General features: G+C 47.4%; 1 protein-coding gene across 1 annotated transcript; it reads left to right on the plus strand.

Annotated features, from left to right (window-relative positions):
* Positions 1–10,687: 10,687 nt before the first annotated feature.
* Positions 10,688–93,488, plus strand: PLEKHN1 (pleckstrin homology domain containing N1). Its single transcript, XM_060259409.1, has 16 exons — positions 10,688–10,847; positions 23,558–23,657; positions 45,856–46,002; positions 46,934–47,014; positions 49,115–49,202; positions 59,295–59,419; positions 66,074–66,223; positions 67,505–67,585; positions 80,864–80,933; positions 81,994–82,148; positions 82,580–82,762; positions 84,696–84,962; positions 86,255–86,407; positions 87,864–88,085; positions 89,053–89,101; positions 90,620–93,488. The coding sequence occupies exons 1-16, from the start codon at positions 10,768–10,770 to the stop codon at positions 90,802–90,804; spliced, it is 2,136 nt and encodes a 711-aa protein (XP_060115392.1). The 5' UTR covers positions 10,688–10,767; the 3' UTR covers positions 90,805–93,488.
* The last annotated feature ends 50,244 nt before the right edge of the window (positions 93,489–143,732 follow it).

Raw genomic sequence — 143,732 nt, forward strand, 5'->3', positions numbered from 1 at the left:
TTTGCTCACAAGACTCCACAGCTTAGAAGGAGTATTGCCTGTGGCTAATAGCCACTGATGGACTTCTGCTCCATATGTTTCTCCGATCCCCTCTTGAAGGCATTCTCTTAATGCCAGCTGTATTTTTGCTTTCAGCGGGAATCAAAATGCACTGGAGAGATTTCCTCTTTTTCCACTGTGGAGTCTGCAATCCAGCCCCCTGGTCCTCGGGCAGGGTCTGTCCTGTTGGCTCTGTTGGACAGCGGAGAAAGCCTGCAAGGGATCAGCAGCTGCCATCAATCAGAGCAGCCTGGAACTCATTCATTCCACAAGGAGAGGGGGGAACAGTTAGCTGACACAGTGGGGCTCGCTTAGCACTATCAGTTTGCAGAGGGGAATCTTTCCACCCTGGGCTGGCTGTGAACTTCCTTGACTTGTTTTGTTTTGTTTGGAGGATCTATGGCTTTTCTAGGAAATTCAGAACAGGTGGGACAATGGTGTTATTTTGACGAAATGGCATGCAAAAAAAAAAATACAATGTGTCATTTTCCATATCATAGAACTTTTTCTGGTCACATCACAAGATGGAGGAAGGAAAAATGGGGAAGAGGGCCAGTTTGGTGGAGTGGCTAAGTGTGCAGTCTGCAGACTCTTCCGAAGAACCAGGTTGGATTCCCCACTCCTCCACTTGCAGCTGCTGATGTGACCTTGGGTCAGCCACAAGTTCTCTCAAGGCTGTCCTGCTCAAGAGCAGTTTCTATCAGAGCTCTCTCAACTCCACCTACCTGTACCTCACAGGGTGTCCGTCGTGGGGAGGAGAAGGGAACTGAGATTGTAAGCCACTCTGAGGCTCCTTTGGCTAGTGAAGGGCAGGATATAAATCCAACCTCCTCCTCCCTCTTCTTCCTCTTTTTCTCCTTCCTCCTCTTCTTCAAATCAGGATGGAAAGTTTTTGGATGATAGGCTAGCCTGGTGTTTCCCACACCTCTGCGTGCAACAAAGGTTTGCATCTTTGCACCCCAGCTCTTCGTTGAAGAAGTGTCATGCAAACAAGAATGACATTTGTGTAAGCAATGCTGCTGGAGTATGTATGTGGGATCGGCCGGTGGAGTATTCTTTTTCCACATAGCCTCCCACCTGCTCTGCATTTCTGTCTATCCCCTCACTCCAGTCTCGCATTTCTATAAATAGCCTCCAGTTGCATAAAGTTTTCCCAAGCATGGAGCCAGTCTGCTAGCCACCCTTCTTTTAAAAAAAAGTGTTACCAGGACCGGGATTTGTGTGCTGCAGAGCATTATGAAGTGTGTTTTGTAGCCCTGTGTAGTTTGCATCTAGATTTCCAATGAATCGGTTTGGAACGGCATGTTCAACAGCAGACACAAAATTACTAGCTTCATTTTTGATGCCAAGGAGCAAAGCACAGAGAGTGGGTGGGAGGCAGAGGAGTAGGGATCAGTGCTCGCTCTAAGCCAGGGGTGTCGAACTCATTTGTTATGAGGGCTGGATGTGACCTAAATGAGACCTTGTCGGGCCGGGCCATGTGTGTACCTATTTAAGATTAGGTAGCAGAGATATAAACATTTTAAAGAACACAGACAAACACGACTAAAGATTAAAAAAAAAAAAACTTATAACATGCTTAAAACATTAGCACTTGTTGGTCTTAAAGGTACTTTCTTTGTACTTCTCCCATGGGATCCAGGGAACTGGGCAAAGGAAGCTCTGGCTCTTTCCCTCCTCCCAGGAGACCAGGAAGGGAAGGAGCCTCAACCAATGGAGAAAATCAAGGTTTTGCTCTGTAGCTCCTGTGCGACTGAGCAAGCCTTGCAAAGCAAGCTGAGATGCAGAAGGAAGCAAGAGAGGGAGAAGGAAGCGGACAAGAGCCAGTTGCTCTGGAGCTTGATAGGAGCCCTCCGGGGGCCTGATTCGGCTCCCAGGCCGCCTGTTTGACACCCCTGCTCTAAGCTGTGGAGTCTTGTGAGCAAAAATTCTACTTTGTGAGCTACGGGCATTAAAGCTGTGAGCAAGTGATTGTGCGACTTGGGGCCATCCTTCCTGAGCTAAGACAAAAGTGCGTGAGCCAGAGGCTAAAAAAGCCCCCAGTGAGCTAGCTCACACTAACTCAGCTTAGCGGGAATATTGGTAGGGATACTTCACTGTGGAAGGCAACAGGAAAAGAGGAAGACCCGAAATGAGTGGGATTGGCTGCATAAGGGAAGCCCTGGCCCTCAGTTTGCAAGACCCAAGCAAGGCTGTTAAAGGATAAGATGTTTTGGAGATCATTAATTCATAGGGCCACCATAAATTGGAAGAAATTTGACAGCACTTCACACACACACACACATTAGTCCCTTCCCACTTAGAGATATTCTCCCTACACTTTGGCTTAGGGCATGGACAATGATTCTGAAGCTAGAAATCTTGCATCTACCGCACAACATAGTTCTGCCCTTCTTTGCAAAACTGTGAGCCCTTTTGAAGAAGAAGAAGAACATGATGATATTGGATTTATAGCCCGCCCTCCACTCCGAAGAGTCTCAGATTCTTTTGTAGCCCTGTGGCTCACAATCTCCTTTACCTTCCTCCCCCACAACAGACACCCTGCGAGGTAGATGAAGATATTGGATTTATATCCTGCCCTCCACTCAAGAGTCTCAGAGCGGCTCACAGTCTCCTTTATCTTCCTCCCCCACACCAGACACCCTGTGAGGTGGGTGGGGCTGGAGAGGGCTCTCACAGCAGCTGCCCTTTCAAGGACAACCTCTGCCAGAGCTATGGCTGACTCAAGGCAATTTCAGAAGGTGCAAGTGAAGGAGTGGGGAATCAAACCCGGTTCTTCCAGATAAGAGTCCACGCACTTAACTACTACACCAAATGGGCTTTGCACAATTTATACTTTGTTTCTCCACCCATTTATATTTCTTTCATGCTATCATCCTTGAATATGACACACATCACTCAACTGTTACTGACAACAACAAAAAAACTGCTCAGGTTTCTAGACTACCTCCTTCGAACCTGAAGTTCATTACAGACTATATACGTTTTCCCACCGAGCTTACCTCGGAGCGACGTCCCTCTTCAACGCGCAGTGTCTGCGCGGATTTCCCACCAACTGCTCCGCATAACCAGGAAGTGCCGGACCTTTTGCGTCGCAGATGTAAACCGCTAAAAACCAGTTTACGTTAGCGACGCAAAAGCCGCGGCTCTTCCTGGTTATGCGGACCAGTTGGTGGGAGATCCGCGCAGACACTGCGCGGTGAAGAGGGACGTCGCTCCGAGGTAAGCTCTGTGAGAAAACACCCATCACACAACTCTGTGGCAATGGGTTCCACTGACTAATTCACATTTTTTTCAGTTGGAGCTGCCCTTTTGTTTCTCCACCCACTCCTTCATTAGGAAGCAGCTGCGACTTCTTCATGCACTGGTGCTTTTGTAGATATAATGGATTTTGCAAAGCAAGACACACCGGATGAGAAATAAAAAATGAGTCATCAAGAGGGATCCGCTGCCTACACTTTGATTCTCTACTCTGTCTTTGGGGACTTTCATAGCACAGAGGCTCTTATTTGATGGGAAACAGATGAAAACAGGATCTCAGGATCTTATTCCAACCCGGCATCAAAGGGGGGGAAACAATGAACAGTGGAAGTGATGCCAGTTTGTTTGAGGCAGGGGAATATAGTCCAAAAGGTTCTAAGACCCTTAAGTTTGGAATGCAAACTGAATCGTTATCGTCGTGTATGCGGACTCAAGTGAGGACTGAAATGGGTGTTCCTGCCAGGCTCTTTAGAGCCATACGAACAGAGCTTGGGGACTTGGGAACAATGGGCAGCAGGATCCAAATCCCTGCTGCCCTGCACCAATCACAGGCCCCCTGCTAGTTTGAATGACCCAATAGCGTGCTTGTGCGAGAACCTGAGTTGTATATAGTTGGCCCCATTGGCCCAGTTCCACAGTCTTTAAGTGCAGAGCTGATGTTCACTACCACCTCACCTCTTCCATGCATTGAACCCACTATGTTATAGTTATCAATTGGTACAACCCATCTTTTTTAGGTCCCTCCCTCTTGCCATTCATAAAACACTAGCTGCCAAGTCTTGGCCTATAATCTGCTGCCCCCCTGGAGTTGAAAACCAAAGTTCTCCCTGTGATTACGATTAAGCACCAGAATTCTATAGCACTGCTTGGACCAGTGTATCACTTCATCCTAATGGTGATGAGAAAGGACACAGAGCCCTACGCTGTGACACATTCAGGCAGTGATTTAAGTACCAAAAAAAACTTCCTGTGTTTTCAGCAAGTGTTGGGGGTTGAACATGTATGAACATACGAAGCTGCCTTCTACTGAATCAAACCCACGGTCCATCGAAGTCAGTGTTGTCTACTCAGACTGGCAGCGGCTCTCCACAGTCTCAAGCTGAGGTTTCTCACGCCTACTTGCCTGGACCCTTTTCAGTTGGAGATGCCGGGGATTGAACCTGGGACCTTCTGCTTACCAAGCAGATGCTCTACCACTGAGCCACCGTCCCTCCCCTGCTCTCCAGGGTCTCAAGCTGAGGTTTTTCATGCCTACTTGCCTGGACCCTTTTTAGTTGGAGATGCTAGGGATTGAACCTGGGACCTTCTGCTTACCAAGCTGATGCTCCACCCCTGAGCTGCCCCACCTCCTCTTTTGTGATCCTTTCGAGTCTGGTGGGCAGCTGTGTTGGTCTGAAGCAGCAGGATAAAATCTGACTCCAGGAGCACCTTTAAGACCAACAGAGTTTAATTCAAAGTATAAGATATATTTGAGGAAGTGTGCATGCGCACGAAAGCTTATACCCAGAATTAAACTTTGTTGGTGTTAAAGGTGCCACTGGACTCAGACTTTATCCTAGAAGAAACTTGCACTCGAGTCTTTGAAATCCGTTGAAGTAAATGGATTCAGAAGGGGGGAACTCTGCTTAAGATGGTGCTGCTAGCATCTCTCCTCCTTTACATTTTTACAAATTATGTCCTGCCCTTACCTCTCTTGATAGCATTCTGGCAACGATCTGAACGCAGGGCTTTTTTTAAAAGAAAAAGCCCAACAGGAACTCATTTGCATATTAGACCACACACACCCTGATGCCACGCCAGCTGGAACTGCTAAAAAAAAGCCCTGTGTGTATGTCTTTCAATGATTATGGCAATATTTCCAATAAACTTTTTACTGTTACTCTGTACTTGCCCGCGTTTACTCGTGCCTCTGACAAACGGAGCTTTGACTCTCAGAAGCTTATACCCCCAAAATCTTGTTGGTCTTTAAGGGGCTACTGAACTTGAATGTAGCTATCATACTCAGCCTGCTCCAGGAACACCTGCCCCCCCAATAGATTCAGATATAGCTTTTTGTGTAGCAGGAACTCCTTGGCATATTAGGCCACAAACCCATTTTGCAGCCAATCCTTCAAGAGCTTACAGGGCTTTTAGTACAGGGCCAACTGTAAGTTCTTGGAGGATTGGCTACATTAGGGAGGAGTGGCCTAATATGCAAAGGAGTTCCTGCTACAAAAAAACCCTAGATTCAGATATAGAGCTACGAATACATAAAAGCACAGACAAGGCATCGTCACACAAAGGCTAGTTCTCAGGTGGCAAAAATATGTGTGGGGTGCACCACTGCTGACTGCAGGTTGAGGTTTACCTGACAGAATCTTCCACTGTACAAGTAATCCCTGTTTACAGAAAACTAGTGCATCAAGTTGCCAAGTAGGCTAGAACCCCTTTCCCTGATTTGCCAGTTTTCTGCAAACAGGGATTTTAAAAGAAGTGTTAAATCAAGTGAATACTTAATTTAATTTAATTTTGGGGTGGTTTGCCATTGCCTTCCCCAGTCATGTACAGTTTCCCCCCAGCAAGCTGGGTACTCATTTTACCGACCTCAGAAGGATGGAAGGCTGACTGAGTCAACCTCGAGCCGGCTACCTGAACCAGCTTGCGCTGGGATCGAACTAAAGTCGTGAGCAGAGCTTAGGACTTCAGTACTGCAGCTTTAACACTGCGCCATGGGACTCTTACCTTGGTAAAAACAAGGCCTAAATTAGCACACATGCTCTCTACTCTTCCAGGTTTAGGGGACACAGGCTTTAAGGGCAGAAGACTGAAGACACTCCTATATGGCCCTTTTTGTAAATTAAAATCTGCCCCACTGATTGGTCAGATGACAACATCTGTAAATTGTCTTCGAGCCGGGAAGTGGGCAGTATGCTCTGAGCTGGGGACAGTTTAAAGGAAAACAGGTTGCAAGAAGTGAGAGAGGAATATACCTTGTTCATGGTGAAAAGCCAGATGATTAGGCAACTGGGGGTGGGGGGAGAGCACGGCACTGTGGGCGACACTGTGACAAAGATCCCCATAAAACCCTGCAGCTGGCCTTGGTCTGTTCCATGCATTTTCCATTTACAAGGCCAGAGTGCCTACTCCAGATCTCTTAACAGGTCAGGCATAACTAATCTGTGCTAGAGTTGCCAGCTCTGGGTTGGGAAATGCCTCGAGATGTTGGGGGTGGAGCTTGGGGAGGGTGCAGTTTGGGGAGGGGAGGGACCTCAGTAGGGTATAATGCAATACAGTCCACCTTCCAAGGTAGCCGTTTTCTCCAGGAGAACAGAGCTTGGTCATCTGGAGATTAATTATAACAGCAGGAGATCTCCAGGTCCCACCTGGAGGTTGGCAGCCCAAATCTATACTGTGTGCTCTTGCCCAAGAATATTCAAAGTGGTTTGCTGGGTCAGACAAAAATCTAGATTATCCAGTCTTCTTTGCCAGAACTCACTTTAAAAAAATGGCCTACTCGAGGGTCATTTTGTAGAAAAAGAGGTGCTGGAGCTCATTAGCATAACTCATTTGCATGTGCCACACACACCCTGACATCACTGGAAGGTGAACTAAATTAAATCAGCTCAGCATCTGCCTTAAAATGCTTCTTGAATTAGAATTGTCATCATAAAACCTTACTCCCATCATACTTTTAAAATTACTTCCTCCTATGGGGCCACAGTGGCACGAGGAAGATTTCCATTTGTCTGTTTTGGTTATTTTCCCATTTTTTTGTGGAGAACAATATTAGAAAGTTTGTCAAATCTTAAGAGTTCAGCAAAATTCTCCCAGTTGGTTGAAAAATGAAGCCCAGGAGCAAGTATTTTGGGGGGAGATAAGAAAGAGCACAATAAAATAGAGGTTCTGGCCCTGTGGGGCAGAGTGGTAAAGCAGCAGTACTGCAGTACTGTGGTCTGAACTCTCTGCTCATGACCTGAGTTCGATTCCGGCAGAAGCTGGATTCAGGTAGCCGGCCCAAGATTGACTCAGCCTTCCATCCATCCTTCTGAGGTCAGTAAAATGAGTACCTAGCTTGCTGGGGGGAAAGTGTAAAAGACTGGGGAAGGCAATGGCAAACCACCCCGTAAAAAGTCTCCTGTGAAAATGTTGTGAAAGCAACGTGACCCCAGAGTTGGAAACGACTGGTGCTTGCACAGGGGACCTTTCCTTTCCTTTCCTTTCCTCTGGAGCTCTGCTCCTGTGAGCTCCTGCCAAAATGAGGCCTGGGCCTACTGTTCCACCAGTAGACCACGCTTTCCCTTCAACCCATCCTTGCTTCTCAAGCTTGCCTTTACTTTAGATACGTGCTTGGAATTGATACAGCTATAAATATTTTGATGAAGCTTTTACAGTTATGGACAGATGTTAGGTACAGTAGCTAGGCGGTTAGTTACCTTTCTACAGATTCTTCGGGATCCCGCTGGGGCCGTTCTGCGGCTAGAAGACTTTGCCGAAATCTATTTCCTCCAACATAAAGCTCAGTTTGGTCAATGGGGATTCAATGTTCTCTTAAAAAAGCAAATTCCAGGCAAGTTGTTGTGTGGATCTACAGCTACAAGGAGATTAGAAGGAAAGGCTAAGGGAATCTCAGAAACTCAACAAGGTATTGTGGCATGGGCTGTTTTGTAGGCAAGTAGGCACTGAGAAAGATGTAGGTGCATATATCCCGTGTGATTGGAGGCAGGGCTTTTTTAGTAGAAAAAGCCCAGGAGGAACTTATTTGCATATTAGGTCACACCCCCTGACACCAAGTCAGCTGGAGCTGCGTTCTGGTGCGTTCCTGTTTTTAAAAAAGCGCCCTGTTCTGAGGGATGCTGGAGGGAAAGCCAAGTTCTACAAACTGGTTTCAAACAATCCCCCTAGGAGGATATGGACCCAACTGCTGGGCAGCTGACCCTTCCAAATGCAGAGTGTTCTCATGAAGGAGTTTGCTTCACCCGCAGCCTTGCAGCTTTTGTGGCGATGGTTTTTGCAGGATGTGTTTGTCACTTCCCTCCAACCCCCCATGGTGAAACCCGCTCCTTGCCTCAATTGGAGGTCCCTTATGGCTACATCTCATACACTTGTCCCCGGGGGGCATCTTCTGGCCGCTTCTGGGCTCACTTCCCTTTGAAGCCGTCTGGAACAATTGCCAATTCTCTGTTTTCCACACAAAGCGGGGATTCTGGTGTGGAGCATCTTACCAGTTTATTACATTTTTATGCCACCCTTTTTTTTCAGCCTTCACCTGGATAGCCCAGGCAAGCCCAGTCTCATCAGATCTCAAAAACTGAACAGGGTCAACTCTGGTTTAGTACTTGGATGGGAGTCCTCCTTGAAATTCCCGGTTGGGAGGCAAGAGATAGAATCTGTTCAACCACCTCTCTGAATATCCTCCAGGCCCCCAGTAGGGGTCAGTCACCAGAGGTCAGCGTGGCTTCCAGGCAGGGCCAGCCCTAGACTCTCTGGCACCCTTGGCAAAGCTAACCCTTGGCAAAGCTTTCCCCATACGAGCCCCAGAGAGCACTGCACTGAGGTCAGCAGGGAAGAACCAGCTGACTATCCCTGGGCCAAAGGAGGCGAAATTGCAGAACACCCGCGCACGGGCCTTCTCCGTTGCAGCTCCATGCCTGTGGAACCAGCTCCCGGAAGACGTGCGGGCCCTGCGGAGTCTTGACCAATTCCGCAGGGCCTGCAAGACCATCCTTTTTAGGTTGGCCTTTGCAGGCTGCTGATTAAGGATCGCCGCACTGATGGATCCGCCAAAGTGACTTTTGTCTCAGTGATCTTCGCCATCATGCAAACAGATAGAATAGTGCCAGGAACACCACAGTTACTGTTAAATTATGTCGAATGTAATCTAGAATGGTTTTTAAGATAATGCTGATTTTAAAATTATTGTATAACTTTTGTATGAATATGTTGTTAGCCGCCCTGAGCCTGCCTAGGCGGGGAGGGCGGGATATAAATAAAATTTATTATTATTATTAACCTCTCCGCCCCACCCCCGCACTGATTACATCACAGTGTCACATTGGGGCACCCAATTTGGCAGCCCCAGAATGCCAGCGCTCTAGGCAATTGCCTAGTGGCAGAGCTGGCCGCGCTCCCAGGCGTGTACCTACACACATTTTTTTAAAAAATCTCTATTTCCATCTGGGAAATGTTGGAGGGAACTCTAAGAACATAAGAGAAGCCATGTTAGATCAGGCCAATGGCCCATCCAGTCCAACATTCTGTGTCACACAGCGGCTATATATATATATATATATATATATATATATATATATATATATACACACACACACACACACACATATATATATACATATACACACACACACGCTGTGGCTAATAGCCACTGATGGACCTCTGCTCCATATTTTTATCTAACCCCCTCTTGAAGGTGGCCATGCTTGTGGCCGCCGCCACCTCCTGTGGCAGTGAATTCCACATGTTAATCACCCTTTGGGTGAAGAAGTACTTCCTTTTATCCGTTTTAACCTGTCTGCTCAGCAATTTCATCGAATGCCCACGAGTTCTTGTATTGTGAGAAAGGGAGAAAAGTACTTCTTTCTCTACTTTCTCCATCCCATGCATTACCTTGTAAACCTCTATCATGTCACCCCTCAGTCGACGTTTCTCCAAGCTCTCTCCACCTCAGTCGACGTTTCTCCACCTCTCTAGAGGTGAAATTGCCAGTGTCGGGGTGTGTACGTGTGTGTGTTAATATCTCACTTTGGTAGCTCTGTTAGCCTATTGCAGAGAAAATAAGAAGTCTCGGGAAAATAAGAAGTCTCGGGACATGCATGAACAATGCAAACCTATGTAGTCTATTGGTTTCAGGGCTTTTTTTTGTTGGTAGCAGGAACTCCTTTGCATATTAGGCTACAACCCCCTGAAGTAGGCCCTGTTCCTGCTACAAAAAAAAAAGCTGATTGGTCTAAATAGGTTTTGTTATGGAGTAACTGTAAAACAGTTGTTAACATACAGCAGCAGACTAGATGAAGTGGCCTCTAGTCCACGAGAGCTTATGTCTTAATAAAAACACATTAATCTTTTAAGAAGCCAAAAGATTCAGCTGTCCTTGTGCCTCACTTGTAAAGTGCCTGCGACTGAGTGGCAGAGATAGATCTGAAGTGGTCTCTCCAGTCCACCTGGGGAGAAACCGAAACAAACTTCTTTACTAGTTTTCCCTGTGTGTGAGAGAGTGACTTCACTATCAGATCAGAGGAGCGGGGAAGTGAGAATTCAGCCTGAAAACAGCCCCTGGCGAAAAAGAGCTGTTTGCTCCCAAGCTCACACCCATAAGAGTCACCCTGCAGACGGAAGTGGGGAATGTATGCATGACACACTCAAAAGCTACACACACACACCTCCCTGGCTTTGCAGGCGCCCCGTCTGCTCTGCCTGCCCGCCTGCCTTCTGTTTTCTCCCAGCTGTTCCTGGATTGAAGCAGTCGCTCGCAACATGGGGAATATGGCTTGTATTCCCCAGACACCTGGGAGGTTCAGATACTCTTTCTCCAGAAAGCCTTCGCTCAGGAAAGAGTGAGTATGCCGGAATCTTTGTTTTAAGCCTAACATGAAGGTATTCTCTCTCCCCCCCCTTCTTTTCTTAAGGATTCACTTTGTCTTTGTGTTACCTTCCCAAAGGAACTGCTTTTACTCTCTGGGTTTCCCTAGGAGAAGTCAGTCACTTGAAGGTCTGCAATTTTCTTGGGCTTTGGAAACTTTACAATTTCTAGAGTACAGGATTTTGTGAAGTTCTGGGTTTTGTTTTTTTTTTTAAAGGAGGCAGCTTTTTCCATTTTAAACTACATTTGGTTTTATTCTCTGGAGGCTGGCTAGTGGCGCTGCTTGAATTTTATTTCAGTGTTTCGTGGACTCTTTCCCTTCCCTATAGGCAAAAGTTCCCAGTCTCAGAACTTTTGTGGGGGAATTCATTGCTCCCCCCGCCCAATGTTTACTGCTGTTGTTAACTATGGCATGTTCGTAACAAAATAGTTTGCATACAGCAGAGCCCCACAGGGGTTAATTTAAAAGGAACAGAAACAAGAGATGTTAGCTATATGAGGAACTGTGTTCTTTTAACTAGGGGTACCAGATAATCTCTTTTGAGAGAATGCGCGTTGGTCCTCTTTTGGGCTTTTTTTTTTTTTTTTAAGTGATGAAATTGTCCTCTTCTGGGGTTGGAAAGTTAGGAATATTCCTAGTTAGGAACAATTATCACAGCTTAAAGAGCAGGGGTATTTAAAATGAGATTTGTCATAGTTGTTTGAAGTAGTCAGTTGGGAAATTTTGCTTTTCAAAAGATGGTAATCCTATTTTAACCATACCTTCCTACAGAACTGTGATCTAGTTGGCCATTTTCAAACTTCCACTGGTACAGTCATGCTTTCCTGCACTTTTCCTAAAGCAACAGAATCTCATAAAGGAAAAAGCATGCATAGTGCATGGATATTGTTGCACATACCTGTTTTGCTACAAGTACGTACCATTTAATTACACGTGACTGTCGCATGTAATCCCTATTGAAGCATGCTATTTCTTATACGGAAACACTATCCGTGTAGGAACTCTGTCATGTTTAAACTGTGATCTTGACACAAAGGAATATTTGGATGTCAGAACCCTGCATTTTAGGCCTATGCTATGAACTTCATGCTACTGTTGAACTGTTTTTTTAAAAAAAATTCAAAATAAATGCAGGTCTTCACAACAGTACTCCTGCTTAGATTTTGCTCTTTGTAATTGTTGTTTGCTTTTACAAAAGTTGACAATTGAATGGCAGCCCCCCACCCCCTGGGAATTCCCCCCTTCCATTCCAGGTTTCCCTTCCCCCACCTAAACTCGCACCATGCTTAATCTGACTCTAGATAGATTCTGCCCACACCCCTCCCATCTGCTTAAATGACTGTGTAAATGGGAGATGGGGACAAATAGCTCACATTCCTAGGTGACAATAAAGCTCAATAAAATCAGGCATCTAAGTGCCCGCTCTAAATTTCAGTGTTCCCAGGTGAGGCACAGACCTGGGGAATCTTCCTGTGTGTTTCTAAGCCTGAAACTGAGGACATGTATGCAGAATTGCTTTAGGATGAGCTGACCAATACTTTCAACACAAGGACTGGTAGTTACGCAATTCCACTGACATATGCATACAATCCAGTTTTGCATTCATTAGTGACTGGACAAAAAAAAAAGAGGACAATTCAGAGGTGTGAAATCAACTAAAATGAGCATGTGGTGCTTGGAAAATGCAAACTATTCAGGGGCCGCCGCCACCTCGTACCCATGTGCAGGTACTTTTACTGATTCTATTTCACATATAAGAAGCCTCATGGTGCAGAGCGGTAAAGCTGCAGTACTGCAGTCCAAGCTCTGCTCACGACCTGAGTTCGATCCCAGCGGAAGCTGGTTCAGGTAGCTGGCTCCAGGTTGACTCAGCCTCCCATCCTTAAAAGGTCAGTAAAATTAGGACCCTGCTTGCTGGAGGGAAAGTGTAGATGACTGGGGAAGGCGATGGCAAACCACCCTGTAAAAAGTCTGCCATGAAAACGTCATGATGCGACACCACCCCAGAGTCGGAAATGTCTGGTGCTTGCACAGTGGACTACCTTTACCTTTTTATTTCACATATGGCTCCCAGTTTGAGAGGCATTAAGTTGCAAAATGGAGGATTCTGATCATGGTTCATGCACTTCCCTCCTCCTTTCCTAATCTTGGGATTAACCACCCCAAGACATGAATGCTGTTGTATGAAAAACTGCATGATGGGATACCATGGGAAGTGAGAACGTGCCCCTCCTCCCATGCCATCATCACTTCCTGTACCACACTGATGAGGAGTCTGGCAGATTGCAAAACCAAACAATAAAAGCAATGGCATGTTTAAGACATTATACAAACTTTTCAACAAATGCAACGTCCTATTGTGTAAATTGTGCACCTTGACTTTTCTGAGCCAGTGCTGTCAACTTTCTCGGTTGTTAAAAGCAACAATTTCCCCCCAGATAATTTCACTGTGCATTTCCCTTTGCTTGATCAAGAAGCTATATCCAGTAAGCTTGCCAGTTATCAATTCCTCTGGGGAAAATGGCAACTTTGGAGAACAGACTCTATGGCAGGGGAGGGCAAACTCCAGCTCGGGAGCCACATATGGCTCTTTCACACATATTGAGTGGCTCTCAAAACCCCCACTGCCCTGTCCACCAGCTTGGAGAAGGCATTTGTCTCTTAAATCACTTCTCCGAGCCAAGCTAGCCTGCAGCTTGGAAAATGCATTTAAAGTTAAAGTTGCTTTCTTTTCACCCCTCCCTCCCTCCTGTCTTGCAGCTCTCAAACATCTGACATTTATTCTATGTGGCTCTTATGTTAAGCAACTTTGACCACCTCTGCTATATGGTATACCATAGATCAGGGGTGGGGAACCTCCATCCTGAGGGCCATATATGCCCTCAAGGTCACTTGGTGTGGCCTTCGGGGATTGCTGGGCCGAACCGAGCCATGTGGCAGCCTCTCTGGGGCCTGGCTGGCCAGCGAGGATCGTGGGGCCCAGCTGTGCTGTGCAGCAGCCTCCCGAGGGCCAGGCAAGGATCACAGGGCCCAGATGTACTGTGCGGCAGCCTCCCTGGGGCCTGGCTGGCTGGACAGAATTGCTGCAGGGTCTGGAAAGTTACTGTCACAGTTCAGTTTGCACTTGATTATCCCAGATGGTGTGGCCTAATATGCTAATGAGTGTGTGACCTAATATGCTACTATTAGGGGATGTGGTCTAATATGCTACTGAGTTCCTGCTGGGCTTTTTCTACTGAAAAGCCCTGGACCTATGCATTTGCTTAGGGTGGCGGGCCGTGTGTGTGTGTGTGTGTGCGCCAGATTAGGCTCTCCTCACATGACTTCAAATAGAAAAAACAATTATTTGCATTAATTTTGCTGGCCTGAATCATTCTCCCTTGGTGGAGCACTGTTTTTTAAGTTGATGATTTTTTATGGCCCGCGAATGATGTTATAAATATCCATATAGCCCTTGGCAGAAAAAAGGTTCCCCATCCCTGCTGTAGATTGTAGGGGAAATCCTTCCTGAAACTCCAGGAATTTATAAGACCAGTGTAAAAAAAGTATTATTAGGGTTGCCAATTTCCAGGTAGCAACTGGAGATCTCTTGCTGTTATAGATCTCCAGGTGACCAAATCAGCTGTTCTGGAGAAAACGGCTGCTTTGGTGGGTGGGCTTTATGGTTTTATACCCTGCTGAGGTCCCTCCCCTTCCCAAACCCTGCCCTCCCCAGGCTCCACCCCCAAACATCCTGGTCTTTCCCAACCCAGAGCTGCCAACCGTAATCTACAGCTGTGCAAGGCTAGATATAGCCCAAAACTGCAAGACTAGTGACAAATAGTGGGTTTTTGTTTAAGGCTATAATACCTCTAAAGCCACTCAGGTAGAGCTCCAGACAGAAGAAGAAATCTGGGGGTATAAACTGAAGTCTTCAAAATATGTATTCACATGTGGCAAGTTGCAACCTGATGTTTCTTAGCAAAGGTGGTGTACTCAGCAGTTTTGCAGAATAACGTGATCTGGAAACTGTCAAAGCCTTTTCAAAGGGGCACAGAGATCGTAATCTATGCATTTTCCTATACAGGGGTGGCCAACGGTAGCTCTCCAGATGTTTTTTGCCTACAACTCCCATGCTGGCTGGGGCTGATGGGAGTTGTAGTCAAAAACATCTGGAGAGCTACCGTTGGCCACCCCTGCCCTATACATCCATGACACGACAGGGACTAAAGAAATTATGTGTCATTCAGAGGTCTGTGTTTGACTTTTTAGAGTAGTTTGGGACCAAGGAACCTTCTCCAACATGGGCTTAGGCAGGGCTTTTTTGGTAGAAAAAGCCTAGCAGAGGCTTATTAGCATATTAGTTCACACCCCCTGATGCCAAGCCAGCTGGAACTGTGTTCCTGCTCAAGAAAAGCCCTGGGCTTAGGTCATCCGGAAAAGCCCTGTTCCATATTCCACCCCCCACCCGCAGACATTCAGTTGGTGTGAATGCAAATCTCATAGGGATGCCAGCCTCCAGGTGGGACCTGGGGATCTCCTGGAATTACAGCTCATCTCCAGACTACAGAGATCAGTTGCTATGAGTGTAAATTGTATGGCACTCTTCCCCACTGAGATGGCTGTTCTCCCAGAGTCCATTCTCAAATCACCAGGGGTTTTCCAGTCTGGCTCTGGCAACCCTACGAAGGCCATTTCCTGCCAGTCCCTCAACAGGCACTTTTCTCTCCTAATTCTGGTTCCCAGGAAACTGGTTAAAACAACTTTACTTGGGTGGGCCATTGGGCTACGTTAACTGATGTTAAGTTGTTGGTTTGGCTAATTCAGCAAGTATTTCAACTACTACTATTGCAGGTTGCTTTACCCATTCTCCTTGTTTTGACTTTTTGTGTATGTATTGTTGATGTTTTATGGATATTGAAAGCTACTCTGTAGGCTTCAGGACTAAAGAATGAGGCGGAAGTATTATAACTAATAAATTATATAAAATTTAATGAAGTTGTTTTCAAAGAAGCCACCAAGCCACTCGCTTAAATAGCCTTTTAAAAAGAATAGACAAATCCGCAGAGGACTGGGTCTATTAAATGGAACCTCCTCATACAGGGGGAGTCTACCTTTGAATAATTGGGAACAGACTAGTGGCTAAAGGCCATCATTTTCATTGCCTGCTTGCAAGCTTCCTTGAAGCAGCAAGTTTGCCGCTGTTGGAAACAGAATGTTTGACTAGATTCCTTCATAACAGTAATAATGTTTAAGGGAGGGACGGTGGCTCAGTGGCAGAGCATCTGCTTGGTAAGTGGAAGGTCCCAGGTTCAATCCCCGGCATCTCCAACTAAAAAGGGTCCAGGCAAGTAGGCATGAAAAACCTCAGCTTGAGACCCTGGAGAGCCGCTGCCAGTCTGAGTAGACAATGCTGACTTTGATGGACCGAGGGTCTGATTCAGTAGAAGGCAGCTTCATATGTTCATATATATGTTCATATGTTGTGGTGCCATGCACGTAAAAGGAGCATACAGTTAAAATTCTGACAGGACAGAAGAAGAAGATATTAGATTTATATCCCACCCTACACAATGAATCTCAGAGCGGTCACAATCTCCTTTACCTCCCCCCAACACACACACACACGACAGAAACCCTGTGAGGTAGGTGGGGCTGAGAGAGCTCTCCCAGAAGCTGCCGTTTCAAGGACGACTCCTGTGAAAGCTACGGCTGACCCAAGGCCATTCCAGCAGCTGCAAGTGGAGGAGTGGGGAATCAAACCCCGTTCTCCCAGATAAGAGTCCATGCACTTAACCACTACACCAAACTGTCTCCCTGAAGGAGGGAAGTGGCAGTGAAGATAGACAGGGGAAGAATCCGCATGCATTCCAATGGCAAGAATGGAGGCGTATTTTCTTCACAAAAACAAACAGATTCATAGACCTTGCGGCTTTCAACCTTCCCAGAACCCCTTCGGCAGTGATCTGTGTCCCGGAGACCTTTAGCACACTTGTCTCAGAGCCCCTGTGCGCCACAGAGGGTTCTAGGCATGTTTTATGGCTCACTTGTGGAGACTGTCGGGGCGTGTTGAGCCCCGTGTTGAATGCAGAGTATGCCATTGAACCAGCACACTCCAGTATGCAGTCACAGGAGGGGGAGATTTGCAGTGGTAAGCAAACAGTCTTTGGGAGATATTTCTCCACCGTTACAGATTTTATCACTTAGGAACTCCTGAAACGTTTCTTTAAAAAATGTTCCTTGGTCGGATCCAGCAAGACAGTTTTTACTGTTCTCATACCCAGGGTGTCTGCTGCTTCTTATTGTTCCCATGCTGGAATTTGGAAAGAGCTCTGGTTTCGTGCCATCTAGGACAAGTAGTGCGAGAGAATCCTCTCTGTTCCTGAGGGCAAAGACACTCCAGAAATATAGCACAGAGGTGGAGCAATTAGAAATCGTAGTATAGCGAGCATATTGTGACTTTTATGGGTACGTATAGTGTCTTTGCCCCAGATGCACATTTGAAGGAAGTTGCTTCGGGGGCTTGTCAGAAGCAAGTCTTACACACTCAACACTCGTGTCTTCTCGGACTGGGCCCAAAAGAGCTACGTGAGATTCAGTGCTGTGCACTTTTACTCTGAAATAAAATCCCACCATGTTAAATGGGCCTTACTCTTAAGTAAATGTGCATAAAGAGGAACGCAGACATAGCATTGCACAAACAATTGCCAACTGCGAGTTGTGCAGTTAGTCAGTTTCTCCTGTAGGAGAACCCCTATTGCCATTGAGAGAAATTAACTAACTGCATTTGTGTTAACTTTGAGCATTGGTTCCAGATATTATGGAATTATTATGGTCAGATGAAGGTCGCTACCGAAACACGCGGTGATTTACCTAGGAGGCGTGTCACAACATCACAACACTCCACAGAGGAATTCTCCTAGCGCCTTCAGGAGTACTTTACTGTACCAAATATTACATTCCTTCTCATGCGGGCTCTTTGATACATTTTTGAATACTTGCTGAGTCTTTCACTGGCTGCAACGAATTGTTAATGGAAGCTTATGTATGTGCTTGTTATACGTTGCAATGAGTTGTAATTAATTTGTATTGACTAATTCTGATGTATTCATGAATGACTTACGTGTATCATACTTTTCAGTAGAGTTACCAGTGTAGTTCCTTTTCTCCAGGAAGCTGGCAAAACCTGGAAGCTGGCAACCCTAATTTCGGGGTTGGGACATTCCTGGAGACTTGTGGGTGGAGACTCAGAGGAAAAGAGTTCAGGGAGGGGAAGAGAGCTCAGCAGGGTATAATGCCTTAGAATCCACCACTCCAAACAGCCGTTTTCCTGGCTGCCAGCTTGATCTCATCAGATCTCAGAAGCTAAGCAAGGCCAACCCTGGCAAGTACTTGGATGGGAGACCTCCTTGAAATACCAGGGCTGGGAGGCAGAGGCAGGCAATAGAAGCCATCTCTTTGAATGTCCAAGCCCTCAGTAGGGGTTGCCAGAAGTCAACCATGACTTCCAGTCATACAGACACACACACACAATACAAATGAAAAACAGTCATTTTCTCCAAGGGAACTGTCAACTCTGTTGGCTGGAGATAAGTTGTAATTTTGAGATCACCTGGAAATCGGCATCGCTACACATATCCTTGTCCAGTGGAATGGTTTATATTTTGGCTTTTCAATAGCCAACTTTCATGCCACATCGTAATGCTTTTAAATTCAATTTCCAAAAGTTTGTCTGTGCAGATTAGAGCAACGATGCTGAAACAGGGGCAGCCTGGCCACTAGGAAGACCTAGGGCACTGGAGGGCAGGGGAACAAAGATGCCAAATGAAATTTGCCATGAGCAGCAGCACCCCCCACCTCAAAGGAAAGAGGCATGCCCAGGCCAGCATGGCAAGGGTAATTCAGTGGCCCCTAGGGCCAGGTCGTGATGTTTAAACCCACTTTTGGCTTCACAAAATTAATTCTGATGTTCTTTGGGACCTGCTCTGTTTGAAATAATCCAAAATAATTTCCCTCTTCTTATATATTCCACAATTGGTAATGCAGGAATGGAGAAAAATAATAGGTGTTGAAGGTGATTTGGAGACTGACTGCAGCCCATAACTTTGTCCCCATTTGGTAAAATTGTGCAAATTTTTGTACTCTAAACAATTTGGTTGACCAGTCCAGCAGAAGAGATATGTTTGCACGCCATAGGAAAGCAAAATAAATGCTTCTTTTAGCGTTTTACCATCGGAACAAAGTCTCTGTGAAACCACTTCCTCTCTCTCAAAAATAGCTGTTGCTATCCAGACGTAGTGTCTTCAGATCACATATCACCATGTACTGAAGGAGAGGAGAAACCATTTCCCCCATAATCCCCTGGCTGCGAGTGCACCAGGACAATTAAAATGATTATCACGAAGTAGTCCATATTAAGTGATCTTGAATTTGCATACTGAACTTTGCACATCTGACCAGAAGTGTGTTACAAAGATGAAAACAAGAATCCAGCAGCATCTAGGGTTGCCAGCCTCCAGGCGGTGACTGGAGATTTCCTGGGATTGCAGCTAATCTTCAGGCAAGAGATATCAGTTTCCCTGGGGGAAATTGTTTTGGAGCTTGGACTCTATGGCATTATGGCCCACTGAAGTCTCTCGCCTTCTCAAACTCTGCCCTCTCAGACTCCACTCTCCAAATCTCCAGGAATTTCCTAACCAGCAGCTGGCAACCCTGTTCTTTAAGGCAGTGGTCCCCAACCTTTTTGTCACTAGGGACTGGTTTTGTGGAAGACAATTTTTCCAGGGACCGGGGAGGGGGGCAATGGTTTTGGGATGCTACAGTTGTGCACTTTATTAATTTGGTGTGGTGGTTAAGTGTGCAGTTATCTGGGAGAACTGGATTTGATTCTCCACTCCTCCACTTGCAGCTGCTGGAATGGCCTTGAGTCAGCCATAGCTCTCGCAGAGTTGTTCTTGAAACGGCAGCTTCTGGGAAGAGCTCCCTCAGTCCCACCCACCTCACAGGGTGTCTGTTGTGGGAGAGGAAGGGAAAGGAGATTTTGAGCCACTCTGAGACTCTGAAATTTGGAGCGGAGGGCAGGATATAAATCCAATGTTGTTTTCTTATTATTACTACATTGTAATATATAATGAAATAATGATACAACTCATGGCCCAGTTGCTGACAGGCCACCGACTGGTACCGGTCCACGGACCAGGGGTTGGGGACCCCTGCTTTAAGCTGCCACTGAACTCCTGTTTCATTCTGCTACTGCAGAATAACTTTACCATCCAATTAGTATTAGCATTACAAGGTCTTTGGCTATTTTGTGGCCACTTTCTTGAGTAGATTTTATTTTAAAAATGCTTCCCAGCTCATTCGAATGTTGAAAGTGGCAACCCTAAGAGGGCTATTCTAGAATTTATCTCCTCTGTGATACAACCTCATTGCAAAGAGGCATAGGGTTAAAACACACACACCATAATTTCCTCCTGCCGAAGAATGTTGTAATTTACTTCCAAGAGCTGAAACTACTTTTGATGGCGGCGGTTGCATAAAATCTTCAATGACATCAACAGACAGCTGGTTACTAACAGCAGTGTATGTCTGTGACTGACATGATTAGATTGTGGGGGAAGCAGTTAATGTTATTTATTTGTGTAATTAGTTAATAAATAACTGCGCTATCTTTGCCTTCCCATTCATAGAGGAATCTCAGAGCTGATTATCGTGTGAAAAAGAAAGCCAAGAACAGATACGTATAGAGATGGCTCATGTTGAATCAAACCGTCTGAGACGGTGCTATCTGTTCCACTTGGGAGTGGTGGTTTTCCCCGGGTTTCAGACGAAAGTTCCTGCAAGCTCTGTTGCCTAACATCTTTTTAATGAGAGATGCTAAGGATTCAGTCAGGCACTTACAGAAAATAGGTTGTCAAGCTATGATCCCATTACAACACTCAAAAACTATAGAAGACTATAGATTTATACCCTACCCTTTTCTCTGAATCAGAGTCTCAGAGCAGCTTAAAATCTCCTTTATCTTCCTCCCCCACAACAGAAACCCTGTGAGGTAGGTGGGGCTGAGAGAGCTCTCACAGAGGCTGCCCTTTCAAGAACAACTCTGCGAGAGCTATGGCTGACCCACAGCCATTCCAGCAGCTGCGAGTGGAGGAGTGAGGAGTGCGGAATCAAACCCCGTTCTCCCAGATAAGAGTCCGCGCACTTACTACACCAAACAAGTGTCGTTAAATAAGAAGAAATTGCCACCCATGGCTATTGTTGTGGAATTAGGGTTGGATTGAATCTTAAGCCTATGCTATTTCAATTTCTATAGTACTTAGCCTTTATAGTTAAATCTCTGGTTCTGTTTTGTAGAGGTTTTAGGACGATGTGATGTGACCTTCTGGGTATAGATAATGCTCTACATGTCTTTTGCCTTACATGACTTTTGCATTTTGGAATGTCGGTATACTATCAAATCCTAAATAGATAGAGTATCACAGCCTAGCCTTCCTGAGTGTTTTAGCTAACCTTGACTCTCTGAATCAACCTAGCTTAACACAGCTTTCCCAGATTCACGTGATTCCGAAAGATAAAGAGAAAAATTGAGCTCTGGCATGCAATGCTCGCTCTAAGCTGTGGAGTCTTGTGAGCAAAATTTCTACTTCGTGAACTACTGGCATCAGTTAGTCTGCTCTGGGGCTATCCTTCCTGAGCCAAGACAAAAAGGTGTGAGCCGGAGGCTAAAAAACTGTGAGCTAGCTCACACTAACTCAGCTTAGAGGGAACACTGCTGGCGTGTACATCACTCTATGTCAGATACTCATCATAGAGTTGAGCTACATTGGCTCTTATGGATGGGGAAAGGTATTTAAGGTCTGGATTTATTCTGGTTCCTGGTTGTCCTCGCCGACAACTCATTTTCTCTGGGTTTTGACAAGAGCATCCTTGGATATCCTTTATCAAATCACTGTGTATGGTGTTTAAGTATTGAATTTTGATCAGTGATGTATGAGTCTTATATTTTTACATGAATTTACATTTGGGATTGAAGTTAAAGAAATAAGAGGGTTTTTTGGAACAACTGTATCTCTTTTTTTTATGCAGTTGGGAAACCAGCTTCTTTCCCTTCCCAAATGAACATTATTAGGCCACACTCCCATGATGTAGCCAATCCTCCAAGAGCTTACAAAAAAAAAAATCCATGTAAGCTTTTGGAGGATTGGCTACATCAGGGTGTGTGGCCTAATATGCAAAGGAGCTCCTGCAAAAATTCCACCCCTGGGCCTCCGCATGGTACAATGTCGCCCATTTTCTCCAAGGGAGCTGATCTCTGTCAGGTGGAGATCAGTTGTAAAAGTGGGAGATCTCCAGGCCGTACCTGGAGGCTGGCAACCCTACTTTAAGGGTTCCTTGACTGGAATTCGGCTTTTTAATTTTTAAAAAACTATTCTTTAAATAGGAACCCTATTTTTTTGCCCCCAAAGAGCAAACAGCTGCTCTACCAGGAAAAAAACAGCATGGGGTGGGAGACTTAAGAGATCTCAGTTAGGGTTTCCAAACTTCAGGTGGTGGCTGGAGATCTCCCATGATTACAACCAATTTCCAGGTGCTATAGATCAGTTTACCTGGAGAAAATAGCTGATTTGGAAGTTGGACTATATGGCAAGGTGGCCAAACTTGCTTAACATAAGAGCCACAAAAAAAAAAAGAGCCACACAGAATAATGTCAGATCTTTGAGAGCTGCAAGACATGAACGTCAGATGTCTGAGAGCAGGAAGGCAGGCAGGCAAATAGATGGGAGAGGGAGAGGTGGAAAGAAAGCAACTTTGACTTTGCATGCATTCTCCAAGCCTCCAGCTGGCTTGGCTTGGCCCACAATACCTGATCCCCTCGTCTGATGACGTGTGCTTAGAGATCACACGAAAGCTTACGTTCTGAATGAAACTTTGTTGGTCTTAAAGGTGCCACTTGACTCCTGCTTTGTTCAACTGCTTCAGACCAACACGGCTGCCCATTTGGATCTCTTGGAAAAGTGATTTAAAGACACAAATGCCTTCTCTAAGCCATCTGAGGGGGCAGTGGGGGCTTTGAGAACCACACAATACGTATGAAAGAGCCACATATGACTTCTGAGCCACAGTTATGGCGTTGTGTCCCTTAACCCCACCCTCCTCAGGTTCCACCCCCAAAATCTCCAAAGACTTGAACGTTAGAACAGTAATGCAATCATCTCTAGCTAAATGCGCCAAAACTAAACATTGTGGCTTCCTGAAACTCACTTTTGTGTGAAGTTTGTGTTCGGCTTTTCTGAGTGTGTAGGCCTGCTCTTGGCTTCTGTGTCCTGCTGGTGCAGCTGTAAACAGGGGAGGGAAAGGTGTCAGATTAACTCTGCCATTTGGAACACTTTTTTTTTGTCTTTTGTCTTTTCACCTTAACTCTGTGCTTAGAAAGACAGAATCTTCCTAAATTGCCAGCCCATCCACTTGGGGAAGTTACAGCTAAGCCTTGCTTTGTGTTAGAACAAATAAAAAAAAGCAAGAAAACTAACAAGTGGCCTTCTCGCCTGCTTGATTGCCGGAGGTTTATGAGGCTAGGACAATTAGAAGCCTTGGACACCTCAGAGGTTCTTGGCTAAAGCTGCTAATTTGACCCTGTCCCCACTTCCTTTGTTTGCTTGCCTTGATCTTAACACGAATGTCCCTTTTTTATTGCTTTGTAGACAAGAGAGCAAGAAAAAACTGGCCGGCCTCTTTGGTTTAGAACCAGGGCAGGAGAGAGACGTCACCTCGGACAAGATACTCCAGTATATTCCTGGAAAGGCAAGTATTGCTACAAATCCTGAAGGGCAGGGGTGTTAAACTCATTTGTTACGTGGGCTGGATCTGACATAAATGAGACCTTGAGGAGCCGGGCCATTTTTCTCGGCCATGTCGGGTTGGGCCGAGCCATGTTGGGTCAGCCACATGTGTACCTATTTAAGATTAGGTGGCAGAGATAACACAAACACAAATCTTTTTTAAAAACCCATAAAACATGCTTAAAACGTTAGCGCTCATTGGTCTTAAGGATGCTTTTTTTGTATTTCTCCCGTGGGATCCAAGGAACCGGGCAAAGGAAGCTCTGGCTCTTTACTGCCTTCCCCAGGGGACTGGGGAGGAGGAGCCTCAGCCAGTGGAGAAAATAGAGGTTTTGCTCTGTAGCTCCTGAGCAATTGAGCAAGCCTTGCAAAGCAAGCTGTTATGCAGAAAGAAGCTAGAGAGAGGGAGAAGGAAGCAGATCACAGCCATGTGCTCAGGGGCCTGATAGGAGCCCTCCGGGGGCCTGATTCGGCCCCTGAACTGCATGTTTGACACCCTTGCTATAGGGCCATGATGGCGAACCTATGACACGCGTGTCACTGGTGACACGCGAGGCAATTTGGCTGACACACCGGAAACCAAGGAGCGTGGCGAGCCGCGAGTCCTTCGGAGGCTGCTGAGCCCATCTCGGAGGAGCAGCAGCTGCTAAGGTGAAGGCGAGAAGACGCGGCAGCAGCGCAGCGGGCCGCCGCCTCTTTCCCCGGCTCCAGGCCGGGGGTGGGGGTGGGAGGGAAGGTTGGGGGTGGGAGGGAAGGTTGGCTGATGCTGCCAGCGCCTCGCCTTGACCTGGGGGTGGGAGGAGACAGCCTCCTGGCGCAACCCGTCCCCCACCCAAAGCAGAGGCAGCCAAACGCGCCTCCTCCTCCTCGCAACAGGGCCGAGCTTTGCAACCCCCTTTTCCCGCCCTCCCCGGGGCCTGAGGAAATAGGTGGGTACAGCAAGAAAGAAAAAAAAAGAGCATTGCAAAAAAAGAGGCGGGGGGGGGGAAGAAGTGCCCTCCTCGGCGGGTCGCGCCTTTGCAATGCCGGGGCTTTGCAAATGCAGGAGCAAGGCAGGCGTGTTTTTTTCCGTTTGTTTGCACGGAGCGGCTGGGGGGGGGAGGCAGAGATGGCATTGCAGCAGTGTGTGTGGGGTGCAATGCCCGAGGGGGCGTCGCTCTTGGGCCTGTTGTGGGGCTGCCCCCCCTCCTCCTCCACCCGGTCCTGGTTTTTTTTTTTGCAACCAACATGATCTTTCTCACTTTGCTCTCTCGCTCTTTCTCATGGCCGCCTGCTGGAGGCGGGGTTTCAGATTTAAAGGACAAGCTGCCCTTTTCAGCTTGGAAGAGGAGGAAGGGGGTGGGCGATGGGGGCTGTGTGTGGGTTGCAAAAGAGCAAGGGGAGAGGAGCATTGGGTCGCCCCCCTTGGCTTTCCTTGGCAAGCGCTGGAGGAGAAAAGGCGGGAAGAAAAAAAGATACACCCTTTCCGGCAGGGTTACCAATCCCCAGGTGGGGGCAGGGGATCCCCCTCTTCCCAAAATACCCCCCCCCCAAGTTTCAAAACGATTGGACCAGGGGGTCCAATTCTATAAGCCCCAAAAGATGGTGCCCCTATCCTTCATTATTTCCTATGGAAGAAAGGCATTTTAAAAGGTGTGCTGTCCCTTTAAATGTGATGGCCAGAACTCCCTTGGAGTTCAATTATGCTTGTCACACCCTTGTTCCTGGCTCCACCCCAATGTCTCCTGGCTCCACCCCCAAAGTCTCCTGGCTCTGCCCCCAAAGCCCCCAGATATTTCTTGAATTGGACTTGGCAACCCTAGTCTGACCTAGGCTGCAAATATCATCAAATTATTGATATTTCTTGAAGTGACACGGTGAAGTGACACGCGACCCGAGGAAGACTACACTTTTTCCCGATTTTTGACACACCAAGCTGAAAAGGTTAGCCATCACTGCTATAGGGGGTTGTGAGAGGGCTAGCTTCTTAGTATTCTTCTTCCTAGGGTTGCCAATTCCCAGTTGGGACAGGAGACTCCCCAGTTTAGAGGCTTTCCCCTGCTTCAAGATTATCAGAAAGCTGCGGGGGGGGGGGAGGGTTAAGAAATATCTGGGGATTTTGGAGGTGGAGCCAGGAGACATTGGAGGTGAAGCCAGAAGCAAGGTTGTGACAAGTGTGACTGAACTCCAGGAACGGTGCTCCTTTTAAATGCCTTCCGTTCATTGTAAATAATGGAGGATAGGGGCAACTTGTTTTGGGGCTCATAGAACTGGACTCCCTTGTCCACTCTTTTTTAAACTTGGGGCAGGGGGGGTGAGGAGAGGCACCAGATGCTATGCTAAAAATTTGGTGTCTCTACCTTAAAAAACAACCCCCCTAGAGCCTCATATATCCATGGATTGATTCTCCATTATACCCCATGGAGACCAGTCTCTCTAGGGTATAATGGAGTGTCCAGTGGACTTCCCCTGCCCCCACTTTCTGATAACCCTGAAGCAGAGGGAGGACTTCCAAATCAGGGGATCCCCTGCCCCCCAACTAGGAAGCCATTATACTTTTGCCTGTGTGTAATAAAAAGCAGGGCTTTTTTGTAGTTTGAACTCCTTTGCATATCAGGCCACTCCCCTCCCCATGTAGCCAATCCTCCTGGAGCTTACAGAAGGGCCTGTACTAAGAGCCCTGTAAGCTCTTGGAGGATTGGCTACATCAGAGGGGCATGGTTTAATATGCAAAGGAGTTCCTGCTATAAAAAAAACCCTGATAAAAAAGATGCATTAAAATAGTCAGCTCTACTGACTTTGAAACTGTTTAAGTTGCTTTTGAAGCAGGGTTGCCAACTTCCAGGTGGCACCTGCATGGGACAGAGAAGGTAGAGAAAGATGTCCTTTTCTCCCTTTCTCACAATACAAGAACTCGTGGGCACTCGATGAAATTGCTGAGCAGTCAGGTTAGAACGGATCACAGGAAGTACTTTTTCACCCAAAGGGTGATTCACACATGGAATTCACTGCCACAGGAGGTGGTGGCAGCTACAAGCATAGCTTCAAGAGGGGATTGGAGAAACATCTGGAGCAGAGGTCCATCAGTGGCTATTAGCCACAGCATATTGTTAGAACTCTCTGTTTGGGGCAGTGATACTCTGTATTCTTGGTGCTTGGTAAGGGGGGGAACAGTGGGAGGGCTTCTAGTGTCCTGTCCCCACTGATGGACCTCCTGATGAACCTGTCTTTTTTTGTTTTGGCCACTGTGTGATGCAGTGTTGGACTGGATGGGCCACTGGCCTGATCCAACATGACTTCTCTTATGTTCTTATCGTTGCTATTACAATTGACCTTCAGACAACCAAGATTAGTTCCCCTAGAGAAAATGCTTGCTTTGAAGGGTGGGCTGTACAGCATTATACCTTGCTGAGGTTCCTCTTTTCCCCAAATCCTATCCTCCCAAGTTCCACCTTCCGAATTTCCAGGCATTTCCCAAACCCTAAGCTGGCAACCTTATTCAGAAGATGATGATACTGGATTTATTTTTTTCGCCCTATACTTTGAATCTCAGTCTCAGAGCGGCTCACAATCTCCTTTACCTTCCTCCCCCACAACAGACACCCTGTGAGGTAGGTGGGGCTGAGAGAGCTCTCGCAGAAGCTGCCCTTTCAAGGACAGCTCTGCGAGAGCTATGGCTGACCCAAGGCTATTCCAGCAGCTGCAAGTGGAAGAGTGGGGAATCAAATCCGGGTCTCCCGGATAAGAGTCCGCACGCTTAACCACTACCAAACTGGCTCTCCTATAAGAGCTATGGCTGACCCAAGGCCATTCCAGCAGCTGCAAGTGGAGGAGTGGGGAATCAAACCCGGGTCTCCCAGATAAGAGTCCGCACGCTTAACCACTACCAAACTGGCTCTCTCTATATAGGGTATATTCAAGATCTTTCTGTCCTATTTTGGGAGACTTGGAGCGAGGCTTCAGCACGGTTTCACAGTGAAAGTGCAACATGTCTGTCAGTCAGCCAGTGGGCCAGCCACATTAATTGTAAGGACATGCAAATTGCTAACTACCCGTATCTAAACTACATGGATTAGCCAGCACACAGCCCAAATCTCTGCAGCAAGAATTCAGAATGGGGACCAAGTCCTGGTTCTCACGCTGCATTTCTGTGGGTGGAGATGGTGACAGAGCTCCGTCGCCAACCTGTATGTCAGGAATTTTGGGAAAGTAGAGGTGGTGGAGAAGGGTGGTTGGAAAGGGATTGTACTGCTCTCCCTGTTCTTTGCAAAAAGTCAGGAAATTTGTCGGTGGATGAAGCATGGCTGAATCATCGTTCTCGGGGGTGCAAGGAGAGGTTGCACCCAGTCCTTTAGCATAAAGTTAGCACCTGGGAAACCTGCAGCCAAACACAGCCCTACCTGAGAATAATTCCTGGAGAGGCTTGTGTATTCTATACCATGAAAGAGCTGTATTCTTAGGGCTTTTTTTGAGCAGGAATGCACAGGAGCACAGTCCCGGCTGGCTTGGCACCAGGGGGGAGTGGCCTAATATGCAAATGAGCTCCTGCTGGACTTTTTTTTTACAAAAAGCCCTATGCAGAACACTAGTGATGTCAGGGGGTGTGGCTTAATATGAAAATGAGTTCCTGCCGGGCTTTTTCTACAAGAAAAGGCCCTGTGTATTCTTAAGAGTGGGAGAGAAGGGAGAAATCCACAGTTTCCCTGTACGATGCAGGGCCGTCATAACTAGGGTTGTCGGCCACAAAGTGGGCCCGATCTGGAGTTGGCAACCCTACCCCACCTGTCCCCTGGTGACCAGGGAGGACCGTGCAACCCTGTAAAATCACAGCAGTCACTCAAACATTAATAACGTTCCCTTCCTTGGATACATGTCAGCATCCAAGAATCTTCCCCAAAACTTTGTATTTGCCAGAGTTCAAATAACTCACATATCTGGGGATTTAATTCAGTTGGGATCTCTCTGAGGTCTTGACCCCCTTAATTTTTCAATGTTCCTTCCTCAGGGCCACTGTTCCAGAGGGACTGGGGTCAAAACTCACAAGCCCCTCATCTGGGGCTGTTCCCCACTGGTGCAATGACGTAATAGTTAGGTGACCAAGGTCATTTCCCCTGGAGAAAATGGCTGCTTTGGAGGGTGAAGGCCTTCCCCTCCCCAAACCCTGCCCCCCCAGGCTCCTCCCTCCCCCCCAAATCTTTAGGTATTTTGCAACCCAGAGCTGGTAACCTGACCCTCTTCAAGTCCCTGCCTCTCCACTTCAGTCGCCCCTCTGCCATATGAAGACACTGGCCTGCCTCAAAGGGATATTGTGTGAATAGCTGTGATAATACATAAGGAATGGCTGGCTACAAGGCCTATATAATTGCATATTAGGCCACACACCCCTAATGTAGCCAATCTCCCAAGAGTTTACAGGGCTCTTCATAGAGGGCTTACTGTAAGCTCTTGCAGGATTGGCTACATGAGGGGGGTGCAGCCTAATATGCAAAGGAGTTCCTGCTACAAAAAAAGCCCTGCTAAACAGTATGCCTATGTTCAAATTAGGCCAGGGATGCTAGGGTTACTAACCTCCAGGTGGGACCTGCAGTTCTCACAGAATTATAGAATTTAGCTAAAATCCCTCGCCAAATTCCGCTACCCGGTGAACTGCTCCCAAATCTCTAGGAATTCCCCAGGGTGGATTTGGCAAGGGGGTGAAGATTGTCCTCTGCTGTTTTCCTGGTATTAAATGGTCCCCCAGGAATGCTTGGGGTAAACATATAAGTAGTCTATATGCCCCCTCCCTTCAAACAGGAAACAGCCAGTGTTGTGTATGGCTTAAATTATTGGAATAGGACCAGAGAGACCTAGGTTTAGATCTCTGCTGGGGAGATGATAATAATATCTGAAGAGAACATCATGCCTGGTGTTGCCAGTCATTCCCACTCAGCCTAAGCTACCTCACAGGGCTGTTGTGAGAATAAAATGGAAGATGGGAAAACTATGTACATTGCCCTCATTTCCTGGAAGGCAGGATGAAAATGTAATCAGTTTCTGTTACTGCGATGGAAAACAAGCAATATACAAAGGTTGTGTCCATGAAGGTCATATATTATTTTGTCCCCTTATCGCTACTGTACACTAGGGTTAGAGAGCCCCGTGGCGGAGAGTGGTAAAGCTGCATACTGCAGTCAAAATCTCTGCTCATGACCTGAGTTCGATCCTGGTGGAAGCTGGTTCGAGGTTGACTTAGCCTTCCATCCTTCCAAGGTCGGTCAAATGAGTACCCAGCTTGCTGGCGGGAGGGGGAATTGTAGAGGACTGGGGAAGGCAATGGCAAACCACCCCATAAAAAGTCTGCCGTGAAAACATCGTGATGCGACGTCACCACAGAGTCGGAAACAACTGGTGCTTGCACAGGGGATTACCTTACACTAGGTTGCCATCTTTTGAAAAGCAAAAAAAGGGGATATATTTCCCAACTGACTTCAAAAAAATGATCCCTATGACAAATCTCGTTTGACATACTCCCACTCTTTAAAGTGTGATCATTGCTCCTACCTAGGAGTATTTCTAACCTTCCAATCCAAGAAGAGGACATTTTCATCAGCCCCAAAGACGATAGACACACACAAAAAATATAGGTTATCAGACCTCCGCCAGGGGCAGGAAACCCCCACTTTTATGGGGTGCTTCCCTGGCTGGTATGGGAAAATTCCACCCCCAACTGGCCTCAAAGGTGACATGATGACATCACCCAGAACTGATGTCATCATGTTTCCAATGTCACATGGTGACACTCTAGTTTTGGGGCAAAACTCTATGGTAAAATTGGCTACAAACCATAGAGTTTTGCCCAAAAGCTAGAGCATCCCTCCCAACATCAGCAACATGATGTCACATCCGGGTGACATCATCACACCAAGAGAAGATCTTGCCAGCTCCCAGGTAGGATCTGACAACTCTTTTAAAAAGGACATCTGGAAACCCTACTGTACACCAAGAACAATGTCTTAACGTTCTTGGGTGTCCTTGCTGCCTGAGGCAGAGAGAAGTGTCAATAATTTGCCTGAAACAAAGGCAGAAAATTTGAACTCACAGCTTAGACTCTGACTACTGGGCTGGCCCGTACATCCTGTCTTGTAATATTTCCCAAGTCCAGTTGCTCATGTCTGGAAACAAATAATAATAATAAAACAGTTTGTGTATGATGAAGATGCAGGAGGAATCCAGTTTACCTTTTTTTAAAGAAAAGCTTCCTTTATTGTTTATCAGGGAGGAACACTGTTTAGAGACCCTTCCTGACGCAACAGCCTGTCCAAAGTTGACATCCTCCTTGTTCAGCTGCCGTCCTTGGCGATTAAACTCAAGTCACGCCAACTTCTGCTAGCTGGGGTCTAAAGGAGTTTAATTTTTAACTTGTCTTCTCGCTTAGAGGCTAAGACACAGCAAAGCAAGACGTGTTCAGGCTTCGTTCCTGGAGAGGAACCGATTTTCAAAATCCTCTCATGTAAATGTGGAGAGAAACCAGAAAACATCCAAACCTCCACTGAGATCAATTGAAATGTGTGTCTGTGGTGGCAAACTTAAACAGTTCGGGGTGGGGGGGAGAGTACTGAGAATAAAGCACAAAACTGGTTTCTTCTTCCTATCTAAATGCAGTTACCTGAGTGTTTTCTGCCTGGGGGAGTTTGACAGTATTTCATTTTCTTAACTATTACTTTTTGAAACGCAAAGTGTAGGCTGGAGCTTTGTTCATGCGTTTTAGAAACAACCGTGTGGGGATTTGAGCAAATCCTGTGATATCCCTGAAATATTTTAAATAAATTATTGGCTGCGTTTCCCCACAGAGGCAATGCCTGCGGCGTTTCTCAAAACTTCAGGCCAAAGAAGATAACAGGCAAAAGACACACATTCAGCTATGCATGTTTACTCAGACTTAAGTCCCACTTTGATCAATGGGGGTTACTTTTCTCAGATTAGTTTGCATAGGATTGGCTGGGTATAGAAGAAGAAGAAGAAGATGAAGAAGATATTGGATTTATATCCCGCCCTCCACTCTGAAGAGTCTCAGAGCGGCTCACAATCTCCTTTACCTTCCTCCCCCACAACAAACACCCTGTGAGGTGGGTGGGGCTGGAGAGGGCTCTCACAGCAGCTGCCCTTTCAAGGACAACCTCTGCCAGAGCTATGGCTGACCCAAGGCCATGCTAGCAGGTGCAAGTGGAGGAGTGGGGAATCAAACCCGGTTCTCCCAGATAAGAGTCCGCACACTTTAACCACTACACCAAACTGGCTCTCCTACTAGTTTGAGTTTTTGGACTAAGATCTGGAATCCCCACTTTGACACAGAAGTTTGCTGGGAGACATTAGGTCATTCATTCCCTCTCAGCCTAACCTACCTCACAGGGTTGTTGCTTTGGGGTCCCTGTTGGAGAGAAAAACCATGATATAAATAGCTAACTAAACAGGGGGAGGAGGTGAGGGGTGTTTTATTTCCTCAGATCTTTTCATTACCGGGTGTGGTTTAGTTCTGCGGTGAATAGCTGCTTGGTGAGGGACAGAAGTTTAGAAACAGGTTAACCTGACCCCAATGCTACAACATCAAATCAGGCACTCAGCAGCTGCCAGCTTTTAAAGAAAGTTTGGGGCAGTCAGCTGGCATCCAAAGCACACTTCCAAGGGGGCAGTGTTCCCCCTAACCCCTGTGAGTAAATGGCCACTCCTTAACACAGGAAGCCCCACTCAACAGCAATCTGGAGTAGGGTTGCCAGGTCCGACTGAGGAAATGTCTGGGGACTTTGGGGGTGGAGCCAGGAGCAAGGGTGTGACAAGTACAAGAGTTCTGGCCATCACATTTAAAGAGACTGTGCTCCTTTTAAATACTTTCCCTTGATTGGAAATAATGGAGGTTGGGGGCACCTTCTTTTGAGGCTCAAAGAATTGGACCCCCTGGTCCAATCTTTTTGAAACTTGCGGATTTTTTTTTTTTTTAGGAGAGGCACCAGATGCTAAGCTGAAAATCTGGCGCCTCTACCTAAGAAAATGGGGGGCACCCAGAGCCCCAGATACATATTGATTGCCTATTATGCCTATAATGGAGTTCCCAGTGTACATTCAAACACCCCCGCCCTGCTTTCTAATAAACCTGAACCAGGACCCCCTGCCCCCAACTGGGGACTGGCAACCTTTTTTGGGGGGGGGGGGTTGATTTTCCACACACTGTCTCTCCTCATCTCTGCCTTACTGGCACCAGACCCAGTAACACCTTTGATAAGCAATGAGGGGGAAATTATTATTACCTCAGATTTCCTCAGAGGAAGAGAGGCGTGAACTAGGCCTTGGCATCCCCTGTTTGTGATTCGCAATTAGGCACCACTTCTTGGCATCTGTGCATGTAAATTCCAGGACGTGTGATGCAAACACAGATTCATGTTTATGAGGTAAACTGTCAGAGATAATATGTGGTTTGAGTGGCCTAACTAAAACGGAGAACTCCATAACCATCATCTCAGGCATTTAAAGGAAGGACATATAAATTCCCCCTTTCCAGCTTTTGACTGAGTCCTCTGAACTTAGGGTTGTCAATTCCAGGTTGGGAAAGTCCTGGAGATTTGGAGCTGGAGCCTGGGAAAGATGGCGTTTGGGGAGGGGCGGGACCTCAGCAGGGAATAATGCCATGAGGTCCTCCCTCCAAAGCAGCCATTTTCTCCAAGGGAACTGATCCCCGTGGTCTGGGGGTCAGTTGTCATTCTGGGAAACTCTAGATCTCCATACCGAGCAGCTAGTTGTGGGCAAGTTCTGTGCCAAATTGGAGCTTTTTTTCCTTTGTGTGGGGAAGAACATTAGGAACTTTCCTTTGTGTGGGGAAGAACATTAGGAACTGTGTGTCATAGTTGGGGGCAGGGGATCCCCTGATAACCTACCCCTCACTTCAGGGTTAACAGAAAGGAGGGGGGAGTTGTCTGCTGGGCACTCTATTATATCCTATGGAGACCATTTCCCATACCGTATCATGGATAATTGATCTGTGGGTATCTGGGGCTCTGGGGGGGGGGGATTGTTTTTTGAGGCAGAGACACCAAATTTTCAGCACAGCATCTGGTGCGCCTCCTCAAAACATCTCCCAAAAGAAGGTTCCCCTATCTTTATTTCTAATGGAGGGAAGGCATTTAAAAGGTGTGCGCTGTGCGGTCCCTTTAAATGTGATGGCCAGAACTCCCTTTGGAGTTCAGTTGTGCTTGCCACAACTTTGCTCCTGGCTCCACCTCCAAAGTCTCCTGGCTCCATCCCCAAAGTCCCCAGTTGGACCTTGCAAGTCCAGTTGTGTGATATATGCATACTTGTGTTGTGCTTAGCCAGTGCATGTGAAGTCAGTGGTTCATGTGGAACTGTATTTAAAAAAACCCACAAACTTTCAAGTATTTATGCTATGAACATGGCCACAACTGTGAACCAGTGGGTTAACTGCTGTTTTATCTGAAATTAATCACAACGACCTAATTGTTACATGTGTGAATGGGACAGTATGGTATCTTTGAAGTATGCCCAGTGGTTCAGTGTTTATCAGCAAATTCAGAACTCCTTGAACCAGTTTAGAGCAGGGTTGTCCCGTTTGGGGGAACCAAACAGCCCTACCTTTCCAGTCCCATTTTCCCATTTTGCGCCATACCCTTTTATTTGCCCGCTAACATAAATTACTTTTCTAGCATGCGCCTTTATCGCGGCATCTACCAATCTGCAAACGTTGCTTTATAAATCCACACCAGCAATCCTGAATCAGATTTCTGGCATCCCAACCAGAACACTATCTGTAGCTTCCATCTAGCAAAACTGGGTATAACAAGCAAGACGTTGTAACCCACGGTTTATACAAAGGAGGCGGGTGCTGGAGTCCTATTGGCCTGGAAAGCCTGGGAACACTGGGAAGATGAAATCTAGCAGCTACGTAATGGCCCCTAGAGGATGTCTCATTAAATTAGGGTGTGCGGTCGGTCGTGGTAACACCAAATAGGTGGTGTGTTGAGGGGGTGTGAGAGCAGGTGGAAGGAGCCATTTGAAAATTCCCCACATTCTTCCCTTTGGAGGACTCTAGACTTTCCTCCATCACTGCCAACAATTAGGGAACATCAGGTGCATTGTGGGTATTATTAAACATTTGAATAGCATCAGCAGTTTTCACATTTCTTGGGAAGGCTTAGCTGATTACGGATGCCTGCAAGTCACCAGAGCCAGTGACGTTCTAAATTGCAATTTTCTACATATTAATATTTTAATCATATATTTGATTTAGCTACTCCAGAACCCCAGAAATTCCACAGCAAAATGCTAGGGAAGAGCTGCCCTGAGAAATAATGAAAAAAAGCACCTCTGAGTCCAAAACACCCAGCTCACATAGGATGCTACCTGCCATATTTCTGCATGATAATATAGTTGTGAGCGTTCCAAGCTGCTGTCATTGTGATTTCTGCCATGTTGCATCAAGTATGAGTGGATCACTCAGTCACTCCTAACACAGCAGAATTACAGAACAGAAACATATACAGGAGAGGACTCAATAAAGGTAGATAGTTTGTACCTTTATGCTCTCTTTGAGCATCAAAACAACGTGTGCCTCCAAAATTACTTCAGGAAAAAAAAAACGTTTTGGCTATCAGAAGTTTGGGAAATGTGCTGTTTGCTTTCTCAGTGCATCTTATGCTGTGTTAAATTATAATTACTGGGTTCCTCTGCTTTTCGGCAGCTTTATGTTCCTACAATAGAGAAAGCAGGACACAATGACCCGTGACTATCCTAATGAAAGGTTATCCTTAATAATTAAACACTGGGAAACAATCTTTAGGTTAAGTACATTACTCTTGCCTGCAGCTTGTTATGGGGAATGAAACCCATCCCTTGTGAGGTTCTTCCTGATTTCTGGGCCCACTGAGAAATATTATTTTAGGTCATTATTGAACTACCTGGGCTCTCAAATCTGATTTAGCAGAAGGTGGTAATCCTGTTGTTCCAAGTGACTCTTGTCAGGCTGATCAAGAAAAAGGCGTCCCCTTAGCTACAACTGTGATACCATCCCAGCTTCGCTTACACACTTTTCAGCGGCTGTGCTTTCACTTGGGTGTTTCCACAGACCCACACTGAAACCAAAGCAAATGTGATTTGGGAGAATCCCGAAACTCACAGCAGTCGTCCTGTGATTGAGTCTCTTTCCCAAATTACATCTGAGCAGAACTGAACAGGGTGGGGGGAACTGTAGGCACAATTCTAGGGCAGTATGGAAGACTGTAACCAATGCTTAGAGCTTTTTTTGCAGCAGGAACTCCTTTGCATATTAGGCCACACACCCCTGATGTAGCCAAGAGCTTACAGTAGGCCCTGTACTAAGAGCTCTGTAAGCTCCAGGACTGGCTGCATCAGAGGTGTGTGACCTAATATGCAAAGGAGTTCCTGCTACAAAAAAAAGCTTTATGTTACTTAATGTAAATGGTCAAGGTATGAACTGCATCTTTAAAAATAGGGCTGCCAAGCCCCCAATCCGGGTGGGGGTTCTCCCGCCTGGGAGGTTCTCAACCCACTGACCCGGTGGGGGGGAACCTACCCTGATGTTGCCAGCGCAAAGATGTCACCCGCAAGTGACGTCATTGTGCCGGCAACATCGCATGCCAGCTGCTCTAGGTGTTTCCGGGAAAACTCTATGGTTTTCCCGGCCGCTCTATCAATTTGGGAGGGAAAACTCTATGGTATGATAGGTACCATACAGTTTTTCCCTCCCCAAATGCTAGAGCATCTGGGAAAACTATAGAGTTTTCCCGGAAACGCCTAGAGCGGCTGGTATTCGACGTTACCGGCACAATAACGTCACTTGCGGGTGCGTGCGAAACAAGTCCCCCGCCGTAGCCCGTGGAGGACTTGGCAACCCTATTTAAAAATCAGCTTCACTATGATGCATAGGGCTGCCAACCCCCAGGTGATATAAATAACACAGAAGGACCATGGTATAGAATACTGTAACAAATGCTAAGGAAGGAAAGGTCCCCTGTGCAAGCAGCAGTCATTTCCGACTCTGGGGTGATGTTGCTCTCACAACATTTTCACGGCAGACTTTTTACGGGGTGGTTTTCCCTTGCTTCCCCCAGTCATCTACACTTTCCCCCCAGCAAGCTGGGTGCTCATTTTACCGACCTCAGAAGGATGGAAGTCTGAGTCAACCTCGAAAACCTGAAAACCCAGCATCCGCCGGGGATCGAACTCAGGTCGTGAGCAGAGCTTAGTACTGCAGTACCGCAGCTTTAACACTCTGCGCCACGGGGCTGCTTAACAAATGCTAAAGCACCGTGTATAACCAATAATAGACATATACTCCATATAAAGACTATTTAAATTGTCTTAATTGAGGCTTTGGGGGGAGAAAAGGCATGGCAGGAACTCATTTGCATATTAGGCCACACCCCCGACACCAAGCCAGCCAGAACTGCGTTCTTGCTCCAAAAAAAAAGCCCTGGTCTTAATTATTATGCAAAATGCAATGTAATACTACAGTACATATGAACATATATGAACATACAAAGCTGCCTTATACTGAATCAGACCCTCGGTCCATCAAAGTCGGTATTGTCTACTCAGACTGGCAGCAGCTCTCCAGGGTCTCATGCTGAGGTTTTTCACGCCTATTTGCCTGAACCCTTTTTAGTTGGAGATGCCGGGGATTGAACCTGGGACCTTCTGCTTACCAAGCAGATGCTCTACCACTGAGCCACCGTCCCTCCCTACAGACATATAGACCATTTCAAGCAGTTCGCAATGCAACAAGGTGCCTGTATTCTTCAAAATATATTCTTCATATTTCCATCCTGTCCTTCCAGAAATATCTCATTTTATCCTCCAGAACCCTCTGAGGTAGGCTGGAGTGGGGGAAATGGTGACTTCTCTAATATTGCCTAATGAGCACTAATACAGAACAAAGATTTAAACTTCAGTCTCGTACAACCAAATGTCATTCCCAGTATTGCACCAGCTGTATTCTCCCCATTACTTTTATTTTTTTTTAAAAAAGAGAAATCTCCCTTTCAGCTCTGCTGCTTGGAACTACTTTATTGTCAGCAGCTGCATATTTTTATTTTATCTCTTCCAGCGCTGGCAGCTGATCAATAAAGCCAGCAGCAAATATTTAATCTTCTTTTCCTTGTACTTTAATTGCCCCTCTGTGAAATTGTTAACTGCTCTTTAGCAGCTTTCCACCTCCAGATGCTTGCTTTCTGATGCCCTGTAGAGTCTAATTTATCCCTGTGGAATGTTCTTAATAGTGGGGTGGAAAGGTAGCTTATTCTCAGAGAGAGAGAGGGAGAGCCATCACTGTGGTTATAAATGGAGACATTCCCTAAGAACTTGGTGTCATTTGAGCAAAAAGCTTTGAGTGCACTTCAGCAATCGTCTACAAGTGGATTTTGCCGCTTTTACACAGCAAAATCCAGGTACAAAGTGAACGAAAAGCACATTGTTCAGTTCATGTGCAAGCACTGGTAGATATTCTCAAGGAAGAATTCTGTGTAATTCAGAAATGTGCACACTCCTGTGCCATCCAGGTGGATAAAGCAGCCAGAAATAATGAACCAGGTGGGTAGCCCTTTTGGGCTCCAGCAAGTCCCATTTTGTAATGTTTGCAAGTGTTCTGACTTTTAGCAAGTTTCCTGTTCCATGGGATGATGCTAGGGCTGCCAATCCCCAGGTGGAGGCAGGAGACCCCCTCCAGTTTGGAGGCCCTCCCCTCCACCCCGCTTGTGCCTTCAGAAAGTAGGGGAGGGAGATGTCTGCTGGGCACTGTGAGAATTGATCTGCAGGCATCTGGGGCTCTGGGGGCTGTTTTTTGAGCAAGAGGCACCAAATTTGCAGCACAGCATCCAATGCCTCTCCTCAAAAGACCCTCCAAGTTTCAAAAGGATTGGACCAGGGGGTCCAGTTCTATGAGCCCCCAAAGAAGGTGCCCCTGTCCTTCATTATTTCCAATGGAAGGAAGACATTCAAATGGTGTGCGGTCCCTTTAAATGTGATGGCCAGAACTCTCTTTGGAGTTCAGTGATGTTTGTCACAACCTTGCTCCTGGCTCCACCCCCAAAGCCCCCAGATATTTCTTGAATTGAAGACGGCAACCCTAGATGATGCTCAAAAGTCAGAAGTTGCAGCCAATTCATGGCAACCCCGTAATTTTCAGGGCAAAAGACATTCAGAGGTAGTTTGCCAATGCCAGCAAAACAAACCTAGACTTTGGGGGCGGGGGGGGGAGCATCTCTTATTCAAGTACTACTCAAACTTGATCTTGTTTAGTTTATATGATCTGATGAGACAAAGCTAGTTCAGGCCATACTCTTAATATTAACAGAAAACGTTCCAAGAAATTAAAAAGTCGTATGTGTAAAGCTGCACTGTAAACAAACCGGAAGGTGGTCTTTTTCTCCTTTCCAGACTGCTGGAGCCTGTCCCAAATGGTGTTATCTCTCTATAGGTGCTGCTAAGGGTTTTTTTTTTTAACCAAGTAGGCCCAGCAAAGCCAAAGGAACGCAAGATAAAAGGGGTTCACAAACAATTAACACCTTGTCACCAGTTAACCAGTTCCTCTCTTGCTGATGATGGCTGCTAAAGTGGGTGTTGTAGGAGGTGAAGCCCATTCCAGAGAGGTGAGGTAACGAAAGCGCTCAGAGCAGTGTTGGGCTGCCTATCAACTGCTGATCCTTCCATTTATCAAGGGGCTGCCTTTGCAGCTGTCTCCTTGGCACGGCTGCTACAAAGCAGGCCCGTATGGATTAGGCAGAGATAGGACCAGCTAACTTCTGCCCTCCTGGATCATGCTGTGGGCCTGTGATTCGAGCCTAATGTTCGGCTTCAGGGCTATGTGTGAACTTTTCCCTTTTCTGACAGTCGAGTTGCATACATTTAGGGTGCTGTCAATGTTCCCTCTAAGCCAGGGGTGTGAAACATGCAGTTCAGGAGCCAAATGAGGCCCCCAGAGGGCTCCTATCAGGCCCCCAAGCAACTGTCATCTGCTTCCTTCTCCCTCTCTCTCGCTTCCTTCTGCATAACAGCTTGCTTTGCCAGGCTTCCTCAATTGCACAGGAGCTACAGAACGAAGCCTCTAATTTCTCCATTGGCTGTGGCTCCTCCCTTGGGGAGGAAGGGGAGAGGAATTGCTTGCTTTGCCAGGCTCTCTCAATTGCACAGCAGAGCCACTGAGCCAAGCCTCTCTTCCTTCTATTGGATGAGGCTCCTCCCCCCCCCCCAGTGCCCTGGGGAAGGAAGGAAAGAGCCAGAGCTTCCTTTGCCCAGTTCCCTGGATCCCATGGGAGAAATACAAAGAAAGCATATTTAAGACCAATGAGTGCTAACATTTAAGTTTTGTAAAAATATATATTTGTGTGTTTGTGTTCTTTATAAAATTTATATCTCTGCTACCTAATCTTAAATAGGTACACATATCACATACACCCCCCGGACATGGCCCGGCCCTACAAGATCTCATTTATGTCAGATCCGGCCCTCATAACAAATGAGTTTCACACCCCTGCTCTAAGCTGTGGAGTGATGTGAGCAGAAATTCTACTTTGTGTGATACTAGCATTAAAGTTGTGAGCTAGTAGTATTAAAGTTGCGAGCTACTGTATAAATTAGTTTGCTCTGGGGCCATTTTTTGTGAGCTAAGCAAAAATGTGTGAGGCAAGACAGAAATGTGTGAGCCAGAGGCTAAAAACTGTGCTAGCTCACACTAACTCAGCTTAGAGGGAACACTGGTTGCTGTGATTCTTTTCCTTTCTCCTTCAGCACATGCCTTCCAATGTTTTACAGGAGAGAAGACACTCTAGTTGTTCTTTGGTTGAAGGCAGTTGACAGCTAAAGGCAATATTATTGTTTATGTTGTACCTTTTGCTTATGTTGTACCCTTTGCCCCTGTCTCCGGTAAACAGGTCTTGCAGGTTTCTCTTGAGACTTCCACAACCTGTCACACCTGTTTGGCCAAAAATGACAATGGAGCATTAGAAGGAGTGCCTACAGTAGTTCTCATATACAGCTTTCAGCTTGCTTTATTGAAAAGGCAATTGTCTGTTTCCAGTCTCTGCTAACTGACAAATGTTGGCAGACTATGCTAGCCGTTTGTAAAGAGTTAAGGAGTCAGGGGGATGTTTAACTCATAGCCTCATTCCACCACACAGTACAGGCCAGAGGTAGTAACTTGGACTTCGAAAGACATTGCGTCGTGAGAACAGCCCAAATGGCCATGGTTGTCTTTAATTGGGAACAATTTGCAAAGCAAAAAGATTCGGAAGAGACAGGGCAAGACTCATTTGTGCTTACTTATTTGTTGAGGTGAAACAGCAACTGGCTACTGCTGCCTGGAAAGCAGTGTAGTTCTCGCCAAACTGCAAACCTGTTGTAAGCTTTATGATAACCCCACTTTATGATAACCCTGAAATGGGGGATGGCCTCCAAACTAGGGGATCTCCTGCCCCCAGCTGGGGATTGGCAACCCTATGACCGACACTCTGTGTTGTCACCTTGGCTCTTATTTATATTGTAAACTGCCCAAAGTGCAACATTAGAAAAAATATATTGGCATTTTTAAAACGTTTTGCCATGTTTTATTCACATGCAAAACCAAAAACCGTGATATTAACGGAAACAAATAATAATTCGTTCGAAAAAATTCTTTTTTAAAATCAAAACATTCAAATAGTGACTATCACAATCTACCATAGCAATAAGTATAAAGGTAAGTACATAATTATCATTTCACAAAAATGCATCTAAGCAGCAAAGTCCATTCTTGATTTTCTTAAAGTGCTTAGTGCCACAAAGTGCTTGTAGACCAAAGTGCTTGTGCAATATAGCAAGAAATATCTTTAAAGAAGACTCCTCAACGTCCCTCTATGGACACGCTCGACATGCATGGACATGCATTTTTGTGAAATGATAATGATGTACTTACCCTTGTACTTATTGCTACGGTAGATTGTGATAGTCACTATTTGAATGTTTTGATTTTATAAAAGAATTTTTTGAATGAATTATTATTTGTTTTCGTCAATATCATCACGGTTTTTGGTTTTGCATTTCATCTCTCCGTGATTCTCCCTGTTGTATATTCTATCTGTTTTATTCACATGGCATTTGATTACTTCTTTGCCTACAGGCAGTTTTAAATTATAGATTTTAACTTGTGTTTTTTTTAATGCGTTGTGGTTTATTAGTTAATTTTTTTTTGTACCCCACCATTCTCCCCAATGGGGACCCAAAATGGCTTACATCTTCCTCCACATTATCCTCATAACAACTCTTTGAAGTAGATTAGGCTGAGGCATGTGTGTAAATGGTCCAAAGTCATCCACCAAGCTTCCACGGCCCTCATGAGGATTCATTCTTGGGTTTTCCAGATTCTAGTCCAACATTAGGGTTGCCGGGTCTGACTCAAGAAATATCTGGGGACTTAGGGGGTAGGGTCAGGTGACATGGGGGTGGAGCCAGGAGCAAGCTTGGGACAAGCAGGATTGAACTCCCAAGGGAGTGCTGGCCATCACATTTAAAGAGACCGTGCTCCTTTTAAATGCCTTCCCTCCATTGGAAATAATGGAGGATGGAGCACCTTTGGGGGGGGGTTCGTAGAATTGGACCCCCTGGTCCAATCTTTTTGAAACTTGGGGGGATTTTTGAGGAGAGGCACCAGATGCTATGCTGAGAATTTGCTACCTCAAAAAACAGCCCCCTCCCAGAGCTCCAGATACCCATGGATTCATTCTCCATTATACCCTACTGGGTCTGGTCTGCATAAGGTATAATGGAGTGCCCAGTGGGCATTTCCTCCCCCCCCCCCCGCACACACTTTATGATAACCCTGAAATGGAGGATAGCCTCCAAACTAGGGGATCTCCTGCCCCCAGCTGGGGATTGGCAACCCTATGACCGACAGTCTGTGTTGTCACCTTGGCTCTTATTTATATTGTACATATTTTTTATACTGTAAGCGGCTTTGAGTTCTTGTAAGGTAAAAAAGGTAAAGTCCCCTGTGCAACCACCAGTCGTTTCCGACTCTGGGGTGATGTTGCTTTCACAAGACCTTTCTAATGGGGTGGTTTGCCATTGCTTTCCCCAGTCATCTACACTTTCCCCCCAGCAAGCTGGGTACTCATTTTACCAACCTCAGAAGGATGGAAGGCTGAGTCAACCTCAAGCCGGCTACCTGAACCCATTTTCTGCCAGGATTGAGCTCAGGTTGTGAGCAGAGCTTAGAACTGTAGTACCGCAGCTTTACCACTCTGCGCCACGGGGCTCTTCATCTTGTAAGGTAGAGAGATGGCTAATAAATAATGAAATTATTTTTTTAAAAAATCAAAACCTCCATACAAGTAAACAAATATATATACATAGTACAGCGGGGAGAGAGGTTCTAAACCAGCCATCTCCTGCTGTGCTGCTACCTTTCCACTTTTTAAAAATATACAGAAGCAATACAAATGCTCTGATTGTGTCCATTGATTTGGTGAGATGAGAAAGCTTTTGTGTGTGTGAAACTCTATAGAAAAATGTCTCGTCCCTGCTGAGACACCATAGCAAATAGTAAGGCTAAATACGTATAAAGCAGTCTATGGAAAAAGACCTCCTGTGTCCAAGCTATCCAGAGCTCAGCTTTGGAAAGCAGCAGGGAAGCGTGCATGACGCCCATCGACCTAAATTGAGACCTCGCTTTTGCCCAGGTCTGGCAACCTCTAGTTTGGGTCAAACTCAATTAGCGCCTTTTCAGACCACTTAGCTGGGTTAATCATCGTGTTGCTTGCAGAGGAGATTAATTTTAGCTTCTTTTTAAGCCCCCCCACCCGGCTTCTCTCCAGGGCTGTAAGCAAACAGTCCGCATGCCAGTAACACCCCAGGCTGGCATGGAGACCCGGCAACAAACACTCCTCCTCTGACTGCCTAAAGAGCAGGCATCTGGGCTGGTTAGGACGGCCAGCTTTCATTGCAAATATTGCCTCTTCCCCCTCTCTCTTCAGTCCGCTCAGGGAACAGAAGGGGGACAAGCTAATCCAGGCCAGAAATCAGAAGGTTTGGGAAGACAGACAGGTTACAGTCTAGTGGAGTCATGGGTGAAAGTCAGGGCAGAACTTGACTGGCCACATGCAAAGCTGCTTTAGAACATTCCAGATTGTAGTCAGAGTCGAGAAAAGCTGATGGATAATGGTTGGAATTGGAGTAGAATCTGGTTGGAGCTAAGGTGGGTTCTGAGAGATCAGAGGTGGCCAAAGTTGCTTAACATTAAGAGCCACACAGAATAAATGTCACATGTTTCAGAGCCACAATATATGAACATCAGATGTTTGAGAGCCGCAAGACAGGAAGGAAGGAAGGAAGGAAGGAAGGAAGGAAGGAAGGAAGGAAGGAAGGAAGGAAGGAAGGATGGTTGGTTGGTTGGTTGGTTGGTTGGTTGGTTGGTTGGTTGGTTGGTTGAGAGGAGGATGGAGGGAGAGGTGGAAAGAAACCAGCTTTAACTTTAAATGCATTCTCCAAGCTGCTGGCTACCTTGACTTGGAGAAGTGATTTAAAGAGAGAAATGCCTTTTACAAGCTGGCCAATGGGGCGTTGTGGACTTTGAGAGCCACACAATATGTATGAAAGAGCTACATGTGGATCCTGAGTCTCAGTTTGGCCACCCCTGTGGTAGATCATGAGTAAAATCAAGAAGAACAGGATAAGTCATGGTGGAGAAGACCTGGCAAAATCTAATGGCTGAGGACAGAATCTGTCTTTTCACTTCCCAGTGCTAGATATCTTTGAATGATTTCCCTGGCTGGATCCATAAAACATTGTTTGGGTGTGAATCTTCCACTTATATTACCAGATGTGCTTGGGGTGGTTTGTTTTCCATGTAAACTGGACTGTGGCATGGGTTCAAACAGAAGGGAGTGAAATCACGCATGCCCCGAGGTTTGGGACTCTGTCACTTTTAATCCGGCAGAACTCCAAAGCAAGGTTAGAAAGGAAAATGAAGACTGTAATAAACTAGAATAATGAGAGTCAGTTATGGAGGAGAATCAGATGAGTATGAGAGTACTGTTTCAGTACATTTTCCCACAGAAAGAAAAGTCAGCTCACAGCATATTAATAACAGAACCTGATTCTGGCACGCCGTGGCTCAGTGGTAGAGCATCTGCTCGGTAAGCAGAAGGTCCTTGGTTCAAATCCTGAAAGAGGAATCAGAGCTTTTTTTGGTAGAGAAAGCCCAATGAACTCATTTGCACATTAGGCCACACCCCCTGATGCATTCCTGCTTAAAAAAATAATAAAGGCCTGGAACTGGCAGCAGGCGATAGGAAAGGCCTCTTCCAGAGACCCTGGAGGGCCACTGCAAGTCTGAATAATCACTGCTGACCTTAATGGGCCAAGGGTCTGATTCAGAGAGCCAGTTTGGTGTGGTGGTTAAGTGTGCGGACTCTTATCTGGGAGAACCGGGTTTGATTCCCCACTCCTCCACTTGCACCTGCTGGAATGGCCTTGAGTCAGCCATAGCTATCACATCTGGAGAGTCAGTTTGGTGTAGTGGTTAAGTGCGCAGACTCTTCTGGGAGAACCGGGTTTGATTCCCCACTCCTCCGCCTGCAGCTGCTGGAATGGCCTTGGGTCAGCCATGGCTCTCCCAGAGGTTGTCCTTAAAAGGGCAGCTGCTTGTGAGAGCTTTCTCAGCCCCACCCACCTCACAGGATGTGGGTGAGGAAGATAAAGAAGATTGTGAGCCACTCTGAGACCCTGAGTTTCGGAGTGGAGGGAGGGATATAAATCCAATATCTTCTTCTGTATAAGACGGCTTCATGTGTTTTCTCCAGTTGTTACCCTCCACGGCTCAGTGTGTGCCACAGAGAAGTCCTGAAACACCAGCATTGTCTGATATTAACAGTTACCAACAAGATGTATAGTGGGACCCCTCGCCAGCAGCCAGGGGGGGACCAGGTCACCCTACAAATGCAGCAAACTATTCTAGATCTGGCAAAGGCAGTTGGACCAGGTTCTAGCCAAAATTACAGGGAGTGATGCCATTAGAATGGGGGCATATTGTATTGACAACCATCTTTTCAGTTATTTGTGGGTTCATCTTTCAGCTTGCTACAGCAATTTGTTATTTTATATATTTCAATCATCCATATTCCGATCCCCCCCCCCTTCCATCTTTGTTATAGAACCTCACAAGCCAGGAAAACGGGAAAGAAAACTTTGACCAGCGTTTCCCAGCCCTTTTCAAGAAGGGCCGAAGGAAGACCGTGGTGCGGAACCTGGGGAAGATTATCTATTACTCGAAGGTCAAATTTAAGTTTCAACACTGCCAGGTGAGTTCTGTGGAAGGACAGGGAGTGCCAGGTATTCTTTTGGGAGGCAGGGAGGAGAAAACGAAGAGTCAAGACAAACCAAATGCTTGGACCTCGGCAACTAGATCGTCCCAACATTTTGGACGTACAAACAGAAGCCACCCAGAGGTCTGCTGCACTTTGAGGATGTGTAAGGGGAAAATGGAGGATTTAACTCCCCCCCCCCCCAAGGTTTCAGTGGTGCAAAACAGCCCCTCCTTTCCCCAGCACTGTTAAAGGTAAAAAAAAAAAGTAAAGGTAGTCCCCTGTGCAAGCATCAATTGTTTCCGACAATGGGGTGACGTCACATCACGACGTTTTTACAAGGTGGTTTGCCATTGCCTTCCCCAGTCATCTACAGTTTCCCCTCAGCAAGCTGGGTACTCATTTTATTGACCTCAGAAGGACGGAAGGCTGAGTCAACCTTGAGCCTGCTACCTGAACCCAGCTTCTGCTGGGATCGAACTCAGGTCGTGAGCAGAGTTTGGACTGCAGTACTGCAGCTGTACCACTCTGCGCCACGCGGCCCTTCCAGCATTGTTATAAGACATCAGAAGAACAGCTGTCTCTGCAGGGTGATTGATTGATGAAACCACATAGTCATGGAAGGGTTAAATCCATCCTTTTGGGGGGGGGATGGTTTGTATTTTGTTTGTGTGTGTGCATACAACTGGAAGTCATGTTGACCTCTGGTGACTGACCCCTACTGGGGGACCTGGAGGCTATTCAGACAGGTGAGCTGAATAAGCCTGCCCCTGCCTCTTGATTGGGTATTTCAAGGACAGTCTCCCATCCAAGTACTTGCCAGAGTCAACCCTGCTTAGCTTCTGAGATCGGACGAGGTCAGGGTTGCCTGGGCAATCCAGATCAAGACTACAATAATAACTTTTTGTTTGTGTTCTTCCTTTTGCAGGAGGTGAATGACTGCTACTTAGAACTGTTCCAGGCTTACCTCTATTTTCAGTCCCTTGGTCCGAATGGACTCACCTATCAGGTAAAGGAAGTAAAGAATCTCAGAAGCCACATTGGTTGCCTAAATCTAAAAGCAAACCACATGGCAAACAAGCGAAAGATTACTTGCCGGGGGGGGGGGGGGGCAGGCAGACCTGACTTTATGTTGAGGAAATTGCCAATATTTTCCAGGGAATAATAAATTCCATTGAAAGCCAAGGGCGTGACGGAAGCAGATTTTGTCTGGGCAAAGACCAGATAATTAAATCATTTGGCTGGGCTGAGTCTCTTGACTTGTATGAAATGCATGGGATATAGCAGGGGCTGTGATTCAAGCCCTGGTTACCTGTGTGAGATCAATTCCAGTTTTGGATTTACAGAAATGGTAGGGAGTCAGACCTAGTTCAGTATCTGTAGTACCTACATGCATAAATGGCTTCAAGAGGGGATTGGATAAACATCTGGAGCAGAAGTCCATCAGTGGCTATTAGCCACAGCTTATTGTTGGAACTCTCTGTCTGGGGCAGTGGTGCTCTGTATTCTTGGTGCTGGGGGAGGGGCAACAGTGGGAGGACTTCTAGTGTCCTGGCCCCACCGGTGGACCTCCTGATGGCACCTGGCTTTTTTGGCCACTGTGTGACACAGGTGTTGGACTAGATGGGCCATTGGCCTGATCCAACATGCTTCTCTCATGTTCTTACCTGGATTTTAACCACTTCTGATTGTAGCTAGTGGAGAGGCCTGACATGATTGAATTCTCTATAAACAGAATCCCCTGCTTATGGAAACTCAGCAAATCAAGCAAAAGGGTTGTAGGTTATCATACTTCTATCCCACCAAGGAACTGAGGCCTTCCTTCAGTTTTTTATACCTCCATTTTATCCTCACAACAACCTTGTTATGAAGATCAGAATGAGGGTGACAGAGAGGGTGACTAACCTAAGGTTGCTTGGGGATCTGAACTGAAGTCTCCCCAGTTTGGGGAGGGGATGTGGGCTCAGTGGAAGAGCACCTGTTTGGCATGCAGAAGATCCCAGGTTCAATCTCTGCCATCTAGGGCTGCCAAGTCCAATTCAAGAAATATCCGGGGACTTTGGGGGTGGAGCCAAGAGACTTTGGGGGTGAAGCCAGGAGACATTGAGGATGGACCGGAAGCAAGATTGGGACAAGCATAATTAAACTCCAAAGGGAGCACTGGCCATCACGTTTAAAGGGACCACACACCTTTTAAATGCCTTTCCTCCATTGGAAATAATGTAGGATAGGGACACCTTCTCTGGGGGCTCACAGAATTGGACCCCCTGGTCCAATCTTTTTGAAACTTGGAGGGTGTTTTGAGGAGAGGCATCGGATTCTATGCTGCAAATCTGGTACCTCTACCTCAAGAAACAGCTTCCCCAGATACCTGCCGATCAATTTTCCACTTTCATACCCTATGGGAATCGGTTTCCATAGGGAATAGCACAGTGCCCAGCAGACAGTTCCCTTCCTCCCCTTACTTTCTGAAGACCCTGAAGCGGGGGGAGGGCCTCCATACTGGGGGATCCCCTGCCCCCACCTGGGGATTGGCAACCCTACTGCCATCTCCATTTAGCAACCTGGTGATGGGAAGGACCTCTGCCTGAGACCCTGAAGAGCTGCTGCCAGTCTGAGTAGACAATACTGACCTTGATGGACCAAGGGTCTGAGTCAGTATAATGAGACAGCTTCACGTCTGCCCATGAACTGCTGTACCACACTGGTTTTCTAGCCTCGTCCTTCTACTGATGTTCTACGTCAGGGATGGCCAACAGTAGCTCTCCATAGGCCATGCTGGCTGGGGCTGATGGGAGTTGTAGGCAAAAAACATATGGAGAGCTACCGTGGGCCACCCCTGTTCTACGTACTTCCTTAATGGGGGTGGGGAAGGGGGCTCCCTGCTGTGGAAGACTCATGAGAACTCCTGTTTGCGATTTGATATGTAGCATCCAAGAAAAGTCTTTCTCCCTTCCTCTGCAGTTCAAACAAATGAGGCCTTAGACTCATAAGATCTGAAATCTGTTCAGGTACATGCATATGATTTAAATGAGACTGCTCGGCAAAAGAAATTTGGACGGAAGCCCAAACCAAATGAAGTTAAATAAGCTGCGTTCTGTTCCCGCAGGGCCTTCTGCCTTTGAAAGAGCTCCAGCTGAATGAAATTGACAACCTAAAAGGGACCGAGGAGGAGGTTCACGCTTTCAGAATTACAGGTACGGATGCTTTGGTTTTAGGGTTACCAGGTCTGGGTTGGAAAAACTTCCGGATACTTTGGGGATGGAGCTGAGAGAAGGCGGGGTTTGGGGAGGGGAGGGGCCTCAGCATGGGACAATGCCACAGAGTCCACCCTTCCAAGCAGCCCTTTTCTCCAGGGGAGCGGATCTCTGCCAGCTGGAGATCGGTTGCAAAAACGGGAGATCCCCAGGCCTCACCTGGAGGCTAGGAAATAACAAGAACAATACTCTCCATGTACAAAACAATATCAAAATATAATTATAGTGATTCCAATTTTACAATACAATATTATATTACAGTGACAGCAGTATTAAGTTTACAGTGACAAAAATACCGTCCTGAGCACACAACTTTGCTTCTGTCCGTAAGATGATGCAACATTCACTCAATACAGCCCAACGATGATACCAAAACCGGTCCGTTTTTGTTTCGGATCTGAGTGATCCTTCTTCTGGGACCGTCCTTTTTACTTTTAGGTGCAGTAATCTGATGGTGCCTTAATTCATTACAATTCACTGTTTTCCAGGCTTTCTCTAATTAATTTTCCTATTCAGAATGCCGCTGCCATTTTCCATCTGTCAGCATTTCATCACATTCCGAAATGCTGCTCCCCTGGAGCTCCACTGCTGCAGATGGCTAGAGGCAATCACGACTCTTGGACTGAGCAGGGGTCAGGTGACTGAGGATGGACCAATAGAGAAAATCCAAATGGCATCCCCATACTAGAAGTGACAAAATTAAGGCTATCGTACTTTGGTCACATTGTGAGAATAGAAGAGTCACTGGAAGAGACAATAACACTAGGCAGGGCCTTTTTCTGAGCAGGAATGCACTTCTGGCTGGCTTGGCATTAGAGGGTGTGGCCTGATATGCAAATGAATTCCTAATGGGCATTTTCTACAAAAAAAGCCCTGGCACTAGGAAAATTTGAAGGCATCAGGAAAAGAGGAAGACTCTCAACATGAGATGGATTGACTCAATCAAGGAAGTCGTGGCCCTCACATTGCCAGACCTGAGCAAGGCTGTTAATGAAGGGGCATTTGGGAGGTCATTAATTCATAGGGTTCCCATAAGTTGGAAATGACTTGAGGACACTTAATGAATATACACTAGAGAGTTTAAGATGCAGTGCAGTTGCCCTGACTTGGATAGCCCAATCTCATCAGATCTCAGAGGCTAATTATGACCAAACTTGGCAAATGCTTGAATGGCAGACCTCCTTGGAATACCAGGACTGGGAGGCAGAGGCAGGCTATATCAAGCCACTTCTTTGAACATCCTCCATACCCCAGTAGGAGTCACCAGAGGTCGCCTTGACTTCCAGGCATGGGCACACCCACACACATGCGCACACACACACAAATGCAAACCCCCCACCCCGCTCTTGCACCTCCACAGTGGGACTTGTGCATGCGTGTACAGAGCCTCAGAGCACCTAATTTGCAGACAGAATGTCCCAGCTTCTGTCTCCATCTCAGGTAGCTAGAAAGCCATTGACCGATTTCCTACTAGTCTTACGCCGCTCTCACGCTCCTCTTCTCAGCGGGGCTTCCATCTGTCCCGGGGCCGCAACTAACTTCGCCTTTCTTGTGCAGCAAACAGAAACCATTTTTTAGAGGATCTTGTTTGCTGCGCAAAACAGGCAGAGTGAGTTGCAGCCCCGAGACAGAGAGTGTGAAATCCAACAGAAGCCCCACTGAGAAGAGCATGAGAGTGGCGTAAGGCTAGAGGGAAATCGGTCACTGATAGTGAGAGTAGTTAGAAAATACTGAGTATGATAGACCGAAAGTCTGACTTGGTGTATGGCAGCTTGGTGTGTTCCTCTCCGTGGTAGGATCACGTCTGTATCACGACAGCAAGCAATGAGGTCACAACTGTAGGTCAAGCTCCCTTCCACTCCTGCTCTCTTTTAAACTTTGCTCTGAGTCATGTCACTTGACCGAAACCCTTCCCAGGAAAGCAGCCTGTCTGCTCAGTGGCTACAATGCTTAGTCATCTCTGAATTACCGCAACTGTGTCTCGGCCACTGATTGTTTAAATGGCATGAGGTGCCGGGAGAGAGTGAACCAGTAATGATTCTGGATGTGGCCAAACCCCAGTGAGTTGCACAGCTCTGGCAGCCTCCGTGCTTCTGTGCCAGATGTGTCTTAAAATAGCAGCAGATGCTGAGTTGTAATGTGTGTATTACAGAAGGGGGGAAATGCATTCAGGATGAGCACATGGTGAAGAGCTCTTCTGGATTTAGTCCAATGAGCTATGTGGTCCAGCATCCACAGTGGCCAACTTGAAACTCCTCCAAGAGGCCTACAAGGGCATAGATGCCAAAGTCTTCCCCTGTTGTCGACTCCCTAACAACTGTCCTTCAGAGATAATACTGCTTCTGAACACCCAAGTTTCTGTTGAAATGTCATGGCTAACAGCCATTGCTAGACCCAGCCTCCATGAATTTGTCTAATCCCTTTTGGAAGCTCTCTAAACTAATAGCCTGTTGCAGGGAATTCCATAATTATGTATTGAAGGAAACTGGGGTCCAATGGCACCTTTTAAGACCAACGAAGTTTTATTCCAGGTATGAGCTTTCGTGTGCACGCACACTTCTTCAGATTCAGAGAAATGGGAGAAAAACCATTCAAACTTATAAACAGAGGCTAACAGCAAATTAGCACTTAGCATGTTGAAAGACGAGTCTCCACATATCTTAAAATATCGTCGTCATGTTATGTGCTAATTTGCTGTTCAGCCCCTGTCTATAAATTTGAACGGTTTTCTTCTGTTTCATTATATCTGAAGAAAAGCTCATACCTTGAATAAAACTTTGTTGGTCTTAAAGGTGCCACTGGGCTCAAACGTTATTCCGTTGCTTCAGACCAACATGGCGACTCACCTGAATCTATGTACTAAATGAGCAACTATTTCCCTTTGTCTTTCCTAAATCTATCGCCCAGAAACTTCAAGTTCTAGTATTATGGGAAAGGGAGAAAAATGGTATCTTTGTTCCTTTTCCCCATACCATGCATGATTATGAACATTCATTCTGCAGTCCGGGAGATCCCCAGCCTGTTTGAGGCTGTTGGCCATTTGGAATTCTGGCACAACTCGGTGGGCGCAGCAACAGAATGGTCGTTGCAGAAGGTGGAGCCAGCCATAAAATAGCCACGGCAGCTTACCTTCTGTCACACATTGAAGATCCTTGTGTTGTGGTGGCAGCTCTTGCTGAAGCAATGTTTTTAAAAATCTGCACAGCCCATCGAGTCTCCAACAGCCAGTCAAAAGCTTTGCTAGGCAAAAGTTCTAGCCAGCTCTGCCTGCTTTCTCCAAACACTTGGCGGGCCCAGGGTTTTTCTTGTAGGAGGAACTTCTTTGCATATTAGGCCACACACCCCGATGTAGCCAGTCCTCCTGGAGCTTACAGTAAGCCCTGTACTAAGAGCCCTGTAAGCTCTTGGAGGATTGGCTACATCAGGGGGTGTAGCCTAATATGCAAAGGAGCTCCTGCTAGAATTCCACACCTGGGCCACCACCCCTCTGATGTAGCCAATCCTCCAAGAGTTTACAGGGCTCTTTTTACAGGGCCTACTGTAAACTCTTGGAGGATTGGCTACATCAGGGATGTGTGGCCTAATATGCAAAGGAGTTCCTCCTACAAAAAAAGCCCTGAGCAGGCCAAGGAAAGATATTGGCAGACAACATGGTGGGTACCATGTTGTAGACTTCTGCTGCAGTCCCTCAGTACACATGAAATCTGTCAGCACAAGTTAGTTTTGGTGATGGGGCAAAAGTTCATGTATCTGGGGCTATTTCAGCTTGTATCTGGGGTTATTTCAGATGTGTGGCCCTAATCTGAAACAGACGCAGTGTTCCTGAAAATCTAAATTTAATCTGGAAATTCCCAGTGCATGTATGTCTGCTTGACGCAATAATATATCATGGAGACAGCAATCCTAAATATATTTACCGGGAAGTAAGGCCCATTAAACTCAGAGGGAAAATACATTTTGGATTGGGCAATTATAGGAAGTTATTAGCTTGAGAAAGGTTTTATTATGTCAGTAAAAGCTTCTGAGGAGAAAGATATCTGTCCTTAATAATAATAATAATAATAATAATAACTTTTTATTTGTATCCCGCCCTCCCCGCAAGCAGGCTCAGGGCGGCTCACAACATGTAAATACAGTATATAATAAAACCATGTGCAATCAATTATAAATTCATATACAATTTCAATTATAAAATCATCCTTAAAATCATTAAAATTACATTAGACTTAAGATTATGGTGCTATAATTAAGATCTTTCATAAAATCCAGTGATTAAAACATAAAACATAGAACATATCCAACAGGTCTTTCTTGGCTCGGTTTTATGTGAAGGCTGTTTTAAAGTGGTGGGTCTTACAGGCCCTGCGGAATTGATCTAAGCATCGCAGGGCCCGTAACTCCTTCGGGAGTTGGTTCCACAGTAGGGGGGCCACTACAGAAAAGGCCCGATCCCGGGTAGACTTCAATCTGGCCTCCTTTGGCCCAGGGATATTCAGCTGGTTCTTTCCAGCTGACCTCAGCGCTCTCTGGGGTTCATGCAGGGAGAGACGGTCCCTCAAGTAGACAGGTCCTCGGCCATATAGGGCTTTAAAGGTAATAACCAGCACCTTGTAACGAACTCGGTACGCCACCGGCAGCTAGTGCAGTCCGCGCAGCCCCAGCTGTATGTGCTCCCATCTTGGGAGCCCCAACAGCAGCCTAGCCGCTGCGTTCTGCACCAGCTGCAGCCGCCGAGTTCGGCACAGGGGCAGCCCCATGTAGAGGGCGTTACAGTAGTCCAGTCTCGAGGTGACCGTAGCATGGATCACCGTTGCTAGGTCCTGGCGCCCAAGGAAGGGGGCCAGCTGCTTCGCCCGTCGAAGATGAAAAAACGCGGACTTAGCAGTGGCCGCTATCTGTGCCTCCATTGACAATGAAGGCTCCAGAAGAACCCCCAAGCTCCTGACTCTCTGGGCCGCTTTCAGTGGTACACCGTCAAAAGCCGGAAGGGGGATTTCCCCCCCCCCCCGGGCACCATGGCCCAAGCAAAGGACCTCTGTCTTCGTTGGATTCAACTTCAACCCACTCAGCCTGAGCCAACCTGCCACGGCCTGCAATGCTAAGTCCAGGTTCTCTGGGACGTAGCCAGGCCAGCCGTCCATTAGCAGATAGAGCTGGGTGTCATCTGCATATTGGTGACACCCGAGCCCAAACCTCCAGGCAATCTGGGCAAGGGGGCACATGTAGATGTTAAATAACATCGGGGAGAGAACTGCACCCTGTGGCACTCCACACACTAGTGGGTGCCTCTGGGACAGCTCTCCCCCAATTGCCACCCTTTGTCCCCGCCCATCCTTCTTGAACATTTCTGATTATCATAGACACCAAAGTATGCGGAATCTCTAAGGCTTGGCTTATGGAAGTTTCTTTGGAGTTATGATGAGTAAATCACCTTGAACATTTGTGATGGCTCAACAGGAAATGTCTCTGTTACTACTTTTTTATTCCATCCTTTCATTAATGAACAGACGGAAGCCTACACAGTTCTCTCTTCCTCCGTTTTTATGCACACAACCCTGTGAGGTAGGTTAAGCAGACAGAAAGAGAGGGGCTGGCCCCAAATCAGCAGAGGGCTTTAGTGAGTAGTCATTGGCACCAGATTGCCATCTTTCAACCAGGGGTGGAATTCTAGCAGGAGCTCCTTTGCATATTAGGCCACACCTCCTGATGTAGCCAGTCCTCCATGAGCTTATAGGGCTCTTTTTTGTAAGCTCTTGGAGGATTGGCTACATCAGGGGTGTGTGGCCTAATATGCAAAGGAGCTCCTGCTAGAATTCCACCCCTGATTTCAGCTAGGATTACCAAGTTCAGTTTGGGAAATTCCTGGAGATTTGGGGGGCGGAGTCTGGGAAGGGCAGGGTTTAGGGAGAGGCAACTCGTCGGCGGGGCACAATGCCACAGAGTCCGCCCTCCAAAGCAGCCATTTTCTCCAGCCAAACTGATCTCTGTCATTTGGAGATCAGATGTCATTCTGGGGGATCTCCAGGCCCCACCTGGAGGTTGGCAACCTTAAATCCAATACTCCAACCACTACACCACACTGATACAAATCTAGCAGCCCCACCTAGTAAGGAAGGCTGTCTCTGGTCCTGTCCTTTCCCTGGATATGGCACAAGAAATCTAAAACCTCAAACCTTCCGATCGAGCCCTGCAATGCCGGCAGTCACCTTCCAGTCTGCCCTAGAGGCTGATGGAGAGGAAAACATGTCTGTCTTGTCTGGAATTTAATCTGAACATTTTTGCTCCTGAAACCAGTCGCCTCTTCCCCCACCCCCCACCCCAACCCTGCTTTTACTTTTCTTTTGGAATTGCTGGGGAGGGGGGCGAGCAAGAGGCAGCCTGGTGGTGATTTTAGATTGCAGAGGGGAAAAGTTCATGCCCTCCGGTAAGCCCACGAAACAGCTCGTTATATTGGCATCTGCAAAACCTCAACGTTTGTTCAGGCTTCCCAGCCCCAATCACAAAGGAGGGCATTTCAGAAATGCGGAGCGCGGGCTGTGCCACAGCTGCCCTGTGACTCAAAACTTGCCGAGTGCAGCATATTCTCTCAGCCTCAGCCGCTCCCAACGGCCTGATAGGGATTCACCGCTGTGCCGTGACATGTCTGGTGCATCTCCTCTCTCTGGTGTCTTCAGTTTGCACGAAAGTCTCCAGTTGCATCCGTATTCCCTCTAGGACTGCCATTCCGCAGGTGGGGGCAGGAGATCCCCCGGTTGGGAGGCCCTCCCCCCACTTCAGGGTCATCAGACCGCACAGGGCAGGAAGGCACAGCACTCTGACTTGGTCCGACAGCTTCCAATCTGAGTTGCCAATCTCCAGCCTGGGCCTGGAGATCTGGAATTACAAACGATCTCCAGGGGAACTGGGGGAAATGGCTGCTTTGGAGGGTGGATTGCAGGGTTTTGTAGCAGGAACTCCTTTGCATATTAGGCCACACTCCTCTAAGGTAGCCAGTCCTCCTGGAGCTTACAGGAGGCCCTATACCAAAGGTGGCCAAATGTGTGCTGGGCACTTTGTTATTCCTTATGTGTGCTGGGCACCTTTTGGAGTTCAGTTATGCTTGTCACAAACCTTGCTCCTGGCCTCCTTGTTCCAAGGTGTGCGAGGGGAATGAAATATTTACATGCCCTATGAGAACAGTTAAATAGATATGAGAAGGTGTACAGCAGATAAGTGCCAAACTGTCCTGGATAGACTGCGTTTTCTCCCTGGTTCTGCTTTCTAGAGACATCCTCTTCAAAAGCTGTTGGTATGCACTGCTAGAGTTGTCTTTCACTCCTTCTGAGTCTCGGGGTGGGAGTGAGAGGAACAGATGCCTCTTAAGCCCACACTGAAGCCATTGTTTGCGCATGAACGCTAAAGCGCTGCCACTTGCTGTTTCGCCCTCTGCAGCTGCTGAAGTGTATTTCAAACTGATAACCGATCATGGCACAATTACATCTCTCTAGTGTATCTTTAACCCAAAGTGTGTGTGGGGGGGTGGGGGGGAGTTCTTAGGTAGCAGGTGTTAGGAAAGACCTTTGTGCTGCCAAGGCAGACAGCACAGGGCAGGAAGGCACAGCACTCTGACTTGGTCTGACAGCTTCCAATCTGAGTTGCCAATCTCCAGCCTGGGCCTGGAGATCTCCTGGAATTACAAACGATCTCCAGGGGAACTGCTGAAAATGGCTGCTTTGGAGGATGGATTGCAGGGTTTTGTAGCAGGAACTCCTTTGCATATTAGGCCACACTCCTCTAAGGTAGCCAATCCTCCTGGAGCTTACAGTAGGCCCTATAGCAAAGGTGGCCAAATTTGCTTAACATAAGAGCCGCATAGAATAGAAATCAGATTTTTGAGAGAGGAAGGAAGGAAAATAGATGAAAGAGGGAAGGAGAGGTGGAAAGAAAGCAACTTTAACTTTAAATACCTTCTCCGAGCTGGCTAATGGGGTGGTGGGGGCATCGAGAGCCACACAACCTGTGTGAAAGAGCCACACGTTGCTCCTGAGCTGTAGTTTGGCCACCCCTGCCCTATACTAAGAGCCCTGTAAGCTCTTGGAGGATTGGCTACATCAGGGGGTTTGGTTTAATATGCAAAGGCGTTCCTACTACAAAAGAAGCCCTGGTGGATTCTATAGAAGAAGAAGAAAATGATGATGATGATGATGATGATGATGATGATGATGATGATGATGATGATGATGAAGGAGGAGGATATTGGATTTATACCCTGCCCTATACTCTGAATCTCAGAGTCTCAGAGCGGCTCACAATCTCTTTGCCTTCCCCTCCCACAACAGACACCCTGTGAGGTGGGTGGGGCTGAGAGGGCTCTCACAGACGCTGGATAGGTCCCTCTCCTCAACCCACTGTCCCCAAGCTTCACCCTCAACATCTCCAGGGATTTCCTGACACAGAGTTGGCAAGCATGATTCCAATGTTCATGTGGTACAGCAGGCATCATGGTGTGTTTCCTGGCTCACAGAAGCCCCGAGAAGTTCAATTCATCAGTGTTACATTAAACATGAGGCAGCGAAAAAAACCTCCAAAGTTATCGTTTAGCTGGTAATGATTTATTTTGACGGCTTGCAGAGCCGGCTTATCTCAGCTCTCCAAGCGCCTTCATCAAGCTTATTTCATATGGCACCTGGCATTCATTTTAATAAGAGGCAGTTAATCACCGATCGATCGTTCACGTCAGTCATATCCTCCTCCTGGAAGCAGGTGGTTAACTTGGCTGTAGTGCTTAGTGTAATGAGTAGGCAGGGGTGGGAGAGGCAGCTGGCTGGAAATACGGGAACTGGCAGGTGGGTGGAACTCTTTCTCAGGTGTAAGAGCTGGGGGGAGGGTCAGAGGAAGGGCCGCTGTCCTTGCTGAGGGCACTTTCACACATGCTGAATACTGCGCTTTCAATGGACTTTCGGGATCCTTTGCAAATGGATTTTTCCCATTTCACACAGCAAAATCCAGTTGCAAAGTGCACTGAAAGTGTGCTTTCTTGATCCTTTGCAAGTGGATTTTTCCCATTTCACACAGCAAAATCCAGCTGCAAAGTGCACTGAAAGTGGATTGAAAGTGCATTTATTCAGCATCTGTGAAAGTGTCCTTAACTATTCACCCTCCATTGCAATGCCCTGGATCTGGATTAGCAGGCCTGGGGAAAAATTGGCTGGAGACATTTTAATGCTATCCTTCCATGACTCCAAGCCTGCATAGCTGGTTTTCATCTATCTCCGTTTATCCTCACAACATCCCAGGGAGGTGTGTTAAACCAAGAGAGAACAAGTGGACCCTGGTCACCCACTTGGCCGAGCAGAGATTTGAATCCAGGTTTGCCCGGGATTCTTACTACCATGCTATGCTGTTCCAGCACCTCAGTGGTGAAAAGACTTGTAAAGTTGTAGTCGACTTAACAGCGACCCTGAAGGGTTTTCAAGCCAAGAGAGGTTCAGAGGTAGTTAGCCATTGCCTGCCTCTGCACAGCAACCCTGGACTTCCTTGCTGGTCTCCCCTCCAAGTACCAGCTGGGGTCGACCTTGTTTATATTCTGAGATCTGTTGAGCTTGCGCTAGCCTGAGCCATCCAGGGCAGCGTGCCAGCACCTTGCTCTATAGGGGTGGCCAAACTGTGGCTCAGGAGCCACATGTGGCTCTTTCACACATATTGTGTGGCTCTTGAAGCCCCCACCGCTCCATTGGCCAGTTTGGAGAAGGCATTTCTCTCCTTAAATCACTTCCAAGCCAAACCAGCCGGCAGCTCGAAGAAGGCATATAAAGTTAAAGTTGCTTTATTTCCACTTCTCCCTCCCCCCCAATCTATTTGCTTTCTTTTGTTCCTACCTGCTTTCCTTCCTCCCTCCCTTGCTGCATTGCAGCTCTCCAACATCCCATGTTCGTGTCTTGTGGCTCTCAGACATCTAATGTTTATTCTATGTGGCTCTTACATTAAGCAAGTTTGTCCACCCTTGCTCTACAGTTAAAAAGCTTCAGCATTTCCTCTGGTCTCTTGTTACAGGTCCCTTGCTGAACCCGTTGATAGTCTACTGCCCGAACAGGTCAGAGCTGAACTGCTGGCTTTACCACTTAGAGAAGCAGATCCATCTGAATGGAGGGAGCCTCGACTTGCCCTTCCTGGCTCAGGTGAGTGTCTGGTTTTGATACTGACCTGGATTGTCAGCAGACTGAAACAAGTTGCACAACAGGACCTCTGGCTCAAGACTGCTGTTTGTTATAAGTCTGCTCTAACCCTTCCCTTCCTCTGGCATTGACCACACATCCCACGGCTGTTGCAGCAACAGTCCTGAAGCAATCGAAGAAAGTTAGAGTCCAGTGGAGCCTTTAAGGCCAACCGAGTTTTATTCAAAGGGTTGGTCTTCAAGGTGCCACTGGACTCTAACTTTGTAGCTACAGGCCATTTGCAAAGGATCAAGAAAGACCAGGCCTGTAGCTACAGTGGGGCCCAGGGAGGGCCAGGCCCATCCTTTCGATTCCCCCCCCTTCCAACTGGATGGCCTCTCCATTGGAGGACCCCCAATCTGTCCCCTTTGCTCACTGCCCCTCTGAACAAGGAATAGCACTGCTCCTGGTCTTTTTGCTTTTTCCTCTCCCCTTCCCTAACACAGAATGCAGAGCAAAGCAGGGTGGGTGGGTGATTGGCTCGTGGAACTCAAGGGAGCTTACAGGGCCGAGAATGCAGGGCCGCTAAACTGGGGGGCTCCCCTCCCCCCCCCCAAACAACCAATCTGCTGTGGGCTTCACCACACATGAAATTCTGACTACAACTCTGCTTCAGAACATCTGAATCACTCCTAAACACTGGAAGACGAGGGTATTTTTAAAAATGCAAATTTAGATGCTGAGTTCTATGCCCACCAACAAAATCTTACGTGTTGGCCAAATTTAATTTGCTGCAGACTTTTTTTACGCTGTTACCATGTCCAATTTTCCATTATCCTTCTGCTGACATTTTCTGTGTGTAGATATGCTCATAGTATATATTTGGATATGAATTTTATATATTGTAGATACTATGTTGTCCTGACCTGTCTACATAAGAACATAAGAGATGCCATGTTGAATCAGCCAATGGCCTGTCCAGTCCAGCACTCTGTGTCACATAAGAACAGAAGAGAAGCCCTGTTGGATCAGGCCAATGGTCCATCCAGTCCAACTCTCTGTGTCACATAAGAACATAAGTGAAGCCATGTTGGATCAGGCCAATGGCCCATCCAGTCCAACACTCTGTATCACATAAGAACATCAGAGAAGCCATGTTGGATCAGGCCAATGGCCCATCCAGTCCAACACTCTGTGTCACATAAGAACATAAGAGAAACCATGTTGGATCAGGCCAATGGCCCATCCAGTCCAACTCTCTGTGTCACATAAGAGCATAAGAGAAGCCACGTTGGATCAGGCCAGTGGCCCATCCAGTCCAACACTCGGTCTCACATAAGAACAGAAGCCCTGTTGGATCAGGCCAATGGCCCATCCAGTCCAACTCTCTGTGTCACAAAAGAACATAAGAGAAGCCCTGTTGGATCAAGCCAGTGGCCCATCCAGTCCAACACTCTGTGTCACATAAGAACATAAGAGAAGCCATGTTGGATCAGGCCAATGGCCCATCCAGTCCAACACTCTGTGTCACATAAGAACAGTAGAGAAGCCCTGTTGGATCAGGCCAATGGCCCATCCAGTCCAACTCTCTGTGTGACATAAGAACATAAGAGATGCCATGTTGAATCAGCCAATGGCCTGTCCAGTCCAGCATTCTGTGTCACATAAGAACATAAGAGAAGCCATGTTGAATCAGCCAATGGCCCGTCCAGTCCAACACTCTGTCACACAGTGGCCATTGGGAGGTCCACCAGTGGGGCCAGGACACTAAACGCCCTCACGCTGTTGCCCTCCCAAGCACCAAGAATACAGAGCATCACTGCCCCAGACAGAGAATTCTAACAATAAGCTGTGGCTAATAGCCACTGATGGACCTCTGCTCCAGATGTTTATCCAATCCCTTCTTGAAGCCATCTATGCTTGCAACCACCGCCACCTCCTGTGATTGTGAATTCAATGTGTTAATCACTCTTTGGGTGAAGGACTTCCTTTTATCCATTCTAACCCAACTGCTCAGCGATTTCGAGTGCCCACGAGTTCTTGTATTGTGAGAAAGGGAGAAAAGCACTTCTTTCTCTGCCTTCTCTATCCCATGCATAATCTTGTAAACCTCTATCACGTCACCCCTTGGTCAGCGTTTCTCCAAGCTAAAGAGCTCCAAGTGCTTTAACCTTTCTTCACAGGGGAAGTGTTCCAAGCATTCTAATTGCCCTTTTCTGTCTAGCCTGGGCTAGCCCAATTCAATCAGATTTTGGATTTAAGCAGGGTCAGTTCTGGTTAGCGCTTGGGTGGGAGACCACGAAGGGAGCCCTGTGCAGGCTGCTGTGCTGAGGCAGGCAATGGCCAACCACCTCTGAATGTCTGTTACCTTGAAAAACCTAAAAAAGGTAAAGATAGTCCCCTGTGCAAGCACCAGTCGTTTCTGACTCTGGGGTGACGTTGCTTTCACAGTGTTTTCACGGCAGACTTTTTTACGGGGTGGTTTGCCATTGCCTTCCCCAGTCATCTACACTTTCTCCCCAGCAAGCTGAGTCCTCCCTTTACCGACCTCGGGAGGATGGAAGGCTGAGTTGACCTGGAGCTGGCTACCTGAACCCAGCTTCTGCCGGGATCGAACTCAGGTTGTGAGCAGAGAGTTCGGACTGCAGTACTGCAGCTTTACCACTCTACGCCAGGGTTGCTATAAGTTGGCTGTGATGTGATGGCGAAAGAAACAGATACATGTTGCCCTGACTTAAATGGTCCAGGCTAGCCTTATCTAGTCAAACCTTGGAAACGAAGCAGGGTCAGCCCTGGTTAGCATTTGGATGAGAGACTGCCAAGGAAGTCCGGTGTCACTACGCAGAGGCAGGCAATGGCAAGCCATCTCTGAACATCTCTTGCCTTGAATATTCTGTGGGGTCTCCATGAGCCAGCTATGACTTGATGGCTACAAGCATAGACAGCTTCAAGAGGGGACTGGATAAACATCTGGAGCAGAGGTCCATCAGTGGCTATTAGCCACAGCTTATCGTTGGAACTCTCTGTCTGGGGCAGTGATGCTCTGTATTCTTAGTGCTTAGGCAGGGGGGCACAGTGGGAGGGCTTCTAGTGTCCTGGTCCCACTGGTGGACCTCCTGATGGCTTTTGTTGTTTTTTGGCCACTGTGTGACACAGAGTGTTGGACTGGAGGGGCCTTTGGCCTGATCCAACGTGGCTTCTCTTATGTTCTTATGTGACACAGAGTGTTGGACTGGATGGGCCATTGGCCTGATCCAACATGGCTTCTCTTATGTTCTTATGGCTCTTTCCACCACCAGATACACATTGCAATGGATGGAGAGTTCCATCTCACAACATGAACATCTCAAATTGGAATGGTGTATTCTGGAAAGAATTCCTGTTAGGGCAGGGCTGGGAAGCAAGCAACCTTACAAAATCTGCACTTGGCTGGAGTTGTGGTATATGAGCAGCCTTGTTACTCCTAGGGTTACCAGCCTCCAGGTGGGGCCTGGAGAGCTCTCACTTTTACAGCTGATCTCCAGCTGGCAGAGATCAGCTCCTCTGGAGAAGACGGCTGCTTTGAAAGGTGGACTCTAGGAGATTGTACTGTGCTGAGGCTCCTCCCCAAACCCCGCCCTCTCCTGGCTCCACCCCCAAAGTCTCCAGGTATTTTCCAACACACACTTGGCAAGTGGCAACCCTAGTTTGAACCTGTACCACAATCCAGTTCTAGGGTTGCCAGCCTCCAGGTGAGACCTGGAGATCCCCTACGTTTACAACTGATCTCCTGCTGGCAGAAATCAGCTTCCCTGGAGAAAATGGCTGCTTGGGAGGGTGGGCTGTATGGCATTGTACCGTGCAGAGACTCCTCCCTCTCCTGGCTCCACCCCCAAAGTCTCCAGGTATTTTCCCACACAGACCTGGGAAATGAAACTACAGACGTGTCATTTGGCAGGGGAAGGGCAACTGAATTGGAGAAGCGGTGCAGGAAGATCATTTATTTCCCCCCCTTCACTATTTCCACAATGGGAGGGAAAGGCCTCTTTCCCCCCCTGTTGGGACTTCAGGGGCCCATTCTGGTTGTGGGGCCGAGGGGAAGAGTTAACCACGCTCTCTTTGGTGCCAAGGCCTGGAGCGAAATTCCCCCCTCCCTCCCTCCGAGGCTGCCAAATAACACGTCTGGAGTTTGTATCAAAGGATATTATCAACATGTGTGGTCTGGCCCTGAAACAACCTATGGGGTAAAAGGCACCCATTTTCACACACGCGTGTCTTTGGCGCACCCTCCCTTTCATTCTCCCGCCGTGCTCCTGTTCTGGGTGTGAGGGCTTACCTTTTTTCTCTAAAACAAAGGTTTTGCCAGTGTGGGAAGCAATGAGTTAGCAAGGATGCATTGGAAACCGTCCCAGATTGCACACCTGTGAAGGTATTCCTCCCCCCCCTCCCCCTCGAAAGCAGTTGGCGGCAGTGTTTTCCTTTCGGCCCTGTCGTCAGCAGTCCCTAGACACGACACTCCTTAGCTGAAAAGCTCTTCTCCTGAATTATGAAAGGAGACCCTTTTTGCTCAGTTCCCACGCATGGGTAGTTCCGCCTGGGTCAGGAAAGCAGAGGGTGTCTGGGATGAGACAGAGATCGCTAAAGGGAGTTTCTGGCCCACTCACAGTTTCCTGTCTGGCTTCTGCTGGCTTCTGCTGCCATCTAAAGAGAAGGGGGTCCTGGCTGGGTTGACAAAATAGATGCGTTTGTTTACAGTATTTTTATGGGGGGGGCAGTTCTTTTGCCAGAAAAAGGTGTTCAGATGGCTCAGGGTTTAAAATCAGAGACATTAAACGCTCAGACTAATTTTTACAGTACATCATCGTAAAACACCTTGCGAATCAGAGATGAAAGAGAATCTTGTGTGACCGGTTTGCCGGCTGTATCAGGCGGCTTTGAAATTCCGGCAACCAGCAATTCCACTCTGTGGGAACCCCGTCTCTGTTTATAAGAGTGGCAGCCTGTGCTTAATCCAGACGTCTTGCTCCTCCGAAGCTTGACTTTTTTCATTTTAGAGCTGATAACGTAATAGCTTTTCTGTTCTCTCTCTCCCATGCTTCCTCCCAGAAGTTCATAGCTGGTATATATGGCTATCCTTTCTTCTATTTTATCCTCTGTGATGTGGGTTAGGATGAGAGTGACTTGGAAGTGGGGATTTGAAGCTGGATTTGAACTTCTGAAAACAAAAGCAGCCCTGGCTGAACTAGGCCAGTGTTCCATCTGGTCTATTGTCTTTGTTTTGCATAGTGGGCAACTAAATAACCCTAGAAATCTTACAAGCAGGTATAGCGGCCAAGGCTTTCCTCCTTATGCTCCTTGGCAACTGATCTGAATGAGGGGTGACGGGATAGAGAAGGAAGCGAAAGAAGGGTTTTTCTCCCTTTCTCACAATGGACTCTTGGGTACTCAATGAAATATGAGCATGAGGCTTAGAATAGATAAAAGGAAGTAGGGAGGGACGGTGGCTCAGTGGTAGAGCATCTGCTTGGTAAGCAGAAGGTCCCAGGTTCAGTCCCTGGCATCTCCAACTATAAAAAGGGTTCAAGGCAAATAGGCTTGAAAAACCTCAGCTTGAGACCCTGGAGAGCTGCTGCCAGTCTGAGTAGACAATACTGACTTTGATGGACCGAGGGTCTGATTCAGTAGAAGGCAGCTTCATATGTTCATATACTTATTCAGCCACAATGTAATTAACATTTGAAATTCACTGGTGGTGGCTACAAACTTAGACAGCTTCAAGAGGGGATTGGATGAACATCTGGAGCAGAGGTTCATCAGTGGCTACTAGCCACAAAGGACAGATTGAAGGCTCTGTTTGGACAGTCATGCTCCTTGGTGCTTGGGGGGCAACAGTAGGAGGGCTTCTGGAGTTTTTGCTCTGCTGGTGGATCTCCTGATGGCCCCTGGGTTTTGACCACTGTGTGACACAGAGTGTTGGACTAGATGGGCCACTGGTCTACTGCGTCGACTGCGGGATGACATGATAGAGGCTTACAAGACAATGCATGGGATGGAGAAAGTAGAGAGAGAAGTCCTTTTCTCCCTTTCTCACAATACAAGAACTCATGGGCATTCGATGAAATTGCTGAGCAGTCGGGTTAAAACGGATAAAAGGAAGTACTTCTTCACCCAAAGGGTGATTAACATGTGGTATTCATTGCCACAGGAGGTGGTGGCGGCTACAAGCATACACGGCTTCAAGAGGGGCTTAGACAAAAATATGGAGCAGAGGTCCATCATTAGCTATTAGCCACCGTGTGTATATATATGTGTGTGACGCAGAGTGTTGGACTGGATGGGCCATTGGCCTGATCCAACATGGCTTCTCTTATGTTCTTATCCAAGATGGTTTCTCTTATATTCTTATGTCTGGAGCAGTAATGCTGTATAGTCTTGGTACTTGGGGGGCCACTGTGGGTGGGCTGCTGGAATTCTAGCCCCACTAGTGGCCCTCCAGATGGCCCCTGGGTTTTGGCTACTGTGTGACACAAAGTGTTGGACTGTATAGTCTCTGACCTAGCATGGCTTCTCTTATGTTCTTATGATATTTAGAGGTTTGTTGCCTCACAACACGGAGGGTGTGGTGCGCTTGCCCATGGCAAGCAGATGTGCGGGTGCCTATGTCTTGTGCATCATTGTTAATTTGTGTCTTCCTTTTAGAACGACTGGAAGCAAAGCTCTGTTGGGAGGGAGCAGCTGCGGTGGTCTGTGCAGAACGCCCCCGTGAGGGAATGGAGAGGCACCCAGCGAGAGTCTCTGGGTGACATCCTCTGCGTCTCTAAAGTGAAGCTGCAGCATCTGCCCTTCCAGGTGCGACCTTCAGAAAGCAGAACAATATTTGATTTTGGGTGGCCGCTTAACTTTTTCAGAAGACTTGGAGTACTAGCAGGTTTTGCCCTGTATCTAACTGATAGTCTGTGGCTTTGCTCACTTACTCGAGTCATCTGCTTCAAAGATACTTACCATCTCGATGGTGGGGATGGTGCTCTGGGGGACCAGTGACCCAGTCATTTAGACAGAGCTGTGTATAATCTTTTTAAACAGAGAGAAGTAACTTTCAGTGACTTGTATAAATTAAGTGCATGTGCAGTATGTTGCTAGTTGTGACATGACCCAGGAGGGCTGCCATATAGAGGATGGTGCAGAGTTGTTTTCTGTTGCCCCAGAAAGTCAGACCAGAACCAACAGGTTTAAATTAAAACAAATGGCCCCGTTTGCATTGAGGGCTACTCGTGAGGAGCCCTCAGTGCAAACGCCACCCCCGCTGAGTGGCAGCAGTCCTGGAGGCCCAACGGCGGGGGGGCCATATAGAGGGGAGGGGGGTTTTAATGGAGGGGCTGTGCCCCCCCGTGGCTATGGGCCTGTCTTACATGCCCAGGGAAATGCTGATCAATACTTTGGGGTCAGGCAGCCATTTTTCTCCAGGCCAGTTTGGCCAGGGATCCTGGAGGGTTTTTTTGCTGTCTTCTGGGCATGGAGCCTTCAGGGGTCCCTGAGGGTGTGGGAGGGGAAGGTACTTGTGAATTTCCTGCCTTGTTCAGGGGTTGGACTAGATGACCCTGGAGGTCTCTTCCAATTCTGTGAGTCGTATTAAATCATATTTTATCTTCTGAGGCTTAGCATGGCTCATGTACTCATTAAACTATCTGTATAAATATAACCACAATTAGAAGCTAGGGGTGGTGGTTTAATCCTCAAAGATTCACAGTGGAGGGAAGGTGGCATGTATAAACCAATCTTACCAGATCTCAGACACTAATGATATGGGAGACTATGCAGAGGAAGACTATGCAGAGGAAAGCAACGGTGAGCCACCTCTGCATCTCGCTTGTCTTGAAAGCCCTTTGCCGGAGTCACCAAAGTCAGTTGTGACTTGGCAGTATTTAAAAACATGTAAAATTTTCAAAAAGCTTTATTCTGCAAACTGGTACAGATTGCACACAACTCTGGTCTTGGGCGAGGGGTTGAATTGTGTAGCTTTTGGTGCCTTCCACGCTTGTCACTCGCACAAAAATAATGTCAAGAGTTTAGACAAATTGGATCTGCAGTGCTCACCCTGTGTGAATCTCAATCTTTTTTTGTGTCTCTCAGGAACAGCACGACCGCCTGTTGATCCTCTATCCTTCCACCCTAGTCATAGTATCCGAAGAACGCAACGGCCTGTACTTTAAGGTAGGACTTTCCCCAGATTCCTTTAGATTTGTACTACTGTATTTCTCAACATCGGCTCTTTGAAGACCTTTCAGGAATTTGGACTGATCCAAAACTACAGCAAGTGTAAGACAGATGCACCGTAGTGAACTTGTTTTAGTGAAATCTTATTGCAAGATTTTACGATGACTGTATTGTTAAAGCACCGGCATTAACCTTCAAAGCTTTAAGCTGTCTGGGTTACAGATACGAAGGACCACCTGGCCTCTCGTGAAGGTGCCAGCTCAGGTCTTCTCAGGGTAGCTTTTCCTTCTGAAGTGGGCAGCAATCAGGGCCTGGAAATGGGTCCCTCTCTTTGGAATTTAATCAGTGAGAGATCCAACTTGGATTCTCACTGCTGGCTTTCAGCAGTCAGGCAAAAATTTGGTTTATTTTTTTTTCAGGGCTTTTTTTGTAGCAGGAACTCCTTTGCATATTAGGCCACACACCCCTGATGTAGCCAATCCTCCAAGAGCTTACAGGGCTCTTTGTACAGGGCCTACTGTAAGCTCCAGGAAGATTGGCTACATCAGGGGTGCGTGGACTAACGTGCAAAGGAATTCCTGCTACGAAAAAAGCCCTGTTTTGTTTTTCTTGTGAATTCTTTCAGTCCCTGCTCTTATATAAGTATGTCATTCCCTTTTTGGTAAACTGATTTGCTGTTGTTGATTTTGTCTTTTTTATCCAGTAGTTTAAGAAGGATGCTGTTGTTTCATATTGTTATTGCAGCTTATCATGGGTTGTGGCTTAATACGAGTGTTATTGTTGTTGAATTGGGTGGGCCGTTCTGAACAATTCATAGCCCTTTAAAAACAAGCACAATTTTGTTGCAATACTCCCTTCAGCAGTCCCATAAAGTAGGCTAGTATTAATTATGCCCCACATGCAATTGGAGAGTTGAAGAGGAACTCTGAATTAGACTTTACAAAAAACAATGCGTGAATTGCCTAACTATGCTTTTTTGTTGTTTTTTGTTTAGAGGCTGTGGTCAGGAGCAGAAAAGGGGCAGTGGGAGAGGGTCTGCTTAAACTTATCTCCTTCCCCTTCCCCCCCGCTTCTGCTCTTAATTGCAAACTGCTTTTGCACCCATGGGAGTAAAGAAGCTCCCATATATTGGCCATTTTCGCACAGAGCTTACCCCCGGCGCGACGTCCCTCTTCACTGCGCAGCATCTGCGCGGATTTCGCACCAACTGCTCCGCAGAACCAGGAAGACCTGCGAAGTGCCGAGCCTTTTGCGTCGCAAATGTAAACCGCTAAAAACCAGTTTACGTTAGCGACGCAAAAGCCGCGGCTCTTCGCGGTTCTGCGGAGCAGTTGGTGCGAAATCCGCACAGACGCTGCTTGGTGAAGAGGGACGTCGCTCCGGGGTAAGCTCTGTGCGAAAACGCCCATTGTTTCCACCCACCATGGATGGAAAAGCAGTTCAGAGAAGGTGAGTTGTAGCTGAAAAAAGCTGGAGAAGGGATAAGTCAGCTTCTTCCCTTCCTTCATCGTTCTCTTCAGCCTTGGCAAACTCCTGCAGATGCTTTTTAATTAAAAAAAAAAATTAAGAATCCACCCACACATTTCCTGTGTAAACATCAGATTTGGCCTTAAGAGGGAGTGGCTGGGATAGAGCAGATGAGTGAATTCATTATAAAGACAGGATTTGAACTGGGGACTTCCTCAGTCTCAGAGCTGTCTCTTAAGCCCCTGTCCTACGCCTGCCTTGTTAATGATCTTCTCTTCCTGCCCAGTAGCACCTCGAAGATCGAAAAAGATTTCCAAAGTAGAAGCATTTGAGTGTCGCATCTCCCTTTATCGGGTGCCAGATCTCACAAAGGGTAGCCCAAACTCAAGGCCAGCCCTGCCACGATGCAAATTGGTGCTTGCCTAGGGCGCCAGCCTTCTGGGGGTGCCAAATTGGCTGCCCCCATGTGACTTGGTGACATTATCAGTGCAGGGAGGGCACCAGAGGTTAGCTTTGCCTAGGGGGCCAGCAAGGCTTTTTTTTTGTAGCAGGAACTCCTTTGCATATTAGGCCACACACCCCTGATGTAGCCAATCCTCCAAGAGCTTACAAGGCTCTTAGTACAGGGCCTACTGCACACTCCAGGAGGATTGGCTACATCAGGGGTGTGTGGCCTAATATGAGTTTGAGTTTATTAGAGTTATATCCTGGCCTCCCCACCGCATAGGGTTGCCAATCCCCAGGTGGGGGCAGGGGATCCCCCGGTTTAGAGGCCCTCCCCCCGCTTCAGGGTCATCAGAAAGCGGGGGGAGGGGAGGGAAGTGTCTTCTGGGAACTCTTATTATTCCCTATGGAGATTTATTCCCATAGAAAATCATAGAGAATTAATCCATGGGTATCTGGGGCTCTGGGGGGGGGGGGCTGTTTTTTGGGATAGAGGCACCAAATTTTCAGTATAGCATCTAGTGCCTCTCCTCAAAATACCCCCCAAGTTTCAAAACGATTGGACCAAGGGGGTCCAATTCTATGAGCCCCAAAAGAAGGTGGCCCTATCCTTCATTATTTCCTATGGAAGGAAGGCATTGAAAAGGTGTGCCATCCCTTTAAATGTGATGGCCAGAACTCCCTTTGGAGTTCAATGATGCTTGTCACAGCCTTGATCTTGGCTCCACCCTTAATGTCTCCTGGCTCCAGCCCCAAAGTCTCCTGGCTCCACCCCCAAAGTCCCCAGATATTTCTTGAATTGGACTTGGCAACCCTACCGCTGCAGCAGGCTCAGGACAGCTCACAATCAGTAAAATCAGAACAGTTCATATACATTGCTTTATACATTAAAATGGACAGTTAAAACAGGTAAAACAGTCTGTTGCTAATATCAGCTGACAATATTACATTTCAGATGGCGTTCAGTATATAAGATGTCATTCCCTGCTCCTATGCCAGTCATTCCAGACTAAAGGCCTGCCGGAATAGTGTCGTCTTACAGGCCTTGCGGAAATGTGCGAGGTCCCGCAAGGCCCTAACTTCTTCCGGCAGCTGATTCCACCGGTAGGGGGCAGCAATCGAGATATGCAAAGGAGATCCTGCTACAAAAAAAAGCCATGGGGGCCAGACAGTCCAGGGTCAGCCCTGACCAGGCTGGAGTGATCTCGTCAGATCTTGGAAGCTAAGCAGAGTCAACCTTGACTAGTATTTGGAAGGGAGAGGCAGCCAATGGCAGACCTCCTCTGAAATGTTTCCTGCCTTTAAAAAAAAAGTCTGATCAAAGCCACCAAGTAATACACCGTCTTACAGTTTGCAAAAATATATTACAAAGATTGTGCACAACACATAATAAATAATACAATATTGATAGAGGCCAGCGGTGCTGAGGCCTTTTAGATAGCAGAAACCCCAAGGGGGCCAAAAACCCCATCCCCAAATGAATAGATATAAGTCCAAACTTGAAAACAGTCCAACTGAAATCCACAAGGTGGGTGCTCCTAAGGAACGTAGCTTCAACGCAGCCGCTTTCTTAAAAAGATGTCTCTCCGAGATTTTGATGACGTTTCAATTCCTTCTTCAGTCTTAACGGCTCAGTTGTTGAAGAACCCCGTTCTACATTCTCTAATCACAGCATTAAGCTTCTCAATTTCAGTGTGAACATTGGGCTCTTTCGAGTCTAGATCGCCACCTAGTGGTGCATAATGCTAAAAGAGCTAGAACATCTGGACGCCAGACAGTCTTAGGATCTCCTGGCTATTCTACACACAATGCCGTACGATAATTAATTTTCATGAAGGAAACTGAATCTCAAAAGCATATGCCCTGGAAGTCTTATTGGTCTTTCAGGGGTTACCGGAACCAATTCTTGTTCTTTTACTGCAGACCAACATTTAGGGTTGTCAACCTCCAGGTGGGGCCTGGAGATCTCCTGCTATTATAGTTGATTTCCACAGAACAGAGATCGGTTTTCCTGGAGTAAATGGCTGCTTTGAAGGGTATACTCAATGGCATTGTACCCTGCTGAGGTTTCTCCCCTCCCCAAACCCCACCCTTCCCAGGGTACACCCCTAAAATCTCTAGGTATTTCCCCACCCACAGCTGGCAACTCTAAAGGCTACCAACCCCAAACCATCCTCTTCCTGCATGTTAGGCTTGCCCAACAAGTTGCCGGGCATTGTGCCATCAAAATTTCATAAGCACCTTTGACACGGGGGAACACCTTGTCGTTTCTAAAGAAAGAACTGGGTGGGACAGTAGCTGCTAGGGATGGGCACGAACCAGCTGGCAAACTAAAGTTCATCACAATTTTGGCCAGTTTCTGGTTTGCGAAGCAGTGTTCGCAAACTGAAGAGCCACGACGAACGTTCACCAATTCTGATACAATTTGTGGCGGTTATTGAAGGTTCAAGCCCCTGCTTTCTGCTCTCTGTGAAAAGCCATGGGGAGTAGAAAGAAGGGGTTTAAACTTTTTACGGCTCACAAACCAATATGAACCGATTTGATTCATGAACTGGTGCACTGTTTAATGGTTCGGTTCCTTGCTCAGCCCTAAATCAAACTACAAAAATGTGGTTTCCGCCCCTCCCTAAGCGGCTATGCTGGAGATATTTTGGCTCTTTCGTGGTCAGTGGCTTCTCAATATCTGTGGCTAAATTGTTCTGGAGCTCAAAGGATGGCTACATCTGCATTCTTTAGAAACTTGGAGGGATGATCTCTCTTGACATTTGAAGACCAAGCCCAACTGAGGACTAGTTCCCACGCCTGTGTCAGGGCAGTACCCTTTCCGCCTTCAAAGACTGATGCTCTTTCGTGCATAATATAGATGCTTTCTGTATTAAGGATAAAAACAAAAACCTCTAGAACAGGGGTGGCCAAACTTGCTCAGCATAAAAGCCACGTAGAATAAAAAAAATCAGATGTTTGAGATCCGCAAGATATGAACGTCAGCTGTTTGAGAGCCACCAAGACGGAAGGAAGGAAGGTGGAAAACAAGCAAATAGATGGGGGGAAGGAGAGATGGAAAGAAAGCAAGCTTAAATGCACTTCTCCAAGCTGCCAGCCAATGAGGTGATGGAAATTTCGAGAGCCACACAATATATGTGAAAGAGCCACATGTGGCTCCTGAGCCACAGGCTGGCTACCCCTACTGTAGAAAGTCACAAGAAGGGTTAATAGGCTGGATTCCTTATAACGTGGTGTGTATGGGGGGGATTTGTTGCCATTCAGCCAGCTGAACCTCTAGATCCAGCCTGCAGTGGTACAGTCCAGACACAGATTGTGACCACCTCAGAGAGAATTAGCCTCTTGCAAAGTGTGAAGAGTGTCCTGCTTTATGCATTTCCTCTTCCTGTATTGTCCCATCTCATCATCATTATGAGAGCCAGTGTGGCTGAAGCGGTTAAAATGTCAGACTACGATCTGGGAAATCCAGCTTCCAATCCCCACTCTGCCTGCAAAGCTTGTGCCAGTCACACACTCTCAGCCTAACCTACCTCACAGGGTGTTTTGTAAGGATGGAACAGAAGAGGGGATAATGATGTAGGTCGTTTGGGGTCACTTTCGGGGTGAAAGGCAGGATATAAATAAATAGACAAATAAAAAAATTGAGGCCTAGCTCTGTGTTCTTTCTCAGATGCAATATTGCTTAGAACACAAAGTAAGGCCTTTTCTGTGGTGGCCTCCCCCTTTTGTAAATCCCTGCCTAGGAAGACTTGTCAATCTACTGCTAGTGTTAAGCATCTCCAGTAGGGCTAGGAGATCTAGAGCAGGGGTGTCAAACCTGTGCTTCGCAAACCACAGCATGTTTTAAGTTTTTTAAAAAAATCTTTAAATCTGTTTGCGTCCTTTATAAAGTTTATATCTCTGCTACCTGGCATTACATTTTATGACACACATGGCCCAGCCCGACAAAGTCTTATTTATGTCGGATCTGGCCCTCATAACAAATGAGTTTGACACCCCTAATCTAGAGGCTGGATTGCCATCTGACAACAATGCAGATCCTGTGAATTTGGGGGGAGGTATTTGTGAGTTTCCTGTATTGTGCAGGGGGTTGGACTAGATGGCCCTGGAGGACCCTTCCAACTCGATGATTCTGTGATCTCCTAGAATTACAACTGATCTCCAGAAAACAGGGATCAGTTCTCCAGGGGCAGCTTTGGAGGGCAGATTTGGTGGTATCGCATCGTTGCTGAGCTCTTTCTCTTTCTTCAGGCTCTCACTTACAAATCTCCAGGAATTTCCCAACCTGGAGCTGGGAACCCTAAATACTTGCTGGCTTCCATTGTTGCACCAAGGTGCAAAATGAGTGCTTTTTGACTATTAAAGGTAGTCCCCTGTGCAAGCACCAGTCGTTCCCGACTCTGGGGTGATGTTGCTTTCACGTTTTCACAGCAGACTTTTTACAGGGTGGTTTGCCATTGCCTTCCCCAGTCATCTACGTTTGACCCCCAGCAAGCTGGGTACTCATTTGACCGACCTCAGAAGGATGGAAGGCTGAGTCAACCTTGAGGCGGCTACCTGAACCCAGCTTCTGCCAGGATCGAACTCAGGTCATGAGCTGAGAGTTTGGACTGCAGTACTGCAGCTTTACCACTCTGTGCCATGGGGCTCTTATTTTTGGCTGTTAAACTATCCTTATTGCTGTCTTGTCTGTTTTAACTGTGATAGTTTAGTTGTGTTTTTTTATATTCTTAGTTTTCATGAGTCGCTTTGAGGACTTGCATTGAGAGCTCTCAAGTAATCAAACTCAGCACCTGTATCTTTTGAAATTCGTGGAAATGTGGGGGCAGGAAGATAATCCTTTCTCTGTCGCTGCTTCAGAGATTTTTTTTAACAGGGATCTGGGCTGAACTTTACACATGTGTGCCCTCTGCTTTTGCTAAAAGAGTCACACCCTTTACACTTGGATACCCAAAGCCAAGTCAAAAGGCTTCTTGTGGATCAGGTCTCATGGATTAGGCCTCCAAAGATCTTAAATTGATTTGGTCTGTTGTAACCAGAAGTTGTCTTGGGATTCCTTTTCGAAATAGCAAACTCGTGCAGTAACTGGCTTCTTTGTGGATTCTCTGGCCGCATTGTGGGACAGTTGTTACAGAACATGCCTGCGGTTTTATGGGCGAAGCTCTAGGACCCAACTGGCAGTGGCAGCTGCTTGAATTTGGGAAGGTTCCCAGAATTCATGCCCACCTTTGGCCTCTGGTCCGTTCAATGGAGAGCGATAAAGGCAATAGTTTGAAGGCTCTGCCTCTTGTCAGCTACAGTTTTGGGTCTTTGGATATTTTTTCTGTCTCTGCATCTCTACACACCACAAGTCTAGCAGCCAGCACAGGCAACTGGGGTGAGGGATAACTGTTAATTTTATAGAATTAATGACCTCGAAGTGGGGCCTAGAGTTCTCCTGGAATTACAGTGGTTTCCAGAACACAGAGTTCCGTTTCCTAGGAGAAATGGCAGCTTTGGGAGGCAGACTCTATGGTATATCATAGAGTCATGAGGAAATGGAAGTCCTAGAGTGACATCACATCCCCACTGAACTCACTGCCTTCCCCAAGAGCTGCTCCCAAACCTCCAGGATTTTCCAGCGCTGGATTTGGCGAACCTTATGTAGCTTTGAGCAGGGCCCATTTTGTAGCAGGAGCTCCTTTGCATATTAAGCCATAGCCCCAATGTGTAGCCAGTCCTCCTGGAGCTTACAGTAGGCCCTGTAATAAGAGCCCTGTAAACTCTGTGATGATTGGCTATATCAAGGGTGTGTGGCCTAATATGCAAAGGAGTTCCTGCTACAAAATGAGCCCTGGCTTCAAGTATGTAATGTTTAACCCCAAAGCTGAATAAATATCATGGAAACAGGGTTGCCTTGCTATCTTCAAGGCTGGGGCTGGAGTTCTCCTGGAATTACGATACGGCATCACATTTCCTGCTGAGATTCACGCCCCACAAACTCCTCCCTTCCCAGCCAGCATCCCCAAATCTCCAAGGATTTTCCAAGCCGGAATTGGCAACCTTACTTGGAAGGCCCAGCAGTCATCTTTGGTCTTCATATGACGGGAAAGGAATATTTGCTTTCGTGCGGTGCTTTTGGCAGAGATGTGCTCCGCTGATTCATAACCCTGTGACAACACTGTGGGAACCTGACTTTCCAAGGGCATGTCTAGGCACGGAATAATCTACTGCACAGAAAGTTCCCCATTCCAGCCTGATGATGCTCAGATCAAGACCAATTTTTGTGGATTGCAAATTAATGAAAAGAGACAAACAAAATCTTTTGAGCTTGGCGCAATCCTTCGAGAGTGAAACTGCACCTGTCTGGCTTCACTGGGGATCAAATTGTTAACACAACGTGTAATTTAACTTTATAGTAATCATAGTTGTTTGTTTTTGGGCTTTTGCCCAGTACTTCCTCTGAGAAATTAAGAAAAAAATGACTCCCCCATCCCATCTTATCCACACAACAGCTCTGTGAGATAGGTTAAATTGAGATTGAGCGATTGTTCCGGGCAGGGGTGGAATTCTAGCAGGAGCTCCTTTGCATATTAGGCCACACACCCCTGATGTAACCAGTCCTCCAAGAGCTTACAAGGCTCTTTTTTGTAAGCTCTTGGAGGACTGGCTACATCAGGGGTGTGTGACCTAATATGCAAAGGAGCTCCTGCTAGAATTCCACCCCTGGTTCCGGGGTCAGCCAGTAAACTTCACCCCTAAGGAAGGATTTGAATCCAGAGCTCCTCAGCACTCCAAGTCAACCCTCCAGGCACTGTGACCACAGTGGTTCACAATAGTGCTGAATGTGGAGGTCAAGAGTCAAATGCCCACAGCCCTCTCATCTGGATAGATTCAGAGGTAGCTGTGTTGATCTGAAGCAACAGAACAAACTTTGAATCCAAAGGCACCTTGAAGACCAACAAAGTTTAATTCTTGGTATAAACTCGAAGTATAGGAGCCCTGTGGCGCAGAGTGGTAAGCTGTAGTATTGCAGTCCAAGCTCTACTCATGACCTGAGTTTGATCCCGGCGGAAGCTGGGTTCAGGTAGCCAACTCAAGACTGACTCAGCCTTCCATCCTTCCAAGGTTGGTAAAAGGGAGTACCCAGCTTGCTGGGGGTCAAGTGTAGGTGACTGAGGAAGGAAATGACAAACCACCTTATTAAAAAGTCTGCAGTGAAAATGCCACGATGTGACGTCACCCCAGAGTTGGAAACGACTGGTGCTTGCACAGCTATACCTTTACCTTTATAAGAAGAAGAAGACATTAGATTTATATCCCGTCCTCCACTCCGAATCTCAGAGTCTCAGAGCGGCTCACAATCTCCTTTATCTTCCTCCCCCACAACAAACACCTTGTGAGGTAGATGGAGCTGAGAGGGCCCTCCCAGCAGCTGCTCTTTCAAGGACAACCTCTGCCAGAGCTATGGCTGACCCAAGGCCATTTCAGCAGGTGCAAGTGGAGGAGTGGGGAATCAAACCTGGTTCTCCCAGATAAGAGTCCGCACACTTAACCACTATGGCTGCCCCAAGGCCATTTCAGCAGGTGCAAGTGGAGGAGTGGGGAATCAAACCCGGTTCTCCCAGATAAGGGTCCGCACACTTATCCATTACACCAAACTGGCTCTCAAGCTTAAAGGTGCCACTGGACTCAAACTTTGTTCTAATCCTCCCATCTCTCACTCTTATCGGACCAGTGAAAATCAGCCCAACAGCATTTCCTGGTGGCCAGAGCAGGAATTAGACTGAGGTGTGTGATTCCTGGCAAGAAAATAATGGGTGCACTGGTTTCGGACTATGAACTGTAAGGAAATAAAAAATGTGAATAAATGAGGAAGCGTACATCAGTTATATACTATTCTAATAAGCCACAGGTCTCTTGCTTTGGTGAGTCCACATGTTCCTTATGCATATGGAGTTTGCTAAAACGGGATGATAGATTTGCTGGCTCAGGGCTGGAAATTCCTGGAGATCTGGAGGAAAAGCAGGGGTTTGAGAAGTGCAGAATTTCCATTTAATTGATGGGAACCTCCGTTGCCACATCAGCAGTTTACCTGAACCCTCACCGCCAACCCTGAAGGTTGATAACAGGAGGAATTCCAGTAGCCTGCTCCAGCCTGGCCCTTTGCCCTGGGCTGAGCCTTCTCCAGCTGTCATTCCAGGCATCCTCTAAAGCAGGGGTGGCCAACGGTAGCTCTCCAGATGGTTTTTTTTTGCCTACAACTCCCATCAGCCCCAGCCATTGGCCATGCTGGCTGGGGCTGATGGGAGTTGTAGACAAAAAAACAACAACCGGAGAGCCACCGTTGGCCACTCCTGCTCTAAAGCTTACCCATCTTGACTCACGCCTGCCCTGTGGCTCCATCCGCTTGCTGGCCCAGGGATCAGAGGAAACCATTTGCTGCAGCCACGGTTGGAATGCCTCTTTCTCAGCAACTCTGTGGCAACCGCCAGACTTGGACGGGGTGCAATTAGCAACTGCCGTGGGTGTGCGGGTGTTCCTGCCAGAGCAGGCCGTGTGGCAAGAGCCCTCTAAGTGAAGCCTTGGTGCTTCACTGAGAAGCGACACGCCTCTCGGAGGAATGGCTTGTTGTCTCTGGAGGCAAGTCAAATGCCCGGCTGAGCAGACTGAGTCCAATTCCCCAGGGTGCAGGGGGCAACCTGCGAATCTCTCGCTCCCCACAAGACCCCTTTCCCTGTTCTCCTGCATTGGAGACAGCCAGTAGGGCTGTGAACCCCCAAGTGGATCCCGGAGATCTCCCAGATTTACTATGGATCTCCAGGCTTCAGAGATGTGTTCCTCCAGAGAAAATGGACGCTTCGGAGGGTGCATTGTATGCATTATAGCAGGGGTGGCCAAACTGTGGCTCGGGAGCCACATGTGGCTCTATCACACCTATTGTGTGGCTCTCGAAGCCCCCACCACCCTGTCAGTCAGCTCGGAGAAGGCACTTCTCTCTTTAAATCACTTCTCCAAGCCAAGCCAGTCGGCAGTATGGAGAATTTCATTTTAAGTTAAAGTTGCTTTCTTTCCACCTTTCTCTTTCCAGTCTTCCCTCCCTCCCTTCCCTGTCTTGCGGCTCTCAAACATCTAATGTTCACATCTTGCGGCTCTCAAACATCCGGTGTTTATTCTAGATGGCTCTTATGTTACGTTAAGCAAGTTTGGCCACCCCTGCATTATAGCTTTCCTAGATCACCAGCCTTTTTCAGGATATCAGGCTAAATCTGCCGCTTTGTCCTGAGCAAACTGCTTGAGAGAGTAAATAGCATTAGGGATCAGTCAGAGAACAAAATTGCTTTGGGTCACGGAATTGCCTTCCTTTATAGTATCAGCCCTTGTAATCAGCCACAAGAGCCAGGGGTGATCTTTCAGCAAATGCCGTAGATGTGCCGTAGCAGACCCCGGGGTGTGGTCAGACCTTGAAGAGCTTGAATCTCATTGTGCAAAGGGGCGACGATGCAATAGATGGATTAGTCTTTATGGCACCACAGGACTCTTTGATATTTTGCAGGAAGGTCTTCCGTTGCTCATCCTAAAATGTAACATTCCCTAACATTTGTGGCATGTCATAATCTCGTCCTTTTGTTTTGATTCAAGGCTTTTTGGCTTGGTAGTGGGAGACCTCTCCCATCATTCACTGATTATTATCTATTAATGTGTAGGTTTATGGGAACTCATAATCAGGGGTTATTTCATAGAAAAAGAGGTGCTGGAGCTCATTTGCATATGCCACACACCCCTGACATCACCAGGAGATGTAGTAAATTATATCAGCTCAGCATCTATTTACCTTAAAATGCTTCTGGAATTATAATTGTGTCATAATAAAACTTTATTCCCGTCAGTTTGGTGTAGTGGTTAAGTGTGCGGACTCTTATCTGGGAGAACTGGGTTTGATTCCCCACTCCTCCACTTGCACCTGCTAGCATGGCCATAGCTCTGGCAGAGGTTGTCCTTGAAAGGGCAGCTGCTGTGAGAGCCCTCTCCAGCCCCACCCACCTCACAGGGTGTCTGTTGTGGGGGAGGAAGGTAAAGGAGGTTGTGAGCCACTCTGAGACTCTTCGGAGTGGAGGGCGGGATATAAATCCAATATCTTCTTCTTCTTCATCATACTTTTAAAATTACTTTCTCCGATGTGGTCACAGTGGCATGAAGATTTCCATCTTGTCTGCTTGAAATGTTTTGGTTATTTTCCCATTTTTTTGTAGGGAAAGATATTAGAAAGTTTGTCAAGTCTTAGAGTTCAGCAATATTCTCACAGGGGGCTTGAACAATGGGGCCCAGAAGCAAGTATTTTTGGGAGAGGTGGGGTAAGAAAGAAAGAGCACAATAAAATTTAGAGCTTCTGGAGCGCCATCTCCTGTGCGCTCCTGCCCAAAATGAGGGCTGCTCATAATCGCAGTAGGATAGGAGTACCCATTGTGATGTTCCATCCAGAGAGGCTGATGAAACCAGACAGATTCCTGATGACATGGCTTTTCTCACAGGGACTCAAGACCGATGACACAGAGTGAGTCAGCAGTCAACAAAACGGGGCATTCAATAAACAATGCATGAGAACTGTAAAAGTCTGCAACCAGAATTTCAGAATACCAAACAGAAGGATAGCACAAGCATTACCATGACACTGCCCTGACCTGGATGACCCAGGCTAGCCTGTTACTGTCAGATCTCAGAAGTTAAGCAGGGTCTGCCTAGGCTAGTATTCGGTTGGGGACCTCCAAAGAATACCAGGGTCGTGACGCAGAGGCAAGCAAAGTCAAACCACCTCTGAAATGCCTCTTGCCTTAAAAACAAGTCTAGCTCGCCACCTGGTGGTGCATAACGCTAAAAGAGCTAGAACTTTTGGCTGCCGGATAATCTTAGGATCTCCTGGCTGGACTACACACACTGCCATACTTATAATTATTATTGGTGTGACACATTAAACGGTGCCAAAAATTACATTGCAGGATCTTACTTACGGTAAGCTATGCACAGTCGTATAGATCACCGTTGGTGTTGAGTTCTGGAATTTACCAAATTTCTTTCATCAGTTTCCTAGCTCACCAGGGGGATTGCAGTTCAAGGACGGAAGGCATCATCGTGAAATGGGCCATGGATAAGCACTGAGTCAGACCTATAAATCCACAGAAAATACTTGTCAACAGAAAGGTTTCAGTAGCCTCACTGGCTTGCTTACTGTAAAGGACAACAATCGACTTTGTAATAGTTTCATGGGTCCTTTACTCAGAAAAGTAAACTGATGGTGTAGACAGGACTGGGAACATGGGAGACAATGGATTGTTAAATATTTTAATCCTCAAATTTCTCTTTCTAACCCTTTTATTCCAACAGGGAGAATTGCCTCTAAACGCGATCCAGGTGCAATTTGAAGAAAACCAGAAGACTTCTTTTCTAATAGAAGGTATGAAGAGGTGCTCCTGCAGAGTTTCAAGGGGAAGGGATTGACTATTGGCTAAACAGTTTACTGGAGATAATTCATGCTATTCTGCACATGCGCAAGGGGGGGAACTTAGGGGGAAAGTTCCATTCCTTCCATCTTAGGGTCAGAGGGAACAAAGAAACTTCCAAGATTTAGAAAAGACCAGTATTTTTGTCTTGTCAAAATTGACAGAAAGAAAGTTCTGTCTGCAGTAACTAGTGAACTCTGATAAGAATCGCAGTAGGCCAGCCCTAGTAAAAGAAAGAATCACTGCATCGTTAGCGTATAATAAAATAGGGACTGAAAAAGTGTTCGGTTTAGGAGGGTGGCCATTTTTTTAGTTAAGCAAGAAAGTAGATCCAAGAGAAATAAATTAAAAAGAGGGAGAGCCAGGACATATCCCTGTTTAACACCCTTAGTCACAGTGGATTTATGTGTAAGGGACCATCTTCTGTCGAATCTAACCTGGCAGGTGTTTCCTGAACGTAATTTGTGAAGCAAAAACAAAAGACAGTCGATCAAAGAAACAAGACAGAGTAGATCAGAACTAGAAAGGTTAGTTAGGCTGTTGTTGTTTCCTTTCCATGTAATCCTTTCCCTAATTTTAAAGTAAACTTTTTCTTAGAAGCTAAATGCACGTGTGTCTGTGATGCATTATTCCTAGCTCAGGAATAATGCATTTACTCAGCATTTACTCCGCTAAATATCCAACAAACGTTTATCTTGTCTGTAGGTGGCCTGCTTTTGCTGATTTGTGTGTTTGTGTGTTTGTGTGTGTAATTGGCATGAGCCAGGCTCTTTACTATTATATATGCGACACATGGAACCAGGAGGTGGTAATTATTAATTAATGTGTAATTAATGTGGAGTAGAAAGAATTGGCGCTTACAGCTAGGGGATGAGAGACGCAGGAAGGAACTGCGCTGCGATATGAACAGGCGTGGATATGTTTAACCTGCAAAACAAACACTTGGCAAAGCAGAGGACTCCAAAGAGAAACAGAGAAAGCACAGTTAAACGGATCGATTTATATTCCTTGTAGGCCGATTAATCAACTCCATTCGGGTGATTTGCCCCAGCTATGAAGATTACCAAGAGTGGCTGTACTGCCTTAAAACAGCTCAGTTCCGAAATGCTGATTCCTCCCTTTCTGGATCTGAAAGCTTCTCGGGACCAAAACCAACAAATCTGGGACTGGTAAGTTCTTACAATGCTTGGGAGGGACGGTGGCTGAGTGGTAGAGCATCTGCTTGGTAAGCAGAAGGTCCCAGGTTCAGTCCCCGGCATCTCCAAAAAAGGGTCCAGGCAAAAAGGTGTGAAAAACCTCAGCCTGAGACCCTGGAGAGCTGCTGCCAGTCTGAGTAGACAATACTGACTTTGATGGACCAAGGGTCTGATTCAGATAAGGCAGCTTCTTATGCTCTAGGTGGATCCTAATTTCTCTGCTGATTTCTTGGCACCTGGTGATCTTGAAAGCTGACCAGGATTTGAAACGTGGTCTTTTAAAAAAAATAAATTATCATTTCATTTATCGAACAGCAGACAATGGCCAACACAACACTGTCTCCTCTGTAGATCTTTGCAAAGTATAACAACTCCAATTTCTTTTCCCCTCTTTATTGATTTAGTTTTCCGGCAGTGGGAGAGGCTCCCTCAACTCCGAAGGCCGAACAAACTCCTGGGCGTCGGGAGGGAAGGGAGCGACGTCCACTCACCACTCCCAGAACAGCATGGGCTCCCTTGCGGAGAGGCAGTTGTTTGGCGTGACTGAAAATGGGCTGGGTGAAGACTGCCTGCCTCAAAATGGCCGTGTAAGCGCATGATTGAAAAGTGCAGGCCACAGGGAAATTCTTTGGCCTTTAAAGCTGAAAGGCAATGTGGGTTTTGGAATTTGGGAAGGAGTCATGACTCAAGAAGAGCCCCATGGCGCAGAGTGTTAAAGCTGCAGTACTGCAGTCCTAAGCTCTGCTCACGACCTGAGTTCGATCCCCGGCGGAAGCTGGGTTTTCAGGTAGCCGGCTCGAGGTTGATTCAGCCTTCCATCCTTCCAAGGTTGGTAAAATGAGTACCCAGCTTGCTGGGGGGAAAGTGTAGATGACTGGGGAAGGCAATGGCAAACCACCCCGTAAAAAGTCTGCTGTGAAAACATTGTGAAAACAACATCACCCCAGAGTTGGAAACGACTGGTGCTTGCACAGGGGACTACCTTTGTTTTCCTTTTCCATGACTCACAGTGCAATCCAAAGCAGAACTATATCTTTCTAAGTTCGGTGCATAGGCAGTGCCTGACGTAGAATCCAGGTGGGCAGCTGTGTTGGTCTGAAGCAATAGAGCAAAGTAGGAGTCCAGTAGCACCTTTAAGACCAACAAAGTTTTATTCAGAATGTAAGCTTTCACGTGCATGCACACTTCTTCAGATGAGGAATGAGGTACAGTGAGAAGAGCTACATATAGCTGGCGGGCAGCGGTTTAGAATGCAAAGTGGTACAAAGTTAAAATCCAATGGCAGAATTGTAAAATTAACAAATTGAGAAAACTTTTGATCAGTGTAGCATTAGCGCGGGAAACCAATAAAATAGTAACATGTCAGAATGTGAGAATGTCTGTTAATTATTCTATTGCTAGTAAGCCTGGGCCAAAATGAGGGCATTTCTTTCTCAGTTTTTCCCGTCCAACTAATTTACCTTTTAACATGTAACATACATATTTAACAAGTAACATAACATGTAACACCATTAGTTTGCCGTTAAAAAAAAATACATTAAAATATAGTGGAAGATGGGCTTAGTATATATAATGAGATAAACAGCCAATTTCCCTTAGGATATTAGCTCATCATATTTGAGTAGTTCTAAGTGCTAGAAGCTCTGTGTTTTCATATTTATTTGTTTGTTTGGTAGGCTTACATTCATAACATAAACTGACAATAAAAACCTGCAATTCAGAGCTAAAAACAATGCATTAAAAGCTCTGTTCCCAACCCTTCAAAGGGCTTTTCTGCATTTTTGTTTTGTTCTCTTGTGGGTTCCTGCTGCTTTAGATTTTTGTGTGTTCCACATCTACTTTGCGCCCTCTAGTGGTCGGTTTTATATTACGTTGCTTTACTTCTGGCATAAAAACCCGCAGTTTAAATTTGTAGGGAGATATGCCAGACACAAAGCAGTGTAATATATCAAATTGACCTCTAGAAGAAGCAAAACACATGAGGAACAGAAAAATTACACCTTAAAGTGACAGAAACACACAAGCGAGGAAAATCAGAAAAGCTCAAAATCTTGTTCCGCCACCCCTCTGGCTTCTAAGATTGCCCAAATGCTTTCAAGTATATTGGCACAGTTGCAGGGTCTAGAATCCTCTCCTATTGTTGTTCAAATGAAAGCTGAGTTTCCCAGGAGAATCTCAGCAGATTTCCTGCTCTCTTACCGATCATACATATCACCAGGGCTTTTTTGTAGCAGGAACTAGTTTGCATAATAGGTCACACACCCCTAATGTAGCCAATCCTCCTGGAGTTTACAGTAGGCCCTGTAAGAATAGCCCTGTAAGCTCTTAGAGGATTGGCTACATCCGGGGTGTGTGGCCTAATTTGCAAAGGAGTTCCTGCTACAAAAAAAGCCCTGCATATCACCCCTGTCAATAATGTTTTAATTTTGGATGTGCATGTTAAAAGGGAGATATACATATAATCGGAGATGAATGCTAGGATGACTGGCCTGGCACAAACCATTTCTTCTTCTTTTTCAGTGTCCTGCAAACCCAGTCTTGATGGCTAAAGGGATGCCGAAACCTGAATTGAAAAGGAAAGGAAGTTCTCGGAAGTCCAAAGGCAAAAATGGCCAGCTGGCCCAACAGCCTCAATCCAGCAACCAGGACTCAGAGAGGAGCTGCTTCAAACCCACTCCTGAACATCCCAACGGAGAGGTTTTGTCTCCCGTGTACAATGAGCCATACACAGCTTTGGTCCACCAGCAACATCCAGCTGTTCCCCCGCTGCATCTGGACATAAACAATGTAAGGGAGTCATAGATTGGGCAGGGCTGTAGCTCAGTGGTAGAGCATCTGCTTGGCATGCAGAAGTCCCCAGGTTCAATCCCTGGCATCTCCAGTTAAAAGATCTGGTCATAGGTGAAGGGAAAGACCTCTGCTTGAGACTTTGGAAAGCTGCTGCCAGTCTGAGTAAATAATACTGACTTTGATGAACCAATTATCTAGTATAAGGCAATTTCATATGTCCACAGATGCAGTGACCAGAAGATAGGACTAATGTTAGGGCAGTTGATTGTACAAGTTGGTTCATCCACTAATAAAGCCGTTAGATCTACACAAGATTTATGTACAAAACAATACCAATCAAGGAAAAGGCCTCCTTTCCTTGTTTGTATGTGAAGTAAGCATGTCTTAGAAGAGGCACCCCTGGCCTGTGTGAGAGAACAGGGAATGCTTCTTCTGAAACGGTGCTTGCCGTTTAGAGTGTATTTTGATGCCTCTGCTTTGGGCAAAGGAAGCTCTGGCTCTTTCCTTCCTTCCCCAGGGGACCAGGAGGGGGAGGAGCCTCCGTCAGTAGAAGGAAGAGAGGCTTGGCTCAGTAGCTCTGCTGTGTGATTGAGCAAGCCTGGCAAAGCAAGCTGTGATGCAGAAGGAAGCAAAAGAGAGGGAGAAAGAAGCAGCCAGACAGTGGTTTAGGGGCCTGATAGGAGCCCTCTGGGGGCCTGATTCAGCCCCCGGGCTGCATGTTTGACACCCCTGTGTAGAGGTTTCATTTAACTCTCACGGATAACATTCATTCATAAGCCTATCCTCTGTGTTTTTTTATCCTCTCTCTCTCTCTTTTTTTTTTTAGAGCTAGCTGTGCTAGAGGCCAGTCTTTGACATATTCCCAGTAATGAGTTCCAGGTGTTAATTTTATGTTGTGAGAATACACAAGGATTGAAAGTGTCAGGGGGGCATGGTGCCAGAATACAACACTTGTGCAAAATTTCCATGGGTGTATGGAATTGCTTTTGCTTTCCATCAAGTCACAGTTATGGCAATCCTGTGAGGTTTTCAAGGCAAGAAACTTTCAAAGGTAGTTTGCCATTGCCCTGCCTCTGCCTCCCGGCCCTGGTATTCCTTAGTGGCCTCTCATCCAAATATTTGCCAGGGCTGACCTTGCTCAGCTTCCAAGATCTGACAAAGTCAGGCTAGCCTGGGCTATGCTGGTCAGAGTGGAATTGCATTTGGACTTTTAGATGTCTGAACATTTCCCTGGGAGGATGTTTCTGCGCAGGCTTCACATCCATGTCGTTTCCTCATTCCCTCTGTAGGTAAAACGGTGGAATCTGCCGAGAAGTCAGAACTGTACAGCGCCTGAAAACCTGGAGAAGAAACCCCTGTCTTCCTCCCCCATGTATGCTGACCCCTACACGCCCAACTCACCCTCTGCACACCAAGCAGCAGACTGCAACTTCATAGAAGAGGTACAGTGCATGTTAAGTTGATGTTCGGCAGCCAAAATCTGCAATACAATAATTTTTACACAGTGGGGCTTGGAAAACTGCTTATATGGTGTGCATTGACTGATCAAATATATAAAGGTGCCTGTGCCCCAGTGCTTCTATCCACAGAGGGGCTGCTTAATGCATATCTGTATGAGTTACTGTTCTGACCCTGCCCTCCTTTGAATAAATTTCCAGTGGGGGATTGGGGTGAGATCCTTCAAATCACTCCCAGCACAGGGAAAATTTAGTGTAGTGCAGTGGTTAAAGTCAGACTAGGATCTGGGAGACCCAGGTTCGAAACCCCACTTTGCCATGGAAGCTTCCTGGGTGACCTTGGGCCAGTCACACACTCTCGGCATAACCCACCTTGCAGGGTTGTTATCAGGGTAAATCAGAGGCAAAGAGAATGATGTAAACCACTTTGGGTTCCCGTTAGAGAAGAAAGGTGGGATAAGAATAAAGTAAATACATGCCTACAGAAGAGAGAAGCCATTGTGCCTCTGTAAGAGTCACAGTTCTGGGCTTACATACTATGAACATACCATACGGTAACTCATTCAGGAGCAAAAGAGGGCCAGCTTCTTTGCACACGGGTAATACTTCGCTTTTTCATACTCACACAGCAGAAATAAATCTTGGATGTCAAAGTGAGGAATTACATCAAATTTTAGTTCTGACCCTGTTATGAAAATAATGTGAACACCCGCACTGTTCTGTTCTCCAGATCCAAATCTTTTACAGGATTTTAAGGTTTAAAATGACTATTAGGGTTTGTAGAATCTTTCGGGATCAAGTGCTGTGTTCTACTGGAGAAAGTTTTCCTTCCCTGGCCCCACTCAATGCACAGCAGCCAAGAAGGTCTGAGCGCCTGCTCCGGCTGCAGCGCCACTGAGGATGTTCTCCGCAGCTGAGAACGAAACATCTGGAAGGAAAACTTTCTCCAGTAGAACACGATCCCGAAAGATTCTACAAACCCTAATGATGTTACCAGCCGTGAAAACCTGAAATCTTTGATAAAATGACTATGATTTTGTTTTTAAGCTTTAACAATTTACACTGGGAGATCGAATAGTGAAATATTCCTCTTAACGTATTGTACGGTGGAGTGTTGTGATGTCTAATAAAGAGAGGGTTTGTTGCGGTGTACCTTTGTCAATCTCTTGGGTTTTTTTCCTAAAAGGATTTGCAGATTGCAAATTTATGAAAATGAGAGACCCCTGGCTCATTAGTAGAACACAGGCTTTGTAGGTGGGAGGTTCTGATAAAAAAAAAAAAAGATTTCCCTCTAGCAAGGCTTCCTGTGCCCTTGGGCAGCCCCCAGACAGACAGGAATATTTGCTGCATTGACCTGACATGTCCTGAACAAGGGGTCCAAGCAGGATTAGTTCTGGAAGCAACCAAAGTATAACCCAGCAATATTCTCCTTTCTTGAAAGTTCCTGAAACGCCACGGTCAGGCTGGCCTGGAGCAGCAGAATGGCTACCCAGCCATGCCGGTGTCCGTCCCTGTATCCCATCATCCTCCGCTGCAGAAGAGCGCCCAGCCGTTACTCGGCAACCACTGGCGAGAGCCAACTGCAGCAAAGAGATTCAGCATCCCAGGCCCCACGTTGAATTTGTCAATGATGCCTCCTTCTGACCTGGATTATTTGGCAACAGTGAGTAAAATCCAAAACTATGCGGTGGAGGGGGGGCTTGCTCATTGGCCAGACTTTGCATGCAAAAGGTTGCAGCTTCGATCTCTGACATCTCCAGCTAAAGGATCAGTGAAAGCCTTTGCCCCCAAATTCTCTCTTCCTGGAGCTACAACCCTACAAAGCTGAGGAGAGGAGGGCAGCTAAGATGAGGAGGGGTTGGAGCATCTTCCCTATGAGAAAAAGCTGAGGGGTCTAGAATAAAAAAAAAACCCCTTTATACTAAGAGAAAGAATCAAGCTACAAAGTCATCTATGTGCCAAAAGCATGACAATTGTACTCTGATCCATGTAAACACACTGCACCCTTTTGGACAGGGGTGCCCAAACTTGCTTAATGTAAGAGCCACGTAGAATAAATGTCAGATGTTTCAGAGCCACAAGACAAGGAAGGAAGGAAGGAAGGAAGGAAGGAAGGAAGGAAGGAAGGAAGGAAGGAAGGAAGGAAGGAAGGAAGGAAGGAAGGAAGGAAGGAAGGAAGGAAGGAAGGAAGGAAGGAAGGAAGGAAGGAAGGAAGGAAAATAGATGGGGAGGGAGAGGTGGAAAGAAAGCAACTTTAACTTTAAATGTATTCTCTAAGCTTCCAGCAGGCTTGGCTTGGAGAAGTGATTTAAAGAGACTTATTGAGATAAATGCCTTATCCAAGCCAGTGAGGGCTTTGAGAGCCACGCAATATGTTTGAAAGAGCCACATGTGGCTCCCAAATCACAGTTTGGCCACCCATGCTCTTGCATTTGGTGTTTGGTTAGGGTCTGTGCCCTGGTCCTTTCGTTATACTTTGGCTATGGGGGAGAAATTTACATGGAAAAAAATGGTGGCACAGACTCTTAGGTCCCGTAAGAGGCAATACTGATAAAGCTGTAAGGGAGAGACATTTGTGGATTTTATTTTAAAAGTCTGTGTTTGTATTTCTGTTTTCTTCCCGCAAACAGAGCACTTTATCGAGGGATGAATTTCCAGCACCTTCCCTGCCAGGCTCAGGTGAGTCACTCGACAAAGAGAGAAGCGCAGTGCCTTCTGTCTTGCTGTGTCATGATGCAGCCCAAGCCTCAGATGTTCCAGAAATATTATGATAATTTATTCTAAGAACAAGGAGTGACAAATGACAGGCCCTTGAGGTCGGGGGTGGGGGAATCCTAATGAAACCAAACACATAGGGACAGGAAAAAATGGTTTGGATTCAGCGGAAACCACAAGGAAATAGCTCAGTGGTAGCTCAGCGCACTTTGCATCCAGAGGACCCAAATTCAGTCCTGGACATCTCCAGTTAAAAGGAGTGTAGGATGCAAAGCCAAGGAAAATCTCAGGCTGAAGCCTTGGAGACTTGTTGCCAGTCAGAGCAGGCAATACTGGGCGGAATGGGCCACTGATGTGATTGGAACATGTGACAGGTTCTGGAGCAAAGAAAAAGGAAGTAAAACAGAACTATGCATGTCGTAAAAATGTGCAAAACATCAGTATATAATTTAATACTGCAGTCAGAAGTGCTAAAACACAACTTGAAAACAATAGTCCTGCTGATCAGCATACAAGCGCACAGTCCCAACATAAAGGCAAATTTCCGTTGACACAAATACAGGTTTAAAAGTACATGTTATCTCCATCTGCAGGAACCAATACCAAATGCATTTCAGCACCTGGCCTTCCTCGGTGGCATGAGTCAAACTGAGAGCACTCCATATAATTTATCAATTTCAGGGCCTTTTTTTGCAGAAAAAGCCCAGCGGGAACTCATTTGCATATTAGACCACACCCCCTGACATCATCATTGTTTAACACGGGGCTTTTTTGCAGAAAAAGCCCAGCGGGAACTCAGGTATATCAGGCCGAACCCCCTGATGCCAATCCAGCCAGAACTGTGTTCCTGCTCAAAAAAAGCCCTAAATAACATACAGAAAACTGACCGTAGAAGAAGGTTTTGGATTTATATCCCGCCCTATACTCTGAATCTCAGAGTCTCAGAGTGATCACAATCTCCTCTACCTTCACCCCCCCCCCACAACAAATACCCTGTGAGGTAGGTGGGGCTGAGAGTGCTTTTACAGCAGCTGCCCTTTCAGGGACAGCTTCTATGAAAGCTATGACTGACCCAAGGCCATCTCAGCAGGTGCAAGTGGAGGAGTGGGGAATCAAACCCGCTTCTTCCAGATAAGAGTCCGTGCACTTAACCAATACACCAAACTGGCTCTCAAAAGACATAATGGACCTTACACTAAGATGTTTACCCATGGAGTAAGCGGTATCAATTTTTCCTGTGATACGGTATGGGCAACTCACCAAGATGCAAAATATTTCCTTATTCCGTGGATTTTCTAAGCTCTAGTCAGAAATGCTCAAAGCACCAGTAGAGTTGATGAGTTGCATGTGTCGTATCTACAAGAATCTCAGGATGCCAGCCGGTGAGAGAACCCACAGTATAGGGCCGGACAGACCAATAGTCTGATTTGGCAGGACAGCTTTCTTTATAAAGATATTGCTTTTAATCCCCCGCTTCCCCAGACGAAAGCATCGGTGCCTACGACCTGCCGGGAAATGGACGAGAGCGGCTCGACTCGGCCTATCACGATTATGCTGAACTCCAGAGCTTCCAAAGTGACTTCAGTTACGACAATATCTGGGAAGCGAAGGAGACGGGGTCCCGCCGGATTGGTCCAGTCTCCGAGCAGGAGATTTACCATTGCTGAAGGACTGCGGCTTGAGCCAAGGAGGACAGTTCATCCTTTGGCTGCACCAGAAAAAACTTGCCTGCTCACCCCCCACAATACTCTGTTTCTCTGCCTGGTGTTGCACAAATCGGATTGTGAGTTTTTGGGCAACCCAAGACTCAGGAATGTGGAAATAGCAGGTCTCTGTCTCTTAGGGAAGGCGGCAATCTCCCCACCAGTTATGGTCAGTGCTTGCAACTTATGAATCCCTCGTTGCCTGAAAAGGGAGTCTGGAATTCCAGGGGGGGGAAAGTCTCCCCCCACCTTCTGACTTCTTTTATCTATAATCTAGACTTTGGACTCTGGAAGGGTGGGACTCAGTAGCAAAGGAAATGCCTTGCATAGAGAAAGTCCCAGGATCAATCGCTGGCATTTTCAGGTAAAGGATCTCAGGTGATGGTCACAACAGTGAGCTTCACAGACCTTGGCACGACGGCTTCGTGTGTTCATAAGACTCTTGATCATGAAGAAACTCTATGTGGGGGGGTGGGATACGGTGAGGCTGACAAATGGGAGAGTACCCTGCATAAGAAACAAGAAGGCAAGCTAGCGGCCGACAGGGGCGCCCAGCATAAAAGAGGACGCAGAAGCCTTTGGATCGGCAATTCAAGATGAAGACTTGGGGGGGGGAGGGGCTTGAAAGCATTGTAGACCCACAAAGGGACACAGCTGGACTCTTTGCCCTTCAGTATTAGGGATCTGCAGATGTGAAACAACCCAGTAGTCACAGAGGTGTTATCACAGCCCGGGGAAGCAGAGGCGCTGACAGGCATGCAACATGCCCGGTTATCACTGGCTTGGGACGAAATGAGGACTCTGGAATGAGTTTGCAGTTGCGAATCACAAAGAGATTAAACTCTAGAACGTGGGGAGGATGGGAGATCATGCTTGACAGCTAGTTTTTGATCTCTTTTATAGATGTGTTTCCGCCAAAGTTCGCCACCCCCCCCCCCTCAAATGTTCATCCCAAGCTCCTTGTCTTGGAACGTGCTAAAGAAAAATATACCTCTGAGCATGGGCAGGGTCATCGTGGCTCCAGTGTGCCAGGGATGAAGAGCCTCCCATGGCTAATCTTCGTGTGCCAAAGGATCAAGGGGTACCTTGGTGGACCGAAGGACCTCTGTGCGGCAGAATAAGAGATCCGTGGGCACCGGCAGGCCCAGCGAAGTTCACACCTCTCTGTCCGAGAAAGGCAAACTGCATACGTGTACCCCCAACTAAGGTTAGGGCTACGTGAGGAGGGGAAGAGGAAGTTTAACCCTTCAACCACTGCTTGGATTTGCTAACCCAATGCCACATGCATGTACACTTTCTCACTCGTACTAGTGTTTCTAAAGGATCAAAGACATGTCCTTTACAGTCGTCACCTTTCCTTCCTTACAGTGCTAATAATAGAGGGGGGAGTTTGCTTTTCCTGAGCAAAATTGAGCATAGACGGAAGGGGAAATAGTTCCTCTTCCCTGTGGAGCTCTGAACTTGACTTGGGACAGTACATTTGAGTAGCTTGCCTTTCCCAGGCAGGCAGGGATCTGTGCTCTTTGCCATCTCGGTTTGCCCACCCAGTGCCCTAAATCAGAATCATGAGGATAGGCGCTCAGTCCTAGCTGCCACCCAGGATGGTTTATAATTGGCTTTTTTTTTGTACCAAGAACTCCTTTGCATATTTGGCCACGCCCCCCCCTGATGTAGCCAATCCTCCTGGAGCTTACAGTAGGCTCTGTAAGAAGAGCCCTGTAAGCTCTTAGAGGGTTGGCTACATCAAGGCGGCGTGGCCTAAAATGCAAAGGAGTTCCTTCTGCAAAAAAAAAAGCTCTGTTTATAATATTGTCTGTATGACAAGAAAACATGGCAGCTAGGCAGCCTGGGTTATCAGTGCCATTTGCCGGCACTGAGATAAAGAGGCAGGGGAGGGGGTGGGGGTTTGGTGGAGCCGAGGTGAAGCTGGGGCATAGCTCCAAAAGGTGGGTCTTCTGTCCCACGGAGACAGCGTGCAAACAAGCTGTCTCCTTTCTCCGAGGCCTCCAGGCAGTCCGAGTTTTCAGCTTCCCCATTCTGAACTGTGTAATATCAGATCTGGAGGCCGCCAGTGAATCTTCGTTACTTGAACTTTTGCTTAATTATTTTGACAAATCACAGCATCTGACAAAGTTTACACTTCTGAGTGGGCTACTTTTATTTAAATATGTAAACACTGGGTGCTTTGGGGCGGGGTAGGTGGGAAGGGAGGGGAAATCCTATTTAATTTTTTAAAAATACTCCGGGGCACACTCCCTGCTCTAGGGACTGCCTCCTGTTCCCAGCTGGCCCAGCGTTTTACAGCCCTGGGGGCAGCAGCTGGTATGTTGTTGTAATGCTAAGTGTACCCTACTTCAGGAAGCAGGAGGAGGGTTTGGTTCCAACAGCAAGAAGGGGCAGGAGTGAGAGTTATGAAGCAGCCCTGTGTCTGGGAAGGGCTTGAGTCCTGTGGACATGGCTGAGAACACAGCTGTGTTAGGGCAGTGTTCAAAGGCCTTGGGGGGAGATTGTGTGTGTGTACTTGTGTGAGTGTGTATATCCACAACAGGGAATAGAGGAAAGCTGAAATGTATCAGACTCCAATGCTGTACAGTTTCTCTTGACCATTTCTTTGAAGAGCGCACTCCTAATAAAGTTAATATATCTAAGAGTTTGTCTGCAGCCAACTTCTTCATCCTGTGAGGCGGGGCACAGAGAAAGTTTGTTCGTCCTGGCTTCTTGCTACTATTGGTGGTGGCCACATTCTCAATGGCAGTAAAAATGTTAGAGGTATGGACTGAAGAACAAAGGCATGTAGATTCTCCTATTCAGGCCCCTGAGCAACTGGCTGTCATCTACTTCCTTCTCCCTCTCTCTCACTTCCTTCTGCATCTCAACTTGTTTTGCAAGGCTTGCTCAATCGCACAGGAGCAACAGAGCAAAACCTCGATTTTCTCCATTGGTTGAGGTGCCTCCCTCTCCCGGTCCCCTGAGGAGGGAAGGAAAGAGTCAAAGCGTCCCTTACCCAGTTCCCTGGATTCCACGGGAGAAATACAAAGAAAGCACCTTTAAAACCAACAAGCGCTAAGTGTTTTAAGCATGTTTTATTTTAAGGTTGGTTTTTTTTTAATTTACTCATGTTTGTCTGTGTCCTTTAAAAAGTTTATATCTGTTACCTAATCTTAAATATGTACACACACGGCCCAGCACAGCACAGCCTGGCCCAACAAGGTCTCATTTTTGTCAGATCCATCCCTCATACCAAAAGAGTTCAACACCCCTGTACTAATGGTTTCTCTATCAGAAACATGATGGTAGACAAACCTCCTTAAAAGACAGCTTGTCCACCCTGTCAACCATGCCTTGAAGCACAGTTACAAAATACTCTCCAGAGCCCCCGCAGTCCAAGGGTCAATAGGCCCAGCTAGCACTCTCCCTAAATTGTGTTTCTGCACACAAACATGCTTGAACAACTTCCTAGAACTTGCAAGAAAATAGGTTGCAGCAGAAATGATGATCTGCAACTAGAGTCTGGAAATCCCTGAGCTGAGCCCTATAGGACAGAGAGACAAGACTTGAATCCTGCTCCTTTAAAGGTAAAAAAGTAAAGGTAAACCCCTGTGCAAGCACCAGTCGTTCCCAACTCTGGGTGACGTTGCTTTCACAACGTTTTCATGGTAGATTTTACGGGGTGGTTTGCCATTGCCTTCCTCTGCTCCTCTAAGGGAGAGAGGAGAAGAGAACCCTGCGGGCCTGATTGAACACCCCAGGAGCCAGTCTGGCCCACGGGCCGCACATTTGACACCCCTAATTTAAAAGATGTGTGGTCCTTTTAAATGTGATGGCCAGGACTCCCTTTGGAGTTCAATTATGCTTGTCACAACTTTGTTCCTGGCTCCACCCACAAAGTCTCCTGGCTTCACCCCCAAAGTCCCCAGATATTTCTTGAATTGGACTGGGCAACCCTAAAAGAGGTTCCTGCTACCAAAAAAAGCCCTGCTTACAGATGCTTTTGCCCTGGCAGTATCCCTCAATGTTATGCTCCTTTGGGCTAGCCTCTGTTGTTTTGGCATTTGACCTTTGGACTTCTGTGTGTCCTCATGTCACACCCCAGGGGACCAGGGAGGGGTTGTTTTTTTACTGGCTGCCACCACCCTAGTAAAGGTTTGTCCAGGAGAGCCTCCAGTACCAGTGTTTCCTCAAAGCTGAGTTAGCGTGAGCTAGCTCACAGATTTTTAGCCTCCAGCTCACACATTTTTGTCTTAGCTCAGGAAGGATGACCCCAGGGCACTAATTTATGCAGCAGCTCACAACTTCAATGCCAGTAGCTCACAATTTTAATGCTAGTAGCTCACAAAGTGGAATTTTCGCTCACAAAACTGCAGCTTAGAGGGAACCTTGCCCAGCACCCACCCAAAACTTGTGCCTTCCTTATCAGCAATATCTTTTATTTGTGACCAAAGGCAATTCAACAGCAACAGTTTTAAACTTAGTGCTCAAACAAATAATGGGTTATAAACAATCATTCTGGTGAGATGGTGAAAAACAGTACAGGTGGTAGAGATCAAATAAACAGCCCTAATGCTACTATCTTAACAGTCCCTACTTTTGTTAACATTGTATTAACTCACCCCAGTTCCAGGTGAATGGAAAAACTCTTGCTAAATCTCCCTCCAGCTCAGCATCCTAAAGAGAACCAGCTTCCCTCTCTACTCAAGCCTGTTCATCCTCTCAGCCCAGGTCCCTTCTCCTCCACGTCAGTTTCCCTCCAAAACTGCTTTCACCCAATCAGAGGGAGAGAAAGGCCCACTAGAAGGGGGATGTACCTAGGGTTGCCAAGTCTAATTCAAGAAATAGCTGGGGACTTTGGGGGTGGAGCCAGGAGCAAGGTTATGACAAGCACGACTGAACTCCAAAGAGAGTTCTGGCCATTAAATTTAAGGGACCGCACACCTTTTAAGTGCTTTTCCTCTATTGGAAATAATGAAGGATAGGGGCGCCTTCTTTGGGGGCTCACAGATTTGGACCCCCTAGTCCAATCTTTTTGAAACTTGGAGGGTGTTTTGAGGAGAGGCACCAGATACTATGTTGGTGCCTCTACCTCAAAAAACAGCATCCCCCAAGCCCCAGATACCCACAGATCAATTCTTCATTATATCCTATATCCATAGGGAATAATGCAGTGTCCAGCAGACATCTCCCCCCCACACACACACACTTTCTGATTACCCTGAAGCGGGGGGAGGGTCTCCAAACTGGAGAATCCCCTGCCCCCACCTGGGGATTGGCAACCCTAGATGTAGGCCCACTAGTCAATTGAGGTAGGCTTCACCAGGCCCTCTAGGCCTTACTAGGCAGGCCTCTCCTTGCCCTCTAGGCCACAGATCATGCCACCTCATGGAAAACTGTAGACAGAATTCAAAGGAGGAAACTTTTGTCTTTTGTATAATTAACCTGTACAACTGATTCAGGGACACAGGAGAGCAATATGGCCAAGAAGAAAAATGCACCATTTATTACAGACGAGAATATCAAAAGCCATATCGACTAGGTGAATTTTTTTTAAATTCATGTTTCATAAGTATAACATTTTACTCAAATGGGATGTCTCCTAATTAATTGGGGGTGTGGAGAAACGCCATTTTAGGCCTGTATTTAACTGGAGGCAGGCGGTGGGCCTAGTCTCTGCCTCCTCCCTTCCTGTCTGGAAACAGCAATTCTGAGATCTCCTAAAGAGACAGGAAGTCTTTCAGGCTGGTCTCCCATAAGGTTGCAGGTGGGTAAACCAGTTCCTGGGTGGGAACGGCAATCTATATTGGAGATTTTGGGTGGGAAATCCACAGCTGAATTGAATTGCAGATTTATACCCTGCCCTTCTCCCTGAATCAGAGACTCAATCTTCTATATCTTCTCCCCCCACAACAGACACCCTGTGAGGTGGGTGGGGCTGAGAGGGCTCTCCCAGCAGCTGCCCTTTCAAGGACAACCTCTGCCAGAGCTATGGCTGACCCAAGGCCATTCCAGCAGGTGCAAGTGGAGGAGTGGGGAATCAAACCCGGTTCTCCCAGATAAGAGTCCACACACTTAACCACTACACCAAACTGGCTTGAGAGTTCAGTCTTTGAGTTCAGTTAGCTCCGAAGGTATAGTCAGACTTGCAACAGTCCAAGTAAGGTGACTGCCCTGCATGTCTTCTAGTTAGGGCAAGTATAACAGGGAGAGAAGGAGCGTTTTTCCCTACTTTGATTTGTTTCTTCTGTTCACTATTTTAAAATGCCTGTACATAGTTATATCCTGTAAATAAATATTTTGTGTACAAGCCCTCCCACTGTGCCCCCCCAAGCACCAAGAATACAGAGCTTGCACTTTTAAACTTATCCCTTGAATTTAACTTTGTTTGGTGTAGTGGTTAAGTGTGCATACTCTTATCTGGGAGAACCGGGTTTGATTCCCCACTCCTTCACATGCACCTGCTGGAACGGCCTTGGGTCAGCCATAGCTCTCACAGGAGTTGTCCTTGAAAGGGCAGCTTCTGGGAGAGCTCTCTCGGCCCCACCCACCTCACAGGGTGTCTGTTGTGGGGGGAGAAGATATAGGAGATTGTAAGCTGCTCTGAGTCTCTGATTCAGAGAGAAGGGCGGGGTATAAATCTGCAGTCTTCTTCTTCTTCTGTCTTAAAGGTGTCCCTGGACTCAAAGTTTTAATAAGGTTTTTTAAAGTTAAGACAAATCTCCACACATTTTGGGGTTCAGAGCTTTCAAACTGTCCTCAGTGTTTTATGTTAATACATGGCACTGAACGATCAGATCAGTTCGGCTTTCACGTGGCTTTGCATTTCCAATATTTATTTCAGCTCAGGGCAGCTGTTTTCCCCTTGGGTTAACCTTTGGTCCACAGCCCGTTTACGGGCGAGAGGCCGGCTCAGGCAGTGGGCTGGAACTGGCAGACAATGCGGTGGCCAAGAGCACCTGTCTGACTTTTTCAACCACTTGGCAGCATCTTCGCTATCAGGTGCTGCTGGGAGCGTGATGTGCCATGCTGGGGGAGGGCAAAGGCACCACCGTACCCGCTTGGTGTCCCTACAGGCCAGCCAATGCCATTTTCCTTATACAAAAAGCATTATGGCTATACAGAAAAGTGGCACTGTCACAAAAGGAAAAACTGTATAGAAGCAGGCCTCAGATTCAGTGGGAGCTCACAGGAGCACAGCTCCTGAACCTTTCTGAGAGCTCCCCCTCCTCCTTCTGAGAGTCCCACCTCCTCATCCATTGAATAGTACGTCCAGCTGCATAACAGTCCCTGGATGAGCTCCACCACCTGTTTTTCTACAAAATGACCCCTGTATAGAAGTAACAGTTGTTAATACAAGTCTTAATACAACTATACAAGTAATTAACAGTTGTTAATACAAGTTAATACTATTCTATATTTTTAAACACACAATTTGATCTCAGTATTATTAACAAAAAACACTTGAATTTAACAACTATACTTTTGTTGATACAGCCCAAAATTGCATTTGCCTTTTTAGCCACCGCATCACACTGTTGACTCATGTTCAGTGTATGATCCACTAAGACCCCTAGATCCTTTTCACACATACTACTGCTAAGACAAGTCTCCCTCATCCTATAACCATGCATTGGATTTTTCCTACCTAAATGCAGAACTTGACACATTTATCCCTGTTAAAATTTATTTTATTGGTTTTAGCCCAGTTTTCCAGCCTGCCAAGGTCATCCTGTATCCTGTTTCTGTCTTCTTCTGTGTTTGCAACCCCTCCCAATTTAGTATCATCGGCAAATTTAATAAGCATTCCCTCTATTCCTTCATCCAAATCATTGATAAAGAAGTTGAACAAAACAGGTCCCAGGACAGATCCCTGAGGCACTCCACTTGTCACTCCTCTCCAAGAGGATGAGGAACCATTCACAAGCACTCTTTGGGTGCGATCTGTCAACCAGTTACAGATCCATCTAATGGTAACAGGATCCAAACCACATTTTACCAACTTGTCTATGTGGAACCTTATCAAAAGCTTTACTGAAATCAAGATAAACAATGTCTACAGCATTCCTCAAATCCAGCAAGGTAGTTTCTTTCTCAAAAAAGGAGATCAGGTTAGTCTGACGTAACTTGTTCTTGAGAAAACCATGCTGGCTCTTAGTAATCACATCCATTCTTTCTAAATGTTCCAGGACCGACTGTTTGATGATTTGTTCTAAAACTTTTCCAGGTATAGACGTCAAGCTGACGGGTCGGTAGTTACCCGGATCCTCTATTTTCCTCTTCTTGAAGATGGGGACAACATTCACCCGCCTCCAGTCTTCCGGCACCTCTCCTGTTCTCCAGGAATTTTCAAAAATAATAGCCAGAGGCTCAGAAATTACATCCGCAAGCTCTTTTAGAACCCTTGGATGCAATTCATCTGAGGACTTAGTTTCATTCAAAGAAACTAGGTGTTTATATACTACCCCCACGCTGATCCTAGGTTGGAACTTCATACCCTCCGTATATGTTCTGTTTTTGCCATGTTGAAGAAGAAAAAGAAGATATTGGATTTATATCCCGTCCTCCACTCCAAAGAGTCTCAGAGCGGCTCACAATCTCCTTTACCTTCCTCCCCCACAACAAACACCCTGTGAGGTAGGTAGGGCTGAGAGGGCTCTCATAGCAGCTGCCGTTCAAGGACAACCTCTGCCAGAGCTATGGCTGACCCAAGGCCATGCCAGCAGGTGCAAGTGGAGGAGTGGGGAATCAAACCCGGTTCTCCCAGATAAGAGTCCACACACTTAACCACTACACCAAACTGGCTCCCGTTCCCCTCAGAAAGAAGACTGAGGAAAAGAAGGAATTGAGCAGTTCCACCCTCTCTTCATTACCTGTTACAATTTCACTTTCTTGCCCTCGCAATGGGCCTGTCATGACCTTGCTCGTTTTCTTACTCTGAACATAAGAAAAGAACCATTTTTTGTTGTTTTTAGCATCTTTGGCCAGCCTAAGCTTTACTGAGCTTTACCTTTCCTAACTTTTTCTCTACAAGCACTGGTGATTTGTTTATATTCATCCTTGGTTATAAGGCCCTCCTTCCAAAGGAGTCTTTTTTATTTCTCACGTCTTTAGAGAGCTGTTTATGGAGCCACTTCGGCTTCTTTAGGCTTTTTCCATTTTTTCTTCTCATAGGAATGTCTGTGATTGCGCTTTCAGCATTTCACTTTTAAGAAACTCTCACTTCTCCTAAACCCCCTTCCTCCTAAGTATTTCATGGGATTTTACCCAGTATAGTTCTAAGTTTATCAAAGTTTGCCTTTCTGAAGTCCAACCTATAAGTCTGACTTCATATAGCTTTTCCCTTCCCTAAGACTGTAAATTCCAAAATCACATGGTCACTACTGCCCAGGGTGCCCACTATTTCCACTTCTTCAATCAATTCTTCCTTGTTGGCGAGAATCAAATCCAAGATAGCAGGTCCCCTTGTTTCCTTCTTCGCTTTCTGGAAAAGGAAGTTGTCAGCAAGACAAGTCAGGAATCTATTTGACTTTTCATTTTTAGCAGAGTTGGACTTCCAACAGATGTCCGGGTAATTGAAATTTCCCGTGATCACTGTATCCCTTCTCTTGGAGAACTTTATAATCTGCTCTAGAAGTATCTCATCCAAGTCCTCTGCCTGACTTGGGGGTCTATAGCAGACCCCCGCAATAATATCACTGTTGTTTCTTACTCCTTTTATTTTTATCCAGAGACTCTCAACTGAATTGCCATGCTCCGATTCACATATTTCCTCACAAGTATTTACCTCCTTCACATATACTGCTACGCCTCTGCCCTTTCTCATTTGCCTGTCCCTTTTAAATAAGTTGTACCCCTGAATCCTAATATTCCAGTTGTGTCATCCCACTATGTTTCAGTAATTTTCCTTGGCAACATCCTGTCTTTCTCTTTCCCTCCCTCCTCCCCCACCCCCAGACACACAGTCACACACACACAAATAAAGGTTTTGCATACATTCCTCAAGGTCAAAGTGTGAGTCTAGCAGCACCTTTGAGACCAACAACGTTTAATTCTGGGCATAAGCTTTCGTGTGCATGCACACTTCTTCAGATATCAAGGTTGTTGCCTTGAAGGTACCAGGAGACTGGGCTGTTTGTAGGAAAGAGGCAAGATCCAAAAAGGTTTGATCATTGTCCCGGAATCCCAACTACAGAAGGGTACCGGTTGAGGCTAGAGGTCATTTCTTAAATAAGAGTCCAAACATTTGTGCTGGAAGTGTTTCAAAGCCTTCTAGCGACATTGTGGCTGAGAGAGAACTAGTTGTAGTTATGGTGTGGAAACGGAATGGTGCTCCGCGCATACATGGTTGTACTCTTGAACTAAGAACATAACAGAACCCAAAAGAGTCCTGCTGGATGAGACCATGGGGCTACTGAGCCCAGCTTCCTGTTTTTTATAGTGGCCAATGAGGGTGCCAGCATCCAGGTGGGACCTGGGCATCCCCATGAATTATAACTCATCTCTACACTACAGAGAAAAACCCTGTGTCTGGGGCGGTGATGCTCTATATTCTTGGTGCTTGGAGGGGGGGGGGGCAACAGTGGGAGGGTTTCTAGTGTCCTGGCCCCACTGGTGGACCTCCTGACGGCACCTGAAGTTTTTTTGGCCACTGTGTGATACAGAGTGTTGGACTGGATTGGCCATTGGCCTGATCCAACATGGCTTCTCTTATGTTCTCTTAAGAAGAAGACGATATTGGATTTATATCCCGCCCTCGACTCTGAATCTCAGAGTGGCTCACTATCTTCCTCCCCCACAACAGACACCCTGTGCGGTGGGTGGGGCTGAGAGAGCTCTCCCAGAAGCTGCCCTTTCAAGGACAACTCCTACCATAGGAGTTGTCCTTGAAAGGGCAACTTCTGGGAGAGCTCTCAGCCCCAGTCACCTCACAGGGTGTCTGTTGTGGGGGAGGACGATAAAGGAGATTGTCCTGCGTAGGAGTCCTACGAGAAATATGGCTGACCCAAGGCCATTCCAGCAGCTGAAAGTGGAGGAGTAGGGAATCAAACCCGGTTCTCCCAGGTAAGGGTCCACGCACTTAACCACTGGCTTAGTCATTTATCTTAGTCATTCTCTGGCTGCGATGATTACACACATTAAATAATGCACCTTCAATCCATTTTCAGTGCAGTTTCCAACTGGATTTTGCCAGTTCACATAGTAAAATCCAGTTGTACTGAAAGTGGATTGAAAGTGTCTTATTTAGTGTGTGTGATTGCAGCCTCTTAGTCGCTTATCTTACATTCTCCAGATAAACAGATATGTTATGGGTAGTAGCAATACCGAATACAGAACTGGAAGATAAGCGACTAAGAGAATGATCAGATTACAATTGCAGCAAATTCTATGGGATATACATGACTTGGAGTTTCATTCATTTAAACCATATAATTTAACAAGGGTAACCCAATTGCTGGAAAATCAGAATTGTTGGTCTTTAAGATGCCTCTGGAATCCAGTTCAGCTTTTCTATGCAGCCCAACACACCTGCCCACCTGAAATATATTCTTCATTATTACACCTCCCAGGTCTGAGGGAGCCATGAAGTCATGCAGGGCTACAGACCTGAGAACCACTGCACCTGTCAAAATTCCTTTTCCTTCCCGGTTCTTAAGAGTACAGGAGCTTTGGTGACTTTTCCCTATGCCCACCCCACTTCCAGGAGTGACCTTGGTACTGAGAAATCAAGGCAGGGGCTAAAATGCTGCCCAGTCCTGGCTTTTATGCTTTCCACAATGTCCCAGCAGTGTGCTTTTTGTCAGCTTTAACAAGTTTTGTGACACTGTGATTCATGAAGAGAAACACTGATTTTTTCAGGTGGTGATACCCAGTTGCTGTTTCACCTCAAGGAGGACTCAGGAGCGAACTTGCCCAGAGACCAAATAAGTAAGTAATTTGTTACTTTTGCGTATTCTAAGCTTTCCCTGGACCTTCCCAATGGCTTTTTGGAATCAAATAATTCCTGGTTCAGCGGAAAGCATCTGTGGGTTGGCTTTGTCTTCAGAAACACCACACTGCTTTGGCCTCTAACTATCTTAGTTGTTAACAATTTAATGTCCAGCAACTGGCTGGGTAGGATTTATGTAATTTAATCTATCCTATGTCCGGTTTCCTGTAATTTTGGTGAAAATTTGCGATGGTTTTATTGATTTTTACTTTGTAAGCCTCTCTAAACATATGGAGCAGAGCGAGGTCCATCAGCCCATATTAGCCACAGGGTTTGGAGTTCTCTGTTTGGGGCAAGTGATGCTCTGTATTCTTGGCGCTTGTGGGGGGCAACAGGAGGGCTTCTAGTGTCCTGGCCCCACTGGTGGACCTCCTGATGGCACCTGGGTTTTTTTGGCCAAAGCTGCCCTTTCAAGGACAATTCCTGCGATAGCTATGGCTGACCCAAGGCCATTCCAGCAGGTGCAAGTGGCGGAGTGGGGAATCAAACCCGGTTCTCCCCGATAAGAGTCCGCACATAAATCATTTACCTCTTCAAATGTATATAAGAAAATCAGACACTTGCTGAAATGTCCCAAGAGTTTTGTCCACAATTTTTTTTTTATTTGGTAGCAAAGAAGGTTACATTGTTTTGATTCTCTGCCAATGCCACAATTAAAAGGACAAACGCCCTAGTGTCAAAAGGCTGCCTGTGACTATTGTAGACCATGCATAATGATGACAAGTCTCATTAGCTAGATTATGTACAACTGTATGCCTGGTTCCTTCTAGGCCTTTAAAGTTAAGAATTTTATATTTTGGACATTCACCTCTCTTGTTAAAATCTGAATTTCCATCCCTTTCAACTTGTTGCAGATAAGATAAATAATCTTCCCTTCCATCTTCTTACAAGTGCTCTTAGATATTTGGAAACCATTGACTATGCACTTCCACACTTCGAATCCTGGTCCTTTCGTGGTTATATAAAGGGCCTTTGTTTGAGCAGGAATGCACAGGAACGCAGTTCTGGCTGGCTTAGTGTCAGGGAGTGTGGCCTAATATGCAAATGAGTTCCTGCTGGGCTTTTTCTACAAAAAAAGTCCTGGTTCTATGCACTCAGCTCTGAGTAGCCTCCTGCATTCTAGGTAGGGTTGCCAAGTCCAATTCAAGAAATATCTGGGGACTTTGGGGGTGGAGCCAGGAGACATTGGGGCGGAGCCAGGAGCAAGGGTGTGACAAGCATAATTGAACTCCAAGGGAGTTCTGGCCGTCACATTTAAAGGGACTGCACATCTTTTTAAATGCCTTCCTTCCATAGGAAATAATGAAGGATAGGGGCACCTTCTTTTGGGGCTCATAGAATTGGACCCCCTGGTCCAATCGTTTTGAAACTTGGGGGGTATTTTGGGGAGAGGCACTAGATGCTATACTGAAAATGTGGTGCCTCTACCTCAAAAAACAGCCCCCCCCAGAGCCCCCGATACCTCCAGATCAATTCCCCATTATACCCTATGAGAATCGATCTCCACATAGGGAATAATGAAGGGCCCAGCAGACATTTCCCTCCCTCCCCTCCCCACCCCCGTTTCTGGCGACTCTGAAGCAAGGGATTGGCGTCTCTACTCACGAGTTGCTGCCAACTTCTTCAGAGTAACACAGACACCCCATCCCAAGAGGAAGCCTTTCAATCGGAGACTGGAGGTGGAAAGTCACATGGTGGCTGTGGGGGCGGGGCTTCCCCTCACCCCGCCGGCCACCTGACTGGGGGCAGGAAGGAGCCTGGGAAAGCGAGAGAACCCCCGCTGGGTCCTGGGGATTGGCAAGTCTAATTCTAGGCAGGCTACCTACAGCTTGCTTCTGAATCTTTTCAGGGCCGTTTTTGAAGCAGGACAACTCTGAAATGAGGGTGGCTGCTGTATCTACTGGGGGGAGTGACTCCGCTAGCTACCATGGTGTGTGTGTTTTTCTGGCCAGGAGTTCAAGGTGAGTTAGCAGCTGAGAAACAGAAAAGAAGGCAGGGCTCTTATTCAGTGACTCTCTTGTTCCAACAATTCTGCAACCAGAAATTTACATCCAGAGACTTCTCCATCTTCTGTCCAACCTCTTTGCTTGCTTGGCCGGTGTGTGCTTGGGTGTGGGTGAGGTGGAGTTAGACAACTCCTAGAACAGGATCCATAAAAGTCCGTTCTCTTCCTCTGAAGGAAGTGTGGCATCTTGGCAAATCGTCCTCCGATGGCCTGCAAGGAATTCGGTCGGGTTGCACCAGACTTGCTTAGGTGCCGTGCTTTCCTTCTGCCGTGATCTGCCGCCGGAAGTAGCGGATGGCCGAGAGGGTGCCAAAGTTTGCAAGCAACACTGGAGGGGAGAGAGAGTGCGGGAGAAAGATGTGCTCATGGCACAGGTACTGAGCAAAGTTACATGATCCACAAGAACAGAGCCAGTCAAATCAGCAGGCCTTGAATTTAGCAGGCGCTCACAGGAGCACAGCTCCTGAACCTTTCTGATGCCCCCCTCCTCCTCCCCACCTCCCTTGTCCACTGCATAGTAGGTGCAGCTGTATAACAATCCGTGGATTAGGAGAGCGGGTAGCCAGCCAGTCACCAGGGGCTTTACCACACCCCAGCAGTCCTCATTAACCCCTGGAGAAGCTCTTTCTCCACTTCTTATGTGACTTTGGGTGGTGGATGGCTTGCTGGCCTTTTGACAGGGCGGGGGGGATGGAAGCAGCCAAGGAGAGCCCCAGGTGAGTGAGGCCTGCTTGGACTGGCTGGATCTCATAATAACATAAGAGAAGCCATGTTGGGTCAGGCCAATGGCCCATCCAGTCCAACACTGTGTTTCGCACAGTGGTCTTTCTTGTGTTGGGTTGCTTTTGGCTGGTGGTGGGGGGATGCTAATGAGCTCCATCACCTATTTTTCAACAAAAGAACCCCTGCAAATCAGAATTTATTCTGATGTGCAGCAGGACACATTCTCTGCAGTGTGTGTGTGTATGAGAGAGAAAATGACAAATGTGGTGCAACAAATAAGTTACTTGAATAAATAGAGGCTCCTGTAAGTTCAAGATGCCAGCTCACAAGAGGCTGCCCACTATGTCTCTGCATGACTCCCAGCTCTAATCCAGCCAATTTCCAACTGCCCTCTGCCACAGGCAACTAATTCTGTCATTTCTTTGCACAGGATGCAATGAGATAGATGCACTGTTGCCAATGAAGCTAGATAGTAGACTGTCAGAGGAGGCTTTCCCATGCATCTCTGTGGAAGAAACTACTCTGGGCTTGCTGGCATCCAGATCAGTAACTCATACAGAGCCACATAATGGGTCTGAGGACAGGTAATTCTATATGTGCTACAAACATAAACCTTTTTCAGAGATGGGAGGGAAAGATGCCTTCAGGAAAATAAGTTTAGGAGCCAGGAACTGCCAGGAGTTGGAGAACCAAATAATACATCCTGTTTTGTCTAGCGATCAAGAGTAAAGAGAAGAAGAACTGCAGATTTATACCCCGCCCTTCTCCCTGAATCAGAGACTCAGAGCAGCTTACAATCTCCTTTATCTTCTTCCCCAGCAACAGACACCTGTGAGGTGGGTGGGGCTGAGAGGGCTCTCATAGCAGCTGCCCTTTCAAGGACAACTTCTACAATAGCTATGGCTAACCCAAGGCCATTCCAGCAGGTGCAAGTGGAGGAGCGGGGAATCAAACCCCATTCTCCCAGATAAGAGTCTGCACACTTAACCTCTACATCAAACTAGCTAGCTAGAGACAGAGGCTGTTTTCTGTCTTAACTCTGTCCAGTTCCAGAATGGAACCAGTCAGTTTACATTCCTAGATTATCTCTGCAGCTTAAATCCACTCCTTCCCCAACTCTGCACAGAAGTTCCATTTCTCCCTCAGAAGTCTTGAGATAACCTTACCGATCTTCCAAGCATCTGGGGCTTGCAGGTTGGAGGTCTTGACAGCCCATGAAGCAAATGCCACGAAGCCCAGGCACATATCCCTGTGTGTGAGAGCCAGCCGAAGGGGTCTTTCTGGGGAAAGAAGCAGTGGGTTTCTTGGGAAAAGCCATCAGGCTGTGACCTGGATCCTACAGCAGTAGTTCTGCATTGGGCTGTCCCGTGGGAAATCTAGGGTTGCCAATATCCAGCTGGGGCCAGGGGATCCCCTGGTTTGGAGGCCCTCCCCCCGCTTTAGGGTCATCAGAAAATGGGGGGGGAAATGTCTGCTGGGCACTCCATTATTCCCTATGGAGAGCGATTCCCATAAGATATAATGGAGAATTGATCTGTAAGTATCTGGGGCTCTAGTGGGCTGTTTTTTTAGATAGAGGCACCAGATTTTCAGCTTGCTAGGAACTTAATGCCTATGTCAGGGGTGGCCAAACTTGCTTAATCCAAGAACCACATAGAATAAACATCAGATGTTTGAGAGCTGGGAGGGAGGGAGGCAGGCAGGTAAATAAGTAGGGGAGGAAGAAGTGGAAAGAAAGCTACTTTAAATGCATTCTCCAAGCCTCCAGCTGGCTTGGCTTAGAGAAGTGATTCTCCAAGCCTTCTCCAAGCTGGCCAACGAAGCGGTGGGGGCTTTGAGAGCCACACAATATGTGTGTAAGAGCCACATGTGGCTCCCGAGCCACAATTTGGCCATCCCTGGCCTATGTAGAAAACAGACTACATATTTAGGTTTGCCAACCTCCAGGTGGGGCGTGGTGATCTCTTGCAATTACAACTGATCTCTGAAAGATCCATTTGCCTGGAGAAAATGGCTGCTTTAGAGGGTGAATTCTATGGGTATACCTCTGAGGTCCTTCCCTAGGTTTCGCTCCTAAATCACCCTCAATTTCCCAACCCAGAGCTGACAACCTTAGTTATTCCATAGCATCTCTGACTATGTACAATGTACGATACAGGCCTTTGGACCTATGGACAGGGTGTCTTTGAGCATATACAGAGTGCCTGCTGCCTGAAGGGCTTAAACATAAGCTGCTGGATATACCTTCACGTAGTAGAGTTGCCAGCCTCCAGGTGGGGCCTGGAGATCTCCTGCTCTTCCAACTGATCTCCAGCTGGCAGAGATCAGCTCCCCTGGAGAAAAGGGCTGCTTTGGAGGGTGGACTCTGTGGCATTGTAGTTTGCTGAGGCCCCTCCCCTCCCCAAACCCCATCCTCTCCCGGATCCACCCCCAAAGTCTCAGGGTATTTCCCAACGCAGACCTGGCAACCCTATTGCATACTGACTGTAAAAAGAGGTCCCTTGACCTCCTGGTTCTTTAGTTAAAAGGTAAAGGTAGTCCCCTATGCAAGCATCAGTCGTTTTCGCCTCTGGGGTGACGTCACATCATGACATTTTCACAGCAGACTTTTTACGGGGTGGTTTGACATTGCCTTCCCCAGTCATCTACGCTTTCCCCTCCAGAAGCTGGGTACTCATTTTACCAACCTCCGAAGGATGGAAGGCTGTCAACCTTGAGCCGGCTACCTGAACCCAGCTTCCGCTGGGATCTAACTCAGGTCATGAGCAGAGAGCGCAGACTGCAGTACTGCAGCTTTACCACTCTGTGCCACGGGGCTGCTTTTCCTGCTTCTTTAAAAACCTGCAAATAAAGCCCCGTCGAGGATAACAATGCAAGTTTCCTGCATTGTGCAGGGAGTTGGACTAGATGACCCTGGAAGTCCCTTCCAACTCTATGATTCTATGGCATTAAGTTTGCATTCCCAGATGTAAATGATTAGTGCTAAAATTTGGATCCAGGTGTGACCCAAAATGTGCAGTTCTGCTTTGAATCGCTTCATTTAGCACTTTAGGCTAAATGAAGCCCCTGGCAAGTGTTCCCTCTAAGCTGAGTTAGTATGAGCTGGCTTTTTAGCCTCCGGCTCACACATTTTTGCCTTAGCTCAGGAAGGATGGCCCCAGAGCAGACTAATTGATGCAGCAGCTCACAACTTTAACGCTGAGCAGCTCACGGAGTAGAATGTTTGCTCACGAGACTCCACAGCTTAAAGGGAGCATTGCCCCTGACATCTCTCTTTACATTGCTAAAAAGGTAAAAGATAAAGGTAGTCCCCTGTGCAAGCACCAGTCATTTTCGACTCTGGGGTGACATTGCTTTCACAACGTTTTCACGGCAGACTTTTTACAGGGTGGTTTGCCCCATGGCGCAGAGGGTTAAAGCTGCAGTACTGCAGTCCTAAGCTCTGCTCACGACCTGAGTTCGATCCCCGGTGGAAGCTGGGTTTTCAGGTAGCCGGCTCGAGGTTAATTCAGCCTTCCTTCCTTCCGAGGTCGGTAAAATGAGTACCCAGTTTGCTGGGGGGGAAAGTGTAGATGATTGGGGAAGGCAATGGCAAACCACCCCGTAAAAAGTCTGCCGTGAAAACATTGTGAAAGCAACATCACCCCAGAGTCGGAAACGACTGGTGCTTGCACAGGGGACCTTTCCTTTCCTTGCCATTGCCTTCCCCAGTCATCTACACTTTCTCCCCAGCAAGCTGGGTACTAATTTTACTGACCTTGGAAGTATGGAAGGCTGAGTCGACCTGGAGCCAGCTACCTGAACCAGCTTCCGCTGGGATCGAACTCAGGTCGTGAGCAGAGGGCTCCAACTGCAGTACTGCAGCTTTAACGCTCTGTGCCATGGGGCTCTTGTTTACATTGCTAAGAGGGTTTTAACATATGGGGGAATTCTGGCTTTTGCGGGTTGATACGCTGATAAATATTTTTAAAACCCTCTTAAAAACCCTTTACATTGCGAAGAGGGTTTAAAAAATATTTATCAGAGTATCAACCCGCAAAAGCCAGAATTCCCCCATATGTTCGAATTCAATCGGTACCTGGTGACATCACAGCCAGTCTTAGGTCTTCTGGTCTTGAGTGGTTTTCTTCCAGCAGCCTGGGTGAAAAGACCACCAGCTTCCCATGGGATCCTCTCCGCAACAGAGTCCCAGGGCTCGGGGGATGACATCTAAGAAGGTGGACAGGCTTGCTTAGGAGGGATTTCAGAGCTCTCATGGCCTTCCTAGCCTCTGAGACTGGCTTGCTCAGGAAAAGCCTCTTCCAGCTCCTCCTGCCCTTTGCTCCATTGTTGAAGAAGTGTTCGTATACCTCCGGGACAGAGATGTGCATGGCATCATCTGCCCCAATAGAATCCGGAGAACCAAGAGATGGAGCCAGTGACTGGTTGGAGCAGTTGGGCCTCTCCAGCCCCGTTTCTTTCTCCCTGCTGCTCTGGCCCTCCCAAGCCCCTTCTGTGTCAGTGAAGAAATATTCATACATTTCAGGACCGGACATTTCGGGCAAGTCCTGGCTAACGTGGGAGGCTAATCTTTTATCCTCTGCTCCATCCTGCCCTTGGGTGTCGCCACAGATGAAATGATCATAGTCTCCAGGCCACATCCTGGCAGCCGAGTGACCTTCCGGAGAGTTCCCTGAGGCCAGGCAATATGGAATGTAATCTTCTAAAAAGTTTGATCTTTGGCTTCCTTGGGCCACGCTTGGAGATTCCCCTTCCAGCGGCACAGCTGGGCCAAGATGCTGGCAGGGTCCCTCTGCACACCCCTTCGGCGTCTCTGCCTTCAACTCAGCACTTCCCCTGCGCTGATCTAAGGTACCAGAACGTCCGGGATCAGTTACGATTGTTGGCCATTTGCCAGCTTCCGGTTCTTCCAGGACCTGTTGCAGATTCACCGTGCAACTGGCAGAACGGACCTCTTGGTCAACTCGACCTTCCTCTTTTAAAGTGCTTTCGACCAAGCCTTCACTCCGGTCTGTTTGCCCCTCATCTTTGAGGTCTGCAGGATTCTCTACTTCGTCATTGCTTCTTCTCTCCAGAACTCCTTCCTTGAGGCTTTCTGATGGTGGGACAGAGGGTGCCAAGGTTCCTAACGGCGAATGTCCTTGGAGCGGGGAAGGTTTTTCCTGGAACAATGGTGCTTCTGCCTTCGGATTGACCTGAAGGGGCTTGGTTCCTGTTTCTGGGTGCTCAGCTCCTTTAGACTCTCCAGAAGGACAACTTGTGGGAGCTGGAAATACACTTAGATCTTTCCTCTCTGGAGATTCTGGGCTTGCACAAACAGCATTGCTCCCCACTGGTAATGGGAAGTGGACTGAGGCGGTCTGGGAGATACCATTGTTGAGCTGTAACTCCAAGCCAAGAGGTCTGCTTCCATGCTCTCCTGCATGGCCATCTATCTCCTTTGAAACACCTGCATTTGCTGGCACGGAGCCAGTGGGTTTCTCCATCGCTTCTGGCCCTGAGCTTTGTCCTTGAAATTCTGCCTTTTGGACGGGAGCTTCTACCTCTGGCAGGGGACGATCGGAACCAGCGGGCTCGTCTCCCGTCTCCAGTCCTCTTCCCTCTGCAGCAAACGAAGCATCACATTCTCTGGCGAGTTCTGGCCGGCCTCCCTCCGAAGCGACATGGGATGATTGACCGCCCCGGATCGTGAAAGGCCGTGGAAAAGCTGTGCTGGGTCGGTCGCTGTCGCACAAAAACCTGCTGACCGAGCCGAGATCCGTTTCGTCTTTGCTGCCAGACAGGACCTCTTCGGCCAGCAGGGGTCGGCCAGGGGCTCCACGCGGCAGGCAGCCGGCTGTGCTGGGAGTCGGGCCCACTCGCACTCGGATCCACCTGTTCTCAACCTCCCCGTCTTCAAGGTCACTCGGAAGCGGCTCCTCGGCGGTAGCTAAAGCCGCCTGGATCAAGCTGCATTCTTCAGAAGCCAAGTAGAATTCAGCCCAGTCCCGGTCGTTCAGCTGGATGCTGTACTCGAAATTTTCCATCTGGGGGGATGCAAATCGGTAGGAAAAAACATGAGGCAGAAAGAGGATGGCTTTTAGGGAGGCGAGAAGAAGATGATGATATTGGATTTTGTACCCATGCTTCACTCTGAATTTCAGAGTGGTTTACAATCTCCTTTACCTTCCTCCCCCACAACTGACACCCTGTGAGGTAGGTGAAGCTGAGAGAGCTCTGATAGAAACTGCCCTTTCAAGGACAGCTCAGCGAGAGCTATGGCTGAACCAAGGCCATTCCAGCAGCTGCAAGTGGAGGAGTGGGGAATCAAACCTGGTTCTCCCAGATAAGAGTCTGCACACTTAACCACTACCCCAAACTGGCTGGGAAATGAATGGATGGGTTTCCACTCTTTATCCCAGTTCCCTGACCTGGATGGCCCGGGCTAACCCAGTCTCATCAGATCTCAGAAGCAAAGCAGGGTCAGCCCAGGTCAGTATTCGAAAGGAAGACAATTGAGGAGATCTGGGTTTTGTACTCAGAGGCAGGCAACGGGAAAGGACCTCTGAACATCTCTTGAAAACCCCACAAGGTTTCCATAAGCCAGTTGTTACTTAATGGCAAAAATTAAAATCATCCCTGCTCCTCTCTTCCTCATCTTTGAGCCCACAGTTTTAGATTGTATGTGCCTTGGGACAGAGACCGGCTGTTGCATACTCTGGAAAAAAACCATGAATGGGGACGGTGCTGTATAAACCAATAGAACCTGACTGCCTTGTGCCTTGTATTCCATATAGATGATGGCAATAGATGTCATAACAACCTTGTAAGGTAGGCCAGCGTTGGTCTACCCATATTGCACATGGAGGTGCTGAAGCTGGGAGACTATGGTTTCCCTGAGGCTTTAGGGAGAAGTGAGAATCGCATGGGGGATTTCCTGATTCATGGTCTAGCCCAGGGGTGGCCAAACTTGCTTAATGTAAGTGTCACATAGAATAAACACCAGATAGGGGAGGGACGGTGGCTCAGCGGTAGAGCATCTGCTTGGCAAGCAGAAGGTCCCAGGTTCAATCCCTGGCATCTCCAAAAAGGGTCCAGGCAAGTAGGCATGAAAATCCTCAGCTTGACCCTGGAGAGCCGCTTCCAGGCTGAGAAGACAGTACTGACACACACACAGACTGAGTATTAAAACTTCCCGCTCCTTTATACAATTCTTGCCCCCTTCTGATTGGTCCTTAACTATGTACATGGATTGGCTATTTACAGGGCCCTAAGGGCCTATCAGGGTACAGTATGAGCCTAGATGTTGATTGGCTACTTATGTTTCAATCCTTCCCCTGATTGGGCACGCTTAGGCCTTCTCTGGAACCCTGGTGTGGAGTACAAGCTTGGGCTTGTTCAGCTTCGCTCCAAAAGTAACAGTTCCCTCCAAAAGTAACAGTTCTCCCATTTGAGCCTAGGACACAACAGACCGAGAGTCTGATTCAGTATAAGGCAGCTTCATATGTTCATATATATGATGTTTGAGAGCTGCGGAAGGAAGGAAGAAAGGAAGGAAAATTGATGGGAGGGAGGTAGAGGTAGAAAGAAAACAACTTTAAATGCATTCTCCAAGCCACCGACTAGTTTGGCTTGGAGAAGTGATCTAAAGAGAGAAATGCCTTCTCCAAGCTGGCCGACGGGGCGGTGGGGGCTTTGAGAGCCACACGCGATGTATGAGAGAGCCACGTGTGGCTCCTGAGCTGTGGTTTGGCCACCCCTGGTCTAACCTCTTAACCGCTGTGCGAGGGTAGCTCAGAAACAGCGAAGCTCCGCCTTCCAAACAGGTCAAGGATGTTCAGAGAAAGGGAATGCTATAAGAAATGAGTAAACAGCAGTGTGGAACTGCAGGCCCTCGACCTTGTCATGTTGACTTTTCATATTCATCTCTGGCTTTCCCTCCTTCCGTGGTTGTCTTCACGCCTCAAATTTAGCCTCAACGTTGATGCAATCCATGATCAGATCTTCCTATTGGGTTGCAGTTTCCATTGGCGAGTGTGTGGAGATGAAGCAGTTAGGGTTGCCAAGTCCAATTCAAGAAATATCTGGGGACTTCGGGGGTGGAGCCAGGAGACTTTGGGGGTGGAGCCAGGAGCAAGGTTGTGCCGAGCATAATTGAACTCCAAAGGGCGTTCTGGCCGTCACATTTAAAGGGACCCTGCACTTTTAAATGCCTTCCCTCCGTTGGAAATAGAGGATAGGGGCACCTTCTTTTGGGGGTCATAGAACTGAACCCCCTGGTCCAATCTTTTTGAAACTCGGAGGATATTTTGGGGAGAGGCATTAAATGCTATGCTGAAACTTTGGTGCCTCTACCTAAAAAAAACATCCCTCCCCCCGAGCCCCAGATATCCGTGGAATGATTATACCCTGTAGGAATCAGTCTCCATAGGGAATAATGGAGTACCCAGCAGACCTTTCCCTCTTCCCCCCGCCTGCTTTCTGATGACCCTGAAGTGGGGGGAGGGCCTCCAAACTGGGGGATCCCCTGCCCCCACCTGGGGATTGGCAACCCTACTGCTCACTTCTTCCGATACGCGAAAGCTCCCGCCCTGCCACAAATGTGCTTAGCCTTGCAGCTGCTCCTGGGCTCTTGCTCTTTTTACAGCAACAGACAGACCAGCCCGGCTACCCGTCTTAGCCTGGCGCTGCAACCACTACAGCAGGCTGCCTTTCATTTGCCTTACAGTGATTCTGCTATTAAAAAACAGAATCACCCACAAGCCTGGCTTTCAAGGCCGTGTCCTTCGACGTGGTCGGCCAGTTCTCCTCGGCCTGCAGCCAGCGGCTGACACCTGAGACTGTTTTCATAGCCCTGGTCGAATCCTCATCTGCATGAATCAGGGACTTGCTGATCTGTCCCCTCTGAGTGTTCCCAAGAAGCTAGAGAACTGAAAGATGATTTGCAAAGAAGGCGTCATGCAAAATACGCTATTCCAGAGGAGGGAAAGGTAACAAGCAATGTTGCCTCTAAGCTGTAGAGTCTCGTGAGCAAAAATTCTACTTTGTGAGCTACTGGCATTGAAAGTTGCGAGCTGCTGCATCAATTATTCTGCTCTGGGGCCATTTTTCCTGAGCTAAGACAAAAATGTGCGAGCTGGAGGCTAAAAATCTGTGAGCTAGCTCACGCTAACTCAGCTTAGAGGGAACACTGGTAACAAAAGATCCTACCTTGCTAACAGCTTATGCCGGAGAGGGGGCCATTCCGGGCAGAGTGCAGGGAAGTTCTCCTGGAGTGGCATGGCTCTGTACCTGGCACCTCTGGCGCTGGACGCTGAAGCAGTGGGACTTCAGACAGGCTCCTTTGGCAGGCCAGAAATAGCAACCCCCCTCCTACCAGTCACATGAAGATCTATAAATGCAAAGGTCTGCTCCAGGAATAGAAAGACAACTCATGTCGGGCTGTCCTGCTGCAATGGGGAGACGGGTGGCAAATCGGATCCCTGCTCAAAGAGCAAACGAAATCTGGAAGTCTTCAGAATTTAATGGGCAGACTTAAGGGATGGCCATGTCGTCTGTGGATTCCCAGATCTGTTTCTTATGTATTTATCGTTGGGCAGGGTCAGGCCTCGGATTCAGCAGGAGCTCACAGGAGCACAGCTCCTGAACCTTTCTGAGGGTTTCCCCTCCCCCCCCCACCTACCTACCTCATCCATTGAATAGGAGGTGCAGCTGCATAACAATCCCTGGATTAGTAGAGTGGGCAGCCAGCCAGCCACCAGGAGCTTTGCCACGCCCCCAGCAGCCCTTATTAACCCCTGGAGAAGCCCACACCACCCTTTCTCCACTTATGTGATTTTGGGCAGTGAGTGGCTTGCTGGCCTTTTGACTGGATCTCTAGCCAGCCCAAGCATGCCTCACTTGCCCAGAGGTCTCCTTTCTTGTGTCAGGTTGCTTTTGACTGGGGGAGGGGGCGGCATATGCTAATGAGTTATGCTAATGAACTCCACCACCTATTTTTCTACAAAACAACCCCTGGGCAGGGTTATACGTATATAGCCTTTAATAGCAGCAGAAATATTTATTGTTTATAGGCAAAGATCATCACAAAAGAAAATTAAGAACTTAATGATTAAAAAAGACTAAAAAAAATCAGTTACAAGATAAGATATAAAAGCAAGTAATATTGAATTACAGAAGTGCAATTACCATTAGGCTCAACCATAGTTAACCTAATTAATTACAAATATTAATATACGATAAAATTATGAACACCTAAAATAAAACCAGTTAGTCATAAGATTCATTTACTGAAACGGCAGTCTTGGCCCTAATTTTTTTTGCAGCCAGGACAAAGAGCGACACTCTGTAGGTAATGAACGGGTCAGTATCAGATAGTAAAAAACCCAGCTTGTCAAGATCAGACCCTTTAACACATTTTCAAGGGATTTAGTTCTAACTTTTGCGTACAGGGGACAAAACAGAGTGTATTGTAATATATCCTCTGTAATGTAATATAACCTTTAATAGCCCTCCATTCATAGTGGTTTAAAAACACCGGAATATTTGCAAGTTGTCGACACGTCAGTTGTGATAGGAGTTCAACTGATTTTTGTGTAAACAGGATGTTAACGAGCCTAAGCTGTAACCAATTAGAAGTTGATATATCCAGGCGGGCAGCCGTGTTGGTCTGAAGCCATAGAACAAAGCTGGAGTCCTGTGGCACCTTTAAGACAAACAAAGTTTTATTGAGTATGTTAGCTTTAAGGTTTGTAGAATCTTTCGGGCTCAAGTGCCGTGTTCTACTGGAGAAAGTTTTCCTTGCAGACGTTTCGTTCTCAGCTGCGGAGAACGTCCTCAGTGGCGGTGCAGCCGGAGCAGGCCCTCTGACCTTCTTGGCTGCTGTGCATTGAGTGAGGCCAGGGCTGCTGGAGAGCTGCTATTTCTAGGCTGGAGAGGGTGTGATGAAAGGGCAATTGGTTTGTGGATGTGCCCATTGTTTGGTGGGGCTTCCTGGAAGGGTAGTGATAAAGAAACTGGCTGTTGAATGTGACCAAGGTCAGAGCGCCTGCTCCGGCTGCAACGCCACTGAGGATGTTCTCCGCAGCTGAGAACGAAACGTCTGGAAGGAAAACTTTCTCCAGTAGAACACGGCACTTGAGCCCGAAAGATTCTACAAACCCTAATGATGTTACCAGCCGTGAAAACCTGAAACCTTTGATAATGTCAGCTTTTGGGAGCTAAAAGCACACTTCATCAGACGACGAAATGGGGTACAGTGAGCAGAGCTCCATATAGCTTGTGGGTAGGGTTAAGCATGCAAAATGGTACAAAGTTAGAATCCAGTGGCCAAATAGTGGAATTAACAAACTGAAAGAATAACAGTTTGGTCTGGAATCTGGATAGTATTTGTGTGGGAAAACAGCCAATGGTAATAAATAGGTTGGGCTTTCTAGCACGGGAAAGCTGACATTCTCAATAAAGCCTTGTTGGTCTTAAAGGTGGCGACTGGACTCCAGCTTTGTTCAATTGGAAGTAGATACATTTTTCCTGGGCTGGAGGGGGTGGTATCTTAGTATAACGCTGTGATCTTTGGTCTTGTCATTGGCTGATCAGTCTATCGGCTCGAAGATGGGGCTTCTGGTCACACAAACCCATTTGCTTGATGTTTTACGAACCGGATTTCCTGTCTTTGTTCTGAAGAGTTGTCAGCAGAGACAAAACAACAAAAGACATCATCCAGAAATACAACCAAGCCGAATCACAAAAACAACAACCCAGAGAGAGCAGCAATCCTATGTGCAGGGCTTTTTTTTTGAGCAGGAACGCAGTTCCGGCTGGCTTGGTGTCAGAGGTGTGGCCTAATATGCATATGAGTTCCTGCTGGGCTTTTGCTACAAAAAAGCCCTGAGTGAAACACTGGTAAGAACAGGAGGTGTGGCCTAACATGCAAATGAGCTCCTGCTGGGCTTTCCGTACAAAAAATCCCTGTGTGAAACAATGGTGATGTCAGGGGGTATGGCCTAATATGCAAATGAGTTCCTGCTGGGCTTTTTCTGCATAAATAATCCTGCCTATGTGGACTAGGAAGACTGTTCCTTTCTGTGTGTGTGGAAATCCACTCTCTTCTCCCCTGTCTTGGGCGTTGACACATTACGTCTCCCGTTTTGTTATCAGGACTATTCCCTTGATGGAAACTGCTCTCTGGACGGTTCCCCCCATCTGTCCTAGATGCTTTTTAGCCTTGAAGAATGTGTGTACCTTAAGTGCTGTCAGGCCGCTTCCAATTTATGGCAGCCCTGTGAATTAATGGCCTCCAAAACGTCCTGTCCATTAACAACCTTGCTTGGGTCTTGCAAACAGCAGGCCTCAGCTTCCTTGATAGAGTCCATCCATCTCAGGCTGGGCCTCCCTCCTTTCCTGCCGTCTTCCCCTTTCCCTGGCACCACTGTCTTTCCCGGGGACTCTTATCTCCCTGTAATGTGATCAAAGTACGATAGCTTCAGTTTAGTGATTTTAGCTTCTTGGGAGAGGTCAGGCTCGATTTGATCCAGAGCCCGTTTATTTGTCTTTTTGGTGGTTCACGGTGTCTGTAAACTATCCTCCAACACCTGGTTTTTTGGCCACTGTGAGACACAGGGTGACTAATCCCCAGGTGGGGGCAGGGGATCCCCCAGTTTGTAGCCCCTCCCCCTACTTCAGGGTCATCAAAAAGCGGCAGTGGGAGGGGGGAAATGTCTGCTGGGCACCCCATTATTCCATATGAAGGTCGATTCCCATAGGGTATAATGGAGAATTGAACTGTGGGTACCTGGGGCTCTAGGGAGGCTGTTTTTTGAAGCAGAGGTGCCAAATTTGCAGCGTAGCACCCAGTGCCTCTTCCTAAAGTACCCTCCACGTTTCAAAAGGATTGGACCAGGAGGGTCAAATTCTATGAGCCCCCTATCCTTCCATTATTTCAAAAGGAGGGAAGGCATTTAAAAGGTGTGCAGTCTCTTTATTTGTGATGGCCAGAACGTCCTTTGGAGTCCAATTATGCTTGTCACAACCTTGCTCCTGGCTCCACCCCCAATATCTTTTGGCTCCACCCCCAAAGTTCCCAGATATTTCTTGAATTGGATTTGGCAACCCTAAGAGTGTTGGACTGGATGGGCCATTGGCCTGATCCAACAGGGCTTCTCTGATGTTCTTAACACCACTTTTCAAACGAAGCAGCTTGATTTTTGTCCGCTTTGTTGCCCACATGCATAAATAGCAGCGGGGACTATTATGGCACAAAATTAACTTGATCTCGGTCACTAGAGAACGCATCCTTACAAAACAAAGTTGGAGTCCAGTAGCACCTTTAAGACCAACGGAGTTTGATTTAGAATGTAAGCTTCCATGTGTGTGTGCCAAACTGTGTGGCTCTTGAAGACCCCGCCTTCCCATTGGCCGGCTTAGAGAAGGCATTTCTCTCTTTAAATCACTTCTCCAAGTTAAAGTAGTCAGCAGTTTGGAGAATGCATTTAAAGTTAAAGTTGCTTTCTTTTCACCTCCCTCCCCCTCCCCATCAACCAACCTCCCTCTCTCCCTCCCTCTCTCTCTCCCTCTCTCCCTCCCTCCTTTCCTTCTTTCTCTTAAACATCTCATGTTCATGTAATGTGGCTGTTAAACATCTGACACATTCCACGTGGCTCTTATGTTATGCAAGTTTGGCCACCCCTGATCTTAAAGGTGTTTCTGGACTCCAACTTTGTTCTATGGCTTCAGACCAACACAGCTGCCCACCTGGATCTATCTACATCCTTACAGGTTACGCGTAAGGGCCTTTTCGACCTTTTTCATGACTGCTTTTCCCAGTCTCCATCTCCTTCGGATTTCTCGGTTACAGTTTCTCTTTTAGTTGATGATGGAGCCAAGGAAGAGAAAATCTCTTTCAGTTTCTTAAAGTTGTGTAAAGTTGAAAAAAAAATACACAGAGAGATTCAAACACAGGGCTGCGGAGCAGAAGGTAGCGTCACGTGGGACTTCTGTGTGGTAGAGACACCCACAGTTCTTCTCCACTAACCCACTTCCTGCTTTTCGGGTTACAGTAAACTTCCCTTGGGTTAAAAGGGCTGAATTGGAGTAACCTGCCTACCACCACGAGAAGGACAAACCTCCAAGCCAGACAGGCTCAAATGCCAAAAAAGGGGAAATGCTATCAATAGCATTGTGGTGAAAACCACAACACTACATCACACAAGATTTCAACACACCCTGGCTGTGTCCCACAAAGGCTTTGAGAATACACAGACTGGGAACAGATGACATTTCCCCTCTCTGGTGAGCTCCAAGGAAGATCCATTGCTTCCTGTGGAGGGTAAGTCCCTCCTTTTCATTTCAGCATCTGCTCACCAGACTGGGATAGAGTTTTGTATTGCTTTGGAAACCTGTAAAATATACGGCCAAAGTCAGCAGGGGGTGTGTGAGTGGAGAAAGACACCTACTCAAAGTCACAGTTCTTTTGATTCTGTTTAACAATAAACATCGTTGTCTGTCCAGAGAACGCCAGGGATTCTATAGTGAAAATGATTGCCCTCCCTTTCTAACTCAAGTAAATAGGATAAGAAGAGGCTGGATTTATACCCCACCCTTCACTACCCGAAGGAGTCTCAGAGTAGCTTACAATCTCCAGTTTGGTGTAGTAGTAAAGTGTGCAGACTCTTCTCTGGGAGAACCAGGTTTGATTCCCCACTCCTCCACATGCAGCTGCTGATGTGACCTTAAGTCAGTCACAAGTTCTCACAGAGCTGTTCTGCTCAAGAGCAATTTCTGTCAGAGCTCTCTCAGCCCCACCTACCTCACAGGATGTCTGTTGTGGGGAGAGGAAGGGAAAGGAGATTTGAAAGCCACTCTGAGACTCCTTTGGTTGGTGAAGGCCAGGGTATAAATCCAATCATCTCCTCCCCCCCTCCTCCTTCTTCATTCCCACTACAGACCCCCTGTAGGCAATGTTCCTCCTAAGCTGCAGAGTCTTGAGAGCAAAAATTCTACTTTGTGAGCTACTGGTATTAAAGTTGTGAGCTACTGTATAAATTATTGTGCTCTGGGGCTAAGTTTTTCCTGAGCAAAGGCAAAAATGTGTGAGCTGGAGGCTAAAAGTTTGTGAGCTAGCTCACGCTAACTCAGCTTAGAGGAAACACTGCCTGTAGGTGGAGCTGAGAGAGCTCTGATAGAAACTGCTGTTGAGAGGAACAGTTCTGCAAGAACTTGTGACTGACTCAAGGTCACATCAACAGGTGCAAGTGGAGAAGTGGGGAATCAAACCTGGGTCTCCCAGATAAGAGTCTGCACACTTAACCATGACACCAGACTGGCTCTCCTTAGCCAGGTAGAGCCTTAGAGATCTGAAGATATTGTTGGTTTCTGAGTTGCAGCTAGACTCAAATCTAGCTCTTCTAACTTCTGTGCACCGATCAGGAGACGAAGCTTTGCACAACATGAAGATAAAGATTATGACCTGCTTATATTTGAATGTCACCCAAGGAACAGTTCAGAAGCTGGCACCCCTCACCTGTGGCAGGGGCTGGATTTGCAAACTTGTGGGCGTTTAGTTGACTTGAACTTCAGGCAAAAGAAAGTCTGCTGAAAACCCAATGATCTTTTAAAGTGAGATCTCAACATGATTAGGTAGGATTGAGGGAGTTGGTTTTTTGCCTCCCAGTGTTTCCTGAGAACAGGGCACACACTGAAAACAAGACTTTCCTTTAAACATATATTGCAGCCAGGAAGGGCCAAGTTAAACCAGTGAACAAAACACAATACAAAATCCCCCCCCCCCCAAAAAAAATGTTTGATTCCTGATTATTAGAAGTTAGGGTTGCCAGGTCTGACTCAAAAATATCTGGAGACTTTGGGGATGGTGCCAAAAGCAAGGGTGTGACAAGCACAATTGAACTCCAAAGGGAATTTTGGTCATCACATTGAAAGGGATTGCATGCCTTTTAAATGCCTTCCCTCCATTTGGAAATAATGAAGGATAGGGGCACCTTCTTTTGAGACTCATAGAATTGGACCCCCTGGTCCAATCTTTTTGTAACTTGGGGGGTGTTTTGAGGAGAGGCACTGGATGCTATGCTGAAAGTTTGGTGTCTCTGCCTCAGAAAACATCCCCCACAAGCCCCAGGTACGTAAGGATCAATTCTCCATCCTATGGCAGGGCTTTTTTTGTAGCAGGAACTCATTGCATATTAGGCCACATCCCCTGATGTAGCCAATCCTCCAAGAGCTTACAGGGCTCTTAGTACAGGGCCTACGGTAAGCTTTTGGAGGACTGGCTACATCAGGGGTGTGTGGCCTAATATGCAAAGGAGTTCCTGCTACCAAAAAAAGGCCTGCCCTATGAGAATCCGTCTCCATAGAGTATAATGGACACAGCAGACATCCCCCCCCCCTGCTTTTTGATAATCCTGAAGTGGGGGGAGGGCCTGTACAGAGGCAGGCAATGGCAAACCACCTCTCTCTTGACTTGAAAACCGTATGGCTTTTTTTTGTAGCAAGAACTCCATTGCATATTAGACTATACCCCCTGACGTAGCCAATTCTCCAAGAGCTTACAGGGCTCTTCTTGCAGGGCCTACTGTAAGCTCTTGGATGATTGGCTACATCAGGAGGGTGTAGCCTAATATGCAAAAGAGTTCCTGCTACAAACCTCCCCCCCCCCCCGTCACCCTAAATCAGCAGACCAATTGAGGGCACTTTCCACATTTGGCCTGAGAAGTTAAAAACTCTGAATAACACAGTGCTGGCTAAAGTGTGCCACCTGCTGGTCATAGAACAAAGTTCGAGTCCTGTGGCACCTTTAAGACCAGCAAGGGTTTATTCAAGGTATGCGCTTTTGTGTGCATGCACGTTTACTCCGATACCAACAGGGCTGCCCATCCGGATCTACCTTCTGGCCACGTTGCAGGAAAAAGGAAGAGCAATCCTTGGAAAGGCTCCATCTTGGCTTTCAGGGGGATGGAAAGTTTGGGTGTTAAATGACTGTAGCTGGGAACAGACAAACTGTACAGGACTGGCTTAGCTATTTTGCTATCCTCGGTAAGAATGAATTTTGCCCTCCACCCAAAAGCTTCCGTATGCAGCCAGCAGGTGGATATTTTGATATCCCTTGACGTTCTTTTCGCCCTCCTCCCTCAAGGTTTTTTTTTTTTTTTTTGCCTGGGAGGGACCGTGGCTCAGTGTTAAAGCATCTGCTTGCCATGCACAAATCGCTAGAAATAGAAGGACCCTTTTCTATACATAAGCGGCCCCGCGGCGCAGAGTGGTAAAGCAGCAGATGGATCTGAACTCTCTGCTCACGACCTGAGTTTGATTCCAGCGGAAGCTGGATTCAGGTAGCTGGCCTGAGGTTGACTCAGCCTTCCATCCTTCCAAGGTCGGTAAAATGAGTACCCAGCTTGCTGGGGGGGGGGGAGTGTAAAAGGCTGGGGAAGGCAATGGCAAGCCATCCCCCCAAAAAGTCTGCCGTGAAAACGTTGCGAAAGCAACGTCACCCCACAGTCGGAATCGACTGGTGCTTGCACAGGGGACCTTTCCTTTCCTTTCTAGACATAAAGGCAATTCTATACATAAAGCTGACTTACGGCAACCTGTTATGGGTTTTTCAAGGCAGGAGACGTTCAGAGGCAGCTTGCCTCCGCCTCATGACCCTGGCATTTCTTGGAAGTCTTCCATCTAAATACTTGACAAGACAGTGTGCGTTTGCAATAAAAAAGGCCAACGCCATGCTGGGAATTATTAGGAAGGGAATTGAAAACAAATTAGCCAGTATCATAATGCCCCTGTATAAATCGATGGTGCGGTCTCATTTGGAGTACTGTGTGCAGTTCTGGTCACCACACCTCAAAAAGGATATTATAGCATTGGAGAAAGTCCAGAAAAGGGCAACTAAAATGATTAAAGGGCTGGAGCACTTTCCCTATGAAGAAAGGTTGAAACGCTTGGGACTCTTTAGCTTGGAGAAACGTCGCCTGTGGGGTGACATGATAGAGGTTTACAAGATAATGCATGGGATGGAGAAAGTAGAGAAAGAAGTACTTTTCTCCCTTTCTCACAATACAAGAACTTGTGGGCATTCGATGAAATTGCTGAGCAGACAGGTTAAAACGGATAAAAGGAAGTACTTCTTCACCCAAAGGGTGATTAACATGTGGAATTCACTGCCACAGGAGGTGGTGGCGGCCACAAGTATAGCCACCTTCAAGAGGGGTTTAGATAAAAATATGGAGCAGAGGTCCATCAGTGGCTATTAGCCACAGTATGTGTGTATATAGCTGCTTAGCCGCCCTGAGCCCGCCTGGCGGGGAGGGCGGGATATAAAAATAAAATATTATTATTATTATTATTATTATATACACAATTTTTTGCCACTGTGTGACACAGAGTGTTGGACTGGACGGGCCGTTGGCCTGATCCAACATGGCTTCTCTTATGTTCTTGTGTTCTTGACAGGACCGACCCTGCTTAGCTGCAGAGATCTGACCAGATTGGAAGCCGAGACCAGATAATGCTTCAAATTCGAAAGAAAAAAAAAATTACCTATTGCGATTCCCGTTTAGGCCACTAGGTGTCACTCAAAGAAAGAGAGAGATTTTCAGCCCAGGACCTTAATCGCTCAGAATTGCCCTACTGGTGAGATCTTGGAAGCGAAGCAGGGTCAGTATTTGGAAGGGAGACCTCCAGGGAATACCAGAGTCATGACGCAGAGGCAGAAATGGCAAACCAACTCTGAACGCCTCTTGCCTTGAAACCTTACAGAGTCGCCATAAGCGGCTTGCGACTTGATGGCAATCCCCCCCCCCCCACACACAAATCCCAGCGTCGGCTGCTCTGAGGGACAGCCCCCCCCCTCCCCCGGGCGGGGTCTCCTGCAAAGATCCGTCCCGGCATCGCTCGGTGCGGCCCTTGAATCTGAACCTGCGCCCTTCTGCAAGCAGCGCGCGCGTCTCCCAGCTGAGTCACGCAACCTCCCTAAGGCTTCGGCTGGGGTAGGACTTGAACTCGCACCCCTCCCTCCCCATTGCTCAATCCTGCCCGCGTCTCTGAGGGGGACCGCCCTGTTTCTCCCGCCTTGAGAAGAAGCGCCCCCCCTCCCTTTGCTTCGACTTTTAAGAGCAGAGAGGCGAGGCTGCCCGCGGCCCCCCCCCCCCGCCCTTCCCCCCTTCCTGCGCGGCTGATGAGTTTCCCTGAAGGCGGAGGCATTCCTCTCGCCTGGCCCCCCACCTGAGCAAACATCTGCTCCACATCTGCATGATTCAATTAGTCCGCAGGCAGCGCTCCGGCTTCCCTTCTTGCTCAATCCCCCCCCCCGTCCCCACCACATCCCCCCCCCTCCTCTTCCGCCACCCACCCGCGCCGCCGCCGCCGCCCGCCCGCCCGCCCCAGCAGAAGCACGTTCCGAGCAGAAGGAGAGCCGCGCATGGAAGCCCTTCGGCCGACTCTCGGGGGGCAGCAGCCGGGACGCCCCCCCCCATCTCTCCTCCGGCTTCAAAGTGCAACGGGGGCGGGGGAGCAAGGTCAGGTTGCAGCGGGGTGGGGGGCCCGCACCCAGGAGCCCCTTCCAAGCCACCTGACCCCCCCCCCCCCCCCAAGCAGGGAGGAAGATTTCCCGGGGAGGCCGCTGCAGCTGCCGCTGTGCTCCGAAATTCAATCTGGCTTCCATTTAAACCAGCAGCTCGAAAAGAGAGAGAGAGAGAGAATTTAAAGCCGGGAAGGTCGGGTTGCCAATCCCCAGGTGGGGGCAGGGGATCCCCCCGTTTGGAAACCCTCTCCCTGCTTCAGGGCCGTCAGAAAGCGGGATGTCTGCTGGGCACTCCATTATTCCCTACGGAGACCAATTTCCGTAAAGTATAATGGAGAATTGTTCTACTTCTACGGGTACGTGGGGCTTTTGGGGAGCTGTGTTTTGAGGTAGAGGCACCACAATTTCAGCATAGCATCCAGTGCCTCTGCTCAAAACACCCTCCCAAGTTTCAAAAGATTTGGACCAGAGGGTCCAATTTCTGTGAGCGCCATAATAATAATAATAAACTTATTATTTTATTAGGTGCCCCTATTCTTCATTATTTCTAGTGGAGAGATGGCATGTAAAAGGTGTGCGGTCCCTTTACATGTGATGGCCAGAACTCCATTGGAATTCAGTTATGCTTGTCACACCCTTGGTCCCGGCTCCACCTCAAGGTCTCCTGGCTCCACCCCCAGATATTTCTTGAATTGGACTTGGCAACTCTAAGGGGAGGTCCGCTCCCATCCCTCCCAGAATAGGTAAAATTAGGACTTTTATCTATTTATTGAAAGCATTTATCTCCTGCAAAAGACTCCTTATTGAGGCAGCCTCAACAAAAACAAATTGCTTCATTAAAGCAATAAAAAGGTAACTACTTAGAAGAACAACCCTGTCAAAATCTGTAATGCTTTAAAAAGCAGCACAAACAGTAGCATAAACTGATGAGGCATTCACACGACACAAAATAATGCATTTACTATGCAAGGATAACAAAAATCCAGATGTAAAACACGTTATTTAGTGTCGTGTGAATGCACCAAGAAAGCCTCTCAGACAGCACAATATCCCCTAAAAGCCTGCAACACCTTAACACCCTGACATGGATGGCCTACGCTAGCCAGATCTTGTCATAAGAGCCCTGCAGGATCAGATTAAGACTCCATGTGGTTTAATATCCTGTCTCTATAAGTGACCAAAAACTATAAGCAGACGAATTTGCACAGTGGCCAAACAGTTCCTCTGGAGGGCCAACCACAGGGCAGAGAGGCTGAGGCCTTCATAAGAACATCAGAAGAGCCCTGCTGGATCAGACCAGTGGTCCGTCTGGTTCAGCATCCTGTCTCACACGGTGGCCAGCCAGTTCCTCTGGAGGGCCAGCAACAGGGCAGAGAAGCCAAGGCCTTCATAAGAACATCAGAAGAGCCCTGCTGGATCAGACCAGTGGTCCGTCTGGTTCAGCATCCTGTCTCACACGGTGGCCAGCCAGTTCCTCTGGAGGGCCAGCAACAGGGCAGAGAAGCCAAGGCCTTCATAAGAACATCAGAAGAGCCCTGCTGGATCAGACCAGTGGTCCATCTGGTTCAGCATCCTGTCTCACACGGTGGCCAGCCAGTTCCTCTGAAGGGCCAACAACAGGGCAGAGAAGCTGAGGCCTTTCTCACTGCTGCAGCACGCTGTGCTAACACTTTCATCGAGCTCTCCACTAGGACCCCTAGATCTTTCCCCCTCTCAGACTCAGCAAGTTTAGACCCCTTTAGCTTATCATTACAACTGGATTCCACCCCCCATTGTGCATCACCTTACACTTATCAACATGACCTTCACTGCCCACTTTGTCATTTGCTTGCCCAATTTTTGAATTTCCTCTGAGAGCTCTTTGCAGTCAGCCTTGGTTTTCCCCATCATGAATAATTTTGTGTTCTCTGCAAACTTGGCCACTACCCTACTACCCCTAGTTCCAGATAATTTATGAACAAATGAAATAGGGCTAGTCCCAATACCAATCCTTGTGGGACCCCACTGCTTCCATCCGCCCATTGTGAGAACTGTCCATTGATTCCTACTCTTTGCTTCCTGCCATTTAACCAGTTTTTAATCCATACGTGAACTCATTCTCTTATCCATGACTGCTAAGTTTACTCAGGAGTCTTTGGTGAGCTACCTTGTCAAAAGGTATGTAATGCCTACCAATTCACCATTGTCTGCATGGTGGTTCACTTTCTTAAAGAATTCAAAAAGGATGGTGATTTTCCTTCAGCAGGCTTTGTCAGCCTAACAACAATTTGATTACAGTTTCTGCTAATTTGCCTGGGACAGACATTAGGCTGATTGGCCTGTAATTTCCTGATTCCCCTCTAGATCCTGTTTTTAAAATTGGTGTAACATTTGCTACTCTCCAGCCTTATGGTACAGTGGCTGGATTTAGTGCTAGGTTACTTATACAAGTTAGTAGAGCAACTATCTCACATCTGAGATATATCTGGAGCAAGATACCAGCCAGAGAAGCAGTGAGACATTTGGATGACCAAAGACTAAAGGGATTGCTAAAGGAAGATGGGGAGACAGCAAAGAAGCTCAATGGCTTTTGTTGCTTCTGTGTTCACTGTGTACAGTGTGGGGCACATACTCTCAGGCGTATTCAATCAGGTTCTGGAGACTTAACGATTTTAAATTTCCCCAGTAGGTCTAGAACTTCATCTCTGGTTACGTAAATTTGTCTCAGTTCTTCAAGGGTTGTGGCATGGGTATGTGCCCCCCACTGTCTATAGTGAACACGGACGCTGCTGTCTCCCCATCTTCCTTTAGCAATCCCTTGGTCACCTCAAGGTTTCACTGCTTCTCTGTCTGGTATCTTGCTCCTGATATATATCTAAAATTGCTTATTATCTGTCTTGATGCTTTTAGCAACCCACTCCTCAAAATCTCTTTTTGCATGCTTAATTATTAACTGCATTTCTTTTGCCAGAGCCTGTTCTGTTCAATTCATTGGGGCAGACCTTCCACTTTTAAAAATAAGCCTCTTTACTTTTTTATAGCTTCCTTGACTTGTGCTATTAATCATGTAGGCCTTCTTTTAGACTCGGTGGTGCCTTTCCTAACCTGAGGAATGCAGTCTACTTGGGCTTTCATTAGTGTGGTTTTAAACAGCTTCCAAGCACCCTCTAAGGATCTGACTCTCTTGTATTTCCCTTTCAGATTCCTCTTTTTTTAAACTATTCCTCTGATTTTTGTGAAGTTCCGTCTTTTCATATCAAATGTTGACAGTTTTGGACTTCAGGGGTAACTTTCCATTGACTTGAATGCTGAACTTAAGTAGCATTGTGGTCAGTGTTCCCAACTGGTGTAACAACCTCTACATCCCTCACCAGGTTTTGAGATTCATTCAGAACCAACGCCAGAATCACTACCCCGTTGGTTGGTTTTTCTGACCTACTGTTCCGGTGCACAGTCGTTTATGATGTCTGAGAATCTCATTACTACACCATGACTTGAACACATGTTTACCTAGTCAATGTGAGGGCAGTTGAAGTCTTCCAGTATAACAACATTATCTGCTTTATTCACCTCCTTTATTTCCTTCTCCGTATTAAGATTAGCATCCTGAGTCTGATCAGGTAGAGAGACAGTACACCCCCACTTTTAAGTAATCCTCAGGACCTAGTATTTCTACCAGTATCACTTCTGTTGGGGAGTTAATTTCCCTGATGTTTTCTAGCTTTTATGATTCAATGCCCTCTTTGATAGACAACACAACACCACCATCATCCCATCCCTCTCTGTCCTGCCGACAGAGTCAGGGGTGGCCGAACTTGCTTAGCATAAGAGCCACGTAAAATAAATGTTAGATGTTTGAGAGCCGGAAGGAAGGAAGGAAATTAGAGAAGGGGAGGCAGAGGTGGAAAGAAGACAACTTTAACTTTACATGCTTTCTCCAAGTCACCGTCTGGCTTGGCTTGGAGAGGTGATCCAAGGAAACGTGTTCTCCAAACCTGCCAAAAGGGCAGTGGAGGCTTTGGGAGCTACACAATATGTGAAAGAGCCATGTGTGGGTTCTGCTACAGGACCAACCCTAAATCAGACTTTTCCCTGCAGCCGCTGTGGCCGGACCTGCCTGTCCCACATTGGTCTTGTCAGCCACCAGCGAGCCTGCAGCAAACGTGGACTATTGCACCCTTAAATCTTCGTTCGCGAAGCCAAGCCGAGAGAGAGAGGGTTCTGAGCCACAGTTTGACCACCCGCTACAGAGCTTATACCCAGGAGTGAATGTATCCCATTGATTTTTCCCATTCCACCATGATTGGAAGATACCTACTCTATCTAAATTGTTGCTGAACATCAAGCACTCCAGGTCCCCGATCTTGTCTTAGAGACTTCTAGCCTGTGATGTGTTTCCCTCTCCTGTAACCCTTGCCTCCCACAGTCCCTTTGTCACCACACTTGGCCCTCCCTCGCCATCATGGAATCATAGAGTTGGAAGGGACCTCCAGGGTCATCTAGTCCAACCCTCTGCACAATGCCGGAACTTCACAAATACCTCCCCCCCTCCACACACATACATCCTCAGTGACAATACAACAGCACCACCATCCCATCCATCCCTCATCCTCTGGGCTTTTTTTTTTGTTTTGTAGAAAAAGCCCAGAAGGAATTTATTTGCATATTAGGCAACACCCCCTGGAAGTGATGTCACTCATTCAGTGGGTTATTTTCTGCATATTGAATAATACAGAACCATCAGCTGCATTTCATGGATGTAGCCCAATGAGAGACCTTGTCTTCCCCCCCCCCCCCCAAACACGACTGGAGAGAGTGACCCACATGTGATGGAGTGGGCAGTAGCAGGCCCAGCTTCTCCCCGAAGGGGGCTATCGTGGGCAGCTCTGTGTCTCTCACTCTCTTTGCAAGCCCATTGGAGGCTGGAGGTGGCAGGGAGGACGGAGCGCACGGTCTGGGAGCATGTGATCGCTTAGTGCCTTCCCTCTGCCGGAGACCTTTTTTCGAGCCGGAGCCCTGGCCAAGCCACTTGGAACTGCGTTTCTGTACCTGGCAACCCTACCTGACATAGATGGTAGGCCTCTGATTACGCCATATAGCCTAACCTAACTCTGAAGGCTTCTAGGAAACATCTAGCTCCCTTGTTCCTTCTCTTGACACTCCATCTTGAATGACATTAAAACCCAGCCTTTTGCAGATGAAAAAAGAGCCACCTCAGAGGCATTCTCTTCATCAGCGGCTTCTCCCGCGGAACGTCCACCCTGTCAGTTACCGCTCATTACTTGTACCTAGAGATGGTCAATGAGCTGCTTCGTTTCCCCCCCCATTGAGTTCAATGGGGACACAATTGGAGCCCGCTCCGGTGGGGGAGCGCGGCCCTGCTAATCAACCCAGCCTGAGGTAATTCTTCAAGCCGGTAGCTTGCTGCCGAAGGTCACATGATGGGTTACAGCAGAGGCCGAGGAAACGGGCGTCACTGGCGTTTCTTAATGTACCTTTCTTTTTATCCCCGTGCCTTCAGAACGTCTCCGCATGAGTTTGCCACACGGTCCCCTGCGTTGGGCGTCTTACGAAGGCCTGGTGCTGAACCACCAGCTTAAAACGAAAAAAAGAAAGAAAGAGGAGTTGCATGAAAGGGGGTGAAAAAGCTGGCCACGATAATTAGAGGTCATCCAGGCCATTCCGGAGACTTCCCAATTACTGTGGCAAGAGTGTCACTAATGTGAGATAATGATGCCATGTGACCACGGTTGAGACGGGTTAACTAAATCCAGCTCGTCCCCCCCCCCCTCATTGTGTACCAAGCCGCCTTAAACCTTCCTCCCTGTTTGGGCCTCGTTTGCCTCCCCCTCGAACCTCTCGCACAAAAGACCCATGGCTTCCTCCCCCCCTCCGCCTCAGTTGGCTAACTGGAGACAAAATGGCTACCTCCACCCTCCCTTATTAGCTTCCCAATAAAGATGCACCTTGTGGAAATTGGTGCCTGATCAAGAAAGCGGGAAGGATGAAGAGGAAGGAGGGAGGGAGAATCAGATAAAGAGTTCAGAGCCTTCTTTGAAGGGTGGGTGGGTGGGTGGGTGAGGGATCTTTCGGCGAGCCTCATTCACTTCCCACTTCATGAATGGCTCCTTCAAGTGATGTCAACAAGACATTGTTCTGTCATGACCCCACTCTTGGTTTTTTTCCCACTTGGCCCATGTTCCAGCTCCCATTAATGCTTCTTAATTGAACGTAATCTGCTGCTTAAAAAAAAAAGAGAGACTTCTCCCCCTCAAAATCACAAATCTACCCCCCCCCAAGCTACTCCCCCATTCTATTTAGATGAGCTGCCCCTATGGGGAAACACAATCGCCCTCCATCTCACAGGGCCTTGTTCAGGGCAGGTTGGATAGACCAAGCTTTTGAGCTCTAAGGGAGAAAGGCCTCTTGTCTACCATCGGAGGGAGTAAGACTCCTTTGCCATCCCGGTGGGATTTGTTCCCATCCCGAGAGGACTATTGTCCCGGCCTCCCTTTAGACTTAACCCCCCTGGGAGGGTTGGCTCTGTGAAAAAATTTTTGATTTGTGTGGTAAAACTTCTGACTAAAAGCAGCCACGCGGGGGTCTCGGGTCAATATTGGTTTTGGGGACGGATTGGGGGGGAGGAAACGTCGCAATGTTCAATTCTGTGCGCTCTCCGCTGTGCTGTTTGCCTCACCCGTCCTTGGGCTGGCACTCTATTTAGTGTAAACGCCTCTTATGGCTCAGGGGAGAGGCGGGAGGCGAACAGGCTAAGTCGCTGTAACTGAGATTAAAGTAAACCCACAAATGGAAAAAAGCCATGGGGTCCTTTGAGTGCTTTGAAATGGCGGGCGGCGGTTGAAGGATAAAAAGGAAGGGGTCGGGAGGGAAGGAGAAAAGGAAAACAAACGTACAGTGTACGTTTAAAACACGAAAGAGGCCATCAAGACCATGGGCGTTTTTAAAAGCTACACAGATGGCGGGTTGGGGGTGTGGGAGAGATGGATGGCACGCACATGTAAAGTTGGGAGAATGGTAAGGGGGATTACAATTCAGTGCCTGTTCTACCTACATTTCCACCCCATAGAATCATAGAGTTGGAAGGGACCTCCAAGGTCATTTAGTCCAACCCCCTGCACAATGCAAGAAACTCACACATATCTCCCCACACACACCACCAGTGACATCTGCTCCACACCCAGAAAATGGCAACAACAACAACAACAAAAACCCTCCAGGATCCCTGGCCAGACTGGTTTTAGTGGGGCTTACAAACTGGCAGCTAAAGGTTTGAATGGGTTGGTTTTGTCATCATGCTTCTCTTCCTATTAGTTAATGAATTGCCTCTGAGCTGGTTAAAGATTTCTGTCACTGAGACGACCTCCTGGCAGGCCTTGATTTCAGCAGGAGATAACAAGAGTGCAGCTCCTGAACCATTCTGAGGGTTCCCCCTCCTCCTCCCCACCTACCTACCTTGTCCATTGAATAGAAGGTGCAGCTGCATAACAATCCCTGGAGTAGGAGAGTGGGCAGTCAGCCAGCCACCAGGGGCTTTGCCACGCCCCCAGCAGCCCTCATTAACCCCTGGAGAAGCCCATGCCGTCGTTTCTCCACTTCTTATGTGATTTTGGGTGGCGGGTGACTTGCTGGCCTTCTGACTGGGGTGGGGGTGGCCAAGGAGAGCCCCAGGTGAGCGAGGCCTGCTTCGGCTGGCTGGACCTCTTGCCAGCCCAAGCAGGCCTCACTCGCCCGGAGCTCTCCTTTCTTGCATAGGGTTGCTTTTGGCTTGGGGGCGGTGGCATATGCGAATGAGTTATGTTAATGAGTTCCACCACCTGTTTTTCTAGAATAAACTCAGGTCGTGAGCAGAGAGTTCAGACTGCAGTACTGCAGCTTTACCACCCTGCGCCACAGGGCTCTTCTAGTCCAGGTGTAGCCAAACTTGCTTAATGTAAAAGCCACATAGAATAATCATCAGATGCTTGAGAGCCGCAAGACACGAACGTCAGATGTATGAGAGCCGCAAGAAAGGAAGGAAGGAAGGCAGGCAAACAGATGAAGGGGGGGTGTGTGTGGAAAGAAAGCAACTTTAAATGCATTCTCCATGCCACTGGCTAACTTGGCTTGGATAAATGATTTAAAGAGGCAAATGCCTTCAAACCAACTAACATCGTGGTGGGGAGCTTCAAGAGCCACGCAATACATGTGAAAAGCCACATGTGGCTCCTGAGCTGCCATTTGGACACCCCTGGCTTAGTCCTTTTAGCTTCAGGCTTGATTTGTGGGGAGGGGACATGGCTCAGTGGTAGAGCAACTGCTTGGCATGCAGAAGGTCTCCAGGTTCAATCCCCAGCATCTCCAGCTTAAAGGAACTAGCAGTGAGTGACGTGAAAGACCTTTGCCTGAGACCTTGAAGAGAGGCTGCCGGTCTGAGTCAGGCAAGACTGACTTTGATAGACCAAAGGTCTGATTCAGCAGAAAACAGCTTCATGTGTTCACGATCTAGAACCCACCAGCAGCTGTTTCCTCCGGTCTTTGGATACCAAGGGTTGCCACGTCCAATTCAAGAAATATCTGGGGACTTTGGAGGTGGAGCCAGAAGACATTGGGAGTGGAGCCAGGAGCAAGGCTGTGACAAGCATAACTGAACGCCAAAGGTTCTGGCCATCACATTTAAAGGGACCACACACCTTTTAAATGCCTTCCCTCTACTGGAAATAAGGATAGGGGCACCTTCATTTGGGGCTCACAGAATTGGATCCCCTAGTCCAATCCTTTTGAAACTTGGAAGGTCTTTTGAGGAGGGACACTGGATGCTATGCTGTAAATTTGGTGCCTCTGTCTCAAAAAATAGCCCCCCTTCCCGAGCTCCGGATAACTGCGGATCAATTCTCCATTATACCCTACAGGAATCGGTCTCCACAGGGAATAATGGAGTGCCCAGCAGACATTTCCTCCCCCACCCCCCGCTCTGCTTTCCGATGATCCTGAAGCAGGGGGAAGGCTTCCAAACAGGGGGATCCCCTGCCCCCACCTGGGGATTGGCAACCCTACGTGCCTCTAGACCTGTCAGTCATAGATCTTGGGAAGATCTGCTCTCGTTTTCGTCCCCTTTAGTAACCTGTGCAAAATAAACAGGGACTTTGAGTTTATACCCAGGGAGATTAGCAGATGGGAGAGTGAAAAAGTTAATTGCTGAGCACTTCAGTTAATCATCCAGAGAAGAATAATGGTGGGCGGCAAACTGGGAGCCGCCTCATTAATTCCCAGGGCTACCGTTTTGCTCAAGATGTGAGCTGGGTTAATGGAGAAGCGCAGCCCCATCCTCCGCAGACTCCTTTGGAAGGCCTTGTCTTTTACAGCCCTGTTACCTTAAAGCAGTGTTATGGCTCCCCGATTTCCTGATAAAACCCTGCCTCTTTTTTCTTGTGTTTGAAGAATGCTTCCTTCCATATATTGTCTCTCACCCACTCTGCAAGACACAGAGCGGTATGTAAGGGATCACGTTCCCTCCTGTTTCTCCACCCTTCACAGTAGCCCTGTGAGGTAGTTTAGATAGCAAAGATGACAACCAGAAAAAGCCCAGCAGGAACTCATTTGCATAATAGACCACACCCCCTGACACCACCATTGTTTTGTGCAGGGCTTTTTTTGTAGAAAAAGCCCAGCAGGAACTCATTTCCATATTAGGCCACACCCCCTGATATCGTCAGCCAGCGCTCCATTTGTGTGTGTTCCTGCTCAAAAAAAGTCCTGAGACAGCTACTCAGCCCCAGGAGGGTTTCACGTTTGAACTGGGATTTGAAATCCCTAATCCAAGTTTGACATATTATCTACATCATCTTGGGGGATTTGAGACAACTGTTTTCAAAATTACGTTTATTTATTAGATCCCCTCCCATCAAAAATACCCATTCCTAGCATTCTTTCTGGAAGTAGTGACAGACTTCATATTTCTGGGATCCAAGATCACTTCAGATGGCGACCGTAGCCATGAAATTAAAAGACGTTTGCTCCTTGGGAGGACAGCTATGGCGAACCTGGGCAGTGTAACAAAAAGTTGAGACATCACCCTGCCAGCAAAAGTCTCTATAGTCAAAGTAATGGTATTCCCAGTAGTAATGTATGGCTTTGAGAGCTGGACCATAAGGAAGGCCGAGCGCAGAAGAATAGATGCTTTTGAGCTGTGGTGCTGGAGAAGAATCTTGAGAGTCCCTTGGACTGCAAGAAGATCAAATCAGTCAGTCCTAAGGGAAATCAATCCTGACTGCTCCCTGGAAGGTCAGATGCTGAAGCTGAAGCTCAAATACTTTGGCCACCAAATGAGAAGGGAGCACTCACTGGAGAAGTTCCTGATGCTGGGAAAGACAGAAGGCAAAAGAAGAAGGGGACGGCAAAAGATGAGATGGCTGGACAGTGTTACTGATGTAACAAACACGAATTTGAGCAGACTTCGGAGGATGGTAAATGACAGGAGGGTCTGGCATGACTTTGTCCATGGGGTCACAAAGAGTTGGACTCGACTGTGCGACTGAACAACAACAACAACAAAGCATTCTTTGGGAGTATCAATGTGATAAAACTAACACAGCTCCAGTTTATGATGATGTTAGAGGCTGGAAATGATACTGAAATACCCTTGATGTGAAAGAAGCAGAAATCAACTTAAAATGACATATAATGATAAGAAGAATTATAATCAGGGCTTTTTTGTAGCAGGAACTCCTTTGCATATTAGGCTACACCCCACTGATGTAGTCAATCCTTTTGGAGCTTACAGGGCTCTTCTTACAGGGCCTACTGTAAGCTCCAGGAGGATTGGCTACCAGCAGAAGTAATCCTAACTCAAAAATACCCCTTTCTTTGGTGTTTTGCCTTCATCTTTGGGGCTCTACTACGTGGATTTTTGAGGATGGGGGTGGGTCTTGAATCTAGGGCGTATGTGAGCAAATGTCTATACCTGAACCCAAAGACTCCAGGCAGAGAATGTTCTCTGCCCATGTCTACACCATGTGCAAATGTTCTTTGACTGCAGTCTCTCCCAAGAGATTGTATCAGGTTTGGGAAAGATGAGAACAAAGCAAAGGAAACCTGGAACATGGACCATTTGGGCAATCTGCCGTGTAGATCTTCCAAACGATATCAAAGCAAAACCTACATGGGCCGTGAGGCTGGTTTAGAGGTAGAGTATCTGCTTGGCATGCAGAAGGTCCCAAGTCCACTCCCTGGCATCTCCAGTTAAAAGATCTGGCAGCCGGGGATGTGAAAGACCTCTGCCTGAGACCCTGGAGAGCTGCTGCCGGTATGAGTAGACAAGACTGACCTTGATGGATCAAGGGTCGCATTTAGGATAAGGCTTTGGTTGCCAGGCCAGTGCTAGCAAATACCTGGAGACTTTGGGGGTGGATGCAGGAGAGGGCGGGGTTTGGGGAGGCGAGGAGCCTCAGCACGGTACAATTCCATAGAGTCCACCCTTCAAAGCAGCCCTTTTCTCCAGAGGAGCTGATCTCTGGCAGTTGTCAAAGCGGGAGGTCTCCAGGCCGCACCTGGAAGCTGGCAACCCTAATTCATGCAGAAGCAATGCAAAAGGCAGTTTCACGCAGAAGGCAGCTGGGTAGATTGTAGCCTGGTTGGTAGCGGCCATCCCTGACCCTTGGGCTAGAAGGTCTTTCAGCATCTTCACCCTGAGATACTTGAACTCAAGACACCAAGGACTGGATTGCAGGATTTAAGATTTGCCAAGCGTGGGCTGAGCCACGGCCTCTTCCCTTTTTTTCAACATCCAGATGTTTGAACTCAAGACATTTATTTCCTCTGCACTTTAGAGAGACTCAGCAAACAGTTTCCCAGCCTGGGTCTGGCAACCCGACCCCTCCCCATCTCCTGCCAGTGACCAACCCTAATCAGTCCCACTCAAATTAAGACTCGGTGGGATCTTTAATATCTTCATTGTTACTGAAGAACAGGGCTTGTTTTGAGCCGGAACGCACAGGAGCGCAGTTCTGTCTGGCTTGGTGTCAGGGGTGTGTGGCCTACTATGCAAATGAGTTCCTGCTAGGCTTTCTCTACCCGAAACCCTGTGTGAAACAGTGGTGACATCAGGGGGAGTGGCCTACTATGCAAATGAGTTCCTGCTGGACTTTCTGTACACAAAAAGTCCTGTGTGAAACAGTGGTGACATCAGGGGGAGTGGCCTACTATGCAAATGAGTTCCTGCTGGGCTTTCTCTACCAAAAAAGCCCTGTGTGAAACAGTGGTGACATCAGGGGGTGTGGCCTACTATGCAACTGAGTTCCTGCTGGGCTTTCTGTACACAAAAGCCCTGTGTGAAACAGTGGTGACATCGGGGGGAGTGGCCTACTATGCAAATGAGTTCCTGCTGGGCTTTCTGTACACAAAAGCCCTGTGTGAAACAGTGGTGACATCAGGGGGTGTGGCCTACTATGCAAATGAGTTCCTTTTGGTTTTTTTTGCAAAAACAGCCCCACTGAAGAAGAAATGAGGAAGGAGAGGCCGGGGGGAGCAGCCACTTAAGGAAGTTTGGCCTAGTAAAATGATGACATACACGCAGGGAGATGGTGGATGAAAGCCAAGAGGTCTGGAAAACAGGTTGTTTGGAAATGCACGTTCTGGCCGATGGGCCTGGATTTGGAGCAGGGGAAGATGAGTGGGCTCTGTGAAGTTCTTTGCTCCAGTGGACTCCTGTGCAAGGGCAGGCCAGCCAGGAGCTTCCAGTGTGGGGTGTGACTGTGGAGGCTGTGGACAGGGCGAGCCAAATGGCACAGAAACAAAAGCTATTTTACAAGCTGATTTCTGCTTCGAGGCGGGCTCCTTTCTCCTCAGCACTGGCAAAGCAGTCTCTAAAGGCCCGAGGAGTTAATAACACAACCCCTCCTTGCCCCTCCCCAAATTAAACCTTGGAACAAAGGCAATATTTAGTAACTTCCCATTTCCTTCCCACTATTGTTTGCCAGCAAATAAAGCTTCAGAAAAGAAACCTTCTTGAGTTTTTCAAAGGGATTGTACTAAACAGAGGCCTTTCTCCTCCTCCTCCTCCTCCATCTCCATCATTGCATCCATTTGGTATTCAAAGAGGCAAAACTTGGGAATGGAGCTTCAAATCGGGCACAATCTGCTGGAGAGTTGTGTGCTATATATATGCCCCATTTCCCTCCTCAATGAGGACCTAAACTCCATCCACCTTCCCTTCTTCATTTTAGCCCAGTGATGACAACCCTGCGAGGTAGGTTAGACTGGCCCAAAGTCTCCCAACTAATTACTATGGCCAGGGGGATCTGAACCCAGGTCTCCCAGCTCCTAGTCCGGAGCTGGCCAAACTGTGGCTTGGGAGCCACATGTGGCTCTTTCACACATATTGTGTGGCTCCTGAAGCCCCCACCGCCCCGTCAGACAGCCTGGAGAAGGCATTTGTCTCTTTAAATCACTTCTCCAAGCCAAGCCAGCCAATGGCTTGGAAAATGCATTTAAAGTTAAAGTTGCTTTCTTTCCACCTCTCCCTCCCCAATCTATTTGCTTTCTTTTCACTTCTCCTTCCTTCCTGGAGACCTTGGGGGTGGAGCCAGGAGAGGACAGGGTTTGGGGAGGGGCCTCAGCATGGTACAAAGCTTCAAAGCAGTCATTTTTTTCCAGGGGAGCTGATCTCTGCCAGCTGGAGATCAGTTGTAAAAGCAGGAGATCTCCAGGCCTCACCTTGAGGCTGGCAACCTTACTACCAACTTTTTTCAAAACGTGGGCAGGGCCAGGTGGGGCTTTTGCTCAGCAAAGTTTCTGATTGGCTGTGCACATTTTTATTGGTTGAGCATTGCACCCGCATCACCGTGTGACTGAAGGTAAGCTGCGGCAGCTCCTTTGCAGCTGGCTCAACCTCCTGGGGCAGCCATTTTGTGGAAGCCATTTTGTGGCTGGGCCCACAGCACTGTGTCAGAATTCCAAATGTGCCCACAGGCTCAAAAAGGTTGGGGAACCCTGGGTTAAACCAGAGGAGGCAAGGCGGAAGGTGCTAACTCAGGGACAAAAAAATCTATTGTCCATCCCCGGACCAAAGAAGGCTAGATTGCGTTCGATGCGAGCTAGGGCCTTCTCGGTGGCAGCACCAGAATTGTGGAATGCTGTCCCGGAGGCCTTTGATATCTAACCGGGAGAGAACTGCCACCCGACATCATATAGAGTTCTAGGTGATCATCATCAGAAAACAAGAACTCACTTATATTGTAGTGACACAGCACCACGAAATGGTTTTAAAATTTTTAAATTGTAATTGTAATGTTTTATTGGTTTTAACTTGAGAATATGAATGTTGTCAGCCGCCCTGAGTCCGCTTGCGGAGAGGGCGGATTAGGGTTGGCAAGTCCAATTCAAGAAATCTCTGGGGACTTTGGGGGTGGAGCCAGGAGACACTGGGGTGGAGCTAGGAGCAAGGGTGTGACAAGCATCATTGAACCCCAACGGGAGTTTTGGCCATCGCATTTCAAGGGACGGCACACCTTTTTAAATGTCTTCCTTCCCTCCACCCTCCCCTTCTCTGATTTCACCTCAGAGGCAGAGCGGAGCGGGCGACGCCGCTGCGCTGCCGCCGCCTGTTCTCCGCTTCACCGTAACTGCTCCTCCGAGATGGGCTCAGGCTGAGCCCATCTTGGAGGAGCAGCTATGGTAAAGCGGAGAAGAGGCGGCAGCGCAGCGGCGTCGCCCGCTCCGCCCCGCCTCTGAGGTGAAATCAGAGAAGGGGAGGGTGGAGGCAGGCCAGGAGCGTGGCGAGCCGCGAGTCCAGGTTCTTCTCTGATTTTACCTCAGAGGCGGAGTGGAGCGGGCGATGCCGCTGCGCTGCTGCCGCCTCTTCTCTGGTTCACCTTAGCTGCTCCTCCAAGATGGGGCGGCTCGCCACGCTCCTTGGCGCTGTCCCCCCCCCGCTTCTGTTTTTTTGGAAAGCGGGGGAAGAGGCTGTAAATCCTGGGGTCCCCCGCCAGGGCGGGAGGGTTGGGAAGCCTAGGCGGAATAGAAATTTAAAGTAATAAATTATAAATAAACTGCTTCAGTCCTCTAGGCCAGAAAGAGTTGACTAGAACAGCCTTTTCTGAGATTGTATCCTCCACACTCCTTTAAAGGTACAATAGAATATGGGATAGTCAGCCTTTTGTCTCTTGGCACGAGACCAAAAGATAGCCAGCAAAAATGACTCCCATGAGTGAAGTAATGCCTCGCAGAGATGTCATAATGCCGCTGTTTTGAAAGGGGAGGTGCTGGTGAGCCACTAGTCTGCCCTAATGGAATCCACCAGACAGCCACAGTCATTACTGGATTATTAGGCGAGCCCTCTCAGCCACAGGAAAAATGGCACCGAGACCTTCAGCAACACCCAGCGTGCCTACAGTTGCTTGCCAGCTTGTCCCACGGCACAACAATTAACAATACAATTAGCGACGCCTCCTCGCAGCGATGACCTAGGTGGCGTGCCCTGCTGTTTGGCCCTTAGGAGAAAGACATTGCCTGCACACCAGTGCTTGATCCACCCTCCTAAATTGCCTCGGAAGCACAAGGCCGGTCTTGAGTGACGCCTAACAGTGCCGGGAAGGTGAACGAGGTGTAACAGTGCCGGGAAGAGCTGCTGCACCTGTTGAACTTCTGCCTGCTGCTCAGCTAGGAAAAGCACAGCAGCCCTGCAAGAGCTACTCTTACATCCGCTACTTTTGCGCCTCTTGAAAAGATCCACTCTGTGATCTTAACAGCAGGGTAATTTGAGTTGTGTTTGCTACGATAGCTTAGAATGCATAGAGAAGGGTCCCCAACTTTTATGAGCACGTGAGCACCTTTGGAATTCTAGCACAGTGTGGTGGCTACAGCCACAAAATGGCAACCACAGAGCGGCTTTGAGCACAAAAGGTAGATCCAGCCACAGAACATCTGCTGCAGCTTACTTTCAGTCCCACAGTTGAAGACTCCTAAGCTCGATAGATCCAGGTGGGCGGCTGTGTCGGTCTGAAACAACAGAACTAAGTTGGAGTCCAGTAGCACCTTTACGAGCAACCAAGTTTTATTCAGAATGTAAGCTTTCGTGCACATGCGCACTTCATCAGACAATGAAATAGGGTACAGTGAGTAGAGAGTTACATATAGCTAGTGGGCAGCGGTTAAGCAGGGAAAATAGCACCAAGATTCCTTAGCTGTGATGGCGGCTACTATCAAAGCAAGGTTATTTTTTAAAAAATATATACACAGCCAATCAAAACTCCAGTGGCCGGTCAGAAACCTGCTGGGCAAAAGTCTCTTCTGGACCCTTCTATCAGTGGCTATTATCCATGGGAGCTAAGTGGAACTTCCATGTACAGAGGCAGTGTAGCAAATCCCAGAGCCAAACAACAAGGGAAGGGCCACAGCCTCTATGCCCTGCTTGGGAACTCTGCACCTGATCCCATGGGGTGATTCTTGCTTTCTTCTGCCTTAGTGCACCTGTGTTGTGCATATCTACCCATGCATAGTAAGACACCAAGAAGGTAAAGGCATCAACACCAGGGACTGGGGACCAGTCACAGGTGGGAGGAAGCAGGGGCGGGATTCTAGCAGGAGCTCCTTTGCATATTAGGCCACACTTCCCTGATGTAGCCAATACTCCAAAAGCTTACACAAAAGAGTCTTGTAAGCTCTTGGAGGATTGGATACATCAGGGGTGTGTGGCCTAATATGCAAAGGAGCTCCTGCTAGAATCCCACCCCTGGGAGGAGGGATTATTTTGCATGCATTCTTGGCACGGCTGCCAATTGTCAGATGGAGCCTGGAGATCTACTGGAATTACAGCTGGTTTCCAGGAAACGGAGCTCAGCTCCCCTGAAGAACATGACTGCTTTGTAAGGTGGGCTCTATGGCATTGTGCCCCACTGCAGTCCTTCCCCTTCCCTAAACCCTCTCCAGGCTACACCCCCCGAATCTCCAGGGGTAGCCCAACCTGGAGTTGGCAACTCTGCTGACTGGGTGACCCATCCAGTGTTGTCCACCCTTGAAAACTGTATGTTGAGCTAATTGAGTCTTCAGTTGTGTCCTTAAGACCTCTCAGACTGGTTTAAAAAGACAAGTCTCCACTTTAGACCATTGGGCAGTTGGGTCTAGGTCTGATTTAGTTAGCTGGTGGACCTCCCGATGGCCCCTGGGTTTTGGCCTCTGTGTGTGAGTAGAATGTTGGACTGGATGGGCCACCAACCTGATCCAACATGGCTTCTCTTAAGTTCTTAAGTCTGGGGCAGTGATGCTCTGTATTCTTGGTGCTTGTGGGGGGCAGCAGTGGGAAGGCTTCTGGAGTGCTGTCCTCACTGATGGACCTCCTGATGGCACCTGGGGTTTTTTTTGCCACTGTGTGACACAGAGTGCTGGGCTGGATGGGCCACTGGCCTGATCCAGCATGGCTTCTCTTACGTCCTCATGTCTGGGGCAGTGATGCTTTGTTTTCTTGGTGCTTAGGGGGTAAAAGTGGGAGGGCTGCTGGAGTCCCCCACCTACCCTGTGGACCTCCTGATGGCACCTGGGTTTTGGCCATTGTGTGACTCAGAGTGCTGGGCAGGATGGGCCATTGGCCTGATCCAACATGGCTTCTCTTATGTTCTTCTGTGACACAGAGTGTTGGACTGGAGGGGCCACTGGCCTGATCCAACATGGCTTCTCTTATGTTCTTGTGTGACACAGAGTGTTGGACTGGATGGGCCACTGGCCTGATCCAGCATGGCTTCTCTTACGTCCTCATGTCTGGGGCAGTGATGCTTTGTTTTCTTGGTGCTTAGGGGGTAATAATAATAATAATAATATTTTATTTTTATATCCCGCCCTCCCCGCTAGGCGGGCTCAGGGCGGCTAACAGACACGGGAGTCCCATGATTCACATCAAACAATATAACAGACATGGGAGTCCCATGATTCATAAAACATAACAATTTAAACATTAATTACAAATAAGTTATTTAAAATACATAAAAACATATAAAATATAAAATAGGTGCTAAAATGATGTAGTCCTGATGTATTTAAGATGGCTAAGTGTCTGTTCGTTCGTTAATCAGGTTCTGTCTCAATTACCACATGATGTCTCAAATGCCAACTGAAAAAGAAATGTTTTGCAAGCCCTGCGGAATTGGTTCAGGTCCCGCAGGGCTCGCACCATCTCTGGAAGGTCATTCCACCAACGAGGGGCTATCACCGAGAAGTCCTGCTCCCTAGTGGCCTTCAACCTAACTTCTCTTGGCCCAGGGATTGTTAATAAGTTCTGAGAACCAGACCTCAGTGCTCTCGGGGTACATATGGGGAGAGGCGGTCCTTTAGGTAGGCAGGTCCTCGGCCATATAGGGCTTTAAAGGTAATAACCAGCACCTTATAGCGAACACGGTAGACAACCGGCAGCCAGTGCAGATTGCGCAGCCCAGGCCGTGCAGGCTCCCACCGTGGTAGTCCCTCCAACAGCCTGGCCGCCGCGTTCTGGACTACCTGGAGTCTCCGTGTTCGGTACAAGGGCAGCCCCATGTAGAGGGCATTGCAGTAGTCTAACCTTGAAGTGACCGTTGCGTGGATCACAGTTGCTAGGTCGACGCGCTCCAGGAAGGGAGCCAACTGCCTCGCCCTCTTAAGATGGAAGAAGGCGGATCTAGCAGTGGCAGCTACTTGGGCCTCCATTGATAGGGAGGACTCCAGTAGCACCCCCAGGCTCTTGA

Source organism: Heteronotia binoei, chromosome 18 (assembly GCF_032191835.1).
Source record: "Heteronotia binoei isolate CCM8104 ecotype False Entrance Well chromosome 18, APGP_CSIRO_Hbin_v1, whole genome shotgun sequence".
Lineage (NCBI taxonomy): Eukaryota > Metazoa > Chordata > Lepidosauria > Squamata > Gekkonidae > Heteronotia > Heteronotia binoei.

Bases quoted from the DNA above. Each gene is read 5' to 3' on its own strand.
- PLEKHN1 (XM_060259409.1), top strand. From the start codon at position 10,768: ATGGGGAATATGGCTTGTATTCCCCAGACACCTGGGAGGTTCAGATAC. The intron at 82,149-82,579 runs GTAAGTTCTTAC...TTATTGATTTAG, and splicing joins AACCAACAAATCTGGGACTG to TTTTCCGGCAGTGGGAGAGG. The intron at 84,963-86,254 runs GTAAGGGAGTCA...TTCCCTCTGTAG, and splicing joins TGCATCTGGACATAAACAAT to GTAAAACGGTGGAATCTGCC.